We start from the raw sequence: 143,874 nt of genomic DNA, 5'->3' as shown, positions 1-143,874 counted from the left end.
TGTAGAAGAGTTGTATAGATTTAATACAGGGAGAAGCAAGCCTATAATAATACCTGTTATCTGTTAATAATGAAAAATTTGAGCAGGTTACAGGAGTGTCTTTTTCTGTATCTTGTATTGTTAAAGTGGTACAACAATTAGCTGGTGGCTTTCTCTCTTGTTTATCCCTTTCCTGAGTGCTCAAAAAGTTGGTCTTGATTGACCACTCATGTCATTTGAATCTTAAATAGAAGATTGTTGGCTACAAATATAATCTGCTGGATAGTGAAAGTTTCAACTACATCTTCATGTTGCTTAGTACTAAGATATCTAGTGTTCAATTTGTCCAAGTATTTTAATTTTCCAAATGGTTCCTAAAGAAAAACCTGGCATCTCATTATAAAACCTTGCAAAATTATTATTGCATACAGAACTGTGCATAGTTCTCTCCTAGACCATTATGCAATTTTTAAAAATGCCACAAAATTGATGAATATGAGGTTTTGAAGGTGAAGTAAGAAATAAACCCCAAACCCTACAGTATTGTAGTCTTCCTCAGTTACTGTCTTCTCTGCCAGAGTTCTGAATTAAGACTATTGTGTCATTGAAGACAGGGTCATTTGATTTATTATCTTTTTACTCTCAGGGGTCATAAAAGTCTCATCAAACTAGTAAGAAATTAGAAATCTCTGAGCTTGATGTGCAGTGTGTGCTCAGGGAATGTAAATACCGAGAGACAATGATAATGCAGTGATTGTGTTTTGTACTTAATACCATCTGAGAATATAAATTCTCAGATTAATGCAGTTCCCATGTGCATGGAACTCTCTATTTAGAAAGTATGCATAGTATTGCTAATCAAGAAAATATTTTTTTTTCAAGTTTCACCAAAATTCTTCTCTCTAATTGGATTCAGACCTGTCACTCATTTAATCTTATTAAGTGTGTAATTAAATCTAGTTCCTATTGTTTTGTCCTTGTATGAAACCTCTATGTTTTGCAACTCAGACTTTTGTAGTAGAATTTATGTTAAAGATGCTAAACAGAACTAGAGCAAGTGATCGTAAGAAATGTGAACATACACTGTTTTCTTAAGGCTGTGGTTTGATGTGATATTAGGGCAGAAAGCTTCAAGAGCTTTCTAGATAACATGAGGCAGTGATATACAACACTGCAGCTTTAATTTAAAAAGATCTGTATTGTTTCAGATTGTGTTAACATGTTCAGTGGTTTGGGAACAATGAAACAGTCCATCTTTGCAGAAGGCCTGAAACAAAAGAGCAAGAGGTGAACTTCTTAACATTTTGAATGGATGTCAACTTGGATGCCATCAGATACTCGATGTTCTGATTATTATGAGTTGCTGTAGTTAGTGTGGGGAAGAACCAGAATGAGAACTGAGCTGAAGGTTTATTAAAAACAGAATTAAAACAAGTACAGATGGACATCAACTAGCAACTAGTTATGCAGTGAAGATAGTTTCATTTCCTTTAAGGTGTCTCAGCTTCTGGAAGTAAATGCTGACATACAGTAAAACAAATTCTGATTCAGTTTCTGAAACTCTTGCAGTCTGTTGCCTTCTGAAAGTGCTTAAACTGGAAAGGAAGGAAAAGACAAAAGTCCCTGACTGTAAATTAGAGTAAATGACACTTTAAAAGTTCCACCTGTTATATAAAATTAGTTGTTTTTCCAATTTGCAGAAACTGTTGTTATCCCTTCCTTCTTATGTTAGATCTCAGACAAATATTAAACATATGGATTTTCAGCATAAGCCAAGTGTTTGAGTCATTATGAAACCTACTATTTTAAAACACTAGAAAAGCTGAGTAGTATTAAGATTAAAATAAATTTATAAGGTTTTAATTTTCAAATGGGAGAGAAGGGACCAAAATAAAACCATCAAATCAATCTCAGGATTCAGTGTGTTTCTTAAGTGAGATTGAAGAGCTTGGAGCTGCACTTGCTGACTGGCTTGGCATCTTTGACAAGAACAAATAACCTCACCATCAGCAGTGGGGACTCTTGGATCTGTTTGGTTTGTTTTCATAGTGCAGTTATTAGTTCAGTTGTCATCATCTCATCTGGCAGAGGAAACTCAAGGAGATTCAAGATAACCTGAAAATTTGATTCTTGTTGGGTTAATTTTTGTCTTTAAGTTTTTGGTGCCCTATATATATATTTTACTGTAGTAATTATTTCTAAAATATATTGCAGTTATGTAAATTTAAATTTACATACTAAATGCAGTTTGTGCATTTGTACATATTTAAAGTCTTAAAGATGTTTATTCATGATCTGTTTTTAAAACACGTATTTAAAATTGCTCTGATAAAAAGAAATATTTGATCTGAGTATTTGTCTGGTGACCCTTTCTATCTTGGCTGATCACTTTAAGTGATTGTTTATGTAAACCAATTTTATCCCAAGCTTGGAAATGGAAGACAAGTTCCTTCCTTCAGATTCTTGATTTAAATTGAGCTTAGTTGTTACTGAGCTGAAAGAAATACTCAGGTGGCATATATAGATGCTATACTTGTCAAAATCTGATTTAACACAGCGTGAATTTAGAGCCTCAGTATGTATCTAGTGACTCTGATTGGTCTTGGTTATTTGACTTAAAGATTTTGGCAGTGCAATGGTAATGTCAAGACTCCTAAAAATTAATGTATCTGTAGAATATTAGGTTTTGGGTAGGTTTGTTCTAGAAAAGCTCTTTTCTCCCCCCTCAAATTATAATTTAGGTTTAAACAAATGTATTTATTTTGTGCTGCTATGTCAGAATGCAAACTGGAGTACTTTATGTGCGCGTGTTGGTGATGGGAAGGAAAGGAAGTATAAAAGCTCATCAAGTTTTGTGGCAATATAAGCATTGGGTACAACAGACAGAGTTAAAAAAATGGCACAGCAGAGTTTTCACTAAAACACTAAGTCCAACTGCCTCAAATAATGATGATAATACCATTTTCCTTTGATTGGGTTGGTAGGAAGGAAATGTAGGTAGGAATGTTTGGGTGTGCCTAACCATCTTGGGGGAGAAGGGCAGTGGTCCAGAGGGAAGTGTTGCAGTACTTTATAGGATGTTAACTGTCCCTTTTAAATCTTAGTGACTGACACTTGAAGGACAAGAAACTTCTCCATTGTGATTGCTCTTTCTAGCAGTTTGAATAGAAGGCATCTAAATAAAAAAAGCAATCTGAAGTATGGATAATGAGGTGGCCAGAAAGTAAAACCAATGTTTTGGGCACTACAAACACAATCCTAATTTCTTAAGATACACAACAGAAAAGGGGAAACTCCTCTGTTGTCCTAAAAGCAGCCTAAAAGAGGGAGTTGGATATTTTTGTCTTTGTACAGCAGGATAAAAATGTAATACAAGTCCAAAGTAAAAATGCTGTTAATGAGTGTGTGATGGTGTCCGTGCTGTGTTGCTGTTAGGCTTTAGGAAAAAGAAGCTAATTGGGAAAGTCAGGTAGCTGGAGACAGGAAGTCATAGAAGCTTCCCCCCCCCCCACTCTTACAGTTCATTACAAATGCAAATAGATGAGTATCAAAAGCCAAACATGCACTTTGAAAACGGATTAAATGAGGAAAATGGACTTTTCCTAATGGTGTTGCTTCAGAGGTTTGAGCAATTTTCTCAGTCTATACAGAAGCCTTGCAGCCCTGAATTGTAGACTTTCATAGTAACTTTTGGCAAGATGGCAGCTGAGAGGTTAACATCTTAAGCAAATAGTTAAATTGCTTGAGAGTTTACTTGGTATGGCTAATGTTTGCCTTTTTGTTGAGTCAGATATCATTTTGCTTTACACTTGGCTTAGTAATCTTTCAGACAATTGATGAGAAAAATGCTAAACTAGTAGTATGCATATGTCACAGATTAAAAGCCTTACAAGAACAGTGTCAGCTCTTTGGTGAACGGTAGAAGCAGAGATTATGTACTTGGCTAGGCTGCTTTTGACCCAGCTCACTTTGACCGAGATATGTAGAAAATATTTACAAGAACAGAAGTTTCAGTGGGTTGGAAATATAACCTTCAGCAAAGCAGGCTGTGGAGCTGCAGGCTCTCTTGTGGCCACAGTGCCTGGCAGATACATTCCTGTCTATAACCTGAGGCTTTGTCTCCACAGGAGAATTTTGCTATTTATAACCGAGCGAGTGTCACATTTTCATAGAAAAGTTACTGTATTTAAAAAAAAAAAAATCCCAAAGTGACACATTAGGGAAGAGTGCTTCTAGTGGGAATATTGTAATTATTTCATTCAACATGTTCTTTTCCATCCTTTTATGTTGGAAACTTCATCTAGGGTAATTTTCTTTCCAATAGCCAGGTAGGTAATTTCTGACTTCTGGGCACTTCCAGTCTGTATACAGTTCATGTGACCTGAATGTTTTTATTCTTTTTGGACTGTGAACTCTACAGATATATTTGGGTTTTAATGCATTGCAAAGGTGTGAAAAAATAATGAATCACAAGTTTAATTTACAGCTTCCTTTTAAATAATGTCAACTTTATCTAGATAGGTTTTTTTTATGAGAGGTTTTTATCTTGCCTAAGTTTTTGTGTACATTTTTTGCTAGATATAATCAGTATGCTTTAAATATTCCTACTGTAAAGACAGCCTTGATTTTGAGAACCCTGCAAGTATGAACATGGAAACACAGTGGTACATCCTGCTTCAATATAACATCTTCCTTAAATACTTCTTAAATACTTTATTTCTTACTAAGTGTCCATTTGAAAACTGGCAATACTGCATGAGAAACATCAAAAGCAATGAAAAAGAGTATAGACCAGATACATCAGTCTCATCAGAAGTGATACCTGAGGTAGTTACACAGCCTGTGTACTCTTAATTCTGTACTTGGTTTAGTAGGAGTGAAAAACAGTACTTGGGGTTCTCACTTTCTACTCTTGAGATTTCTAATCCAGTGTCCCTCTGTAAAGTGAGGTTGCTGATAGATTTTTGTTTTTTTTACAGGCCTATGATAGTATGCCTCTCAAAGAAAAAGAGAAGAGAGAAAAAGCTACTAAAGCAGACTGAACTCCAGTCTGGAAGAGGACTTAATATTTGTGGCTTAGAATCACAAATAATTGACCAGAAATGCGTTGTGAATCAAAAGCAAAATTAAAATTAGACCTGAGGGTTATAGTTTTATCTGATCTTTGGATAATTAGTATAAAAAAGCAAATGCTTTTATTTCCTTGTTTTCTTATGAAAGAGTACAGCTGTATGCTAAATGTTACAGCTGCATGATTATGTGAACTGCATAATGCCCTGCTGTAACTTTGGTACCAAGGGAGTGTGTGTGTGGTGCTGAATGGTGAGGAGGAGGGAAGGGTGCTGAAGACTATGTATACATCAAATGCATTTTTTTTTCCCCCTGGCGATACATTAGAAAGGGTGCAATGTGTATATAACTGGTACTGCTGGGCTCTCTTCTCCTGAAGCGTGTAAGAATGCTCCACTTCGAAAAACTGTCAGTCAGGAATTATTTTAGTCAAGCGAATTGTCATCTCAGTTGAATTGAGGCACTTGTCCTGTAGAAAGTATTAATGTTTCTTAATGTGTATCTTCACTGACTTTAAACTTGCTTTTTTTCTGTGTACTTTGTGCCTTTTATGCATACCATTCAGTCTGCATGCTGTCAGAAAACAGGAGGCTGCTTAAGCAGTCTTTTATGCATGTAGGTGCCAGACCAGATTTTGTATGCATGACACTGCTTGGCCCTACAAGATGTGAGGGTACTCTGCCATGCAGAAAATATCAGTGTGTTTAGACCCTTAGGAAATTCCAAAATCAAACTTGTTTAGGGATGGATTTAAATATAAGTGGTCTTTCGAAATTACTTTGAATTGTCCCTCTATGCTTTTCATAGGAAAACTTCTTAGAATAGCTTCTGGGTATAGCTGGGTATGTGAAGAGAAAAATAACAGTATGTTAGCTCACTCTGTGTGTCCACCTGTATGTCCCCAAGGAAAAAAATTGAACTGAAACCATCTCTGTCTTGTTACTTACGGTTGTATCTTTTTTGCTCAATTAAGCTTTCTTGTCACTTTTTACATGTTTTGAATTGTAAAGCCAGTAATAATTTATTCCTTGATGGACTGTCTTGTGGTCAGTGACCCAAATTTTTACTGAAGAATTATCATTACAGTCACTAAAGACAACACAATTTGAATTTCACATGAAGTTCTGTTTGCAGGGAGTGTGATAAAAATAAACCTGTGCTTGCGTACCAAAATATTTTTACCTGGAAATGAACATAATGAATATAAGAAGTGAGAATATTACTTTTGGACTGTGAAATATTCATGACTTTTAAAATTCCTTGCTTCCTGTGTTTTTTTCAGTCTTGTGCTTGACACTGAATTTCTTGTGTTTTTCTTAGAATCTGGTGTGTGGGCAAAGAAGAGTAGGGGCTTTCTGTGCATGTTTCATGAATGTACTTGTCTGTGCTTTAGAAATAAACTCAGATATCTCGAAGCATCAAACACCCGTCTAGTGAGCTGTCAACTTACTGTATAAAAAAGAGTAAAAGTCTAAAGTCACTGATCATTTTTCTTAGTAAACTTAATAGAATTATTTCGCTCTTAATTTCAAAGCAGTGATTTTGTCTGTTTTGTAACTGCTGTTAACCAGGTTGATATTTATTGGTCTGTTTTGTCTTCCATGGAAACCGTAATCAAACCAGTCATCAGACACAGAGACATTGTGATCAGTTAAGACTGGTCGTGGTAAGGGTTTGCTCTCTGTTTGGCAAGCTGTGTGTGCGTAGTGGCAGCAGCACTGATAAAGTGGCATTGGCTTCTAAACCCAGTAGCACTCCTGCAAGATGCCTCTGCTTTCCTCTGTTAGTGAAAACACTAAAGGTTGTTACTTACCATACTGAAGTCTGAAGGTGAACACAGATATTTACATTCATCTGACTGAAATTACTTCTCTTAATAACTCCAAATAGTTATTGCAGGAAATACAAACATTTTTGTGTGGCAGGCTTTATTTCAAAGTTGTATTAAAATCACAAGCTAAGTAGCTATGAGTGTATAAATGGCACATACTACTTTATGATGTGTAGAGGGGTATGAGATGTTTTGCAGAGGAAGGGAGGAGCAATATGTTGGCTTGAAACTACTTCTGCCACACAGTTTGTGGGTGGTGTTGTATTTGTGATGTAACTGTATCGGGCATATTGGCACACGAAGGAAAACTCTCTTCACATCCCACTTATCTCTTGTTTGCGTGTGGATCTCTTCTGCGACCTCTTCTTTCTAGCTGTACATGCAATTTAGGCACATACATTCATCAGTTCCGTAAAATTGGGGATGGTATCTGTTAGAGAAATGGGTGTTTGAGTAAGTTCTGTTAATATCCTTCCTCTCGAGAGGCGTTGGTTGATTATTTCCTGTTTTTGTACCAAAGCTATAATGGAGACGTATCATTTTAAAACACTTCCAAAATGTGCAGAAGTGCAACAATAGCGCTGACCTAAGTGAGTGAGGTCACACCCAGGCTGCTTCCTGTTTTCTTCTTGGGGAGGCTAGAGGCCCTGAATACAGGAGAGCCCTTCTGTATATGTGCCCTGGGGGCTCAGAAATCGGAGTGACAATTAATTCCCTCTTACAAAATTAAAATTTAAAAATCTTAAGAAAAGGATTTAGTTAGGATTTCTGATCTAATTTTTTAAATTATAACAATTTTCTTAAAGATTCACCATTACTCTCTTTACTGGAATGTCTATGTTCTGCAACATAAATACACTCCTCAAAAGTATACGTAAAAGATACAGGAGGGAAAGAGATGCACTTTCAAGGTCTGAGAGGAGAGAAAGAAAGAGCAGGATACACAATTGCACAATTAGAACCCTTATACGCTGTTATTCCAACTTATGCCTCTCTGTTCAGATTTAAGTATTAGTCGACCAGTATAAAAGCTCCTTGCTTTGTTGTCTTTGTTTATTGATGCAGTACAGCTACAAATCAGAACAAAGAATTCTTGAGAAAATAAATAGCTTGTAAGGTCTGTGAGAAAGGGAGGAGAGACAACTTAGGGCCAAGGTACAGAGGGGGAAAAAGGCATTATGTTTAATTTTCTTGTGTGGAGAGCTGAGTATGTGCGGTATTCAAGCAGCTCTGCTATAGTAAATATATTACGTAAAATTCCAACTGAGATACTGTTTATATATGAAGGTATGTAACTCCAGCATAGCATTAATGCATTTATTTCAAGTGTCTGTTGTGCAGGCAGCAATTACACTTTATGCAAGGTTTTGTCCACTTGTCAGAGTTCGTAGATTTTGAACTGTTCTTGAATATTGCAAATCCGTTTCCTTCAGGCTGTGAGATACAAAACCTCTTTCATGTTTTTCTTATCTAGTCATGATTTTTGAGAAGACATAAACGAGTGAGAAAACTTGTTGAAGTCTTGGTTAATGTCACTAAATAAGAAAAAAATGTTTTATTGAAATTTTCTTTGGCACATCCTGAACATAAAAAGTATTTGGTTTGTGTATGCTGCTGGAGGTCAGCTTCAGAGCCTGAATCCCATTGTACACCACTGTTGAGACAGCAAAGCCTATGTATACTGTCAGCAGTTACTTAAGACAAGCAGGTAACTTTACACAGGTGACTCCAGCATATAAAGGTTTTGTGGACTGAAGCCTGAATTTGAGTTACAATATAGCCCACTTCAGAGGTATCTGGAGTATGTCTTGGTGTTATCTTCCTGTAATTAGTAAAGCCTTATAGTTCCTTATGTTTACTCACCTGTGTGATGACTAGTAGGAGTAAAACCACTACTTACTTTCTGCTGCTGTGTGTTGATCACTTGGGAGATGTTACTACTTATATGAGTCAAAAAGCTGAGGTTGATATGTATAGGTAAGCACTTAGTTCTAAAGGACTGATTTTTTTTTTTTGATACAAAATGAAATTCTTGACTAAATAATTCTTAGTCTGTAGCTCTGAAGAATCCAGACAGGCAGACTATTCTTTCTGCAGTTCCTTTAATCTCTATATATTTGACACAAAACCAGCAATGCTTTGTTGTGGGGAGGGTGTATTGACACTTATCTAGTCATTGGTTTTGGTTTTTTTCTCTTGTCTGTATGGTAATTTTTAAATGGGAATAAGCTGGGCTTGCTGAGGCAAGTGCAAATGTCGCCCCCCCTCCCCTTTTTTATTTTTTTTTTTGTAAAGAAACCAGATTTATTAGCATCTTCGTTTCTAAACTGTAATCTTCTCTGAGACAGAAATAGCTCTGCTTTGCAAAACTAAAGGTTCCCATCACTACAAGCCTGACTATTCTGCTTTGAGTAACCTGCAAATATCAGACTATTTCCTGGCTTTCCAAAGCTGTGTTGACTCTTGGTCCCTGCACCAGCCTTCTGCTCAGTGCTGTGGGGTCAGCAGGTCCCTGCCTGATGAACTCCTGCATCCCAGCTTGTGTAGGCACTGTGTCCTGCTCTGCTGCCAGCCAGGGTGTCACAGAGGTCCTGGGCTTGGTGAATCTTCTTACAGTGTCCTCAAGTGCATTTGGAATGATTTTTTTTTTCTTTTTTTCTAGAGGAAAGAGATTTGCTCCAACATTTGCAGCCACAGGGCTGGAGTCCACAGGTTGTAGCAAAAGTACTTTGGAGACAAGAACTTGTGGTCATTTGTCACTGCCTGCCTGTTTAATGAAGAATTAAACTCTTAGAAAATTATGCTGCTACTGAATCAGGCATAGTGTAAGGGGTAATTTATATGTGGAGCACTCAAGCCTGCCAGTGGCTTTCTTGACACTAGATAGCTGTGGAATCTGACTTAGTTAATTATTTTGCCTTGGGAGGCACTTTATTTTGGTATCAGTAAATTCACTTGTAGAAGTCCACTGAGGAAAAATTGCACTGAGGTACAGTTCAGCCTACAAATTATATTACTTTTATGAAGGCAAAGATGTGCTGCCTTGGTTACAGAATAGTTATTCCTCGCAATGAGCTCCCATATTGTTGCTTCTGATGGGAAGCATCTTGTGTCCTTGAACCCATTTCCTAGTCATTTGGGTGTCCTGCAGTGGTACACCCTCTGGCTACCAGTGGTATTAAAAAGTTCTTCCTCTCTTGTTGCTCATCCCCTCGAGGCCTTTTTGCCATAGCAGATTCTATTATTTATAGTACATCTTCCACATCATCAATTGCTTTTGGAGAGAAGCATCTGGTGGCTTCATCAGGGCTTCTACCTGTGAATGCTGAAAAGCAGATGCCACTAGTATTCCACTTCTAAGGTAACTCTAGTATTTTTCCTCTGACTAAATGTTTATTAAAAATATTAGTAAGTCAGAGAGATAGACATTACATTAACCCCAGTCTCCTCAGGTGGTAGGAGGAATCCTGACTGCCCATAGAAATGCAAGAGGTGGTAGCCTTGCTGTGGTCACAGCTGAGTATGATACAATTGGGCTCCTGCGGAAGTTCATGTTCAGAATAAAGAATTTTCCAGGCTGTGGAGCAGTGCTCCTTCCTGGCTATAGTATTTAGTCTTTCTGGAGGGGAGAATAGACAGGTTAAGTGGCCTTTGTAATGTAGTACAGGTTGGAGGTGAATCCATTGAATTTTTCTGTAATTTGTTGTATGAGGAAATATTTGCAATAAAAAGATTACATCTGTTCTTCGCAATCCCTGTAAGCCCTGCAAAAGCAGTCCCAGCACTTAATCAGGTAAGAAACAAGAGGGTTTTTTATCTGATGACTGGTAGCTTTGGGAAATAGCGCACTTCAAGGTTGTGGTGATGATCTGCTTCCCTGCACTGAGAACATGTTTATAGGATGCAGCCTCTCTCTTCACCATTGCTGCCAGCTGCCTCAGTTCTGTGTTCTTGCTCTGCTCCACTCGTCACTTCACTGATACACTCAACTAGAAACAGTATTTCAGCAAGTGTCTACCTCACTGATACATTTAACTAGAAACAGTATTACAGCTAGTGTCTCCATCTTGACTGTGGCTTCCTCTCTTTAACTGTATCACTGTAGCATTAGAAACACTAAAACAGACACGGATGCATCTGTGTACACAAGTTCCAAGAAAGTGCTTATCTTCTTGGGTTGCTGTCATATGGCATCAGCAAGGTAGTCTGACATGAAGAGTTCAGAGATGCTGCTTGCAGAGTTACTGTGAATCAGGAAAGGCATCTATTAGAGTTTCCTCCCTACTTACTCCTTTTCTGTGATTTTCTTTGGGTACCTCAAAATAGTGATTAAAAAAATATAAAATCCCAAGTGGAAGCAGTTTGCTCATGGTTCTGCTAAATACATAATGGTGGATGATCATCTGAACACAAGCAGTTGCACTGGGAGCTGCAGACAGCCAGTATAACAGAGCCTTGGATAGACTTCAGTTTACTAGTTAAACTGTGCACTAGGTTTGTTTACTGTGGTTGCTTACACTATCCCAGTGTTTATATATAGCTTAATAATATCTGAGAGTTTGCTGTTCAGCTGCTGTGTACTGGAAAGGGACTTTAATACTTTAAAGCTAAAATAATCTTGTTCTAAAGTGAATCTAGATCTTGTAAAAATATGTACTGGCTTGGAGGCCATTATGTTCATTGTGGTATAGCTTGTCCTTGAACCACTGATAATGTTTCTGCGAAGCAGTAATGCCAATGACCTTGCAAATTTAGAACATACTGATGCTGCTAGGACTTTTCAACTACAAAAATGATTTTTTTTCAAAAAAAGTGTGCAAGATCATTGTCCTTTAATTTGCTTTTAAAATTTGCTTAGGAGTTGATTTTTAAGCTAAAGGTGGGTGGATGGGAAGGGCTTCTGGAGCTGGGTTTTGTCCATGCAGGAACTTGTACAAATATAAAACAATTTAAAGGTGTTAAGCTTTACAGTTGTTTAGCTGCTGGTGCTTCTTGATACAGAAATGGCATCAATGATGAACAGTACTGCCATGAATGACAAGGTCAGTAAGACTGACCTTGTATAAAACTGAAATGTAGTATGGTCATTGATGGTCTTTGAATGCCAGTGCAGTGTTACAGCTAATTTTCTAATATGCTTGTATTTTTACTTAGCAATAAGAAAACGCCCTGACTTCAGCTACTTGTGAAGAGCCATGTGTGCTTCCAGTTGAATAGTAATGGCACTTTCTTTATGGTCAGTTCCTCTCTGTGTTGATGTTACTGTTTACAGAGCACTGAAGTGTGTGGCACATCACAGGGCAGAAGCTGACTTCCCTTCTCAGAAAATCAAATACATCAACTTCTGTGTTAGGAATCTTTATCTTATGTTAAAAATAGCAGGCAAGACTACTGAAATGTTGGCAGGCATCATGGCTGGCTTGCTTTAGACCTTTGAATCCATTATTTTGTCTGTGTTAACCTTTGTGTAGGTTCTAGAACAAGAAAGGGAAAACAAGCTGAAAAGCCTAATTTGACACTCTTGAAGCTGAAAATGGGGCTATATTTCATAGAGGTGTATAGTATTCCAGTCAAATGTATTAAGATTGTAATTAAGGTTGATAGATTATAGAGGTATGTGATTAGCATGCATGCTGATATTTTTAATGCTTGATTTTTTTTTTTTTTTATATCGGACATTAGTGTTGATGACTTCTGTTTTGTGCCTGATGTGCATTAGGCAGTATTAAATAATCTGGGCTTCTGAAATAGGAAGATGGTAGTAAATAAAGTAGTCTCCTAGAGTATTTGTGTACAAACTATAATATTGTTGTAGTTGAGCATAGGTTTGAGGAAGAGAAAGGTGTGAACTTAATTTGCTTATGTGTAACTGAAAATACAAGTTAGACCTTCTAAGTCACCACTGGTTAGGATGTATTTTGATTTGGAGATGATCCAGTTAGTGTATGCGAGTTGATTCTGAAATGGACTTTGCAGTGATATCTGTAAAGCGTGGAGTTTCAGACTGAAAAAAAGAGTATGTGGATAATTAATGAAGATGGACTTTTCTTGAATGAGATGTTTCTTAGCTCTCAAACACTTGCTTAAGCTGTTTAGTCCAAGGTTATTCATCTTGTTAGTAAGTTACTTTGAAACAAAACTTTTGACTGTTTACATCTATGGGGTGTTGTGTTTTATAGGTGGAAAAAACCTTTCCAGAGTCTGTCTTTTAGAGTAAGTCACTACTGAACTACAGAGAATCAGGAGCCAGAGCAAACAAGTGGTTTTGGTAGAGGTGTACAACTTGCCAGACACTGTGACCTTTCTTCCCCTGTTTTTTGTGCATTTTTCAGTGGACTAAATTGGAGGGACACTACTGTATTGTGTCTCATGCTTCAGTAAAAGGCTAATAATAATGTTTTAAATTGGTTCTTCTCCCTGCCTCTTTTCCTTTCTCAATTTTAATTTTGTAAGCAGTTTGACTTTTGTCTTTCTATGAGCTGGAAGTGTTTTGGGCTTTTTAGATAATGTCATGGGACCACCACTGCCACCTTTCTGTTGCAGTTTTTCTATAATGAAAAACATACAGACAGGTGTCTAGTGTGTTTGTGAGCCACCCTACTAGCTTATTTTCATTGCAAGGGTATTGAAGTCTGCATGTATGTGAACTTAAAAGGTTTCTGTAGTGGTGTTGGCTGTACTTGGGAATACCCAAGTAGAACGCTGCTGTTTCAGCCATAGTCCAGGGTTCAACATTTGCATCTTCAATTAAAAAAAACAGCTTGGATGTCATGTGCAAAGGTGTTTGTATTGTAGCACTGTTGATCTCAAAGGTTAAGAAAGGTTTAAGGCGACCACTACAGTCTTTGCTCTCTGTTGCCATCTTGGGGCGAAGACTTACAGGGGTTTCTGGGAGAGGGAGTGAGGAGAGTGGTGATACAAATGCATTCAGTAAGCTTTTTGGAGTACAGTGGATGTTTCTGTTGACAGTTGCTTCTGTATTCGAACTGGACTTAATTTAATTCTGCTTTTCATACTAATTCAGGAATTAAAATAACTTATGTATTGCCAAATTAGGCAGTTCACTAAAGGGAAGCCTTTCTAAAGGCAGAGCAAGTATAAGTTCATGGTGACTTTGGGTTTAGCTTTTTTTTGAAGAGGAAAAAGTGATACTGAAACTTACTTTTTCTCCCCCTGGCAGGTTTTTTCACCAGTGGAGTGTGAGAAATAGAGGCTGAAGATGAGTGAGCTGGAACAGTTACGGCAGGAGGCAGAACAGCTGCGAAATCAAATCAGAGTAAGAATTGCTAATTGCTTATTTTTCATGATAAAATTCCCCCTTTAAAGGAATAAAATGTGAAGATCGCATCTATTACTTGTTTTTGTTAAAGTTGTACAGAGCTTGAAATATTTTGGGAATATTTGTTTAAAAATCGGAAAAGTAAGCCATCGGTCTGATGAAATGCATTTGTGATGTGTCTTGAATTAAGTGCTTTATTTGCTAAGAAGTTTGCTGGGTTCTGGTACTAGGGATGTTTGTGTCTCTGCAAATTTTTTATTTTGTATTTAAAAAAACAAAAACAACCCCAAAATGGAGCGGCAAACTGCCAGAACCCAGGCATGACAAGTAGGGGCTAAGGGTAGTAGAAAAGCTCATTCTGGCTAAAAGTGACTACTGTGCTGTCATGCTTGGTAAACATTCAGGTCAAAGCATAGGGAGTGTGAGAGAAAACCTTCAAGAGGTGGATGTAATTTCTACAAGCCTTATTTCTTTGCTTCCTGTTGAATTTTATTTTTTTTTTAAATGTAGATTCCCCCCATATACGCTCTTTTTTTGTTGAAATTACTCATTGAAGATAAACCAAGTATGAGCTCTCAGTTTACCAGAAATCTGTTGCAGCACGCCTGTGTATTTCTGTGATGCAGTTTTCTGTAGGGAGAAAAGTACAGAGTATAATAAGGATCTTCAAGGCCTGTCTAGGCTTCAGCAAGATTTCCTTTTCCTAAACATGAAGCGTTCATAAATCTGGTTTATATGGGAATGCCATATTTGCGAACATTTCTATGGGCTGAGGCTACAGGTTTCCTAGAATATGTTGCATGCATGCTGACTTTTTCAGCATGGCATCTGCTGGCAGCGGTTGTTTTTGTGGTGGTTTGCTGCTTAGTGCAGTGGATGTCAAGCTGCTTGTTAGCATCAGCCACATGGTAAACAACACTTTGTGTGGTGGTAGCTGTACTGCTGGCGACAAATGTTTTCCTGTGTGCTCACAGTATCATCCAAGGAGTGCTCTGTGTCCTGTTTTCACTTAATACACTGATGAAAGATAAGCAGCAATCGGTTAGTGTTGTGGCACTGGGTATCCCTTTTAGCAGCTCTGTAGAGGAATGCAAATAAATTTTAGTTTAAAATACTTTTTCTTAAATTTAGGCTTTATTATGTCATTGCACAAATGAAAGATATATGTAACTTTTCAATTACTCCTCTGCCTGAAATGTAAAGACTTTCTCATTATACTATGTTGGGGTGAGCCAGTTAGCCTTAATTCAGTCTTAGTAATCAATCAGTCTGATTCTATGCAAAATTATGTTGTGTGAAGAAAGAGTTACCAGGCAACTAAGGGAGCTAGACTGTGTTGCAGGAATGTTTGGGTTTAAGTTTTAGGTAATAAAAATCTGATTGTCTCTTTGTATAAGTATTTAGTTTTGTGGCTTTGGGTTGATTGAACATCTCCCTTGTAACTCTGTCACTGAAAGTTGTAACTGGATCTAGACAGATGTAGCTGACTAATCGTGGTTATTGCTATTGGAGTCGTTTGGCTCAGCACTGGTAATCAACATTTGCCTCTTTGGATCTGAGTGCAGGCTCCCAATACTTAATATTCAAGAAACTTTCTGATCAGATAATTCAGTTTCATATTTGTATAGTTGATTATTTATGTTGCTTATTGTGCTTATTTTCACACAGTTTTCTTTATAAATTGGTGTGTTGTGTGGTATGGGTACCAGGATAGATACAGGATCTTAAAAATAATAAAATTGCAATTGTCTAGAATAGCAAGTGGGCTGGGAATTTTCAGAAATTATTGTTATGCACTCCTAAAGAGATGAGGTCAGCAGCAGCACTTGGTGTTTTACAGATAGTAGTTTGCTGTTGTAGCTGTTCACAACTCTTGGGTTTTGCCTGGTATTTTCCCTAACAATATAGTCACAAAAAATCAGCTTTGTGATTAAGACTGAGGTCCAGATAAGATTATACCTGCAGCTTCCTGAAGCAGAATAAACTCTGATGCACAGCTTTCAGTTTCCCATTAGTCTGCTATATTTTAGGTATGTTTAATGATTATTTTTCTTCTTTACAATACCTAGGTGATGCAGTACCTTTGCCTCCCCATGCCATTATTACAGGTCTGGTTCTGTACACAGATACACTATGCTGGAGGGATAAAGTAAGGCTGCATGAAGTTTTAGTGCAGGAAGTTTGAAATGTCAGTGAATAATGAACCATTAGATAGTAGATGGCTTTATGATCCCCAGTTCTGTCTGTAATAAAAAGAAAAATATAAAGCATAATAAAATTCTCATGTGGTGCACTTTCAGAATTGAAATTCAGGTTATGATGTCTGGAGGTGTTGTATACTTGGTACAGTGTTGTTTGAAATTGAATGACATTTTGAACAAATAAAGACATTATTTAGAAAAGCACATATAGTTTTTTTTTTTTTTTTGGAAAAAGTGAAATCCTAAGTGTGTGTGCTGGGAAGTTGTGGGAGCTGCACAATCCGCATGGAGCGCATAGATTTTTCTCACAAATTCTGCATTGTCTACTGTATGAACTGAGAAGAAGTTACAACCAGATAGAGGAAGATGTTTATGTTACGACACTAATGTGTCCCTGCCCCTGGCAGGAGGTTGGAACTAGACTATTTTTAAGGTCCCTTCCAACCCAAACTGTTCTGGGATATTAATGGTTCTGTTATGATGATTCATATGTAGAAATGACAAGTAAAATGGGAGAATTAAAATAGCCTGCTGAAACTTGGCTTTCCCTCCAGCTTTGCCAATCGCATGGCAAGTAATTAGACAGCCCCAAGTATAGGTGTTGCTAATAGCCCTTTCTTTAGAAAAATTGCTTTGTTTTGTTTGGTCTGCATTCAGAATTCATTTGCTCTTGAACGTGTTCAAGTATTTCAGCTAAACTAAACAAAGTTGTTTAAAACGTAGCGCGTTTCTTCCTGTGGATGAAATAAGTCCTGAGCGCAAGGGGATTTGCTGCTTTGGTATTTTAAACCCCTCCTAATTCCAGACATCAACATTTTATAAATATTTTTGCAGTTCAGACATTTTAAAAAGAAGTTGAGATGGTTTAATCTGCTCTAGGGCTTGTGCTCTGGGATGAAAGCTATAAAGGGTGATCAAAAAACATGCATTAAAAATTGTTAAAGTTGAAGTGTCAAGTAACTCTCAAGCAGGAGCCTGAAAAACTTTAAGATCCCAGTTAGAAAGTGTTGGTGCAGTTCCAAAATGTGTTGAGTAAATGTTTCCGTTCTTCCTCTCAAAGAGGGCATTGCCATCAGTGCACAGATTGAATGCTTTCCTGGGATGGGGGAGGACACACAGGTCAGTGGTGAAGGTGGCCGTTTGTCTGCCATTTGTGAGGGGCCTGCTTCACTGCTTACAGCAGTTGGAAGGTATCTGGGGAAATTACAGGGAGTTAGAGAGGATCTTGTTAGAGAGGGCTAATCCTTCAATACTGCTGTTGATAGTTTTGTCTTTACCTTGTGCTATAAAGTTCCTGTCTTTAATATTGAGTCAGTTATTTTAAACCATGTTTCTCAGAAGTGGTTGCTGACTGTGTGCCTATTTATTTGTTTTTCTGGAGCCTGAGTTGCCAGGGTGTGCTGTAGTCACAATTGCAACTGAAACCAGGCTTTGCAAAATCGGGGTGTTGCTTTTGTCAGGTGTCTAATCTGTTACTCTGATTATACAAACAAAAGTGAAGTCTGTTTTCTGGGTAAGATTGAATAATGTGCAGAAGTATGTCGTATACCCACAGAGTCTGAAATAATGAAAGAAAGACAGGAGGATCTGCATGGAGACGTGAGCACGAATGAGGGTGTTAGTTGACTGGTTTTATCTTGGTTTTGTGTGAAGTGCATCAGCAGCTTAAGCTTCTGTTGTGGTTTAAACCCAGCCACACAGCTCGTTCATTCACTCCCCCCCTTCCTCCCCCACTCCCAGAGGGATGGGGAGGAGAATCAAAAGAATGTAACTCCCACAGGTTGAGAAAAGAATAGTCCAGTAACTAAGGTATAACACAAACCACTACTGCTACCACCAATGATAACAACGATAAGGGAAATAACAAGGGAGGAGAATACAATACCTCACCACCTGCTGACTGATACCTTGCCCCCACCCAGCAGTGATCTAGCCCTTCTGGGTAACTTTCAGTTACATCCTGGGCATGACGTGCTGTAGTATGGAATACCTCTTTGGCTAGTTTGCGTCAGGTGTCCTGTCTGTGCTTCCTTCTGGCTTCCCCTCCTCCCTGGCAGAGCATGAGGCTCAGAAAATCCTTGCTCAGACTAAACATCGGTGTTATCACCACTGTTCCCAGGCTGAAAGCCAAAAACACAGCACTGTACCAGCTACTAAGGAGAAAAAATGACTGCTACTGCTGAACCCAGGATGGCTTCAGTTAAAGCCTGCTGTCTGTCCTGCTCTCCAGGTCCTGCCTCTCATAACTAGCATCATCACAGCTGTGCTCATAAGGGGGTTACTGCAAGAGTCTCCTGTAGCACAAAGCTTGCTAATTATGTATAATACATAGCTGCTTTTTCAGGTGGATTGGTTTTCCCTTGGTGCTCAGCACACCCTGAGCAAGCACATCCACAGGAGGGAAGGAATACAGGGAAGAGGATAGGCTATGGGATTTCAGGCTGGGTCCAGATACCTTTGAATCACGTATTCTGTAAAAAGGGACTCCAAAGAAGGACATGGCCTTCCTTAAGTCCCTTTTCCTCTGCTACCACCAGCTTAGATTCCTTGGACAATAAAACATCAGGGTGACAGAAGGCATATTGGCACATGCCAAGTTGTTGTTGGCTTGAGGCATTTTGAGTCTATTAAAGTCTAGCTTAAGAGTTATTTTTCCTTTAGACGCTTTCAGTTGTTCAGTGTTGCCTTTTAGATTGAAATTGCCCCTTTATTTTGTTTCAGGATGCAAGAAAAGCATGTAGCGACACAACTCTTGCTCAGGTATGTTATGTTCTTGATTCTGTGCATAGGCTGTATACATAGATGTATAAGTAAAAATCCATACAGTTTATGTCTGTAACATGCTTCTGCTTAGTAACTGACGGAATAAGGTGAAACAAGCCTTTGGAGATGTCCTGTGTATTTTTACAGTTACTTAAAACCAATACAAAACAACCTCACCAAAAAAACCCAAAACCAAGTAAAACAGCAAAAAGCCCCAACTGGTCAAAAACTACCACCATCATGATGAGTCCTGCTTCCAGTTTACAAATAGAGTATGTTTATTTGAGTTTAGTATATTTAGAAAGACTTAAATAAATGTCTTCTAGCTCTGTTTCAGAAACAGAAGTATTTTGCAATTAATGTTCTGCCATGCTTTGGAAAGTAGCAATGCGGCAAATACTGGAGTATTTTCTTCCATTGATTTTAACTGAAAACTTTGAGATTCAATAACATGAAATAGCTTCAGTATTACAGGGCAGTATATTTTGAAAGCCTTCTGAAGTTTTAGGTATACCCATAGCGAAGTTGTTAGTCTGTATTCTATAAAGTTTTTTCTCAGCATTACATTTCCCTAACTAATGTTAGGCTGTACACTAGTGTCCGTTAAGTTTAGTTTTATGTTGCATGCCAAGATAGATTATTTTCTATCAGACTTCAAATGTATTTTGTTATCTTGTGTATTAAAAATAGTTCTAAGTATCTCAAGGGTTTGTTTTATTTATTTTTAGATCACAACAAGTCTGGACTCAGTGGGTCGAATTCAAATGCGAACAAGGCGTACGCTTAGAGGTCACTTAGCCAAAATCTATGCTATGCACTGGGGATCGGACTCAAGGTTTGTACAAGTGACCCTTAAACCTGCAGTTTAAGGGCTAGAAATCAGAATGCTGAATTTAGAGTTAATACCAGGTTTTGGGAGCCATGTGCTATGGTGTTGGTGCCTGTGCAGGGGGGTCACAGACCACAGCTGTAGTGATTTTTTTTGTCTTTAGTTATAGTTCACCTTTTTATAGCCAGTGAGGATTGCGTAGTGGTAACAGAGGAGCCTTGATTGAAAAGGAGAGGTACTTTGTGTGTTCTTACCACAGACATTTTGCCCTTTTCTTCTTTTAGTGTTAACTATGTTGAGCCTTAAGCAGAGGAGGGTATGTGGTGGGGCATGTTTTGAGAATGATGGGTATTGCATTTTCCGTGATGTTGACTAATCCTGTAATTTCTGTGATAACGGAGATTTAAAAACTTTCCAAATTTTATTTCATTGAAAAAAGGATCCTTTTGTACACAGTGGGAAAAGTTACTTAGCTTCTAGGAAGGAATTTTATTGTGCTGCCTTTAGAGCAGCTGATGGCCAGTTGTTAACAGTGCCTCATGGTTGATACTCTGTTTTGTAGTTCAGAAAGAAATACATCCAGAAGGAAATATATCTAAGAGGTGCTCTCAAAACAATATTTATTTCCCCTTGAATTTCTTGTTCATTTTTGTGTAGCTGTGTAGATAAAATAGTATCTGAAAAATAAAAGCAGTGGAGAGAGTTCATAAAATGCGTTTTCAATATGTTTGGTTTTGTCCATTGTTAATCAGAGTCCCTGTGGACATGTGATTCTTTGGTCAGGTAATGTGTAGACCTTTGCACATTTTTTTTTCCAACACCATCTCCCCACTCTCTGACCCCCAAAGAAGAGGGTAATAAAGAAATTATGACATTTCTGAATCACTTGGTTATCGTGCATGATGCATGTCTGGTTTGAGCCTTTTGGGGAGTTTGTTTTATATTAACATAATTTATCTAATTTTATTTTTAGGCTACTAGTCAGTGCTTCTCAAGATGGAAAATTAATTATTTGGGATAGTTATACAACAAATAAGGTATTTATCATTTATATCAATTCATGGACACTGTGTGTGATTGAGGGGGCTTGTGTCTTATTTTCTGCTACGGTTGCAAGGCGAAAATGAAAAGAGGCAGTCTTTTTCTAATTCAGCCATAACCTTTTTCCTTTCACGAATAGCTGGTTACTAGTGATATGTTGTAGGTTATGTTTCGGAAGCAGTAGTTGCAGGTAACACATCACGTTTTCTTTCTTACTTGCTAGTGTGGTAGCTTGTAGCTGTTGCTCTCTGCCTATGTGGTGTTGCTTCTGAAAGTCATTTGGTTTTAAATTGTAAAAATACACAACCTCAGAATTTACAAGAGAGCTTTGGAGGGCAGAGAAAGTAGGGGGGAAAGACAAAAGAAAAACCTTTTAAATGAGAGAAACTTAGGTGGAGTGGTGACCTGTTTTTGTAAACTGTCTGCTCTCCGTGGGTACAACCATCCCATTTTATAACCTATAGTTCTGTAGAAGAATTGGACAAAGGAATTTAAGCAGAATAAACAAATGTTGAAAATAGTTATTATAGCTTTGCTATTAAATAATGTTTTACTGAAGTTCTGTACATGTACTTCGGAGCCTACTGGCACTTTTCATCTTAGTGTGTAAGTTTGTTTAAATATGAAATGAGTTGTAATATGTTGTAAAATCAAAATACTGAAACTTATGATACACACTTTGTCTAATCTGCTCTAATTCACGAACTGATATGAATGACCTCAGTGAAAAATAAGAGCTGACATGTAATGTGACATTCATGAGCTCCGTCTTTCTGCAGATGCACGCCATTCCTTTGAGATCCTCCTGGGTGATGACTTGCGCGTACGCACCGTCTGGAAACTACGTTGCTTGTGGTGGATTGGACAACATCTGTTCCATATACAACTTAAAAACCAGAGAGGGCAATGTGAGAGTGAGCCGAGAGCTGCCAGGGCATACAGGTCAGCCGTATTCTTGCTTCAGCTTTGGTTTTTTTTATTGTCCTGAATGAATCCATCTCACTTTGAAGTGCATTATGAACTGTGAATTAGTTTTGTTGGTTAAAGACTAGCTGTGGGAGAACTTTATAATCACTGCTCTTGGATTTTAAACTTCACTTATTACTCCTGCCTCTGAAACTAACATAAAGGTTTTGTTTTCAGGTTACTTGTCCTGTTGTCGCTTTCTGGATGACAACCAAATTGTCACTAGCTCAGGAGACACCACTTGGTGAGTTTTTGAGCTGTTGCTTCCTTTCCCCTCTATTTCCCCCGCTTGTTTATTTTCTTCACCCCCTCACCCATCCACTCCAATGCCTTAGTTTGTATTTGAAACTTAAAACTCTCAGATAAACCACATACATTGTATTAATGTTGTCACTTTACCTGCAGCGCTTTGTGGGATATTGAAACCGGTCAACAGACCACCACATTCACTGGGCATACTGGCGATGTGATGAGTCTCTCTCTAAGTCCAGATATGAGGACTTTTGTTTCGGGTGCCTGTGATGCCTCCTCAAAGCTTTGGGATATTCGAGATGGAATGTGCAGGCAGTCATTCACAGGGCATGTGTCAGATATTAATGCAGTTTGTGTAAGTGATTGTTTATATTTCCACATGGGAAGAAAGGGGGAGGATAAAAGCTGTAGTTGCATGAATTCAGCTGTTTTCCTTCTGGGTTACCTTGATTTCAAATAAAGTACTTTGTTAGGGTGGTGACTAAAATTGTATGTAATCAAGAAGGTTGTCTGATAACTTACAATCTAGTTTATAAATGAATTATTATCACTGTTGTTTGTGATGCGTTGAAGTGTTCTTGGAATAGTTTTGGCTGTGTTTTTGTACAGTAACTGAGAACTTTTATTAGGAAGCAAAGAATGGAGGAATGAAACTTTTTTTCAGTGTGATGATGTGTTAAAAACTGAAAATTGTAGATAAATGCAATACACTGATAGGGAGCAAAATAGCCAGGCATCTTCATCTTAAAGTTCTGTGTTGAACAAAAGTACTTATGTATTTTGTTGAAAAAAGCTTTTGGCAAAATACTCTGGGAGGCAAAGTTTGAATCAGTACATATGTTAAATATTCATCCCTGGAATAATTTTGTAATATTTATAAACTGGATTATATTTCCTCTCTGTCATAGTAACACTATGTTCTGATCTGCAAGATACACACTCAGATAAATAGGGAATGAAATCTAAGGCTAAGCTGCATCTGGTTTTGATAAACATGAGACATCATAAAGGCTGAGAAAATACCAAAAGCATGACCAGTAGAAAAATGCAGTTCCTATACTTAGACCTGAATCCTGAGCTCTGCTGAGCTCTCTTAATTCCCCTTTCAGTCAATATGGCTGTTGTAAGAATAACTCTGATCTGGAGTAGGTTTTTTGGAAATTGAATTGCTTGCAATCCAGTCTCCTGGCTGAGTGAATCAGGATGACCAGCTCGAGGTGGAACATTGTGCTCGTTTCACCCAAGTCTTCCTGGCCCACAGCCAGGATCCACATAGCTGCCTTTTGCTTTGTTTTGTAGGAGTTAGTTGCATCTCCTTTGATTCCCATTAATACCACTTGCAGGAACTGTTTGGGTAAAATTTTGGTCATTCAGGTGTCCCCAATACTATTCTAGGAGTGTTCCGTTGTGTAGTTTGGTATATGCATTTTTTTAACATGCAGACTGGTTTTGGGTTTGTGTTTTAAATAAATGATTGTGCCTTTACCTTGTCACCCTAGCAAAATAATCCTGTGATGTTATTGAAATAATGCATGGGCAATGTATATTTCCGGTGTCAAACTCGTGTCTCTTAATTAAAACTTCCAGTTTTTCCCTAATGGACACGCATTTGCCACTGGATCTGATGATGCCACTTGCCGACTCTTTGACCTCCGTGCCGATCAGGAATTAATGCTGTACTCTCACGACAACATCATTTGCGGGATCACTTCTGTAGCCTTCTCGAAAAGTGGCCGCCTCTTGCTAGCAGGTTATGATGACTTCAACTGCAACGTGTGGGATACTCTGAAAGGGGAGAGAGCAGGTGAGGACACGTAACTGCAATGAGCTGAACTTTCCCATTTCCTTAGCAGAAAATGGATATTCAGAATCTGTGCAAAACACTGAACCAGCTCCTTGCCAGTGCTATTGCTGATGATATGGAACCTGCTTGCTGTGTTTAAACGCTACCTTCTTTTTGAATGGCATCCTTTTATTTTTATGCATTTGGTTATATCTTTCAGTTGTTACACTGCATTATAGTTTCATCTGTATGATGTGTGAAGTAAGTGCTTCAGTTAGTGAAATAGCCAGGCTGTTATATATCTGTGCTGGAAGATACCAGCTCTTGAGGCTAAAGAACAGCCTCCAAAATTATGTCTACAGGAAATTTATTTGACTCAAGTGTGTGAAATTAAGTAATACAAAATTACACATTTGCAGGACATAACCTGGATTACAGTAAATTACACTGGTCCTTTTGCTCTGGGGACCATAATTTCCTGCTGTTGGGAGAAGAGGGGAAGTGGACATTTTTAGTCTTGGAGTTAGTCACTTCTGTCAGGATAGGCAGCATAGCTGCATCATTCTCACTTCGTACAGTAAATCAAATGGTGGGGCCTGGTTCGGCTCTAAACCTTGATTTTGCTACTCAAACTGAAAATGTCCTTTTCCTCAAGGGACATGGACAGGCTGAATTTTAATAGACCTGGATGCGGTACCTCAGGAGAGTAGACAAGTGCAAATATAAGGAAACCAAAAAGAAAGCAGGAGGAGGCAGGGTACAGTGCTGACTTTCCTATAGTCTCACACAAATATGTTGTGGATTTTTGATCCTTAAGGTTTTTCAAACATGAGAATCTCAAGGTAGCTCCTGTATCCAGGGCACTGTCAGGAGATAATCACATCTGTTTTCAGAGCACTTGATGGCCGAAATTGTGGACAGTGCTGTTGAAAGCAAGGGAAAAACAGTAGAGAGATTGAATAGGGATGAGGAGGTCTTTGGGGGGGGAAGAAAGGAGAAATGAGGGCAAGAAAAATGGAGGGAATATTGTGCTTACATGTTTGTTAAAAACCTTGTTGGGTTTCTTTATGGCTGCTGTGATGTACAGAGTTCTTCAGGGGAAAGAGAAAAAGGATGATTAGAACTTGCAGTACATTGTTTTTACCAAATCTGAAGACTTCTCTGGGTGAGCAGAGGAACAGCTGAAGTCCTTGGCATTCTGTGGATGCTAACTTCTGTTGCTTCTTCTTTTGCAGGTGTCCTTGCTGGCCATGACAACCGTGTGAGCTGTTTAGGTGTTACTGATGACGGCATGGCTGTAGCTACAGGGTCTTGGGACAGTTTTCTCAGAATCTGGAATTAACTGGGAGCCAAACATGTACATTCTCCATTTGAGATCTGGAGAGATCAATGCTGCAGCCTATAGCTGTGAAATAACATTTCTACCTTGTATTTGCAGGTGAAGTTTTTTCTATTCACTGATTATTACACAAAAAGGCTTTCTGTAAACTAGAAAAAAAAATCAAGTGAAGAAATAGGGAGGGGGGAAGAAATCACTGACTTTTTAAAAGGGGCCAGCACACATAATCATGGTGACCGACAAACTAAGAGCCAGTCTTTTCGTTTTTGGTGGTTTGGTTAGATTGTCCTTGAAGGGTTTTTGCTTGTGCTCAGTCTGCTACTCCTGTACTTTTTTTTTTCTGTACATAACAGAATATACACGTTATAGCGGCCAATCATGTAACATGTGTCTGTATGTAAAGAAATATGTTTGCATTTTTTTAAGGAACTACATTTATAGCTTTGCTTTTAACCCAAGATGTCACTTCGAGTTTTGTAGTGGATGAACTAGATTGCTGTTTTAAATGTTTTTGTGAATTTACTGTAGATAAAGTGAAGCCAATGGTATGTATGTGTTTTTATAATGGAAGGCATTTGAACTCTTGTTTTTTTTAAAGGCCCTGGAGACTCCCAGTTAATACCTACCGCCTTACACACTCACTTCTTGATCTGCTTGCATATTTTTAATCCTGGGGGTTCCTCCTTCAACCTAGTGGTTCCTGGTTCATCCATTTGCATTCATGGCCTCCAAACACCAAGGAGTTAACACCAGGCAGACCTGCAACAACAGCAAAAATAATTATGAAATAATAACATTTTATAAATCAGAAGTATTAGAGCTTCCTTACTGCAGCTTTTCATGTCAGTTACTCCATGCAGTCCTCGGGTATGGAAGCCCAGTGCCCTCCATTGCTGTCATTAAGTGGCCAAGTGCTTTTCCTTCCAACAGTTCAACTCTAACTAAACGAGGTTGCTTCAACCCATCCCAGACTCTGGCTGACCTGCACTCCCAGACTCACTGGGCATGCTGCTCAGTGCAGGGAGCTGTGTATTTGCAAAGTGTGCTCAATTACCACAATCAGCTGAGAAATTCAGGAGGACGTTGCTTAAATTCTTAGCATAGATTTAAATGTGCAGTTAATCGCCTGTAATTCCCCTCAAAGTTAGGGGCTTGCCAAAGCATACCACAACCAAAAGCACTTGTCAGTTATGTGCAGTGTGAAGTCTAAAAGGAACTGTGTAACTTGCAACAAACCAAATAACATTACTTACCTGTGTGACCCTTTAAAACTTCACCCTGTCAACTTTGTGACTTGCTTCTTCTCCTGTGGTCACAGAGCTCTGTGCCGTGGGGGCTTATTAGATGCTAATTGTTCTGCAGCTCTGACACTGTAAATAGCCATTTCCTCTCCCCTTCCTGATTTTATTCTGATTTTAATGTCAGCTGCTTATAATGATAGGTTCTGATCAAGTACAGGTGAGTGTAGGTGTAAGAAAATCAAGGGACCTATGCCTGTTTGAAGTGACCCGAGATCAGTTAACTTCTTGGTGTCTGGCAGCACTCCTGCACTTGCAGTAGATGTTGTCTTGGAACCTGGATGTCTGTGGCATTTTTGGAAAAGGGAATTAAGTCCTGTTGGCTTCTCGTAAGTGGCTTTTTTAAGATAAAGCAAATTTCATATCATCAGGTTGGAAGGTAATGTTGATCTGCCCTCATCTGAAGCTACGGGGAGCCTGGGTATCTTGGGGCCAGGTAGGAAATAAAAGGGCCTGGTATCTTGTAATACACCACAGCAGATTTGTGGCTGAGATGACTCCTTGTCAAGTTTCTGCCATTTTAAAATCTTAAATTCTGGTACTTCCAGACTGTGCCTGTAAACCTGCCATGTCTGTAATGGTGAAGGTGCCAAGAAATGTACCAGTCAATCACAGTAAATTCACCTTTAGAAAAAGGTGCGCCTTGTGCTGGAGAAGTAAACATTTCCTGACAGCAGACTGCGGTGTAGGACCAAAATCACACTGTATTGTATGTCACAGGGATGCCTCAGCATTTTGCTTTATGATGTCTGCATTAACAGAACTATTACAGAATTCCTGTTACTCTCTCAAGCGAGCAGCTCTTTGGGATCTTGCAGACATGCTTTATTTTTTCAGTGGTGCGCTTGTTTTTAACTCACAGCTGCCTTGAGCGAATCATTCTGGAAATTTGTTACTAAGGCATTTTAAGAAAATCTTCTTTTTCTAAAAAGTGTTTTTCCATAGAAGTGTTTTGAACCAATTTCCTAATGAACGCCTTGAAGAAGACAGGTGCCGTTTTTACATTATTCTGGTATTAAGAACTAGTTTCTACTTGCAAAACTCCAATAAATTTTACAGATGTATATAATTTTTCTCAGCAGTTCAGGTAGACTGTAATGTGGTCATGGTTCTTGAGCAGGGATTGCCACAAATAATTTCGTTGTCATTGTTTGATGGGCAACTGTCTGTTGGATTCAGCTGCTTTTAAAATAAGAAATGCCAACTACATGCTAATGAGGTTTCCAAAAGCATCATGCAGGTATCTGCTGGCTTCTGCCATCCACTTAACCAGTGTCTGTAGTATCACAGGTCCCAAGGTGGCTCCTTCTGTGCTGGTGAACAAGGACACCTGGAAGGAGCCCATGCACAACGGGGGAAAAAAGGTATTGATGCTTCTGGGGAGCTTGTAGGAATCTGGTGGTAGATCCCACCAAAGTGATGTGTGCTGTTGAGTTACTGTCCTGGATAGAGCTTAGATTTTGGTTGTTTTTTGTTTAAAGCCTACAGATTCAGTGTAAGGCATTGCTGTTATATGAGGCCAAATAACAAACTTGCATAGGCTGGGTTATTTCCTTCTTTCTGCAGTGATCAGTGGCCTTTCAAGATTGATGCCTTTACTAAAATGGATGGGGTTTTTATGGTAGAAGCTCAAACTCCTCCTAACATGAGGAAGGTAATGAAATGACCCTTCTTCAGATTTACTTCAAAGGTTTTACTCCCAGTTTTGAATCTCAAACAAAAGGGAGTGTGCCTATAGTTTAAAGTAGGTTCAGGTATGTGTCTTGTGTGATTTCTGCCTGTGCACCACAACCTTCTTACACTGGAGGTTTTGCAGCACTAGTGGGTCCATTGGAACCCATCTGTAATGGTTTGTTGCCAAACCACATCATTACCTGAATGTCACACAACTTCTGTAATTACAGGAATGGAGGAACTAAGACCACTGTGCCAAAACGGTGGCAACGTAACTCTTAACCCAGCCTCCCAGGCTTGGAAAGTGGAGCTATGTGCTTTGGGTAACAAGGTATCTTTTATTCAGGTACAGTATTTTTGTCAGCATTTTCTAGTGTCGATGTATCTTTGCAATAGCAAATACTCATCAGGCAAGCGCCCAACCCAGGCTTGTTCCTGTGTAGACTCAGACATGGGTTCGTTGGTAGAGATACTGGTTCAGATTCTGGAAACCACAAGAAGCTTCTCTGTGGCATTATGCTGATGTGTACTCGCTTCTTCCAATACCGTGGGCCTATTTCCATCTGTCTCCAGACCTTTATTCTTCCAAACATTGCTATCCTCTGCCTTGCTAAATTGCAGGTACGGCGCAGTATCTGGCAGAACTGATAGTTCAATGTATTGACAACAGTACAATCCATTTCAAATGGAACTCAGATTAAATGGGCTTTTCCCCCTGCCACAGGAGAGGGCCTGACCTTGACTTGGCAAAGCTGAACTGCTATAACAGCTGGTCCTAGTGTGCTTACTGTAATGCATGGGTTGGAACTAGTTACTCTTTAATTCAGTTTGTGTAACCGCTTGTCCCACAATGAAGTTCACATTACTTTAAGGTGGAATGAAACCATTGTGAAAACATTCCAAGAGTGCTTAGTCTTTCCTCTTTGAGGACACTGTCACCTCCACTAGGTTTAGTGCTGTGCTTTAAGATGTTGGTGAGAGTATTGGCTAATTAAACTAGTTGGTATAAATGGTCGTGTAGCAGAATGACTGATTTTTGAGATAGCATTTCCTGTACAAGTACTTAAGCATGGGTTGATGGTGCACTTTGTATACCGTAATCTGGCATGCATGCTGGTAAAACTACTTCCTACACTTCGGAGGCACCACAAGCCTTTTTATCCAATTGCTGGTTATGTAAAATACATGCAGAATGTTAATGCAGTGTTGTTATGGTAAATGTGTGAACAGTGTTACTAATTGATATAATAACTGATAACAGATTACATGTGCCTGACATTCTTATACCACACAGTATGTTTAGGTTTTAACTAATATGGACTTCAGTGGAATAGTCTTAGGTATTTCAAGCCTTTGTTTTACTTACACAATGGTGCTCTCTTTGTGTTTTTTCTCCTTTTTTATTTTGAAAAACAAAAAGCATCTGAACCCTTGTAGTACATATTACGTCCAAAGGAGTCCAAAAAAAGTGCTTCTGAACATGCTTGGTTTTAATTTGCCTTTAGTTTCCAGCAGTTCTCATCAGCTTCATTTCTGGTTTGTTTTGTTTCATTTTTTAACTTGTTGCTGACTACTTTGGAAAACTTCAGTAATGTTACCAATTATGAAGTGATTCTGCACTGCCTTTGGATTGTGTATGTATTCAGAAACAGTCTTAAAGCTTTTATTTAAGCTATTAAAAAAACCAGGGACTTGTGCCATTTGGTCTTTAACAGTGCTGTTGTAAAAAGACTTCCCTGTGAAAAAAAAATCACTTGCTATGAACTCTGTTTATAGCTTCTTTTTTTTCCACGATGGATCTTTTTCTTTGTATTTGTACAGTGGCTCAGTGAAAGATGTTGCCATGAGTTGATATTGTAACCAATAAACAAGTGCTTTTAACCAGACTGGGGCACCTGTGACTCTTTTATTACAGCATCCACATTGTTCCTGTTGCCACTGCCCATGGACAGAGCCACACGTAACTCTTGCATCCAGTTACCTGGGCACAGTGAGCCAAGCTGATGCTTGTGCATCCACAATGGCAACAGCAACATGCTGTGCAAGTAAATGCCCTCAGGACAGATGATAACTGAGATGGTTTTTTTCTTCCCCAGAGCAGAAGGTCCTTGTGTGTGTTCTGCCTGAGGAAGGGGGGAGGCATGTTTATGCTCCAGTGAGGTGAGCTGGAAGTTACCCACCAATCCCAGACTGGAAATAAACCCAGGGTTTATAACACTCATTCATCCTTGGTGTTAGAATCCCTGCTAACTACACCACACTCCCATCAGGGGCAGGCACTGTCACAGCCCTCCTCCGTATCAGTACTGCTTTCCTCCATAACACTGAAGTGGGCAGTAAGCTGTGTGGAATGCCCAGCTGGCTGCAGGAAACAGCTTTTTTAGCTCAGCCTCAGCAGTATGGTTATGGGTATGTACAGTGTGGGTTTTCACCTTGGATACAGCTGCCAAATAACTGACTACAGCAAAGGGGTAGTACTGTTTTTAATAAATAACTCTACAGAACACATGCATGTCAAGTTTTATCTTCATACAACATTCATCAAAAGCTCCAGGAAAAGAGCGTTAACACACTGTAACCTTACACACAACAAGGCTGAGCTGTCATTCAGTGCTGTAGTTCAGTTTCTGTTGAAAGCCTGGAGGCTCCTCACCCTTGCTGCTACTGACAGTTCCAGGAGAGCCACGCTTGTGCTAGCACAGTCAGACACAAACAGCAAGATAGAGCGTGGTGAAAGGGGTGTGCTTTGCCTGCCAACAACAACCTGTCCCTAGCATTAAATTTTAAATCTGTTTCCTTAAGATAGCCCTTATTTACTGGAAAACAGCAAATCCCTACATTTTGAGTTTAAAGTTAAATTTCATTTAGTCACATTAACAGTTGCATAAAAATATATAAATATTCTGAAAAGGCTTTCTCTCTTAAAATAAGTTATTTTAAAAAGTCTAGTTAGAAAATATTGAGTGCAGATGCAACAGCAAAAATGTGCTTTTTTGTTTTAAAGAGGCTTTGTATTGCTGGGCATGAGCAAAGGTGGACACTGCAGCCCGCCTGCCTTGTGTCTCACCCAGGAGAGAGCTGGGCTACAGCACAACCAAGGAACTGTGCAGGATGGTGCATAAGTACAAACTCTCCAACCCCGCCACTTCCTGCACCGTTAATCCAGCAGCAGGAACTCAAGGTCAAGGCCCACACCCCCAGCTTCCTCCCCCAACATAAAACACCTGCTCAACAAGTTCTCTTTGCCTGGGCACAAGTTGGGTGGCATCAACAGGTACCTGCAGCTCCCCCCAAGCTACGCTCTCATGTGCAAATGACCATTTCACTGCTTCACCAGCTGCAAGACAGACTTGTTGAAATAGGTTTATTTTTACTTAAGCAATGCCATCTTGTCTAAATGTGTTATCCAGAAGGGAAACTAGAGCCTACTGCATTTCATTAGTGAAGGCTCTGTGCTTTACTATCAGTTTTCACTTGCATTTGCAGGAGAGAACTGCTGCCCAACACAATTTCACTTCCTTTCAAAACATGCTCCATGCTAGAGTTTGTATATTGCATCCTTAAACACACTCATGAAAAAGCAGCATACTTTATCCCCAGGTAATTCCTAAACAACCCAAACTAGGAGACAGTGGTAACCGTGATAAGCTCTCTCTCCCTGCATAAACTCCTGGATGCCAGGAAGCGAGACTTGCCACTGCTAAGTACTAATGGAAACCAGTAAGGATTTGTGTTTTTATTGTCAAGTGCCCCAAGAAATTTAGTGTTTAAGATACTTTTTAACCCCATATCTGCAAAACATGACACTCGAGAACCACTGCTCTTCAGTCTGATTTACCATCAACCTTTTAGAATAATTAACAAATGTAATGAAAGGAACATTAAAATAGAAATCATTTCATGTGACTCCATGGAGGAGAAGCGTCATTTGTAAAAATTCTACCTTGTCCTAAAAAAGGATCACTGGGAAAGTTGGCAACAATGTTTTATTTGCTCTTTTGAAGAAAGTGTTTGGTGAAGCCATCTAGTTCATTCTCAAGGTGAATGGCTTTATTCCTGCAAAACAAACAAAAGCAGTGGCTTTACTTCAATGCAGTAACCAGCATCAGTGCTTAATTTCTGCTCCTCTATTCCTGAAACCCACAGAAAACCTAAATGTGCTGCCTGGTCAGAGCCTGGGACCTCATGAGCATGGGGCCTGGCCTGGCAGCAGAGGGCTGCCAGCAGCCTGCTCCACATGTCCTCCTCCCCAAAGGCTGGGCCAGGCCCACGTGGGACTTCCCCAGTTCTGGCCTTTCTTTTCCACCTTCACCTTTGGAGAGGTTTGCAATCGGAAAGAGGCAGAGGGTCCCTCACGCAGGCCATGTCACAGGGGTGCACCATAGGGCTGGGCTTCATCCGATGGTGGTCTGGAATGACTGAGGCCAAGAGACAGCCCCTGGCCAGGGCAGGCTTACAGCAGGAAGAAAAGAACATGAGACCTAGGGCTGAAGCTGACTCTTAAGAACCTAAACTACCAATTGCTGGAAGTTTTTCTTCTGTCTAAATACCTACTACTGGTACTGGAAAACAGTATTGTACTGAATGGGGTACAATGCAGCTCTCTTGTGTTCTATGGAGAAGGTTCTTTGGGCAGAATTAACTTACCTACAGAACCATAGAATGGTCTAGGTTAGAAGAGACCTTAAAGATCATTGAGTTCCAACCCTCTGCAAGGGGCAGGGGCAGCGCCCACTAGACCAGGTTGCTCAAGAAGGTTAATATGAGAAACTCATCTCTCCCATACAATACAGACAAAAACAAGCTACAGAAGAACAGTCTGGGAGCTTTGCTCATTCACCTAGGTAGAAGCCTACATTGATTTAATCTAACCAGAGCTGTTCAGTTATAACTAAAGGAAACAGGCATCACTGTGGACCCTGCTGCACCTGCACCTACCTCATTTCAACCTGAACTAACAGCAAGCACTAATTCTACTTACATCGGCAGGGCTGGGAATCTGCTCATGGCCAGTCACGACCAGACTTACCTCAGCTGCTTGGAGCTGCTCTGTATGCTCTCCAGCTGATCTATTTCTTTGGAAAGCCTAGCAATTTCTTCTTCCAGGTTTTTCTGCGTAATATCCACCTGCTGACAGAGCCGAGCAAAGGTAGTGGCCATTTCCCTAAAGGGAAAGCAAGGTTGTAACCATGATTTACAGAAGTCTGTGGTACGAAATAAAAATCTTAAGAAATTAAATGAAGCTTTTTAAATCTGATGGCATTGCAGTGTGCAGTAGGACACAACAATCTTAAGACTCCTGCTGTTAAAGGGACTACAGAATAGCAGAAAGCAGGAAAATTGTGTATTTTTTTAAATTCAAAAAGAAACCTTAAACATGCAAAACGCCTATGCCCACATCGTATCTGGCCACTTTCCACTGATCATTAACAGGTACAAGCCCAAGATGGGGACTTTGGCAGCTGCACATGCTGGAGCAGCTGAGTGCCCCTTCAAGAGCACTGTGCCACACCAAGTGCCCTGAACACTGGGAATATGGGCACTTTGCAGGGTGAGGTCCTAGCTGCCTCCTCAGCCGTGTGGTCCCAACCTGAGTCCCAAGACTCCTCCTTACACAAAGGGAAAACAACCAGTTATCACACTGAGCCAGCAAGCAGGCTCTCGCACAGAAGAGGAGACATGTCCTCTCCTTTCTACTTCACCTCACTGGAGCACTGGTTTGAGTCCAGCTCTTCCATGTCCTCACAGAGACACACGGCTGCTGGACACGGGGATGATTCTCCTTCCTCTGCAGAAGCTGAACTCTGTATTAGTAAAGTATTCCCTGGGCTACACAGGAGAGGTGTTCTGCACCCTGGGGGTTAGAGGTCTCATTTAGCAGGCCTAATTTTCTGAAATAAGAATTTAATCAAAACAAGCAGTTTCAGCAGGAGAGGCTGAGGACACAGTCACCCAGATGTTACTTTGCAGAGACAGGTGAAAAACTATTTGGGAAAGATAGACACAAAAAAAATGGAACTGTTCAGAAAGGCTGTTGAGTTTCTCTTCCACAGTGCTGAATGGCCAGGACTGGCTATGTAGATCTCACCCTATCAATTCCTGAGGCAGAACAAATGCTTACCACTGAAGTGACTCAATGCTCATCTATAAGCATCTATAAGCAGAGGCAGTTCAGCCTCCCCCCTAGATCTGAGCCAACTCACATGTTCACAGTAAGGTGCTGCACAGAGAGTCTGCAACTTAAGACCAACTCTCACACTGCATGTACACACACACAAAGACTATTGACCTTTCCAGGTGGTAATTTCAAACTCTTAAAAATCCCTTACGATAAATGCCAAGGGACACTAAAGCTGCCTTCCCACATCACATACAGCCAGTTTCTACTCCAGGACAGTACAGCATTGACAGGGATGAAACACCAGCATGGTACTTACTGTTGCACCTGATGGCTGCAATTAGCACTTGTGAGACTGACGATCATCTGCAGCTTTTCAGTAGCATAGTTTACAAACTGCTGTTTAAAGGCTCTCTCTTTTGCTTTAGTGGTCCAAGTGAGTCTCTCATAAAGATATAACAACCCATACATACTTAGGGAAAGAGAGATGAATTTCCAGCCTACTGTTCTCCAAATCTGAAAGAGAGGAATCTTCATTAGCTTAAGTAAATTGCCATGCAGAATAAAATCTAATTCCCACTATTTTAAAAATCCTCTTCACAGCCATTTCACCACATTAGTTTAAAAAAAAAGTATTATTTCCGTATTATTATTGCAGCTGTATTCAGAAGAGCTGGTACCCCAGTGGCATGGAGAACATTCAGGTTACAGAAGCCTTGCTGCTTTTCCATGAAGGAGAAAGCAAAGCTTCCCCTAAATCCAAACTGAATTAGGTACCACCAAATCATCCTTCAATTCAGAAGCTGAGCCCAGACATATGGCATAGAGAATATGTCCAACTATCTTCAGAATAATAAGACCAATTTTCTCACTACAACCTCATTGCAGGTAACAGCATATTACAAGCACTCATCCAGCCCATTGTTATTAAATCCATTACATGTTTTATGTTGCACCCAAAACAGGAAAGATCAGCTTAATCGTTGCCATCACTTCTAGTACAGTGAATGTTGCTAATACTACTTGCCACTCCGCCAACAACGATGATGCTCATAGAGGTCCGTGATGTCAGTGAAGCTAAACTCATTACCAAAGGAACCATAAAATCATCCTGTGATACATTCTCTGGAGTCATGGCAGGAAGGCTGGCAGTAGACGGGGTGGTAGCTAAAGGACGAGGGATCTAGAAGAGTGGAATATGGCAGCCTGAGTAAAAAGCATTAAGGAACTACAGAGCAGATTGGTTTTATTTTCATATATTCAGGGATTGATTTACTGAAAGGAAACTTCAGCACAGAAACATGAACAACGCTCGTGAGAAGCAGTGGAGGTTTTGACAGTTCCTTGTCCAGTGGGGACTGGGACAGAATAAGGGTTCTGCACAGGACTGTCCCTGCCATAAGGATCCAGAAGTTACAAATAAAAAGGTTACCCAAAAGGGTTCAATCCAAAGAAAAAGAAAACTCAGGTAACAGCTGCAGAAAGTTTAGGAAAGTTTTTTTTTTTCCCATTCTAACCCTGAATATAATCCAATAAAAATAATCCTCACCAAAAATGTTTCACACAAAGGGACTAGTGGAAAGTAGCAGAGAGCACGTAATGTAAATAATATAGGCAAATAGAGCAAAACCCAATATATTCTCATCAAGGTACAATAAAGCACTTAATGACAGCCTAACCTCTGAAGCACTCACTTGTAAGTTTGGATCTGCTAGTCCCAACAGTACTTTCTGAGCTTGTTTAGCACCCACAAAACGGTTTACAAGTGAAGTCCATCCCAAGGAAAAGTGGAACATGATATCCTCTTGAAAATCTGCACACAGACTATGGCAGTTTAGATCATAGCTAAGGTCAAACTTCCTGCAAGGAACTAACAAGTGGAGCTGATTCTGAGCACCAGAAGGCAACAACGGTTTCAGATTTTCTAGAAATAAAACCAAACAGTAAAGGTGAGTTAGTATGGAAAGCTTCACAGCGTATTCACAAGTAACATCCTTGCACTGCAGACCGGTTTTGTCAACTACCAGAACGTGAACTGATTGGGCATTTTAGCAGTACTGATCCTAACAGAATAGGCAATTCATTACCCTGATAAAATAAAACAGTCACACAAAATCAACTCAGAGGAAGCACCTCTGGAAAAAATGGTCAAAGTAACTGAAAGTCAAAGACAAGGATGGACTAAGAAAAAGTTGGTTTATCCAGCAGTGCCACACAGAAAAGGCTACATTATTGTGTAAGAATCTTGCTCAAGCTTTTATTACCAGCAACAGACCACAACAGATGGATATGCAAGAAAATTACTGCCTATTTAAAAAATAATAATAACAAAAGGGAGTGTTACAAATACTTTATGAAACTATCCTGTTTTGCACTCAGAATCTGGAGAGACCCAGGGAGAGGATTATATACTGCAGAAACATTATCTAACTAGTGTATTTCATGTATCTGTTGTGGAAGCCAAAGTTTAAATGGGTTTATAAAAGGATTAGACAAGTTGCAAGAGGAAAGGTCCATTACTACTCCCTTAAGCCATTAATCCAGATGCAGAATCTTGGCTCAGAGCTCCCTGAATTGAGGATGGATTGCTGTATTTACCCTGGTTCATCTCCCCAGGCATCTGCTACTGGTTCACTGCAGAGACAGGATACTAAGCTGGACAGACACCAGTCTTGGTCTAGGATGGTTTTCCCTTTATCATTTTATAATGGCAAACCACTACCAGAAAGAAAAATATTTTAAAAGCAAGTTTCCTTAAATTGTCTTACTCTAAACAATGAAAACAATTTTTTTCTTCTCCTCAGCCCAGAGAAGAAAAGACTCTAGAGAGACCTTATTGTGGCCTTTCAGTTCTTAAAAGGGCAAACGATGGAGAGAGACTTTTAATCAGGGCTTATTGCAACAGGATGAGGGATGATGGTTTTAAACTAAAAGAGGGGAGATTCAGGCTGGATGCAAGAAGAAATTTTTTACAGTGAGGGTGGTAAAATACTGGCACAGGTTGCCCATAGAGGTGGTGGATGCCTGGAGACAATCAAGGTCAGGCTGGATGGGGTTCTGGGCAATCTGATCTAGTTGAAGATGTACCTGTTCACTGCAGGGCAGCATGGACTAGATGACCTTTAAAGGTCCCTTCCAGCCCAAACTAATCTATGATTCTATAAACAAAAAGTCTTAACATTCTTCCTCCCTCATCTTACCAATCATCTCCTGCTGTGACTGATGCATTGACTCATTGACTTCATTGGAGCAACGATCAGCCAGGTTCCTTCCCAAACCATCTTCTATATGTTTGTTCAGTTCCTGAAGTTTTATAAAGAATATATGCTCATCAATTTATATTTAACTCATCAATTATATTATACAGAGCAGAGATATGTTAAACACTAGGTGTTGTTATTTACAGTGGGAAGAACAGCATGTTACCATGGAAATACCATGCTCTTAAACCACACACTATGAATGAAAACTTAAGTGACACAGGAAAGATTTCTCTAGGACTGTAATTATTAAAGGCATATGGAAAAGGCTGTATTTTGAGTAAACCATGACACTAAAAAGTGTACCATTGCTATACTGCCCTGCAAAGCCTCTACTGTCACTGTTTGATGAGAGCCAATTTCATTGCTCTGCACAAAGACAAATGGATCCCTTCAATTCCCATGGGCGTCTTCTCTGGGCATTTTGCAGAGAACACACCACAGAGGACACCACAGACTGGCCTGAAAACACAGCAGTATAGAGCTGATCAACAAGGCTGAAGCAGGTGTAAGTTATAGCAGTCATTCATTAGCAGCAAAGGTGCATGTATGCTCCTTTAAAACACTGAGGTTGAGGAATCTACAAAGGTTTAATTTTTATTTTTTTTCCTTAAAAATTACCCCCCCCCAAAAAAAAAGTGTTGGGTATTTGCAAGCTCGTTTCATTTTTACATCAGTGAAAATTGTTTATGTAAGGTCTTTATTTACTAGAAGTGAAGACTATGGATCAGGGTGTCAGTTTCAGTAACCACTCTGGTAAAAATGGTGGTTGAAACAAAACCTGATTTCTGTCATAAAACAAAGCAGAAAATACTTTCAACCTTTTCTAGTTTTAGGTAAAGATATGCATATGTCAGAAAGTAAAAAAACTGCTATGCTTAAAGTGTCACATAAAATGCTATGCAAATTGTAAAAACACAGCAGTAGAAATTCAAGGAAAGAGAAGGAGCCTGGCTTGAAACATGGAAGAAAACTTACTGTCTTATACAGCTTCAGTACTTGAGGAGAAGGGTGAAAATCTGAATAAAATTCATCAACTAAAACTGAAAGTCTGCAAATCTCATCAGTCATGGCAGAAGAGACCTGGAAGAATGCAGTAAACACATGAAATATTTCTCCTACATTTTCCAGACAGAGTGAAATCAAACAACTGCATTAACTGTTACAAGGAATGATACCATTACCTGACAGTCAAGAAGGATTGTCATTTTAAGGTAGTTTTATTCTTTTTTTCTTAATATTGGCAAAGTAACATATCAGACGTTTCAAAAACGTTACTTCATGAGATGGATGTGCACCTACAGAAGCTGCCTTCCAGAAGGGACAACGCTTGAATCTAAAGAGATTGCTTGCACTGTTGTTACTTACTTTATTTTCTACTTCCGCAGTAACACGTTTGATTTTTTCCTTAGTATCTTCTGTCAAAATGTTCAGCTGGTTTCGAACAAAGTCCAGTCTATCCTTCTGATCTTCTCGCTCTTCCATTGACTGGACTCTAACATAGCAAAAAGGAAATCACCATTACCAGCCGCTGCTCTCCCAGCAATGAAACAAGCCCCATCATCAGCCATGGACCACATAGCCAATGGTTTTACTGAGTTTACTGAGCAGCCAAAAAGAATTGAAGGTGACACAGGCTGAACAAAGCAGAGGCACTACTTTAGAATGACTGCAATACAGGTATTAAATGTACAGGTGCAGTTAAAGGCTGCACTGATTGTACATAAGCCAAATTACTGTTTTTTGATGTATTTACAAAAACCAGCATTTGCATTTGGGATTGTTACCACTGTACATAGTTACAACTCAAAAAGCTGTGAGGAATCAGAAGCCTTTCGTACGTCACCTATCCTGATTTAAAAATAAAAGGATAAATCTAATCAAACTATCCTACTGCTGCTCACCAGCACCACTCAGCTATTCTCTAATAGTGACATGGGTCTGATGACCCTGCCAAGCAAAGGGGAGGTGGTAGAAACCAACCTTGTCACAAACAGCTCTCTTCAGAAGTCCTTGACCTACCATTTATGTAAAAATTGCTTACAGTCTAAAACAGTTATGTCTTGAAGGGCCAGCAGAAACATCAAACAGTGATTCAGATTAAGAAGGGTCACTACACAGGTTTTAGCAGGTCAACTGGCAGAAAAAAGTAGAGTAATATTTTCAGTCATTGCACAGTATGTTTTCATAGGATCTGACAATGTGAGACAAGTCAGTATGTAAACACCATTTGCAAAAGCTGACATTCAGGAAGATGAGTGTGTTTGACAGGCACAGTGGAGTCTGCTGAAACATAAAGACACACTAGTTTTAACAGACATAGAAAGGAGACGGAGAAGATTAAACATGACAGCAAGTTCACTGTATACAACAGAGACAAGAGGCAGCCACAAAAGTGAGGAAAAAAACCCCATACATATGCAAGCCTCAAAGAACAGAATAGATGAGCTGCTATCATTAGCACTAAAAGGATTACATGAGCAAAGAGAGAATAGAGATATTTAACGATACAACCTGGAAAGGGCCAGAGGCCAAGCCTATGTTAGCCTGGGCCCTTCTCAGCAGTTAGCAGTACTCTAAACACTTGCAAATTAAGTGTCTACATCCTCCCATTTATTTTCTCAGTGTTACTGTTAACAAATACCTTCATTAAAGCAGACACAAGCATCACTTCTGAAATGCCAGACACAGCTAAAAAACCCTTAATATTTTAAATATTTTTTAAAAGTGTCTGAAAAACCTACAGACTGCCTCTGTAAGTCAGTAATGAAGAGTAACAAAGTATACCAAAATCCCTACCACAAGCATCATAGACCAAGCACAAGACTGTGTGGTGCAAGTGAACAGCAGTAAGACTGACACACCAGAGAAATTCTCTGTTTCTTACCAAGTGAGGAAAGTGAGTTTTAAAGTCCATAATAGCCCAAGAAAATCACCAGCACAGAAAAGGTTCCTCAGAGGATCTGGATAAACCAAAGCCAAGCAGCCCTCCATCCAACCTACCTTTTCTCTGCTGCTGCTACGTTTATGGCGTCCATAATGTTTTTCACAGTATCTATTATCTGTTTAGCTCTGATAGTGTGCTGTTCAAACTTGGTTTTCACGGCTGACTGCGAGATACACTCCTGCGAGGGGCCCAAGCCACAACACATTACTGCAATTCCATGTCAACATGTTCAGGAATTTCACTGTCAGAAAGCGCACACTGCTAATTTTACTATGAACTTAAACCAATGGGAAATAAAAGGGAAAAAGTTTACAGAAATTAAATGACAACAGAACTGAAATCTCAAATGAGTCTATAGCAGCAAATTTGTACCTTTGTGTTCATTCACAGTAATGTGCATAGGTTTTTAGTCTTTCAAAATAAATTAATAACGTAAAGAAAAAAGAAAACTCAGATGAACAAGCAAGATAAATCTAGCTCTTCAGAGAATTTTCCAAACTAACTCTTGGGAACTATAAACATCTAATATGAATGTGGGTAAGATTGCCTGCCTTGAGTTTTCTTCGTTGCAATACACGCTCTTAGTTTCAAGAAGCAGTTGTGTTGACAAAATTTGACATGCTCATGTCAACACTGATCATCTAGGAACATACAATTAGCAATAAGAAGGATTAAAATCAGTTGACAATGCTCTAAAGATACAATTTCTAATCAATTTTCCATCTTGAATATTATTCACCAATTTACCTACAGGACACTAACTGAAAAGACATAAAACTGATCAATTTGGACAAAAGCAAATCAGTTGTAGTAAGCCATAAATTAAGGCCTGCACTAGGTCACCAAAAAGTAGCCTTGTCTTCTGTGGTTGAGGAGAAGAAAGCAAGCAGTTAAGTTTTCTTATACCAGATCTTTTGCAGTTTTTAAATTGTTCTCAGTCTATGGATGAATCTTTCCTAGCCCAAATAGGTTTAGGTTGCTTTTAAAAGACTTGCCTATGACCTTATCATTCTCTGTAATAACAAATTTCAGCTATCTAAAAATAATAGATCAAAACAAAATCATCATAATAAAAAAGTATAAATTACAAAAATCATAATAATAAAAAAGTATAAATTATAATCTCTGTTCCTCGATGAAGCAGATCTAGAAATCAGCAATGAAAGGCCAGAGTTTCATAAATATCAGCACATTGTAAGAGCTAGACTATGTGTCATGGAGGAAAGAGTCTTCCCAACATTAGTATGCGGTAGATAAAAGGATGACAGTCACTCACAACACAATCAGAAAATCCAAGTTAGAGCACTAGGAAAAACACAAAGGTTAGTTAAATGACTGGGAAAGATAAGAATGGGACAGCAGCAATTTTGCTGTCAAGTAAGTATTTACCAAAACAAAGAGAAAAGGTATGTTTTAGCAGCATAACCAAAACCAGGTGCCTTCCAACCCACTTCCGGTATATCAAGACAGTCTTTAAACACACTGCTTATTTACATTCCTGTGCAGTGTTAGGGAAGGACTCTGCAGTAGCGTACTAATTCACTCCATTCTTCACTCTATTTTACAGCCAGAATTATTATTCTACCCTGCCTTCCTCCTCCACTCCTCCCCACACCATTTCTGTTACTAGCTTTTTGAACAAGCTTGGGAAACACTACAACCTGTGACATAGTGAAGTTTGGTTTTACATAGAATAACCACTAAGGATTACTGCACACAGTACACTGAGCAGGCAGTGTACTTTGCTGTTTTGATATTTCTTTGTATCTCACTGTAAAATTTCAGAAGAAAGATACACAGATTACTGTTATTCCACAATATAAAAATTCAGACTTGAATTCAACCCTTTGCTTTAAGACTGTCTTTCTTCCTTTAACACAGCTGACAGACACAGTAACATTGCTTTTAAAGGCTACTACATTTATTTCCAAAATCATAATTTTACCACGGCTTGCATTTCTAGTAATGCCTGGGCCAGTTTTTCTTTTCATAACTTTAACCACCCTGTGCTTTGCAAAAAAACATGCTTATATCTCTCACAGAAAAGTCTACATAACTGTAGTTACAAACCTTTCAGAATGGTCCAAATTTTTCAGAACTAACACTGATGAGTTGTTTCTAGACTTTTAAGATTCTAGCTACATGAGCTCCTGTCAATCCTGAATGAACAAGCTTTCCCATCAGGGAACTAAAATCAGTAATGTGGAAGTATTGGAGAAGTAACAGTTCCTCTTCTCAGTCCATGTGGAAAAGAGGAAGAAGCTATCCAATTTTAATGAAGATACATGCAGGGTGAAAATCTAGGAGGAGCAAAACCAGCAGATATAGCCAGTGGGAACATGGAACATGTGGATGCAAAAAGGGCGCAGGAGATGTTTGGAAGGTCAGAACCTGAACAGAGACTAGAAGCTAAAGGCAAGACACAGACTGCGGCTGGGAAGTGTTTGATGAAGACAGATAAGCATCTGTGCTCTCATCCCTTCCTTTTCACAGACTGGAGTGTAATGCAAGGGTTGTGGGACCTGCAGCTCCTCTGTCAGGAAACAGAGCAAATGCAAAGTCCTTGAGTCAGAAGTTCTTAGGCTGTACTCATGTCAATACAGCATCTGAATTTAGGCAGCAGTGCATAAAGCACAGTATCAAGCAGAATTTTGTTCCCAGAATGAATACAGAAAATTCTACCTGATGTATGATATTCTTCATTAGTAAATGAGGTGGCATAGCCTAGTGCTGCTAAACACAACTAATGACAACAGTATGTTGATGATAGCTGCTTTATCAGCTCAAATGACAGTACTCTGACTATTAGATCTGAAGATGTCAGACCTGATGAGCGACTTAAGTATCAGCCTCTCTTTAAAAGCAAATAAAATGTCATTATAACTTTGTAAATTGCCCACAAAACATGAAACTGAAAGAGGTTGTGACACCAGACACTCAATGTTTAAGTTGGTTTGGCAATCTTAATTTAGCACACTGTTATTCTCTTTAAGTGATGTGATCACACTTGTATTCAAAACCCTTCATTGTGATTTCAGGATGAAACATGGCTGAGCAGGGAAAAGCATTACAGAACCAGCTCTTACTGTCAGAAGGTGTGCAGCAAATGAAACACGTAATGTGAAAGAAGAAAAAAGTTGTTTTAAGGCCTTACCATGCTATCACAGAATGGTTTTTTATCCCAGACTCAGCCAAATAAACTTGTCATGAGGTTGTGATCTCATGGAGGATGTTTCTCAACTTAAGACTGTGACATCTGATTTACACACGTGCTGAGCACTCACAGCATCACATCATTTATTAATTCATACATCCATCTTAATCGTAAAATGTCCTAACTGTTGAGTGCTCAACTGTAATTATAAAAGATTTTGTCAAAAAAGCTTTGGGTACGGCACATGGCAAAATGTTAACAGTAACTGATTTGGTAGTTGAATTTCCACTTCCTTCCTAGTGGTTGAAAATTTCTCACTGTAATTCAAGGACAGAAGTTACAAGCAACAATGCATGTTTGGCTACAACTTGTGGCACAAGCAACAGATTTCATGCCTCATGAGCTCAGGCCCTGTCAGTATTATGAACCAATCATTTCAACAATTCAGTCACCTATCTTAAGAGTGTGGATAAGAAATAAATTAAAACTTCAGGTTGACATTTTCTTGCTTATGCAGGACTGAATAACGCTATCATTTTAACACCTTTTTGATCTACACACATTGTAGATAACTTGGTTTTGCTAAAATCAAATGGGTTTATTGTGATGTGAGAAGAAATACTTTTCAAAGGCACTTTAATTTTTCAAAATAAACAAAAGAAGGAGTTACCAGTTCTGGCATGCAAGAGCCATCCAGAGCATCTACTGTATGCAAACTACAGTCACTGCATTCAGGTTCATGGTGCCATGAGATATGCTGATCCATACCACACAAAACCATGAAGGCATACCCAAGATGCCTCCTTAAGATATGCAAGAACAGCTTTAGAGTTATGAATTCAGCAAGGCAAATGGATTCTGTCACAAAGAAATCACTCACTGTCTAGCCAGTCCTACTTCTGAAGAAACTCTACACTCCATCTATGGATACAGCTAAACTGAGGCTGAAGGATGGAATACTTACAAGAAGGATGCAAAACCAGTATTAATGTTCAGAGCATCAGAACTAAGCAGTAGATAATGGTGATAATTTCAGAACTCTGGCTTTTAAAATGCAAGTAAGTATTTGGATTTACATTGGTGAAAGAGAATTTCTTACTAGTGGTGTCCTGAATTACAGTGATTGATTGCAAGGCTACAACTTCAGAACAAAACAAGGCTTATTGTAGAGAAAACATCTCACCAGCTCATGGTTATAAGCGATACACACCTTTCTAAGAGCATCAGCTCTTTTTATATAGACTATACTACTACAGAGATCTCAAAACAAGAGATAAGAGTTTTGGTCCCTTTCCTCACAGAGCAATACTTCTTTCCAACAACTACTCGCTACTCAAGGTGAGGAGATGTACAGAACCTACAGATAAGGCAAAGCTGTCAGATGGTTTGAATACCTTATGCTTCTCCACTTGCTAACATGGGTAATGTTCAGTAAAATGAAGCGAAGCAGAAGATACCTTTGCATTAAAAAACAGGCAGTCTGAAAAGCCCATCATAAATACCTCAAATATCTGCTCAAAATGTTGAAATTCCTGGAATCTTGTTTGAAATCCTTCGGCAAGTGCTGCACCTGTAAAATATAACAGACCATAACGGAAAGAGCAATAGTCACAGCAGTGACTGTACCTTAAATATTTTTGTTTATCAGGTTTTATGATATTTTTCTGTATTTGAGGAAAACAAGAGTTCCCACACACCACCCTCTGGCATTCCTTGGGCCTTCTGTCTCCTGGCACTCAGAACTTCTTTTGCAGAAACAAAAAAGATGCGATTCCTTGCTTCTACAGGATCAATAACTTTGAGCTCATCAACTAGGAAAGTCAGACAGCGCTCCATGTGCTGCCTGCGCACCTATGGAAAAGGTAAAAAGCTAGTGAGAACAAGGCAAAAACTGAGTCATCATCAAATCAGAACATCAGAGTCAGAAACAGATACTGAACAACCCCTTAGATAGCAGATGCCTTCTAATCTTACTGATGCAGCTTTTAACCATTTAAACAGAGCTGGAAGCAACAATATGTTTCTGACAGTGGTAGAAGAAAGGAAGTCAGAAATGTCAGTAAGTCACTGGGGTAACCAGTCATTCCCCATGTACAGAGAAATAACCACCTCTGCAAGCCAGCTGCTGCTGGAAAGATCTGAAGAGCACACCAAACTGTTACCATCTAACACTGTACTTTGCCAGCTACTCTCTGCAATGTATACATGCATAATCTGAACCCTCAGGCTGCATTACCATTACAGAAATTAATAATTCAAAGAAAACTTAAAACAAGCTTAACTATGGAGGAAAAAGTTTCTAAACAAGCTTCCACTGTATTACCTGCCTGCATATATTGGAGTTTGAATGTTTGAATTGCAGGTTGCATTTTGCTCTGAACAAGGACTAAATGATTTCCATTTTCTGACCAAATAACTTATCCTTTTATTAATAAAACAAAGCTGGTGTTTTCATATTAGTAACTGTATTATGTAGGCAATTTAGCATGTCTTTATGCATGTGGGAACCTTTTCTTTATATATACATATATATATATATATATATATATATATATATCTATGTTGGATTTTTTTAAATCAACCCAAACAAGAGCCATCAAATCACTCACATCTTCCATGTATTCTGGTTCTGATGCAGAGGCATCCCATCTGTTATTCAAGATGAAGATGTTTGGCTTGGAAAGTCGTTCATTCACTTTATGGAAAAAATGCTTTTCCTAAGAATTAAAGCACAAACAGAAAACTCCCCAGACATCCAAACAAGAGTCACGTAATCTTTTGTAAGGGATTCTGAACTTATTGCAGTTTTTTAAAAGGTTAATAATTAATTAGTATTAAACTCCACATACATCTAACACAAAAAAAAGGGCTCATGATAACCATTAAATGTCTTAAGACTGACACCAGTGCTAAAGTCAAAGAAACTTCTCTAAAAGTAGCTACAAATACAAGTTAAGAAAACAGTTTAGAAAACACTGGAAAATAAAGTCTTCTTTTCTATAAATCTATCATGTTATTCACTGTTTTGCCTTTTTTTTTCCCCTCACAGAACTTCATCTCCTTTGATACTTCTAGTCCTGTAGGAAAGTTGTTGCAATTCTGTGACACTCAAAATATTATTGGGGAAGAGAGAAACGGGAAACGAACACACAAGATGAGATTCATTTCCTTTTAAAAATAAGATGCCTGGCTAAAACTGTGAAGTCTTCCCTATCTCAAAAGTACAAAAGTACTCCTGGTCACTCTGTTAAACCTGGATTCTATATCCTGAAAAACACCCTCTAATTGTATCCTTCAACTAGGTGATGACAGCTTGAGCTACAGACAAGTTACATTGCCTATACACAAACGTATGGCTTAAGCCACAGAAAGAAAAGTCACTGCTGAATGTTTTCATTTTAAAAATAAGAAGGCATGGGCCTGAAAAATGTACTTAGGTCCTTTGCCAGTACCTAACACCCATCGTTGCTGTTTTCATAGTCATAGTGGGTAAGTCATGATGGAGTGAATCTCTGCTCAGCAAAGCTGAAACAGAAGAGATCCCTGGGCTGCCATAAGGTGTTTGAAATCTGCACCAGGACACCACCACATATTGTGGGCACATTCCTGGAGATACATGGTTTCCATCATCCAGGGAGTAAGCATGTGTAAACAAGATGACTGCTGCAGAAATAAGAACTTTGAAGAGAATTTATGCGGGAATATTACAAAAATCGTGTTTCTGCAAAAAAACTGTGCTTGTGTAGCAGCTGCCATGAAGAAGCTGCCAAGTATTCTCAGACCTGTTATGGTAAGAGGTAAAAATAATGCCTAAGGAGGATGAGAACATAGTTACCATATGCTTTACCTGAAGGACAAGCTTGTGTAGATGAAGAAAGAAATTACCATTTGCCACAATGGAAAGCAAAACAGAAATGCTTTAAAGCAGTTACATAATTGTTAAAGGCAATTTCATGTGTATCTACCAGACTGAAAAATTAAATAAAAGAAAAAGTAAGAGAGCCGTTTACTTAGCCAAAGCCTCAATCACAACTAAGATGCACCTCCTTTCCCTCTAATATGCACCCTGGACACTGGTGTTTCCAGATATTACAAGGTGCTCAGTATTAACTGAGAATTTATAAGCACAGCAACCAAAAATCCTCAGCAAGACTTTAATGCTTGAAACAAATTGCAAGACTAACCTTTTTCTATTTAGCAGCTTCCAGCCATGCCTGACAAGGAATAAAGGCTAGCCAAAAACCTCATTAAAAAGCAGAGGAGGACGTCTGTGACTGGGTGTTTAGGATCAGACAAATACAAAATCAACAGAATCTTCCAGCAGATATGTTGGAAAGACAAATAGGCTATACATTTATTATCTTGGTCAGATTGGTTTTAATGGTTATTTTTCCTCAGCAAATGAGAAGCCCAAATAAAATTTGGCCTTTTTGCCAATTCATTAAACCAAATTAAACCAAATTTAATTTCTTCACTTCATTAAACCAAACTGAAATCTGGCACAGAAGTCTCTGTTGTTTCTGTGTTTATATAGTAATGAGATGTTCACTGAAACCCAATCTTTTTTTCTTCTTCCCTTTTTTGATTGAAAAACCCCAAGCCAACTATGGTACACACACAGTACAAGCAACCTCTATACTCTTACTAAAAATCTCAAAGTGTGCCTCATGTGACATAATGGAGAAGATAAAGAAAGAGCTGTGCCAAATCCTCTCTCTTTACCTTGGATGTTGTCCGAATTTCCCCCCCCCCCTTCTAAATTACATCTATTTTGTATCATAATCTTTGATGATTAGGCTCAGAAGATGGAACGTAATGTTTTTAAATTCATTCTTCTCATATCTACCAAACTATTGTCATTTGCTAGAACGCAAGGAAATACTGTCTTTGTACATTCAGTTCTCTATTGTATTAAAAATTACCTCAATAATTAGAAAGTTCAGACTATGTCAGAACTATGCTCCGAACAATCAGAGAATTTTGTCTACAGTAGGCTCAAAAAAAGTCTTCAAGATATTTCTCAGTAGCATTATACTACATTTTGGCAGTCACAGTACCAATAATTTGGAAACCTGATATTGACATTGTCTGCATTCGCAATACTTAGTTTACTGAAAACTGAAGATCACTACAAAATTAAACCAAATCTCTGGCTTTGTATTTTGAGTATCATAACAGCTCCTTTGGTCACCCCTTTGGTCACCTTGCAATCTCTCCTTCTACAAGTTATACAATATCTAGGCTGCAAGGTATACAAGAGTCTTAGAATAAAGGTGTTAACATGTCTTCAGCTCTCCAAGTTGCACAGAACCATGCAACATGAATGCTTATTGCTAGCATTTTCTTTAGAAATACCATCCAATGAGGGGAACGAGTAACACTTGTCCTCAGCAGAAGGTGCATTAAGGGAATTCGCTCTCTTCTGAGACAAGAACATATGAGGAACAAGACACAAATTCTAACTTCCTTCACGTACGTTGTGTATTTTCCTGAACTTCTGGACACGAAACACTTTGTAATTTATTTCTTTGATAATACAAGTGCCTTGAGCTGACAAGAATCAAACTGTAAGGCAAGACAAGCACTGCATCAACCATTTATCAAAAAAGAAACTGAGATAGGAAGGACAAATACGATGCTTAAGTCAGAATAAGCAAAACTGGTAAGAAACTTGGTTCTCCTTTCCCTTGTGAGAGATATACATCATTTCTTGCTTCCCACCCTCGAGAGCTATTCACAACATTTCAGTGCAAAATTCACAAGAGTTTCAGTAAAGGCCTGAGAGAAATCATTTCAGCTGTGAAACTGCTGAATACTTAAATGAAGAGCTAACATGAAATCATTCCATAACATACCGTGTTCATGAGAGTTGATTCAGAATTGGCAACCAAGACAAACACATCAGCATCTAAGCAGAACTTGTCAATCCAGCTGTCCAGTTCTGTAGTGACATCTGTGCCAGGGCTGTTGAGAATAAAAAGCCACAAACTCATATTTACACAGAAAAGGAGTATTTGATTTTTAACTGAAAAAAAAAAAAATAGAGTGGGATTGCCTCAGGGCCTTGTAAGAACATACACAGCTTTTACCTTTAGGGTGATGCCTACACCTCAAGCTTAAGGCAAACACAGCAAAAGCCAATTACCATTTTTAACAGTTATCAGTCACTTGCTCACTGGACCATCTACTTATTCAAAAATGCAGTTTCTATTGAATAAGTAGGCAGACCACAACTGCCAAGAAAAGTGACAGGCAGTCCATCAGAAATCCAAGCAGTCTCACAGAACAGTGCCCCATATCCCATTTTAGATTTCAATCAAAAATGACAGCTGTTCATATGAAGTTTTTTTCCATTAATAAAGGCCTACTTTAAAGTGAAATGCTACAAAGCTGTGTACAGATTTCATAAGAAACTAAAATGAACTTAAAACCACAGTGCTGTCAGGTTTTTTAAAATGTAAGTGGAATATGAGATTAAGTAATGTTTGCAACTCTGCAAGTATTGCTGGTTCAAATTTTCTTTATTTAACAGTAAAAAGATGACGCTACCCTTCCAAGTACCTGTTCTCAGAATCCAGACTGTTTTCCCTTCCTTTCACATTTCACCTTTAGCATCTGAGACTTTGCAGATCAAATCATGCCTTGCATCATATCTATGCAAGGATCCCTTCTGGGTTTCCAGCATACTTGTCCTACACACATGTCCCCAAGGAGAAAGCACATGTGCATAACCTTAGAAGTCCAGTAGTGCCTCAAACCAACCAGCTCAGACTGGCTTTCTCTATGACTAACACAGGACCTGAGTTTGCACCCAAGAAAACAACAACAAACTCCTGGTGATTTCAAAGGTGCAAGACCAGAGATGCAACAAAAAACTCACTACAATTTATCACAATACACGCTGGGTACTGTTATGCTGAATATGAGAATAATCATACTTATAAATTCACTCATACTCAAGTGAATTACTCCCAGATTCAATCTATATTGATTGACAAATCATGTCATACCTCAGTGGCCAGGAATATAGGCATTTGACATAGACAAAGCAACAGCTTTCAGAATTCTTCAAGTACACAAACTCTGAGAAATGGTAGCCCAACACAGAGGCACTCACAGCCCATGTAGTCACAATTACATTTTAAGGTCACCGATTAGTTTGGTATGTAGGTAATGCAAGTCTTATCAGAAGCTCTTAAAAATGAAGCCCAGATTGCCTACACATCACATGATCAGTGTGAAGTGTTCAAAGACAGCAGATGGACAAGAGGTTACTGTTGCATCAACCCTACTCACACTCCCATACTGTTTGTTTCAAAGGTAGAAGTATCATTAGACAAAAGGTAGTCCCTTATTAAACTAAATCATAAGATACTTGTCTGTTCCAACTGTTACAAGGCCAAAATCAGCAGGTAATCACAGGCAGCAGTATAAACAAAAGAACAAACTCCGTAATCTCTCCCTCTCTAATAAAGCCTGCCTTTCAATAACTTTGCAACCTACAACCTGCAAAACACAGTAAATCAATCTCTCTTCTAAATAATATAATAACTAATTTAAGAAAACATTTACTAAAACAGAAAAAATACCTGTCCACTAAAACCAAATCATCTCTCAGCAGAGCACACTTTGACTTGGGCCAGAAGACATGGACAAGACAGCCAGCTTTCAAATCTTTATCCATATGAAGGGCATGAGCAAGCTGATTGACTGTCTATAAAGAACAAAAAGAGAAGACAAACATAAACACAAACAATTCTGTAAAGTAGTCTAATTTAGTTCTCAAGCAAACCTGGTCAGGATCTTTCTTGAACAGAATAAGAGAATTCATATATCCTTATGGTGAATATGCGTGATGTTACTTTTTTAGAAGCTCTTAGACTCACCAGCATCTAAAGAACAAGTTGTGCCTTGAAATTCATAAGTTTCCTTGAAGCAAGTGGTATTCCCTACTGGGCTAGAGTGTGTGATACTGAGCACCATCATGAGTTTCTCTTAGAGGTTTAACACATCAATGTGAACAGTTGAATCAGCTAAGCACCATGAGGCCAAATGAGAAGCACATTCCAAATCCTTAACAAGTAAAAGAACTTACTTTCAGTTCTATAAAAATAAATCACTCGACATAAGCTGTGCTACAATGAGACATGCATTAGTTTTTTCTCTGAAATATCCAGGATAAATTGCAAAGTAGACCACTGTAGTTTATTAGACCTGAAATTGCTAATGACTGCGAAAAAATTATTGTGAAAATCAGCATTAATCATTAAAAAAAAATGTACCTTGACACTCTTCTTTTCATCTGATCCTTCTGTCATAAGATAAGCCTTATCTCCATCTGTCCCTTCCACACTGAGGAAGCAGTTAGTTGTATGGCCAATCCCACTAGGAAGTACCTTATCCCACAGCATTGCATTAATAACCGAACTTTTCCCACTGCTCGTTCTAGAGGGATAAAAAAATCAAAGCACTTTGAGCACAGTACAGTAGCATTAAACATACCTTTGTCCTGAACAGAATACACCCCATTAATTACATCAGACCCACATACTGCAAGCCGTTTTGGGTGACAGAGCTTCAAGTTAGTACAGCACAGCTTGTCAGAAAACAATAGGGAGTGAATGAAAAGTTTATCTGTCAACATTGCCTACCCAACCAAGAAAACCAATATTCATTTGCATTAACACACACTAGCTTAACTAGCCCAACCTGGACTGGCAAACATGCTTTATCTGGTAAACATCAACCTGCGTAAGGAATCTGAAAAAGATCCTGGCTCAAATCTGCTACACCAGAAAAAGCATCTAGCATAAAAAAATACCTCACATCAATTTAAAACAATTACTAAATCACACAGGGGCAGTCCCCCTCTTCTCTTTGCCAGCCTGAGCATTCATGAGAAAAGGACCAATCAAAAATATATGTAACATTTTGGGCAGAATTATGTTCTGACCAGACAATTCCACACTCTTGCTCACAGCAAAGCCAATGGAATTCCAGGGATGCTGGAGGGAGAAGGCCAGGAGAACTCTGCATGACAAAGGACTACCCTCTATGGTGGCAATCAACAGCAACTCCTTAAAATGTTCATGAAATTACCACCTCAGCAACTTAAGGTGCCTTTGGAGAAACACCTCATCTTTACCAGTCAGAAAGGAACTGCTGCTTCTGACGGAGTCTTCTAGGCATGAGATGAGGTACGAAAGGAGTGTCAGTGTACTACTGCTTTCAGGTAAGTTTCAAAGCACTGCTGTCTGTAAATTCTCACCACAGCCAGCAATGACAATTCAGAACAATTTAATGCATATTAATCTGAACTGAACGAAGATTTCTAGAGCAAGACATGGAACAATGTGCAAAAAATCCTCTATTTTTTTTTCTTGTGCATAATCCTTTTAATGCACGTGCTGTTTAATTACAGAACTTAGTCTTGCCCTTCTTTTAGAAGGCTGAGGTAGCTAAGTTAACCAAAACTCTGTTGATTAAAATTAACTGGTCAGCAACTCAAGATTCTGCAAGACCTTGGGAAATCTCAGCAACGTCCTATCTCACAGTAACCCTCACCCCTCACCCATAAATATCTAAAGTTTAACTATTACATAATAGTATGAAGTTACAGAGACTTTTGAGCTATTTTTGAGCTATTTCTAGAAAAAGTTCAGTGCTCACTGTACAACAGTTTACAAATTTATTGAAATGTCAGAGGAAGAGTGGAATTTGTTTTTCCTTGCTCTGAACCTTTGCCCTTAGAAAAACTAACTTATCACACATCACAGCTTGCAAATGTATTCTACTTTCAACTTTGGGAAATATCAAAGCTAAGATATAACTGATTTCCTTATCTTCGATCCTTTTATTGGTTTTCTTTAAATAGCTGAACTATTTTTAGCAAAATGAAGCTAAGACCACTGTTCCATGCATTTTTTCCAACACTCTTAGAGAATTTTTACAACTAAAACTTGAAGATTTACACTCCTGGAAAAAAAAATGCAAACACATGCTTAAATTTAAGCACAGAAAAATCAGTCTTCTTGAAGCAAAGTGGACTAACAGACCCCAGACTAACCAGGCACATAAAAGCATTTGAAAGCACTAGTCTTTTACAAGGACTTCTCTATTTTGTATCTGACTTTACATTTGGGAAGGCAGATTTTCATAATCTTCCAACACCTTCCAAATTATATAGGAACAGAATGGCACAGTGTTTGGAATGCAGAAATTTATTGGAAACGTTTGGGCCCTACCACAATTTCTTACTGAAAATTTACAACTTTTCCACTAAAATGAGACTCAAATGCAAAACAAAGTACAGGCAAGCAGAGACACATCAAACCTAAGTGCTCTGGGTTTATACACCTGACAGCATCTCTTCAGAATGCTTCTTACATAGTAATACATTTCAAGTACAACAAATACCTTTCTTTTTAACTCCCTTTCTTCCTGCTGCAAATTAAAAAAAAATAGCTGAGATGATCTCAAGCTGACCAAAATGAAAAGTTTTTTAATACTGAAAATAATTTAGATAGGTACATGTATTTTATATATATATATATATATATATATATACCTAAAACAAAAGTGAAATTAATTCACTCATAACTAAATATGCTACCTAAAGGTTTGACAATTGGTTTGTGGTAATACCACCAAGAACTGCGAACTAGAACTTTTCCTAATTACTGATTCAGGAAAGCAGAACCAATGAGGCAATCATCTTTAACTCTCCATTTTTCTTCAGCTGCTTATATACAGACACATAAGGAAGCTGAAGTTTAGGTTTTCAGTACTTGTGATCAAACACAACCACGACAGTTGGTACACAACAGTAACAGTTCAGTAAAACAAAGATATGAAACAAAACCACTGCATTAAAAAAAAAAGCCATTCTGGAGAAGATGGTGACAAACTCAGACATTCCCAAGCCAAACAACTGATCTATACAGGATGATTATTTTATAAAGTTTATCAAGGGAACGCATGTAATGATAAATAATTAATCTACAGTCACAAAGCAAGATGGCATCAAAGAAATGTTCAGTATCAATTAGATAAGAGTGAACTTGGTTTTATGTATTACATTTCAAGCACCAATAATGATGAAAACGAAGAAGCACTGACTCCACTGCATTTAAGTTATAAAGATTGACATTAGGCACTACAAGAAAGAAAAAAAACAACAACTAAAACAATGAAAGTTCTGGTAATTCCATTCATTACCTGCCAAAAAAAGCCACTTTCATGTGTCTCCGTGAAAGCACCTCACCAATGACTGCTAACTTGTTTTTATACGCCTGTATTTTTGCTAGTTCGTCTTCTGTTGCTACATGCTCAAGCTCTGGGTTCCTGTATGTGGCTACACATAGAAAAAGAATAACATAAAAGTAATCACATACCGACACAGATTATCACCACTTCACATGCCAATAAGGATCTATGCAAATTCTAATAATGCAATCATAAGAAAACAAGACAAAACCCCACTATGGACACTGATATTAGTCTTTGTCATCTGACATCTCCACCAAAAGCACTCATGCCATCATTCCAGATTAATCACCAATCTAATTGCTGGATTCGATAACCCTGTGAACACAGCCTGCTGTGCTCCACTCGCTGCAACACCTGCTTCCTTCAGAAAGGAAAACCAGGACCTCTCAAGGACAGAGCAGCTAGGCTGGACCATCTTCTCCCTGTAGAGATCACTGAGGGGATGAACCAACTCCATGTGATGACACACATGCCTACATGTTGGTAAAACATCAACCAGTGGTTCTCTGCATTACATCATGTTGATCTACTTTCCAGCTGAATAATGGGAGAACCTGTTTGTCCTTTCTTGTACTAAAGATAAAACACAACAGGACTAAAAACCCTGAAGTTGTTAAGCTTTCCTCATGGAAAGAAGACTGGCTACCAGGCCAAGCAATGCAGTCAGCTTCTCATATACGTAACAACCCTAGGCATTCCTGCGGGCCTGAACTGGAAAAAAACCCCAAACCATCAATGTTAAATGAAAAATGTGACTGCTTCTGAAGGTGTACGTTTACACAAACAGCCTATATCATGATGTACACTGTTCTACTGTAAAATACATTCAAAGCACCAGAGAAGACATTTGTGATTAAGACGAAAGCTAACCTTCTACAAAAGTTGCTCCCTCGGTGACATAGTCCAGCAGCTGGTCGAAAATGGTAGTGATAGTTTTTTTAGCAAGCACAAAGTGCTTCAGGGGGGAGACGGTAGCTTCTGCCATCGTGCAACTGCAAGGAAAGTTACATGAAAGTGACCAAAATGCTCAGTACACCCATCTACGTGAGAAGTCACAGCTTCTTACCCAGTCATTCAAAAAACAAAACCCAAACAAAAAACACCAACAAACAAAAAATCAACAACAAAAAGAACCCCACAAAACAAGAAACCCAAACCCCTAAACCACAACGAATGCCACTAAATTTAGATCACGTTGGTTTCATTACCCTAACAAACTCTATCTCTTTCTCACTACAAGCGCCGACAGCGGCTCACGAAGCTCACCGATTTGGTGAGGCCTGTCCAAGAAATACGAGGTTTTCGTCTCCTAAAACGCGACTCACGCATTCCACACCGCTCGGAGGCCAGCGCTGTCCTGTAAGCCCCGCGAGGCCAGGCCCGCGGAGCCCCGCGGCCCCCAGGCAGACCTTGTCCCCGCACGGCGAGGGGTGACAGCCGCCGCTGAGGCCAGCTCGGGTCACAGGGGCAGCGGGCGGCTCGCGGTCACTTACAGAGCTCCAGACAATTTCCACCGTTACTCGGCAACCGCCCCGCCACTCGCGGGGCCCTCCCCACCGCCTCCACCTCCTAATGCTGGCCCGCCGCCGCCGGGACGGGGGCGCACGTTACTTCCGCTTCCGCCTCAACCTGCTCCCAGATCCGCCTGGCAGGGGAGGGGAGCCGCCATTTTTACTGACGGCTGAGGAGGGCGTTGGCCGCCATCTTCAGCGAGAGCAGCGAAGGAGCAGGGACAGGCGAAATGGAGGACCGGGAGCTCGCCGCTGCTCCTCGGGGAGCAGCTGGCCAAGCCACCCGCGGGGGGCTCGCAACAGCTCCGCGCACGGCTGTCTGGCTGCCCGCCCGGAAGCGCAGGAAGGTGTCACCAGTGGCGGCCCCGCCTCACCGGGCATGGTGCACGCGGGCAGCCGGCCCCTCAGGGTTTGCACGGGAGCCTAACACACAGACACGAAGCATAATTTCGGACTCCTGTGGACTGTCAGCACCATGGTTTAATCAGAGTCGGCTAAAATTACTAAGTACTTTCAAGAGTTAAAAAGCACCAATAATTTATACATGCGATACACAGAGCATAAGAATGAGAACAACCACAACGACAATCACCAACACAATAAGCATTATAAAGAACACATTATTTGAGAATTACTAGCTTGCTGTATTACAAGTATTTACAATAACTGGTGAGATTTAAATTGTGTTTGAAAGCCAACAGAATGTTTCATATAAAAAAAGTTCTTTTGTTCATAAACACAGTCTGGGAAGCTGAAATACACAACACACATAAAACCTAAGGCTCCAAAGTGAAAAAACAAACAAACAAACAAAACGACTCAAATACAAATTACTTGCAGATACAACATGCTTTCAAACCCACTCTTGTAATTTTGCATAGCTACTAGTTAGAATGCTGTTCTTGGAGTAGATTAACTTTGTGGGCATCCATGTAACAAACAACTGGATTTGATATACTGAGTGTCCCAGAGAAAAAAATACAATACTGGCATACTTTACTAATTAGTACAGCTAATTTCTCTCATCCAAGACTATGATGAATTGCTGGAGCTACAGGGTTAAAACCAACAAGTCTCCAGCAGTGTCAGCCCAGCTGCTTTCACGTGCTCTCAGTTCACCTCTGTGCAGCAATATCAGAGCACTGACCTTCCACTGATGTGCATCACGTAAATAAGCCGAACTCCTGTCTTCCCTTCAATGGCAACAACATACTGCTTCTGGCATGTACAGTCATTCTTTTTGGCCTTCCAGCTTCTAGACAGACTCCACTCATTACCTATTTTTTGTATTACTTAATATCTTTCTTGTTTTAGCATGCTGATCACGTGGAAGCAGATACCCTACTTGTGTTCCTACTGAGGTAAAATGAGTCAAGCTACTCTCGTACATTTCCATTTACTTTCTGGTAGGTATTAAAAAGAAAATATTAACATTAGTCCCTTATTTATAAAATCCAACCTAAGACAAACTTGAATGTATTTCCTAATTTGACACAGTGAGGTGCATTTTAATTAGGAATGATTTGGCTTTGTAACATTCCTACATGAAGTTCTATCATTCCCAGTTTAGAGATTAGCAGTAACACAACTCAAAGATAGACATGACATAGTTATTGAGGAGTCTGCAACAACTTTTCTCTATCATGGGGCACTCTGCTTTTATTAGAGGCCACCTTTATGGACAGGACACAATGCTGGTCTATACAAACACATGTGCTCACTGACCTTTTTTTTATTTAAATGCCCTTCCCTCCACCGCCCCCCCCTCCCCCCCCCCTTGTTATTACCATCCCCTGGAGCAGCTTTCTCTCCAGAACTCAACTGTGCCACTGGGGGTTGGAATGAGATGATCTTAAGGTCCTTTCCAACCCAAGCCATTCTATGATTCTATGATTCCACTTACTTGTCACCAGTAAGGGCAGGGTTTTACAAGAACCTCCCCCAGTTATATGAACAAAATTAACTTTCCATATAAAAAAAATAATTAGTGCTTTGTTAGCTATGTTACTGCTACCATTTTAAGCCAGCCATGATGTGTTCAAAATAGGAAATTAACGATTCTACCACAGACACTGTCATTCTCTGTACAATGGACTAATATAATACAGTCAGGACACCATCAGGTTGCCCTTTGCAACAACTACACAGAAGATTTAGTAGTAAATCAGCATTTCAAAGTGATGAAAATGGTCTTGCCTCCTGCAAAGAAATACATGCTAACTAGTTCATTGTAGGCTTTCCAGATATACTTCCTCTAGAAATTAGAACTTTCATAAAGTGACTAGATTCAGCCAGTTTTTATCCTTAGCTTTAAAATTCAAACACAACCTTGCATGCCTTGAAGCTGGCAACACCAAATCTTACTGAACAAGAAATGTTTTATACATTCATTAAATCTATACAAAACTTGCATTAGACAATCTTACATTACAAATTTGCAATCAGTGCAGGAAGAAATGTAAGCTCCACCACTAACTTCTGAGTAATTTCACCCTGGTAACTAGCACAATCAAATGACCTCACCCTTGATTTTACCTGTCCAAGCATCCGCTCAGAAATACAGCTACAGAATGATTTGTAAAGATTTGCTTCTAATGATTATAATGGTGGGACAGCACTACCTAATCTGAACAAATGTGTGAAAGCATTTGAAAGTGATTAAACCTAGTAAGTACTGCACCAGTGTTTTAAGCCAGTATACAGACATTTAAAACCTACAGAATTAAAATAACGGTCCTCAAATTACTAGCAGTGGCAAGCTAATTATACAGAATTATAATACAGACTAAAAAAATCTTGCTCTAAATGAGGTTGGTGACATACATCATTTCACTGTAGGCGCTAATTTAGTATTTTAGATAAGAAAATCATACTTTGTACATACTCAGCTGGATAACTTTGCAGTTACTTCTTAAAACATGACCCAATCTACACAAAAGCAATGTGTGCCTCCTTAGTGCATTAAAAGATAGGAACTGAAGATAAATAAAGGAGATAAAAATCATGCAGTTAGGAGGTCTGTAGCAAATGTGTCAAAGAAAAGGTTGTTGAATAGTTCCAATGACAGTAGTTGAAATTAAACACTGAACAAAGTGAATGATGGTATTGGATAGGTACCACAGGAGAAAAACAGGGCAATTTTCAAAGCTTAACAAGAGTACATGGTGGGAAATGCAGGCTTGCATGTGAACTTCAAGATGTCCATGCCTAGCAATTTTTAGAACACCCTTACCTTCGGCATGCTGGTGCAATTTGCTGAATGTCAGCACACTGACCTGCTGCTGCAGAGGGTAACATGAGCTGGACATGCAGTTGAGATCAGTATGGTGTTACTTAAGCATGGAAATGGATGTTGCCTTTCTCTTTGTGTCATTTTAAACTTGGGAGAGCTGATTTTCTAAATTACATGCAAAAGCATGGGATGACCATCAGAACTGCTATCACAACATGCAACTACTTCCACTGTCCCTCCCCCCAGAGTCTGATCCATCACACTGTGTGATTAATCCTACTGAAACCCCTACATAGAGAAATCCACAACACCAAGCTGTTCTGCATGCTTTGCTGATATAAAGATGAAAATTTTAGAACTGCTGTTAAAATTGTATTTAATGTAACATTTCAGTGACTGGAAATTAATCTCAATTCTAAAAAGCTGATCACAGGGAAAGAAGGCAATCATACTGTCTCATGTATCTGAAGATGACTTAAGAGATCTTTTTCATTTCCAAACCTCATTAAACAATCAGTACATTTATGGGGCAAATCTGCTGAATGCCTGAAATCCAAATGCGTTTTGAGGTCTTCAATCTGTCCTGTTGAATATTCACAGTATTGACACAAATAAATCCCTTCAGATAAATGAGTGCTTAAATGCTTGCAATATTCCAACATACCTGAAAAGCCCTTCCCACAGTCATCACAAACATGAGGGAATATTTTGGTGTGCTCAATAGCTACATGTCTATTGACATTGGTATGCAGCCTGCTCCTAAAGCCACACACTTGGCATACAAAGAAGTTCTTGCATTTGTCAAAACTGATTTTGTTTATGAGGCTGTACTGCCCACGCTCCTTGTTATTATAGCTGTCGCTTAACTCTATCAGTCGACACGCATGTTCATTCACCACATGGCTATGTAGATCTTCTGGGTCATTTGTTTCATGCTCACAGAACTGACACAAATACTGCTCGTCACAGCTGTGCTCCTGGAAGTGCAGGTACAACTCACTGCTCGAGGAGAACTGCATGTCACACTGCTCACACCAATAAAGGTGATCACTGAAGTGAGTGTCTGCGATGTGCTGACTCAGATTCTCAAATATCACTGTTTTGTAATCACAGTATTTACAGATGTATGGATCCTCCTCATGGAGTTTTACATGTTCAATGAGCTGCACTTTGCTGGAGAAGCTTTCTTTACAAACTTTACAGACATGAGTGTCTGTACATGTCTTATGCTTTAGGATCATGTGCTGCTTTAAATCAGAGAAATACTTGCTATTAAACTCACAGAGCTCACATTTATATAAGCCACTGCTGTTGGCTCTCAGCAAAGGCCATTTCTGTTGAGCTGTGATATTCAAAGCCTGGTTCTTCTCAAATATTTTACAGGTTTCCAAAGGAATCTCCTCTAGGTCTTCAGCTTCTAGTTTTTCAGGTGACACAGTTTGTGTTTCTATATCATGAACTTCTACAGCATTCACTTCTGTTGTAGAAATTTCTACAGTTTGAATATCTAGAGGTTTCTCTTCATCTGTAGGGCTGTCACTGAATATAGGTGAATCACATAAGTCTCTGCACATTCCATTATTAGTACCTTTATCTGCAGGATGAAACAGATAATAAAAGCAAAAGGTTAAAAAAACCCTGCAAAACACCCAAGTCATATTTAACTTTTCAGTTAGTTGTAGCAGCTTACAAATGCAAGCAGTTACTTTTCCCCAGCCCCCACAATGTTTTATGTTTAACAAGTAAATAATGGAAACTACAAATCCTTCACCTCTTCTGTCAAAGCAAAAACATCACGGTAAAAGCCAGCAGATGTGCCCTCCGGATTCCCAGCATCCAAGCTGCAAATACACATCAACCTTTACCTTTATCCTTCTTTTTAGGGTCTGTATAGTGGAACCCCGCATTTGGATGTGACCCACTCCATTGAGAAGTCCCAGCATGCACTGGACTCCCATCATCATCTGTGTCTACACTCTGTGCTGGACTGTGGAATCTACCTGCAAACATAAAAGAAGGGGCTTCTTGACATCATTTGCCCATATGAGCATCATCATGATTCTCTGATTTAACCACAGATCTCATTTGCTATTTATGCATTTTAGCTGCATAAGTTTGTATACAGATCACATCATAACCTATATTAAAGAAAGTAACAATAAAAACCTTAGAAATTATTTCCATATGTACACAGGGCAGCAAAAAAATTCTAAAGGTGGCAACTCTGTCTTTAACATTTCAGCAAAAAAACAGTCAGTTGATTATACTGGAAAAAAATGAAAATCCTTAATGAAACTTTACATTTGAGACACAATTTAAAAAGCATATTCTTAAATATTTCTGGACATTTTAAAATATAATACTTTAACACCTCTGGAGACTTGCTCACTAAATGATGGGACTAAAAATAAATATAATAAAAATCCATCCCCATTTGCTGTGCTAAACTTTACATCCACCAGTGGACATCTTATAAAGAGGTATTTGGTTTTCTGTAAGTACAAGTACAGTTCAATGCAATGGGTGGTAAATTCCACCTGGACTCTCAAGATTATTTTCATCAGCTTTACATTACCTAGCTAGTGGACATTTAGACAAAGTAGTCTAATCATCATTACAGATGTAACACTGAAGAATCTTTTTTGTCATCAGAGATTCAACTTTGAAAATTTTATTTCTATTAGAATGATTAAAAGGACTTCCCCTAGTCTGAGGCATATCTCATCACAATGATGCTCAGAAGTCACCCACTATGTATTCTGTATTCTGCGAACTTCTAAAGAATAGGAGTGCGACTCACTTCGTAAAGAACTATATAATAAAACCCCAAAACATAGTCTTACCTCTGTTTTCAGAAAACTTTATATCTGGCTGTTTTATAGAACAGACACTATAGCAGTGGTCAGAAAAAATGCCACTGTTGTCTATGTATTTGGTTGCACCGGAAGAATCTAAAACACACAGAAAAAGGTTTTAATGCTAATGCATTGATGTAGCTACATATGTATTGAACATTCAGCAAAATTCTCTTAATCAGCCACACATCTTCTACCAAGTTGGGTAGAAGTCAATATATTTGGACCACAACTTCTTGTCCCACCCTTTATGTTACTGATTCTCCATGGATTAGCACATGTGGTCCGTTCTCATTAAATAAGTAGTCTGAGAAAATCATATATAACTCAAGCTCTAGACTGACCTGAATATCGAGAAGGATGTAAAGTCTTCCTTTTCCTCTTTTTAGGATGTTCATTCATTTTGAATGGTCTAAATGGACTGTAAAGTAAAGATACTCAAGAGTTAGACTTGTTTGTATTATCCTTCATGATTTCATTAAACAATACTTTTGAAAACCTGCATATTAAATACAAGAACTTTGTTCCTACTCCCCCACCCATCTTTTTAAAGTTAAGAGTGCAACTACTTAAGTCTAATTTCATATTTCTACCCTGAAACAAAGGAAGGTTCACCATAAAGCCAGACTGGTCAGGACTCTGGGCATTCAAGAACTCAGTATAACTTATGAGGCAGTTCTCCAACACCGTATTGCTTTTTGTCAGAGAGCAGCTTATTCTGAGGCAGAGTCCTTCAGATACAACTTTATTGCTGAAAACATCCAAGAAGTCATGCTCTCTTACCAAAATATCCTAGACTCTTCAGTAGCAGCATGCAGAACAGCTAAGTAGCTGATGGCTGTACAGCTTCCAAATGTAGCAAATAGATCAGCTTGCAAAGATATTCATCTATGAAGTGACAACATTTTAAAACACATTAAAACTTCAGCACAATAAAAAACCACAATCAGACGCACAAGCATTATAAAGAATGAAGCTATGGAAATTGAAGCTAGAAAACAACATAAAAAGTTAGTATTAACTTTAGAGTATCAAAATAAGAAAGGTAAAGGCACTATTTACTTTGGTCCCAGCTCAGTCTGTTTTCACTGCACTTGGCAGCTCCTGACAATAGAAAATAGAATCATAGAATAGTTAGGGTTGGAAAGGACCTTAAAATCATCTATTTGGAGACAACACCAAATATACTTGAGCTATGTAGTTTTGTATTTGCACCTATGACACTTAGGTCTAAACAATTTTGATGAAGAAAGGGCTGCAAACATGGAACCTGATGTGCTTTGTACTAAAGCACTCAAGAGGCCTAGATCTTCTGAAGCCAATGCCATCCATCCGGGGATGAAAGCAAGGAGAAACAGCCCCTCATCAAGAAATTGCAATTCTCATGAGATACGGTAATTTGTCTGAATTAAAATTTTATTTTAGAGAGATAATTACATGGGAAGAAGTTTGGGCTTTTTTTATGTTTTATTGTTGTCTGGAAGCATCGAGTACCCTCAACACTTCTGACTGCGAGGGAAGAACCTACAGCATACTGAGGCAGCATGTTCTATCCCCAATTACCGTGGCTGGTCTTCATCCCTGTTAACCTTTCACCCACGGATCGGGTAGAGGGACAGTAGCGCCTGTTGTTCTTCTCCAGCGGTTTTTCCCGGTAAACCTTCCCGGCGGTTTGGCGCGGCTATGGGAAAGGCTCAACAAGGCCCTAACTACAGAGATCCCCGCAGCCCTCGCCGCGGCCTGCGCGGAGCCCGGAGCCGGAGGCCGCAGCGGAGAACCCCGGGCAGGAGCGTGGCATCACACCGCCCCGCCGGCAGTGGCAGGGAAGCCGCAGGCGGGGGCGAGCCCTCGGGGAGAGAGAGGGCCCGGACCGGAGCCGCCACCGTGGGGCGCCGGGTGCGGACTCACACTTCAAATGGCGCCGGGGCGAGAGGTAAGATGGGGGCGGACGCGAAGCGGTGGTCAGCGGCACGCAGGCCGCACCCGGCGCACTAAAACGCCGGAGGGAGGCGGGCACCGGCTTAGCCGCGGGGCGCCCCGGAGCCGCGGGCGCCGCTGGTGTCCGCTCCCCTCTGGTCTCGCCGCCGGGACTCACCTTCCGCTCCGCACCCAGCCACTGGGCCGCGGTCGCCTCCCGTGCGCCGCGGGGGAACGGGCGGGGCGCTGCAAGGGCGCGGAGGGAGGGCGCCGCCTGGCGGCTGCGCGGGCGCCTCCTGACCCTCGCCAGTCCCCATCGCAGCCAGGGCGGTGGGGGCCTGAAACTGTGTCGTTTGGTTGCCCACGGTCGTGGTTTTTGTATCGTTGCGGAAACAGACCCTTAAAGCTTAAAATCAAGATGAAATAAGGTTTGGAGAACTGAAACAATCAATTTCCCTCATCTCAACGTTTTCCAAAGTTATAATCACAAAACCAAAAACAAAACGAAAAGTATTCCTCCTTTTTGCTCACTCTACCTTCACTTTTTTAGTGCCATGGGAAAGCACAGTAACTTATACTTCTCCAATAAACAGAACATTTCAAACAGCTTCTTATTATTTTGAAAAATAAGAAGTTTCTGTTTTGAAGAGTGTAGGGAGACCAATACAGTCACTTAATTTGAGGACTCAAAATAGATGATGGAATTTCACCAAGCATTTCATTCACGGAGCTATTCTGCTCTGGCTTAGCCTGAAATTGCCTAATTTTAAGGTAAAGCTTTCAATTAGCAGAAAATCCACAAAATGCCTAATGTTCTTGCTCCGCTGATCAGTAAAAGTAAAAATTACACCCTGCTTCTGGCCTCAGTTTTATTCACCAGTAGGAGGGTGAGATGAGACTTACGCTGTTTATAAAATCCTACTTCTAGCCTTTGTTCTGCACATTGGAAACATCTCTCTAGGGAGATGTGAAAGAAGTTCATCCTGTGGCTATACGTAAGTTTTGATGGCAAACAGCACGAATATAAGATGTCCTTTAGAAGGCACTTGATTTTTGAAGGCTCAAGCAGTGTGAGTGTGGTGTATCCCATATCCCCTGAGCTGAATTACCAAACAAGATCCCGGCATCCTAGTTAATTTTGTTCTCTGTTGTTTATTCCAGTCATAGAAGCTGAGGTTTTTCCAGGACACCTTGTGCTAAAGTTGTCATAAATTGGCTATAGCCACCCCAATGGGTGGATGCCCACATATTTCTCCCTCTACTCACCAAAATGTTTTCCGTGTAAACATTCAGAAAAACCCCACTTTCCCCAGTTCCCAGCGGATGGGAGTAATGAGAATTTAAAATCTGCAATTTGCCAAGGGAAAGGGGAAAAAACCCCAAAACCCCCACAAAACCAAAACACTAAAACCCCAGCTTTTCTTTGAATTCAGTCCTGCTGAGACAGACTTTGGCTAAGCATAGCTGAATACATCATCTGTACCTTTTGATTGATTTCTTCTCCACACAAAGCAGCACAGCCCAACACCACCTATGTCCCAATAAACAGCTAAGATGGTGAAAGGAGAACATTGAGGAGGATCCCCTTTGAAGCCACTGAACCAGTTCAAAGTCACAGGCATCAAACACTGATATCAATGTTTCAGGAAGTCTCATGAGTCTCATTTTCTAAACCACCATGTGCTTGGGGTGTTCAGGCAACTCTGGATTAGGTTTTCATCACTCAGAACCTATTCCAGCTGGAAATGTAGAAAAGCCCATGTCATATTCACCTTATTTTTTAAATGAGTACCACAAATGATGCTCATTTCAATTAGCAGGGATTCATCCTTTCTGAAATAAGGATGGAGTTAAGTCCTTTCTTCAATGAAAGTAGTAAGCTCAGCTGACAATAATAATCCTTGCTGAAGAATATTAGTGTTTAAAAGGACATATGGAGGGGTTATCTGAGCTATCTTGTCTAGCATCAGTTTTCTTGCTCTTTTGCTACATAGATCCAGATTTTGATTCAAGTTTATCCAGTGCAGGTTGGAAACCATATTGAATACTGCCCAGGGAGGTTGTGAATGCTCCATCCCTGGCAGTGTTCAAGGCCAGGCTGGATGAAGCCTTGGGTGATATGGTTTAGTGTGAGGTGTCCCTGCCCATGGCAGGGGGGTTGGAACTGGATGATCTTAAGGTCCTTTCCAACCCTAAATATTTTATGATTCTATGATTTCTGAGCATAAAGTCAAGAGGGCTCATTGATATTCCCATGCTAAAGCAAACTGCCCATATTGCAAGTCTTTGATGTTTCACTGCATAATTTTGCAAGTTTTCCACAATCTTTTTATGCTTTAGGGTCAAGACTCAGAACTACCCCAAATGGTAATGGCAACAAAGTCTAAAATTTGCATCTGAACAAATCCCCTTCCCCTGAGCCATCCCATGCATTTAAAACAAGGTACTAACCACTCATAACCATTTCATAGTTACTAGGAAATTTAAAACTCACCTTTTGCTGTAATAAAAGTTTGATCTGACAGTTCAGGTTACTGAACTAGCTACTTCAAAAATCACCAGTCATTCTTTGATATGCTCTCTCCAGTCCAGAGCTCAGCTTGAGCTTCAAAACAAATGTAAGGATAATGATATCCACCTTTTATTATGGAGTTTGGTCCAGTGCAGACAGAGAACCTACTAGAACATAGTTGTTTTCAAAGCTAGGCATCGGTGATTGGAAAGAGCTGACCAGCATACAAAGGTCAAAGGTTACTGGGGACAAAGATGTGTAGAAGTGACCTGATTAAAAGCACTAACACTTCCTTTGTCCCTCCAAAAAAGTGGAATTCTCAGCAAGATTGCTCAAATCCCTCCCATGGTAACAGTTTGTTAGCAACTGAAGTCCATAGCAGACCATCATGTCCACAGAGGCAATTCCACTGCAACCCCATGCTCTTACATGCACCAGTGAGTAATTTCCCAAACATGTTTTTTACTCTTTCAAAATTAGCACTGGATCCAAAAATACAGCCTAGTTGTTGGTTTTGGTTTTGTTGTTTTTTTTTTTTTTTAATATAGTTTCATTAATGAAAGCATGAAGAATGTTTTTCAAAACCAGACTTAAGTAGCAGGGACTTCCTTCCAGCTGGAACACTTCAATAACATCTGCTCTCTTATCATAACTTTGACAACCCACATCTAAGTTACTCATTTTGAAGATCAACAAGTACAAAAACCAAATGCCACATATATTTAGGACAGCCCATCTGTAAGTAACACAAATTCCATGTTACTCCCCAGATTAACTGATGTACAGAATTTCTATGTCCTTTCTTCTAGCCTTTTTTGAAAGCAGAGCTGCAACACCAAATCACACCTCTAAGACTTGAGATTCCCTAAATTCTCACTTCAGAATTCACAAGTGTATCAACCATATTATTTTAATTTAGTTAGTGTATATACATTAACACTCAAAAGTGTGATAAAAAACAAAGTAGTTTTTTTAATAAACAGCATGTGATACAGACCGAGAAGATAAATAAAAAGCAGACTTTTTACAGTTTCCCATGAACATGAACTACAGTAATTATCATAGGCCAAACTTTTGTTATTTGAGTAGCACAGCAGAAGGGGGAAAAAAGGATTGTGGGTTTTTGTTTTTCATAAGTACTGCAAGACTATTCTCAGTATGACAGCACATGCATCTTGCTGCATCTTAAATACTGTTTTGGCCCACTAAAAATGTCTTGCTTTCTAACTACTTTACCACAGGACCTTTATCACAGAATGACAAAAACATGGCAACACACACCCCCCCTCCCCACCCCCCCAGTAGTGGTTATTTCAAAGACTGTTGTCTCATTTTAAAGGATATTTAAAGCACTAGTGGGTGTTTGTACCCTGCTTTTGATGCAGACATGTAACTGCTACCAGCTTCCACAAAGTTACATATAAGCATTAAGAGATTACACCCTCCTGGGCTCTATTCATTGAAAATGCCAACAGGATCCTGGACTGCCTCAGGAAGAGCATTGCCAGGCAGGTAGGGTAGCCTTCATCCTGCCCCTCTGATAAGTGCTGGTGCGGCCACACCTGGGTTGCTGGGTCCAGTGCTGGGCCCTCCAGAATGAGCTAGACATGGATGTAAAGGAACAGCAAAAGGCTGTGAAGACAGAGGTGAGGCTGACAGAGCTGGGATTGTTTAGCCTGAGCTTAGGGAAAGCTCAAAGGGCACCTTGTCAATATATATAAATACTTGATGGAAAGCAGCGAAAAGATAGGCAGGACTTTTTTTCAGTGCTGTCCATTGAAAGAACATCGGGCAATGAAATAGAAGTAATGTTATATAAACATTAAGGAAAAGCTTTTATTGTAAACTCTTTCTTGGATAGACTCTAAACCCAACTGGACAATGTCCTGGGCAACCTGCTCTTGATGACCTTGTTCCAAACTGGGTGGCCAGACTAAACAATCTCCAAAAGTCTCTGCCAGCCTCAACAATTCTGTGTGATTCTAGAAATCCTTGCAGTTGTGGTGCCAGTTACAGTAACTGTACTTTAAAATGTTCAAGCCTGAGAACCCAGCCCTCAGCCTGCAGCCGTATACATTTTAAATCCTTGTCAAAATCCACTTTTCTGTTGGAGAAAGTATGTGAATATTCAGTTACAACTTGCAGAGGTCCAAGGGGGCAACGGGAAGGGATGATACTCCCAAATCATGAGTTACAGATTTATCTTTACAAGAGAAGATGAGGAATTTGGACCACAGTGCCTGCAAGATAAGAGAAGGATTCATCTCCATCTTTTCCTTTTCTTTCTCCTGCCCTAAATGAAACCTTAAGACAACTTCAGACAGCCTAGGACCGTTGATAATTCAGAGTACAGAACACTATTACTAAAGCCTGGAAATAGTTTAAAAGTAGTTAAACCAAAGAAACAAAGCCAAATGAGATTGCAGCCATGAATATCCTTGTTTTGGCTCTCAAGGGTTAAACTACAATAGACAAGATTCTTAGGAGAAACAGCTTCTGCCCAAATTAGGCTTTCTATAACTTTAGCAATACAATTAAATCAGGTTTAACTGTGATTAATTTTATTACTAGAACAGGTTCCTAACAAAATTTATGCAGTTATACTCAACTAAATGGTTCCTAAATCAGTTTAATGGCTACTGGGGTTCTGGCACCAGAATTTCAGAAAGAATCAAGATAGAATAGCATATTTTTGGCCTTCCTTATGCCAAAGGAATATGGCATCACATACAGAAGTGACTGTAAGGACACTTAAACTTATGACACATTTATAAAAACAACTGTGGACCAGCTTCAAAGTACAGGCAGACCATTGCTTTAGTTGATCTTATCTTACAAATATTTTATGTTGTTCTTACAGGGATATGCTATGGGCATATCCCTTTTTATGGGAGAGGGGTGTTGGAGAGGGAAGAGACAGGGATGGAGAGATCCACCTCTGGTTTCGAGTCAGGAGTGCTAATACAGCAAGACCTCATCCTTTCAAGAGTCTATCCCATAAAGTTCAGAAGTCAAGAATACTGTACTGCCAATTAATTAAGAACAACTATTTTTCCTGAGTGTGGGTTCTACAAGTCTTTATACTATGAAAGAGCAGGAAGAGGAAACATTTAAGCTAGCAAACAATAAAAATCCTGAAAGTCTCAGGAACAAAGTAACTATAGACATCACAGTCTAGACATAACAGTAGTTATGAATTGGAGAGCTGAAAAGGCTAGTTAATAAAGACTACTTCAAAATGAAATTGTCAGATGTTTAACTGGGCTGCTAGCAAACATTCCTCTCATTACAAGAACACTTCACACTACATCATATGAAAAAACTATCTGGTACTTTAATATACATATAGTCTAATTCTGATTTCATATGCTACTGTGAATCCAGAGTGATTCTGATGAAATCAGTGTTATATGAGCATAAAGTGAAATCAGAATTTCCTCAAAGACCAGAGCACCTACAGATTTGGCTAGTGTATACAGATAGAGAACTTTCAGTTTCCAGTTGGCTTCCCTTCATTAACACAGATGTAAAAAACCAAGACAAAACAAAAAACCAACCCAAAACACCCACAAGCAACAGCAGGGATGGTGAGCTGCACATCATTTTGGACAGACAGAGCCCTACTGAAACTGAGACAACTTTCAGCATGAAAAAAAGATACAAATTTGTTATATGTATGAAATATGTAATGCAAATTTAAATCGGGCTTCATCAATTCACAACATCCACAGTGTGTAGTATTTAAAAACAAAAAGCAAACAACAAAAACAAAACCAAACAAAAAACCCCAAACAACCCCCGACCAAAACCAAGTCTGGTTCTTCTTCCATTCAAGTAAAACTAAAATGAGAAAAAAAAAATTAAAAAAAAATCTTAGAAGCAGCAAGTTACAATTCTTTCTGTAATACCACACCATTGTCACTAACTTGAAGCATTTTCAAGATGTCAAAGACATCAACAAAACAGTAATTTCAAGTGGCTTTTCTGATACTTGGTTTTTGAATGGGCCCAGCCCAGGTCTGCAACCTGTACAGACATGCAGAAAAGGAGGAATTCACAATTATTCTGAAGTACAGATGTTAGAACATGCCAGTTATAAAAATGACAAAGCAAAGAAAATACCTTCAAACTGTCAACAACCATGGGCTACTGACCACCTGAAGAGCATAGTATTTTACATAAAAAAGAAAGATGGAAAAAACCAAAACCATCCTTCCAAACCCACTAACAGCAGGGTCATTACATAAAAAGTTCTCTACAAGCTTGGTAATCTTTATGTTACCCTTAATACGCAGGCTTGTATCTTCTCCACAAGATGCCAAACCACTAACAATTTTGGTTTTATTTAAATGCTTTTAATTAAAAAAAACCAACAACCTGCAAATCCATTTTGCTTATTAAAAAACTACTAATGCACCCTTTTGGAATGGAAAAGTGTGCATGTGTATATCAGTACAGGTGCTTCTTCTGCTACTTTTAGGAAAGTAAAGAATGCATTTTTAAGAAAAACAATTATCAGCAGCCTGTTCTGTCATTAAATCAAACGTAGTTTCACAGTTGAAAAAGTTGCTATTTTTAAATTTTTATTTCCCTAAATCACCATTTTCTAATGCTTTGTAATAAAACACATGCCCAAGGCTCCTTGCTGTTGTAGTCCTACTACAAAGTTCTGCAGAAGTAAGGTGTTCAGATTCAATTCAAGCTCAAAATAAGCTACTTAGTGTTTTGTGCATCTGATTCCCAGAACAAAGGGAACATTTCTGAATCTCCATGAAGTGCAAATAGTTAAAAAATAAAATCAAAATTCCAAGCCATCTCTGTAAAAATTTAAGCTCAGTCAAAGGTGTTTTTACAGTCTATAAGCAGATCTTGTTTCTGATACTGAGAAAAGATGCCATCCTCTTACTTACATCAATGTAAGTTAACAGTACCTCCACTAACTTCAGTTAAGTTACATCAGCACAAGACTGGCACAACAGGATAAGGTAATTAGGTTTAAACACTTTGAAGCTAAAAGGATTTATTAATTTGTTTTGAAACATTGGCAGAACACTTCTCAAAGGCCCTTCCTCATTATGGTAAGAACTGCTTAAAGCCCATGAGCTTCTACTTTTTCTTTCCTTTAAATTTAAAGTCTATATAATGATGGTATGATTTGGAATAATTAAAATCTTTCTTTTACTGCTCGATGTTCAAAACTTATACAGCGTGTGCATGGCATTTAGTTGCAGTACATTTTGGAAATAGAGCCTAATTCCTCATACTTTTCTGTTTGTGCAAAAAGGGTGCAGAACACTGCTTGAACTGAAAGATATCTATACTTATATTTACAGAAATAAATGGCTAGGAAGGAACAAAGTACAAAAGAAGTTGGGCTCATAACATCCAATAAATTTGAATTGATATTTTCATTCAGGCTGGAAAAGGCTGACCATCTCTTAGATAAATGAGGTAAAGCATTGTTTCAATACCAGATAAATAAGGATAATATAGCACCTAATGTGGCATTTGTGCAACAGTTTCACTCAGTTAAATTAAGAGTTATAGCTAACAGGGTTTCAGATTGTGAGCTAAATTTAAACTGAATCCAAGCCATATTTTAAGACAGCTGAACCTTCAGAGTGTGTTGACTGCTAAGTAATACATACAAAGGCAATTTTGCTCTAGAAAGCAAGACCAAGGTTAGCAGGCATTAAAATATTCACATGAACAAAAAGGATGATGTAACAGTCAATAAAAAGAGTACTGGAATTCTCCAAAATATTCAGCAGAACTAAGGAAATACAATTTCACATTCCCCATACTATTCTTGGGACTTCTGTAGTTTTCACAAAAACAGGTTTCCCCCCACAGCATCAAGCATCTGTGTGTGCAGTAACTGACTGCAGGATCTTGACTATGAAAGTGTCTTGAAAGACCAAAGTCTTGGCTTTACAATCCCCGAAGCCTTTCATAATGTAATTGATTGCACATTTTTAATATATTACAATTTTCTAAATCAAGCCAACCACTCATTACCTCATCAGTACAGCCTGCACAGTTTATTTATATACTTATATTCTAACCTAATACCAACTGTCAGCATATTTTATATCACATGGGGTATTGCACTTTCTGAGTGGTGCCCTGGTGCACGTTTGCCAGTGAAGTAGCTGAACCCCCGAAAACCCCAGACCTTTGCAATTCACTCCAAGTGCTGCAAATCTAGCAAGTTAAAATACTAGGGTGAACATCACCCTCAGAATTGTGGGCATTGCTAATTAAAAAACCTGTTTAATAAATAGAAAAACACTCCTACCTAAAGCTGTGCATAAGGGCAATCTGAAATCCTCAGTACTTCTGAACGGTTTCAAAAAGTGATGCCAAATTAACTGATTGCACACATTGTATTGTGTTAGAGGACAACAACTACATTTACAAATATATATTACACACACACAAAACAGACAAAGCTATAAAATGTTTGGTAACTCCACATGCTTTGAGCTAGCCAATGCATCTGCTGTATGCTGAACTGCTTATTACTGATCATATTGAAAAACCTAAATTTCTCTTTCTGATGTATCTGTTACTGATGTTATCTGGATTAAACAACCACTTCCAAAGGAAGAAGAAAGAGGAGAAATGGTGGACCCAAAGGCTGAGGGCTTAAATGTACATTCCTTGAATAGCCAGCATATCACTTCAGTAATGTGAAGAGTGATGCCCAAAAATTTTTGAAGAGACTTAGGCCAAGTTCACCTCTGGCATTAGTGGGTGTATGTCCCACTACTTTAACGGTACTTGTGTCCTCTTTCACCAGGGTTGAATTTGGTCCTAGGAGTATATCTGGTCACCTTCAGTGACGTTAATGGAAACGGGAGCCTTGGACAGATAGAACTGGGCTGCAAAATTAAAAGAGTGAATATTGGACAAATCATGTAAATAAAGAATATATATTAATAATAGTTCCTGTTATATAAATAGCCTTTATAAAAAAATAATCTTTCAATAATTTTAATAACTCACCTTTCTTTAGGTTCTGGAAAACATGTATGAAAAAAATCTATTCAGTTCAAGTTAGATTAAACCAAACCTAAGATGAACAATACAACTCTCTGTTGCACTAAACCCAATTTGACCATTCAATTTCCAGGTTAGTCAGTTTTGGGGGATGACAGGGAGTTTCTTTGTGAAGGTATGAATTGCACCTTTAGAAATACTGAGCAGAAGAAACACCATACCAAGTGGGCCTATTTCCTACTGCTTTCAGAAACTGTGCATATGACAGACCCAGAAATCAAAGGGTCATCAAAACCCCATAACTGTTAATGCCTCTGAGCACATTTAAAAGGCACTGTCCTCTCACTATTGTTTTTAGATCTTTGAGTTTAAGACTCCTTTCCTTCAACCTATGCTGATTTTAAATATTTGCTACCACTTGAATTCTCTTTCCACTCTTGTCAATCCAGCATAGGCTCTACCTGTTGTACCAGATCTAAGGTAATATGTGATGGACTCTTTGTTCATGTTAGCACTATTTTGTTTCTCCTTCTAATTTATCCTATCAAATGGAAAAAAGAAACGTTCTTCCAAGTCTACCTTTTTGGGCTTAAGGCATAACATGAAGTCACACATCATACTAAAGCTTAATTTTTGAAGTGTACAATTTTAGTGCTATCTGAAACCCTGTTTTACATTATTTTTCAACAGTTGTCTGAGCAGTTCATCTCTTTTCTTGCCATAAATTCAGATGTTCTTCATGGTTTGTGCAATTCCTATGCAACCAGTCTTTGCTGCTAATGGGTATTAACAGTGCAGTACCCACAAAGTGGGCTATCAGTTCTTGTTTTCTTTGCTTTCATTTCAGTTCAAAGCATGTTGTTTTATTGTGTGAAAGATCCAGTCCATTTTTGTTGTCCAGCCACCATGGTGAGCATCATTCATTTGTTTCATGAAGTACTCCAGAGCTTCCTGCTCGGTTTTGTCCAATGCAAGGGTCTTTCGAATGTATGCAATATCGTCAAAGGACTGCAGTTCTGGCATTCCTGAGCCAAGCATCATGGAGAAAAGATTTATGAAGAGATTGGCATGCTGCCGAATTGCTAGATAAGCCTTATAACACATCTCCTGGAACCTGGAAGAGATAGGGGAAAAAAAGTCAGTGTATTTCCCTGTTAGATGCGTATTACTTTTTTACTTCCAAAACAGTTTTCCGGTAACTGGACACTAAAGAAGTAGACAGTCCAATAAGAACACCATAATGTTGCTGAGAAAATATACTCATCTTCCTACTTAGGTTTATCTTAATTTCAGTAAGAATTAGTAGTGGTCAGACTAACACAATATACAGGATTAGAACATTCCTGCTGCAAGCCAATTAAAATACTACTTTTTAGTTAAAATGTGTACATTTTAGGTACAAGATACTCTGGAAGTTAAATGCTGCAAAGGCTCACCTTTCAAACTCCCTTGTTTTAGTGCATTCTTGGGCTCCTTTGCTAATCACTATTAAGAAGTCCTGTGTTAAGACAAATGGCACACGCTCCCTTTTATAACCAAATTTTTTCTTCTTGTGATCCAGGAAGTGCCCAAAGTCAATGTGAAACAGCTTGGAAAAACAGAAAGGTATTTTAAGATTAGTAATTCTTTATATAAAGTATGTCATAGTAAAATTGATCATTTACTTATAGTTCAGATGGGTATTTTTTTTAAACCAACTCATATCAAGGTGACATATGACATTATGCTATGTTTTTAGAAAAATGTGTCTTACTTGTCCATCATCTTTCACCATGATGTTACTATTGTGGCGATCACCAATGCCCAGTATAAAGGTCGCAACACAGTAGCCAGCACAAGAACGTGTAAACAAGTCAATAGCTGCATCATACCTATTGAAAATAGGAGACACTTTCATACAGGTGTTCTAAAGACACAAAAGTGTGGATTTCCCCCCTCCCCTCCCTCCACTGAGGAGGAGCCAACTTCTACTATCCTCTACCAATGAAGCAGAGCTTCTAGACCTTATCAATCACAGTAAGGCAGAAATTCAGCGTACTCTGAGAACAGTAGTACTTTGTTAGATCTCAGACAGTATATTAGCTATTAAATTGACTCTTTTGAAGTCCAGCAGTTTTCATTTTGATGAGCTAGTTAAAATAGAGACTTAAGCCATATCTTCATAGCTCTCCTTCCAACTTAAGCTTTATCGTTGAGAGAAGTCACACAACTGAGCCAATTAAAATAGCTACAACCAGGAAACCTAGGCAAACAAGGCAAGGGGAAGAAAATAAACCAACTAAAACCAGATTGACATAATTCCACACTTGATCAGCTTTAGTTCTCTTGAAGTTTCCATCAAAAAGAGCATATGAACAAGAAAAACAAGCAACAGGAAATCTCACATTTCTCCTTTGTTCTTGTCCTTGAGCCACTGATGCAATGTATGGCTGTTGAACTGCAATGCTCCTTTCAAGCCTCCTTTACACTGAATCTGCATGATGGTATGAGAACTCCTGACTACCTCGATGAGTCCCACACAGTCACCAATAGACAGACAACCATAAGGCAACATCCTGAAAGAAGAAGATTTTTTTTGAAAGTTAAATTTTAAGACAGAAAGCAACAGGTATGTTTCATAACCCTTATCAAGTGTCACCTGTCACTTACTTTAGGATATGAAAACCTGTTTTAATGTTTTATAGCTGTATTAACACTAGTCTTGTAGAAAAAATGTACCATATATTAGTACAGTAACATGCCAGCCACTATGTCCGCCAATGTCATTCTTCAGTTTTATATCAGGACAAAAGGTTGAGGCACAAGTCTAGTAACGTGTTCCTGGAGGCCTCAAGGAATACACTGGAAAAACCCTTTAAAAGGCATTCAGCATAATTTAATAATATCTATTAAATGATATTCAAAGGGAATTATTAGAGACAGAGTCTATGCATTCAGAAAATATTTGCTAAGATTCCATGGGTTACTGTAAGCAAGTAGCAGGTAATACTTTGTATGTAAAACCAGCACAGGACCTTCAAAATGAGTTTCTTAATAGTATCTGACCATATTACAAATTCTAAACTGGACTCTACAGTCAACAAGACTGACGTTACCCAGATGTTAGTGAACTGCAGATGGATATTTATTAATGGACTCTTCAAAGAAAATCATAAAATCATCTTTTTGTAATCCACAGGACTACAAAGTGAAACTCGAAGAATGATATTAATTCAAACACTACTGAACATGAGGAGAGATGAAGGGTGGCTATAAGGGGTGAAGGGCAGTCATGAGGGGAGATCATGAAGGGAGAGGAAGGGCAGCCATCAGGGAAGATTGTGCAGAGAGAGGAGCAGCAGCCATGAGGGGAGATCATGAGGGGAGAAGAGAGGAGGGATGGCTATGAATGGAGATCATGAAGGGAGAGCAAGGGCAGCTGTGGGAAGTGAGGGGTGGCTATGAGGGGTAAGGGGCAGTCATGAGGAAAGATCATGAGGGGAGAAGCAGGGGCAGCCATGGGGTGTGAGGGGTGGCCATGGCGGGTGAGGGCAGCAGCTAAACATTGTGGGCCACTAAGGGGGCTAGATGAGAGATGTCTGTGAGTGGATAACAGGAAGGGCAGCCATAATGGGAGATCTTTGGGAGAGGTAAGTTTGCCCTTAGTGACATAGTTTAGTGGTAAGTTTGGCAGTCCTGGGGTAACAGTTGGACTTAGTGATTTTAAAGGTCTTTTTCAACCTAGTTGATTCTATGATCTGAGTAGCCCATTTTTCTCTTTACAAGTAAAAGAAATTAATTCCATTGCCTTCCCTTTCTTTCACAGGTCTCTTTCCTCACCCTTCCTTTAAAATCTGTATTTCTTCTGTTATGCTCAAAACACTTTATCAGCAAAAAATAAGTCAAAACTAGTCTTTGTTCAAAGACTGAAGGAAACACGACCATTACCATGTTTAACATCCTCTATTAAAATATTTGGGAGTAACGGTCATGTACCTAAAAGCAGCCTTTTTCTCTCATGAAGTTTCCTTTCTGGAGTAAAAGTGTCACACCTACAGAGTAAACCAACCTTTTAGGAACACTGGGGTATCACAAGTTGTTAGTGATACCATGGTGGAAAAAAACCCCCAAACTATCATGGCTTTGTATTAGAGCGACAAATCCAAGTGGCACCACTGCAATGCACAGCCAGTGGCAGAGCTGGTTGCTGGTGTTCCTGTGGAAGTGGGCTTCTCCTTTATGGATTATCAGCACTTTACTTGCAGTTACTAAAAAAAGTATTATACCTAATTACACTTGCTTTTTTAGATAATCTGATTTGAAGGTCAAAGGAAAACAGTGCAACCCATATATTTTCTTAAAGACTGTTAGACTTTCTGTACCACAGAGAGATACAGCTTAGCGGCCTTAATGGGATGAGCTGCAATTTCTAGATCCTCAAAAGGTTTTATTTTTGTCCATTAGTGTAATCTGCAGCTTATTCAAGATTCAGGGCCCATCAGCTGCCTCATCCTGCACGCTCATTTCAGTCTTTCAGTACAACAGATGGACAGCTGCAATTTTTGTTTTTGTTTTGTTTTTTTTTTTTTTTAATCAGCTTGTCACATCACACTTATTCCACTTCTCTTCTAAAGCTTCATGCCACCTGTTTAAAGAATAATGGTGGCAAGAGGTGTGAGAGATGTATTTATGCAGGTTTCCATAACTGGCACTCTTCAAGATGTGGGGACTGTGAACTGTAACTCTGCAAACCATTCTTAGACAAAGCCATAATTCTGTTCCTCATTGCAGTACTAGAGCACAATAGTTTCCCAGATACATTAGAAATGATGTAGACCAGCAGGTTCTTTTATCTAGATAATGAGAAAATGAGAACTGGGGGTGCAAAGAACATCGCTTGACAGCGCAGAGGCAGCTCTATTATGCCACCACCTAAAAAAAAAAATAAAAATCTACCAAACAGCAAATGTGAAATTGGAAGCATAACCTGTCTAGTATTAGTTTTCTAGAAGTAGAATAATTTATACTGAATGGCATTCTGCAGAAGTTACTCTACTCACAGACTAAAGGAGAAGCTGCACATGTATCAAACCTGGGCAATACCTACTTTGTGTACTGAAATGAAGATACCCACTACAAAGAGTCATCACTCAACTGGGCTGCAAGTTTGGCAACTTGTTCAAAGCAAATCCTACGGATACAAATTAGCACACCATAGCCTGGCTACTGTGTGTGTTAGCTCTTGTATCTATTCCTGTAAGTCTATCCCTCACACCCACATGAATGAGACTTTTTCAAATACAATCTTATCTCTACAGAATTCAGTAGTTTAGTTAACTGAAGGTCATTAAAAAAATTGAAAATTGCTCTTACATGTACAGACATACCTATTTATAGCATTTATTACCCTTGGGAAAACAGAAGCAATCTCTGGTAACAAACTAATGCAAAAACCATTAAGAACAGTATTGCTTGAGAATGACCTCTGACGCTTACCGAAGATCCAGACCCTGATTTTGCCAGATGTTTTCCATAATTCTAATTATCTGAAGTGTCAGCATGTCCTGACGCAAGTCTGGAATAGTCAAATACATAAAGATTTGCAAATACATGGAGTCTTCAAATTTTGTAGCACCAGAACACTTCGTTACATCTTACTTTTCCCCCCAAAAGTATGCCTAAAGGAAATGAGGCTTGCAGAGCTCAGTGTAAGTTTTGTTCTCTCAATAGAGAGAAACATGTGTTAAGTAGCTAAGAGTGAATATAAATTTATGGTGGCGATTTCAAAGCTGTTTAAAAAATATACACTAAAATCATGACAATGGAACTACAGATTACATTTCTAGAGTATCTTGGAAGACATTTTTGAGTAAAAAGAACAGAGTATTGAAATAGAACCACGTTCCACCTCAACAGACTGAACAGCTTGGAACCTACAAAATTTGCACAACTCTTACTTGTACAGATTAATTTTTCTGGAAAACTGCTTTCCTCCCCCTCCTCCTCCTCCCATGTATTCTTTATACTTAGACAAAAATACTGAACAGTAGGTTAGGAAAATAAACAGATATGTAGCTTTTGGATTACACTTGCTTTTCCTTACCGTCTCCATTTTTAAAGATTATTTCATTGTTCTGAAATAACAATTCAGACATAATATCTGGGTTTTCCCAGTTCAACCACAGTGGCCTTTTTGCAGATGACATTATCCTGCACTCCTCAAGCCTAAAAGAAGAGGTAAGACTTCTGTGAAACAGGAACATACAGATTTTCATTTAATATTTCCATAACATTAAGTTCTCCCTGTTTTCATCAAACTCTTTGAAATAGTATCAAATTAAAGATGCATGGGTAACTGACAATCAACCACTTTTACTTTCAGCTTCAAATTTAAATTAGTAAGTGCAATGTTACCCATTTGCTAAGCCCAACAAAGAGCCGGCTATATTGTAATTTCCCTTTGGCAGTGTGTGTTCCTTACAGATGGAAAAAGGTCTGCGCTTCCTGTCACCTTAAAGGAACAGCTGTCATGTCGTTCCGTAAATTGTTAAACCATTAGACTGAAACTACTTCACTTTTCATCAGTTATTCTGCTACAAATTTTTTTCAGGTAACTTTGACGATACTAACATTTTTCAGTATGTTAACATTTAATGTTAACATTGTTAACATTAAATGCTAATAACATTAAACATTGTTAACATTAAAGCTAATAACATTGTTAATGTTAACATTACTAAGCATTTACTTAAATATCTAGATAAATTAAAAAAATGAATACAATACCGAAGATTTCCCAGTTGATGCGCAGGATTAAGAGGAGAGATAAAACCCTGTAAAGCATCCATAAAATCTGGCCGCCTCATTTGTTCAACAAGAAACTTCATCTGTACCTGATAAATAACCACATTCAGGTTTTGATAACACTAACTTTATGTAAGTGAAAGTAAGTTTCAGATTTTAGCTTTGTTTTTAAAGCACAGTTTTGCACAGTTCCAGTGTAAGCAACTCTGCTTAGCCACATACTATACAAATTGAAACCCTTAAATCTAGTGCCTTGAGAGGTAGACAATGGCAATGCACATAGAAAATATAGCAGCTTCTAGAATAACCTACTATATACTCAAGTTATCTTTAATACTTTTCTAGTTAATCAATTAATACACAGTTCAGAGTAATTCCTGTGACTCAACAGCAATAGTCTGGGGATGCAGACATCTTATAATACCTTCTGTGTTTCATCTTTTTTTTCCTGCTTGAGAATATCAGTGAGGTTAATCAATTTCTCCATAGCCTCCACCTGCCTGCTCAGATGTTTTAGGTACATTCCACACGCCCGACAATAGGACTCCAGAAGTAAACCAAACCTCTGGCTTACAGTTTTATTGTGCATTTCAGACCTACACAGAGAGGAAGAACAGTTGTAGCTTAAAGACAAGACCACTTACAGGTGCCAAAAATGAAACTATAGCTGTAACATCATCCCAATGACACATCTTTCTGAGAGCTGCTTATAGATCCATCCTTTTCAGGTAAGTAACTTCTATTAATCTCCCACAGCTCATATCATTTTGACTAGACTGATCCAACTTCAGTACCTTTTACAACTAATTTGGCACAGAGTTCATCGGCTTTTCCCCCAATTCCTTCTTGATTTTTCTGTCCTCTCTACCACTATTCCTTCCCTTTATTCAAAACCCATGCTTCCCAGAAACTCAAGCTTTCAATTCATGTTCCAGTTTTTTTTTGCCAAGAGCAAAGCTAATCTGGCTAAATAAGACAAGGAGAAAATGAAACAATCACAGGCTGTGGCCCCTCAAGTTTCCTTGTTCGTACCTCCTCTCACTCTTTGCAGCTCTTAAATACATCCCTCAAACAAGTTAATCCGTTAATCTTTGATGATTACTAAGGGAAATAGAAAACAAAGCACAACAAAGATTCATTGCTTCTTCTATTTCTGTGTCCTACCACACTGTCTTAGAACAGCATTTTTAGGTGAGACCTAGCTACAATCCATTATACTGTAGGCTGATCTATGCTCAGACTTCTCAACACCCAGAATTACAAAAGCCCTTGTTGCACTTAGTAAGGAAGAACATAGATATTTAAGCTATCAAGCTGTATAAAGTCTTCAATAAGCATGTACAAAGAGTTATTTTTTCAAAGCCTTATCTGGTCAGATGGAGTGTCTCTCTTTAGACTTCAACTATTTGTAAAATTTTCTGGAAGACTGATAAGTGATAAAAAAAATAAAGTTCAAACAGCAGTAATCTGTCAAAGTTGCAAATAGTTGACAGGATAGGAGGCCTCCAGCAATCGGACTATCCTGCTTTCAGCGTAATTATCATTATGTAAAAAGAAGTAGAAGACTAAGTATCTATTATTAACTAGCTTTTGAAACTGCAAAGGATGACTTCTATTACCAAACTCTACACTCAAACTTTTAACCAATGTGAAACAAACTAAGTGGTAATACTTTCCTAAAAAAACAAACAAACAAACAAACAAAAATTTATTATGCCAAGCCTTTAGAACAATAAATTGTTTACAGCTAACAGAAATCCCACTACCCATTAACATATTAAGCTTACTTTAAATGCCAGAAGAAGAAGTGTCCTATCCTTTGATTGGTCAGTGCCTTCTTGAGTAAAAATCTCACAAGCTGATTATCCAAGTACTGTTCATATTTTAGAACCTAGTTAAGGATAAAGAGAATAAAAATAATCTGCTGTGGTTACTTCTATGAATAAAATACAGATTAAAGGAAGTTAAATAAAAGAAATTCATGTTTTACATCAATTTATGTAGAATAACTGATCTGGTATTAATACTTGCATGTGTTTGAATTTGAACAGTATCTACTAACAGTGCAGTGGCTGCCTGTTTCAGGAACCTACCATCTGATGCTCCCTTCACTATTACAAAATATTTTGGCCTCAACTAGCTTGAAATTTTGAGAAGATGCTTCTGTTCATACTTTCCCATATGTTAGAACATCTGAAAGCGCTGCCTGTTCCAGTTGGTAGAACAGTTCTGCATCTCTGTAAAATCCTGGCATTTAGTACCAACATGCAAAACCCCAGCACTACAGAAAATTAACTACATTTAATCTCCTCCTCCTAAATAATCCACAATAGAAACATATTGTTGATGACCTGTTTTTCACACCACCTTAACTTTTGTTGTATTTTAAGCCTCTGTGATTATTGGATATACACAAGACATCAAGTATACCAAAATATGTTATATACCTGTACTAGCTGGATTAAGTACTGAGACAGTTTGTCATCTGTCAAGTACTTCTCTAGACACCGAACTGCAAAAGCTCGCACCATTGGATCTGGATAATTACAGTCCAAAAGCTCCATTGCTTGCTCTGGCTTGATTGGAGGCCAATCTTTTACCAAACAGTACATCTGTGGACAAGAAGTCCAAGCACGTTACACATTTGCATTGATTACAAAGGAGCTGTAATACACAGCTATTAGAAGGTATTGTCAGACATGAACTGCATTTGAGTAGAAGCTATTTACTTGCCAGCCCTCTCTCAATAAAAAATTTGGTATTAGTTGCCAGCTGACATTTTATCCACTATAAACACAATGAAAACAAAACCTCACATATAACTAATTGACAAATCAGCGACATAACAGGGATTCAAGTAATGCCACAGAGGAAATTTTAAGACTTAGACTGAGCTAAAGAATAAAAACTACAGACCAGACTGATCCATCAATTATAGTGGCAACTTGGACAGGTTTTCATTCAATGTATCATGCACATGTAACATGTTTTAAACTTCCAGAAGTTTCCTTAAATACTGTATTTTAAAGCTTCTTAGGACTTAAAATTTCATCAGTGCTATATGTTACCTGAGCCACTTCATCTCTAGAATTCCATTTAACAGACAGAAGTAATTTGGGCAGAATTTCTGGAGTATTCACGCAATAGTGTCTGCGAAAGAAAAAAAAGGTGTATGTACAAATTGCCCTTTTTGCTTTGATAACCATCTACTATGTTCCCCTCAGTCTTGCACATTTTTCTTCCCTTGTCAGAAGAAAACAATCAATACCATATGGTGGTGTTAGGATCCATGCATGAAAGTAAGACTACAGTAATGGGGAAAATGTAAACTAGTTCAATAACTTATTTTTCCCCATGGGCTTATGAATTAAGATATATGATTCAGAATGCTTTAAAAGTTTTTTTCTAAAACACTAACCCAAGCAATACAGAGCATAGAAAAGGGCGCAAAATCCAAGACAGTCATTACAAATTTGGAGTGAATGGGGTAAAGTTTATTGTGCCAACAAGGGCTTTTCTTTAGTTTAGTTTTTGGTTTTAAATACCTGTGGCTCCAGAGGAAGTCCTTCTCTTGCTCAGTGATTTCAGACAAAGGGTCTCGTGTACATATAGCTCGAAGTTGCTCCTTGTCACTTTCTCTTAATTCATTATCTCTAGCTATTCTGTTACTCTGCAGAGAGAAAGCAGTCCATTAACCCTCCACAAATTTCCTTTTGTTGTCTTACAACATACATGAAGTACTTTAAGAGCACTTAACACAACACTTACAGCCTATGTCATGCGATACTATCTTGTTTTGTTTTGTTGCAACTGAGGGCTTAAAATTTAAAAACAGAGAGATAAAAGACTAGGCCTTTGATTTATACAACCACTTCTAGCCACTATTGGGACAAGAAGAGTGACATTTCGACTACATCAGCTGTGTGGAGAAATAGCAGCAGTTGCATCTAATGAACAACATAATGCAGCATGAAATGAAACTGGTTATTTCTAGCTCCAGTTTTGAGACTAGCTAGAAGCTGCTGAAAGGAGTGAAAAAGAAATAGAACTGGAAAAACAGAATATGGGGTGTGAAGCTAGGTAAACAAAAGTCAGAATGCTGTAGGAAAGCCAGAGTAACAGGAGGACTGGAAAACATTAACCAGAATTAGCATAATATAACTCCCAAAGAGTACAGAAAACAGAGCTGGTATATGTTGAAATTAATTTTATGTAAGATTCATTCATTAGAACCAGCTTACACCAATGGCAGAGGTATTTGAAACTGTTACTACAACATATTTCACACCTCATATGGGAAGTTCAATTTTTTTCTCCTATACTTTCCATTTCTCAGTTCATTTAATGTGGTTTTTTTTTTTGTTTTTTACAAGGCAACATATGAAGTGATGCAGTTTGAGGTTTCAGCTACACAATCAATTGCACTGCAAAAAAACAAAAAATCTGAAGCTGATATTACTGTGTTCAGTATAAAATACAAGTGTAATGAACAAGATTGACACTTATGATGAAGTTATCCCAACAATTCCACAAGAATTTAAGTTTTTCATAGTGAACTCATGTTTCCACATCTGCATGATACCTACCACTACAAACGAATAAGATTAGCACTCTTCCAAATTCAAAATGTTTAAACTGTAGAACCACAGTATTTGGCTTCTTATTCTGCTTTTTCCCTACACAATTTCTACTCAGCACATTAAACAAGCTAATAAACAAGAATTAAGTGAGCTTTGTCTGCCGGTTGTGATAACGGAAGTTGTCAACTGGCTGAACTAGTACTTTGAAACACAAATACCCACATGGCTTTTACAGAAGGTCTTTGCAATGCATCTAGCTTTAAAAAAGATGAAGAGCAATTTGAAATTTCCAGGTAGGAGATCAAGGCACCCTTTAAAAGGTGAAGTGGTGTTTTCTAAGAACATGCACAAATATGGACACAGTTGTCACGTTATACCACATGATATAATACCTATTTCAGACTGAAAGTTCTTTATTTTACATTTATCTTTAATTACATATAGTATGTGTTCTCATGATGGGTTCACTACTACTATGTGAGAATATCCTGCCCTTCAATCTTACATCCACCAATATTAAGGTCTCACAGGATTTTTAGCCTCTTGCTCTGTTAGTAGTATAATAGTGCAAGATCTTGCACTAGTAGTGTCATCTAGTGCAAGGACATACACCAACACAGGTTTTTTTATTATTCTGAAGCACATAGATTGGACTTAAAGTGGGGAGAAATTATTCAGGACTACACTCAATGTGGTATGGGAAATGTTTTAGAACACATTTTTAAATATTATGGTATTTAATACAGTAAAAGTAGTTAAGAGAGTCATTCTGCAAGAAGTTATTGGGTGACTTAATCACCCTATTCCTGACATAAGATCAAATAGTTCATATTGTTCAACAGAACAAGTAATTGCACATATTCATCTTTGTTCTGAAAGAATCATCCTAAATATTAAGTGAAAGTCAAAAAAGTATAAAATGTACCTGCATAATGGGTCAGAAAGATCATAGTTTAGGTCAAGCCCAGAAGGAAAATGCATTTATCCTGTTGCGGTCAACACCAAAAACTTGAAATTCTATGAATTGTGGGACAGTAAATTAGATTTCGTATTTGAAAATTCTTTCATATTTGAGATATTAATGGGCCTATAAATGATCTCTTATCAATATGTATTAATTGATTGTAAACGCAGTGTAATGCATTTCAAGCTTACATAAGAGTTATACTCTTTGTATCATAATAAAAACATTTAGCTAGAAATCATACCTCAGTGACTGCTTTGCTGATTTTGACCATTTCAGACAAGCATTTTTTACTTTCTTTAGTTATGGACAATGCTACACAGTAATCAAGCATCCAATTTTCACATGAGTAACAACATGCTGCATTTTAAATCCCCAAATATTGTTAATATTACAAACAGCTAGAAATATGCACAGTACATAGGAGAATTTTGGCAGGCCACAAGAAGAGCTGAAAGAAAAGCAGTGTGAATGAGAAAGTGAGACCAAAGCAGTGATTGTATCCCTGTCAACTTAGTCACCGATGTAAATAGGCTTTCTCCATATTTAACCACTGTGACCACCTTCTACAATATTGTAAGGATTATCACAAAAAATACAATAATCTGAGACTTTATTTGACCTTGTATTTTAAGATGATCATTACTTCATTACCTTGTCACTGAAGTGAGAGCTTATTCTCCTCACCATTTTCTGTTTTTGCATACAGATCATATTGTCATAGAAAACAGTGAGTTGCGCATATATAAGGGCAGGTAATAGGCTGTGCTATAGCTAAGGAATGTTATTTATGAAGGAGCTAGCTGTTCTTAAACATTTATTAAGAGCCCCTCAGCACTGCTCAGTTACAGTGTATACCATAAGCAGATATACCACTCTATGATGGACTTCCTGTGGTGTCTCAAGAGAAATAAATTCCTACAACTCCTTTTTCAAGATATACTGAGACTGTTATAAATATATCACCAGAATTCCCAAACTGGAAGCTTACACCTACGCACTTTTTTGGCACAGCAAAACTTTCCACCCTGAGACTCTTCTTCACTCAGACCACAAAGCTTTCTTGGGGAAACTCTCAAGTCTTTGAACCAGCCTCCAAAATAAAATGTAAAACATACCAAGTAATTTCACAGCCTTGTCTTTGAATACATAGTATTTTTAGCTTTACTGACTCTTTTTTCTCCTTCTAATCATCCAACAAGTGCTCCTAAGAAAGTGCCAAACCTCACCAAAAAGCCAACTATTATCAATGTGCAGGTTCTCTTCATGGAAGACGGGAGATTAAGGGCTACACTCATGTATGCCAGTCAATTCCCTCAAAATTCCCTGTACTTCTGGTCATAACTAACCCATCAAGCAGTCAGTAAAGAGTTATAACCACCTTTGGGATACACAAGAATGTCTACCTATATGTAGAACTGCAACAAATTAAAACAGCATCATTGGAGGATAACTGCAACTTTTGAAAAGTTCAGGTAGTTTAGACATCTGCATGGGCAATATAAAAATGTCAAAAATGCCTTAACAGTCTGCATGGTAAAATAGTTACTCTTTTCAAGTGTTTTGGTTGGTCAATGAAGTATTAGGTCAGTTTAAAGGTGAATGTATTACTCACTTTGCTAAACAAAACAAAAAAATCATTTCTTGATTTTACAGTAAGGATATATAAAAAAAGACCTCTTTACTACATAAACAAAGTAGTAAATACTACTTTCATATTTTAGTAGTTAATCTCAGAAGGGGAGTTTGCCTTACCAGCCCCGCATAGCTGTAGTTAAACCCCAGTTCACGTGATATAGTCCAATTGGCATGCTCTTCAATCACTGTCATATCTGGAAACTTCACAGGATTGCTAAACCAATCAAATTCCAGCTCTAGACATGGAGTTTCCTACGTAAAGGGAACTGAAATTACTTTTTCTGTTGAATGATGCTAATTATCATATGACATATTTTGAACTACTAAGGAGGAAGCTGGCATGTAATTATTTACCTTATTTGGATTTGATCCAGTAACACCAATAGGATTTAACAAATCTTCCAGGCCATGAGGTACTGCCCAAAGATTCAAAGCCATTTTCCCGGATACAAGAGTGTCTGTGTAATCAAACATGTTTATATTTCCCCAAGCCAATGGACAGTGCTCCTTAAAGAGATTAAAAGATTTTTTTTAGTGTCATCTATTAATTACTGTAGAGTGAGTTGGGAGAAATACCATTTCCACCCCAAAGCAAGTTGCTGCACTCCCAGATTAGCAGAAAAGCACGTTGTGGAAGCTGTACCATACTTTTCTATGAATGATGTCATGGCAGTCATTTTGCAAAATGATATCATAACACTTTCAAACACACGTTAACTAACATCTTCCCACATCAAAAGTAACTCAAGATGATGCAAAGTTTTTTTGACAAAGAGGGAATTTTTACCAAGGTCTGTAGTAATGTAATAAGGAGCAACAGTTTTAAACTCTCATACAATAGGTTTAGATTGGACAAGGTTTTTTTTTTTATGATATGGGTGGTCATAAAAAGTGGGAACAGGTTTCCCAGAGAAGCTGGGGATTCCCCATCATTGGGAACACTGAAGCTCAGGATGGGTGAAGGTTTTCAGCAACCTGGTCTAGTGAAAGATATCCCTACCATGCGCAGAGATCTTCCAACCCAAACATCCTACAATTCTGTAAGATTTGTAAACCTGATTGTAGACAAAAATAACTGTATAGTATCTGTGACAGTCAAATGCAGAATGTAATGATGCTGTTGCTAGATCAGATGCCATACGCAGATTCTTAAAAGTGATTATTTGAGATCTTGCATCAAATGCTAAAGCAATACAAGTTTTCTTTAAAGATCAACTCTAAATACAAGTATAAATATCACCATTTTTAGTTAACAGGCAAGTAACATATGGGTTTAGAAACTTGAGTTTAAAGGCACTCACATCTCAAAACACTTTGAGCCTGGCAATACAGTATAGATGCTATTTACACTGCTGAACAGGTAAGCTTTTTTCCATGTTAACTTCTGACCACAAAATCAGTGGTAGTCTGAGTAAGGTACAAGAAAAAAAAAATCCCTTTTTAAAAATCAGATTAAAATCAAATTTGTACTAATACTCATTGCCAGTACAGCATTTATGAAGTATCTTCCCAAACTTGACTTCGATTGCTTTCATTCATTATTGTATTAAAGACATGAAGTATTTTACCTCTTTCGCACCCTTCCGGCCTTTAACAGAACAGATAGAAAGGCACAGACGAGCAGCACGTGGAAGATCAAGAATGTACATGTCATACAACAGCCATTCATTCCACCTATAAGATTTAAAAAGCAAAATACAACCAGGTTAAAGGACAGCATGGAGACAACTGTATTCAGTCAAAGTTATACTAAAAAGGTATTTGTTACATTCCTACATAAACTATATACATGTACAAAAAGTACACTTTCGCACTCGAAAAGGGTACTCCTACATGCATTTGCCCACATTCCTTTTGGGAATGGAAACTTCCCCAGATAGCCTCCTAGCACCAATACTGTTTACAAAGTCATGGTAAGTTCAATTTCTGCAAACTTAGTAATAGGTTAATTCGTTTTCACACTTGCAAACCTATCGACTGCAACTTTCAGCGTAGGCATAACCTGAAGTAATGGATTTACATATGTGCCACACTAATAAAGGTTTTAGTTGCAAAATATTTTTCACTTCATGAAAAAAGCAAGTGGGAAAAAATGTGGCACAGCTTTCAGAATGCAACTGAATTTGAACTACTGGAAAATACAATGATAACTGCAAGATGGGAATATAACAGAAATACAACACAAATCCAAACCAGTATTTCTAATACAAATATTATTCTATTTATCAGAGTAATAAGAGCACAGATTGGTTCTATAGGAATATGTATTTTGCTTTTGTTAACTTCTCTAAGTAGACTTCTCAGTTGGTGGAACTGCGCTTTTGAAGAGGAACTTCTGGATACTTTCTTTTTCTAAATTAATTTCCATGGTGAATTTTCTCAGTTGGAAAAGGCTGCAGATTCCAAGAACAGCATTAATTTTTCAATGTGTCTGCAGCTACTGAAAGCAGAGTTTTATAAAGAAACAACTGTCCAAACCCTGCTCTAAGAATTTAGAAATTAGCAGATAAATTTTAATTCACTTTTCTTATGTGTTCATTTCATAACACAGATTTGTGGGATTAAACCCATGTTTTCAAGCCATACCCATCATCGCCTTTCCAAGAAGATTTTGTGTGTAAACCAGTCAAAATATCAGTTCAAGTATAGCTATGTTTGAGGCAACCCAGAAGGAGAGCTATTTTTTAACAACTATACATATTAGGAAGCCCTCTATACAGCCTAATCATATTAATAGAAAACAGACAAAAATAAGACTTTCAAAAGGTATTCATAAAGACATGAAGTCAGAAAGAAAATGCAAATCAATAATTACTTCTGAACACATACTTAGCATCTAATCCTAGCAGATGCTGAAATTTCACACCTCCTCAGTCAAAATTACAGGAACATCTTTTAGATACTTGTTCTGAATATATTCTAAAAGTGCATATAAACTTCTTTAGTTCACATGCACTTTTAAGTTCATGTATGTTATTTTTCCAGATAATATTGATGGTAGGTCAAATATCTTGAAAATAGTCAGCCCAGATCTGGAAGTCACTTCCATGGTAACAAATGGTACCCACCTCTCCACACTCAGTGGTTCTGCTTTAGAACACACCATGCAACCTCACTGAAACAGATTTGTAGGTTACATGACATCATATTGACTCGTGCTCAAAGTAAAATCTGAACCTGCAACTGGAACACCTGCTGTTGATCCACAGTGAAAAACAGAGCTCAGTTGTCCAGAGCTATGCTGATTTCACAGTGTTAAGAAGTAATTATATTGGAGTTTTGGTGGCAACTGTAAATGTACATGTAAAACAGATAGTATGGTTTCTTTGCTGAACAGATGTGAGACAAAATACTTGTGTTTTAATTAAATTACATCTATTTATAAATATAGGGATATGCAAAAATATTTTTATAAAGCTTAAGGTAAGGAATTCCCAGAAAGGAGCACTACTTAAATAATGGCTAAGGCAAGCCTTTACTTCTTCAGTTATGATGCCCTGGAAGTCAGGTTTTCAGCAGTCACTCCATTATTTAGCTTACCTGGGATTAGAACAAGGTACCCTTTGTGTATTCACATTGTCACACAGAGGTTCCCCTCCATGGTAGATACCTGTTCTCACATAGATCTGAAAAACAAATGTTGATATTAGTACTGCCTTTGAAATTTTACTGTAATTTTTTTTTAATCCTATCAACATAACTACAAATATAACATATTGTCCTTTCATTTTCATCACTTAAAAAGAAACAAAAAACGAAATCTGAGAACCTAACAGCTCCATCACTCCCCAACCCCAATTCTTTCATACTCTGTAAGGTTGGAAGCACAGTATATAAACATACCCTTCTAGAAAAAAATGTGTTGGTCTTTTCCCTTTTCAATTGCAAAACTAGCTCTTTAAAAATGCAGTAATAACCTTGAAATGAACACTAAAAAACCTCCTTGAAATAATCCTCAATTCTTCCTGTGTCAAGATATAAAGACTGAACAAACTATGAGAGAGCATGCCAGGCTTGTAGTTCAATAGGACTGAACCCTACCTGCCTTGTCTTCTTGATCTCTCCACACCTCCCTTTTCAAAAACAAAGATGGCAGCACACTATCCAGCATCTTCTCATCAAAAGTATTGTTAATTACCATAATACATTCTGAAGCATAATATAATTATTATTTAGACTAGAGATAACATAGGTTTTGTTTTTCTATTACATACGTAGCTGAAGTGAACTATGCAAACTAACTCCTGCTCCTATCAGGCAGGGTATTTATCTAAGTACTACAACTCACTTCTGAAGCAGTATACAAAAGGTGTCAGATGCTAAAATATGGCTGTATTTTTTTTAATGGAGCTGAGTACTTATATAACAGAGTGGTCTAATTTTCTAACATGTTAAAAAACACTACTTTTCCAATGTAAACAGAGAATAAAAAACTCAGAAAAGAAACTGCGAGTTGCCGAAAAACCTGCACAGCATTTGCCTTACCTTGTCTATGTCTCTAATGTTCACATTTACATAGGTTGCACAGAGGATTTTTATTCTGAGAGCACTGTTTATAGTCCAGAGGGATTTGGCTGTAGCTTCTCCATTCATGTAGGGTGTAGCTGTAGAGATACGCCTGGAATAAGATGGCATTGTAAATGTGTCCAGTGGCAGCTGGGTATATAGGCTTTCCTTAGCCATCAGCATCAGATTGGGCATGCGACCAAGCATTATACAGCTTCTTATATACTGCAAGAAAACCAAACCAAAATTCATTATGTTTTCAAAGTTCACACTCTTGATCATCTATACCTAAAAATATTCAGGAAAATATAAAAGTAAAAGCATATTTAAAGAGCTTATCATTGTCCCTGTATGTACAACCTTTACTGTGTTTACAGTTGGAACATCCAACAGCTTAAATACATTGGGTAGGATTGCACAGCAGCACTTCGTACAGATTTTGAGATATGAATAGCATCTACACAGTGGAAGGTTGAATTGGAAGAGCTAGAGAACAGAGCTGACAGCATGATGAGAGGTTTCTTGTAGAGCTCCTTAGCTCTGGCACAGTGTAGCACAAATCAGACTGCTTCCAGATTAGGAGCTTGAGCTGTTTTTCATTACCAAGGTGTTGTACTAACCTGGTGTGCAAAGCTAGTCAAAGGCAGAAAGCACAAGGCAAATGGCAGACAGTCATTTTTGGTTCAGTTGTGCTTATTACCTTATGCTCAGCACTGATGCTGACAGACTCCAGCTGTAAGGCTGTATGGTGTCCATTCAGGATTGAGTGCTGAGAACATTTAGTCTAGCAACAGTACCATAAAATACAACGTGTTTGGACAGGCCCTGCCCTGGAGCATAATTAGCAAGCTCTTTTGCAGCACTGTAAAGACATACCAGATATATCTGAAGAAACCATACTAGATCAAATAGGTCTGGTGTTTGATCTTTAGATGACTGTGCAATATTCTTCATGTATGCTTGCACTTGTTCCCCAGCTCCCATAGAACAGAGCTGCTTTTCTCATTAATCAGGATTCCCTATTCCCCTTCTCTCCTTCATTGCTTTTGAAAGCAGACTGTCAACCATTTTACATGAAGGAATGGAAGTTGTTTATTACAACAATACATTCCTGAAAGAGGAAGCAGCAGCAGTCTGTCAGGAAATCTACGGGGTAACATTGTTGTCTGCTCCAGAGAGGGGGCTGCTCAGATGCTCTTCTGTCAGCAGTTCTGCCTCACACTCACAGCACTAACAAAACCCAGAAAATGAAGAACAGCCAACCACAAGGAAGACTTAAGAATAGTTTGCACAGTGCTGGAAGTGTATCATGCCTTTAATAAGATCTAAGAAAAAAGAAAAAAAAAACCTACAAGTAGCAGGCAAACAACTAGTTTAGATTTTTTCCACCCCTAAAGGGGGAAGAAGATTCATAGTAGCAATGGTTGTCTCAGTGTAACACCTGACTGAATTTCCTTTTGTATTATATCAGCCCATCCAAGCATAAGTCATCCCTTACCACCAGAAACCTAGGATATTTCTGAGAGTACCTACCACTGGTTTGTTATTAATGTTAGCAGTAAACTACTTCATGCAAGGACAAAACACTAGTGATAAAAATTCTAGCTTAAATTACCTTTCTCCCCCTCTCTCTTTTGAAGCACATACAGCAACAACTATGCACACTACTCACATGCATTAGCCAGTTACAGGAACATACACTTACACTTACTATGTTTTGTATTAATTTAATCAAAGCCAGTCATAAAACTGATCACTTTTCTCCATCACAAATTTGGATTATGTTAGCATAGTTCAAAATAAATCCATCATGTTACTCACCTTATACTGGCTCAGTGGATATTTTTCTAGCAAGTATTCATCACAGCCACACACCTTTAGAATGTATTTGCCTTGGTATTCCAAGACGCAAAGTTTCAGTTGTTCTGATGACAGCAACATACTTCGTGTTTTCTTCCTAATTGCTTCAGCAATAACTTGCTCAGGCACACAGTCATGATTGATTTTTAAGGTGTATTTCTGCTTATCGTTGTTTGGTGAGACTATTACCCATATCACCACTATAATTTGCCCTAGGATAAATGTAAAATAATGTTAGGCCTATAATTTTAAGTGTAGTTTCAAACAAAGCAAAACAAAAAACCAACCCAAACCCCACAAAATAATCTTAAAAAAACCCAAACTAAACAATCTCTCACCCCTTCCCAACACAGAGAATTGCTTGCAGTATGAAAGATGTAGACAAGATTCATAGCTCAAACTGACAAGAGGATTTCTAATATGCAAAGAACTACACTCAGTTTATTTTTTACTCTACCATAAATTCAAACTTTTACTTCTTGAGGTTAAGTATACCTTAATTAACCAAATACACTTGACTATTTAATCTTCAAGAAAACAGCAGTAACCTTCATATTTGAGGACCGCAAGATAGCTTAGTGATTTAGCATCATTTAATTCCACATTTCTGAATGTCATGGAAAAAAAAACCAAACAAACAAAGCCAACAAGCTCTTTCTGTCCATTAAAAAGAAAAAATCACCTCTATTTACCCATGGCATGTGGGCTGGAACTAACTGATCTTTAAGGTCCCTTTCAAATCAAACTATTCTATGATTCTATAAAGATTTCGTTATCATAATAGCAAAAATGTAATTTTAAATGTTGTCTTCCTTTTGAAACTACATTCTATCAAGAAAGTTACTCTGAATAACTTGAGGTGTAAGATTGCTGAAGTCTACATAAAAGTGATTTACTGAAGTTACCCAGGTAACCGGCTGTACTCTTACTTCAGCCACTGAAAATAACCATTATGTTTCAACTGTAAATATTTATCTTACCTTTATCTAGTTTATTGTATATATGTTTGGGTAGTTCAGATGAAGACTCTACATTTGGAGGACAGACATATAATGCTCTACTATGTGGTGCATTGGCATCTCGAAGATCCACTGCTTCTTTACAAACATTAAGAATATTTCTTCTGAAGTCTTGTACTTCTGGATCCTTAACCATGTCAAATTCACAGACAGGCATTCCAATAGCAAAACCTACAGCATTGAAGCAGCATGAGGAAATAATTGTAACTGATAATTAAAGCCAAAGATTCTTTCCAACAGTGACACAAAAAGCATGCTTCAAGCAAAACATAACCTAAAATTATTTGTGTTAACTACTGGCTTCTACTTTTATACATAATTGTTTTCTGTCACTAAATGGAAAAAAAAAGGTTCTAAAGTTAGTGCACTTAGCAGTCACAAAGGGTTAAAAAACAGGTGTACATTCACTGAAGGAAGATGCTTAAATCAGCACTCTCACAGCTAACACTCCTCCTGGAGGAAAAGGATCACTAATAAATTTCCTCTGAAGTCAGCACGAAATTTCTTAAGTGGACAAGAGAGGTCCGGTTTTAATTCCTAAAATCCTATCAGGATTACTGGTAGCTATTAGGACCATAATCAACTTTGCTTACAAATGAATGACAGCTATTCCATTTATTTTAATGAGCTCCACTGTTTTAAAAAATGTAACAAGCACTCCAAGAGATACCGAACTCAAACTCTTTGGCACAGATTCATGCAGTAGGAGCACATTTCTCTCAGGTCCTCAGTCTCAGATGTAATTCCATTTGCTTTAATAAGATTACTTACATAAATAATTATTTATGCATGAATGTTCAAATGGAAACTTTCAACTGTCCTGTTGCATGGTTAGCTAACCAGTGTTCTCCTTAAGTCCTGAACAGGTTAAGCTTTACAAAACAGAAGTAGTTTACTTACAATGAATACAAAGAATTAAATAATTTAACAATTGGAAGCACCCCAGCACAAGTATTTCCAGTTGACAAGTCTCTACCATTGCCATATACATCTGTTAGCAACTAGATGTGTGTGGGTATGTTTGTCCTGCCCGACTTTAGATACTTAACCTAGCTCAAACACATGCTAGCCTCCCTCTGCTTTCTCAATGGATATGGAAAATCATGATGACCCAAAGTATTAAAATTTTCCTCCGCTGTGCCCCTCAAACTTCAGGTGTTTATCTCCCCTCCCCATGTTACAAGGCAGGAGGGAGAAACACCTCATTTCTGAAACTTTACCTCCTAAGCAAGATAGAACAGTATTAAGCATGTGCTACTGCAAATCCAGTTTTATATTTGTAGTTAAACCAAAATTTACAACTCTGTAAACTTCAAAACAAATTGAAGATGGACTTCCCAAATGACAAAACAAGCTTTCCTCTGCAATAATACAAACCCCTGCTAATAAGAGACAAGCAAGAAATGTCCCCCAACCCAGATACAATTACAAATACATACAAAGCAATGACATTACATGTGAATTAAACAGAACAGTAAAAATAAGTTTAATTCACAGTTTATGAATGTCAGCTTTACTGTGATCAGCATCCTTGGAAATCTGATGCAACAACTGATAGCTACAAAATGCAAATTGACAGATACAAGTGACAAACACAGCTCATTTCAATTCCTCATTTCGTATGTTGAAGAGGAAAAGCCAGTTAAACAGATTAGCTATGTTTAAAGATAGTCTCACCTATTTCTCTATTGAGAATCTTTTCTTCTCTGTTACCTACTGGTTCAATAACTTTTAGAAAAGGCTGAAACAGTCGCAGGTCACAAAGTCTCCGTGTTTCATCAAAAAATTCTTCTCTTTCTGCTTCTTGTGTAACACTTACAAAAATATAAGATGATTCATCTTGAAGGAGCTGATAGAGAGGGTATTTTCTTGCTTCCTTAAAGAGTTCATGTTTAATAGTTAATAAGGTGGCCTCACGGAGGCATTCTAGAGTCACTATCATTCCATTTGGGAGAAGACACTCCACAAGGATCCTCGGTGGCATCAAGTGGATGCCCCATAGTTCACCGGATGATGGCCGTGGAGGCATTTTTAAGTCTTTAGATAACTTCGTACGGGAAGTTTTTCAAGCAGTGATTCATAGGCATAAACCTAAGTAAAAATAATATTTAAAATATTAAAATTTCAAATATTAACATCACAAGGCATTCCAGATAAAATTATTCAAACACCACTTATAATTGTAGATGAATATTCATAGCTATATTTTACACTCATAAGGAAGAGTACTTGATAAAACTGATTTTTAAGGAACGTGTATTTGATGTAAATATCCACTCAAATAAAAGACTTAATAGCAGGATCATATTACCTTGTAAAAAAAAAAAAGGCCAATATTCATATGGTCTCAAAAAAAGATTATTTTTATAATTTATGAACACTTACATAGCATGGAGAATGAAAATGTCAAATATTCACATTATTATTACAGCAAATTTTAAGCAGAACTCAAACCAAATTCTTCACATTTTTATTTTGGAATGATCACTATAAACTACTTACACTAGCAAAAAACCCATTTTTCCATGAATGAGACAGACGAACGGAGCTCCATTAACACTTTTTGGTTGAACTTGTTTTATTTAGGATCAATTCCCTGTTCTAGTTCCCTTTGGCAGCCACATGAAAGTCTTTATGAAGCCAAAGGAAATGAGTGGAACACGTGTCTGACCTTCTAGCAGTGCTGCCTTATGCCAGCCTAGAGCAGGCACAAGAAAATTGTATGTGGACAGAGCAGAGAGGTCTTACAGACCAGCAGCCAAGAGCAGATGCCAAACGAAGAGCAGAAGACTTAGGTAGGAATGCAGAGATACTTCATCACTAAACTCTCATAATCACTACCTATTCTTCATAGAGACAATATGTATGTATTTGTGAAAGAAATCCATCAGGAATTACTGAGTTTGATCAGGAAGTTTTCACACACAAACTGTTGGCATCCTGTGACAAAAGTGACTAACATTCCATGTTACAATGTATTTGCTTTTCACTGTTCTGAAGCCTGTTACTTTCACCTGATATCCCAGATATCTTGTAAAGAAACCAAGTTCCTTATCTTTGCATCCATTGCTCTTCATCTTATTGCAATCTGTGAAGTCTTCCCCACTACCTCTTTTCCATAGTAAGTCCCAGATTATTTAGCCCTCCTCTGCCCAAAAGTCATTAGATATTTTTGTTAATCTTTGCTACCTTCTTTGTACCTCTTCCGTATTTATCATGCCCTTTTCTGCAATGCAGATGGGGAACATATTGGCACGCCACATTCAAGGTACAAACTAAGCACAAATTTACACAGTGACATATTTTCTGTCACTTTCCAAATAAGTAGCTGCTGCTCAGTGACAGTCAGAAAAACAGGACATTTCTGCTGAACCACATACCATATATTTAAGCTCCCATTGCAGAATACGTTACCACAAAGTTACCATTATACATTAAGCAAATCTCAAACAGTGCATTACTTACACTTAGACCATAATTTCATTAACTTCATCATGTACATTATGAGAGGATAATATCAACAGACCCATAGAGAACAGTCCATTATCCATTATGCCTTCTCCATTAAGCGAGTGTCCTGGAAACACAGGGCTATACCAGACTGTTATATTAAAACCATCCTTAGTCACCTTTTCAGTCAAGAACCCTCTTAGGACTTCTGGTTTGCATTAGTTTCTTTTTGTAGTAACAGAAAGGAGGAAAAAAATCCAAATCAAAAGCTTCACATTTCTTCTGTTTCCTCAACTTTCTGTAAGCTTTCACTGTGGAAAGACAATGCTGTTGGACCTTTGCTGAACAATTTTTAAAAATATATAATGTATATGTAAATGAAATTATAAACATCTAAACATTGTCTATATGTAAAAAAAAATTATCCCCATTTCTACACTTCTATCTCTTTGTGCTTATTTTCTGATTTTTTTTCCAAGTACATCCAGTACATGATTTTTCCCCATTTTGGTTCTTAAAAACCCCCAAACATTAGGATGGAAGTGTTGACTGCTTCTTAAGCAACTCTGAGTAGCAATAGGTTTGTCTTTATAAATCCCTCCTTTATAGTTGGATTTTGGGCTTTTAAAAACATCAACAAGAGTACTGAAGTGCCACTGCAAGTTTAGAAAAGTGCTGTTCCCTCAACACTTCATGCATATTTACAAGGTCTTTGCAACTGACTTTTTTAACAAGAGACTAAAGAAGTTGTTTAATTTTCCTCATTATTATAATAGTTCTAGTGAGCAGAAATTGAAAGCTCCAAGCTGAAACTAAAAGTTCCAAGCACACTCATGGTGCATGTAAAGAGAAAAACTGAAAAAGCTTATAAATTACAAAACACTTCAAATGAACCCAAATAACATCATTTAGAGTAACTTGGGAGAATTCTGAATTACCCATAACTATCCCCAGTTTACAGATAGAAAGAAATACACAGAGGCAAAGCATGAACACAACTCCCTCTTAATTCTGCTGAATCGCATGCTTATTTATATTTCTTAATTACAAGCACTGGCAGAAACACATATGTTAAGACATATACCAGCATAAAAAACTACAAAACAAGAACATGCAGTCGTAAGAACTTTTCTGTCCAGACATATAAACAATGATAATACAGATGGGCCACAATCAAATTAAATATTCACAACACAGACTAGTTTATACCAGCAGTCTTTTAAGTTCAATTCTACAATCCTGTTGAGGCTCCTCTGAACTGACTGTTTTAAGAACCCATCTTCTCCCTGCCCAAGGCATGTGTTCTCATTCTTCATCATGCTGGCATTGGAGCCAGCTCGTACAGAGCCCAATGGATTGAAGTGGCAGAAAACTACTCATTTCTGACTAGCTTCTGCTGTTTTAGTTGCCTTATGGAGATCATCATGGAGTCAGATGAATGGCAAGGTCTGCACAGGAGAGTGAGCATGACTGTAGTAGTCCTGAGCTAGTTCAGGTTTAGGAATGGTAGTTTGAGCCACTGCAAGTTTTTCCTCCATCCCCACCAATAATTGCAAACAAAAATAAAACAGAGGCAGGACTAGGTGACACATGCATATATCAAAACTTTTTAGGCAACTATCTTTTCAAAATAAATGTCAACCTTGGCTTTTTAGGTATTTCAAACATGAAATGACAACTCAATACCATTCACTTAAAGACTTGTAAACGGTCCAAAACCTACACTCTTCTTAGAGCAAGTGCAACAAAACAGCAGCTCTTGTTTAGAACTGGGGTACAGACATGTCGGAATGATGCATACAGTCATTCTGTGTGCACATTAATTTTACTTGCACATGTAAGCACACCTCCAGGGTTTGGATTTGGAAAGCAAAAATGTAAACAGAAACTGTTCTGAGGTATAGTTGGCAGCTTGTGTTTCTGTGTACACTTTCAAACCTGGAAGGCTGCCTGGAATAAATAGAATCAATTATGTTCTTCGACAGTAAAAGGACTGTAAGAGAATTCAAGAGAAATGTTATTTAAATCCAACTAAGAGTACACGAAAACACTTCAAATGAATACTACACCACACCGACAATCCATGACCTTCCAAAACCACCTTAAACTATTTTCCCCTGCGAAAAACTTTGGGATACATGGATTTGTACAAAGCATTTGACACTGTCCCATGTAACATCCAGGTTTCTAAATTGGTGAGACATGGTTGCCACTCAAAGAGCTGCAATCAATGGCTTGATGTCCAGGTGGAGATCAGTGATAACTGCCATGCCTCAGGAGTTGGTACTGGGACCAGCACTGTTTAACATCTTTGTCAGCAATGCAGAGAGTGGGATTGAGTGCACCTTCACAGGTCTGCCAATGACACCAAGCTATGTGGTTACTTGGGGGTGCTGGTTAACAAGAAGCTCAACATGACCTGGCAATGTGCACTTGCAGCCCAGAAACCCAACCATATGCTGGGCTCCATCAAAAGGAGCATAGCCAGCAGATCAAAGGAGAGGATTCTCTTCCTATACTCCACTCATGAGACCCCAACTGCATCCAGCTCTGAAGCCCCCAACACATGAGGGACATGGACCTGCTTAAGCGAGTACAGAGGCCACAAAGACGATCAGAGGGCTGGAGCACCTCTCCTAAAGAGACAGGCTGAGCAAGTTGGGCTTATTCAGCCTGCAGAAGAGAAGGCTCCAGGGAGACCTTAGAGCAGCCTTCCAGTACCTAAAGGGGGCCAACAAGAAAGCTGGAGAGAGACCTTTTACAAGGGCATGTAGGGACAGAACAAGGGGGAATCAATTTAAACTAAAAGAGGGAAAATCTATATTAGGTATTAGGCAGAAAGTCTTTCCTGGGAGTGGAGAGCTCTGGCACAGGTTGCCCAGAGAAGCTGTGGCTACCCCAACTTTGGCAGTGTTCAAGGCCAGGCTGGATGGGGCTTTGAACAACCTGGTCTAGCGGAAAGTGTATCTGGCCACAGAACAGGGGGTTGGAACTAGGTGATCTTTGGGTTCCAACCCAAAACATACTATGATTCTGTGACACCACAAGATGATCAGAAAGGCCAAACTCAAAAAACACTCACTGATTAAATCCACATTCTTTTCAGCCTTCCCAATCCATTCAGCACATTCTCCATCACTAACATGTATTATATATTAAAAGCATAGTTAACTGATAAGTCTTTTTACCCGGATTTGTCAATTACTTCTGAGCATGTTTGCCAAAGAGAGGAACTCCATCTAGCATTATAAAGCTTATAAAGCAGGTGAAGACCCATAGTGAAAGTCTGTGGGCCAGTCGAGGGGGGAAAATTTTTATTCACTCTACGAGAAATTGTTAATGTTGTTTAATCATCAGCACAAGCACCTATAGTTACTGGTCAGGTTCTGCAAAAAGCAAACTCTTCCATCTATACTGTGCCAACTACCAAGAAATATAGCAAGCATAGAAAGAAGCAATAAGCAGAAATGTACTGTGCTGTAATGCTGTGTTACATGTATAAAGTGTGGCACTGCTTATGTAAAGAGGTAAGCATTCCAGTGACTGAGAGCTGAATAATTCTGCATTGCTATAAACATCAGCTAGTGTTTCAGAACCAATTTAAAATGATAGACTAAACACTCAGTTTTATCAGTCCATATCTGAAACTGAATTTGTCACTCAGTAAACTATAACAGTTTAACTGAAATCTATTACTTTCTCCAGTCACAGCACAAATACCATTACATTGCTTTTATAGGCAGGATGTAGCAATGTTTTCTAATTTGCTGTATCTTTGGTACCAAAGAGCTGCTCATGAGGATTTGTGTCTAGATTTGATTTCTTTTCCATGTAGAAGTTTATTCTAGACTCTTAGCATTACCTTAAGAAAAAGCCTTCTACTCAATAAACAATCCAGCTCTGTTTATAGATTTTGATTTACTGAGCACTCGTGTAGGTTATATAGTTTTCTTAATGCTCTATCAAACCAATAGTATCAGGCACAGGTATATCCCCAAATAAGCTTTTTTTAAACTTCCGTGTAATTACTGAAACAAAAGGGAGAGGGAGGAGATAAAAAGATTCTTGGGACAAGAGTAACACTTTTCAGAGTGAAAGACACACTGAAACTTTCTAAAAAGCAAAATGTTTTATTCTCATCTTCAGATATACCATGCACTCCAAAATTCACCATAAAGAAAACTGGGCAGAATTGCCCCTCTAATTTTGCTGCTGTCCAAACCTGCTGTGTGGTGACAGTAAAAATGCCTCAGACTAGATATTTTCAGTACTGTCCTTTTGTTCTTCCCGATTGCCAAGCTGTCATTTTGCCAAAATCCAGGAAATGGATACAAAAAGGTCTGAAATTATCTTCTATGAAAACATTACTACACACAGATTTAAAAAGCAGAAATACTGCTTTGTTTAGAACAGAAACAGGAGACTTTTATTGCAGTTTTGTCATCTTATTTCTTATGTGTTACTGTCATTTCACAGAAAAGGCTGATACATGGAATTGCTTATCTGACCACAAACAGCAGTTCAACGGAAACAAACAGAAGGACTTAACTCTGTCAAAACCACATCTTAATAGCATTTAGCTTCCTTCTGAAACAGGCAAGTATTCCAAACAATCTATTTTATTTGTAGTTACCCACTTCTTCCCCCCTTCAAAACAGTGATGACTAGCTTTGTCTTCTTCTACACAGAGCGAAAAACCAACATTACTGGTAGCATCCATAGAACTATAGTACAGCAAAAATACAAAATTATTCTTCCCTATGAATATGAAATCTCAGTGGAAATTAGTGAAATGAAATTTCAGTTGTAATAGACATGGGAACATTGGTTGGCTATGTTTCAACACTGTTCTCTTTGAAGTTATCTTACAAGCAGACTTTTTTGTTTGTTTCAAAATATAATATTCTTGGATTCAGGTTGTAGTGACTTTCAGACAACCATGAATAACATTAATGGGGTGGTCATCCTGAAAAGAAAAAAAGAACACGCTATATATATATATATATATATATATATATACACACATATAAAACCTCTTGGGCAATTCTATGTTATCTATTGCTGAAAAGAATCCAGAATCAAACAGCTAAAACAAAACCAAGTTGAACAATCTAAAAAGATTTACTACTGCTGTATTTTTTTTATTCATTTACTTTTTTTTTTTTATCCAAGAAAACCAAAAGACCTTTGTAAATTCCTATTTTCAAATCCCCTTGCTTGCCCTCCCCCATCCATGCAGGCATAATGTTTATAGCTTCACTCACTATCTGGGAACCATGAAAACAGGATCACAAGAAAGAAACATTTGCAAGTTTCTGGTGACCTCTACAATTCCCATTAGGATGGTGCTTTTTCCCCAGGGATCTCATGACATATAAAGAGCAGAATGCCTGTCCTAGAACATTTTCTTCCACTTAAAAGTGGATTTTTTTCCCCTCTTTGTTAAGAAAGGAAACCCTGGAATTAAATCTTCCTTTTAGTTCTAAAACATTCCATAATTCTATTTCTAGCTTCATCTTAAATGATTTTGTTATTTCTAGAAGACTAGTAGTCATGAAGTACAACAAAATTACAAAACCAACACATTTTCTCTTTACACTTCACATATCTGCTTACTCTTTATTTCAGCAATTAGCTTGGCTTGCTCTGTAGCAGGATAAGAATTATTCTCCTGCCTGGCTCTGGCTGGAGCTGTTCCTCCACAGCTAGTTAAGTGTGCACTCTGAAACATACTGTGTAGCACTCAAAATTTTTTCAAGTTCTTCAAAAGCTTTAAAGTTTAGCAAAATTCAGAACAATATTTCATACCAACAGAAGCAAGGTTTTCCTCTGATTACATACTCTATTTTATATGGATGACAAACATTTTTTATGTGAACAACAGAAAGAATGTGAAGTAAAAAACACATCGCAAACCATATTTGCTCCTTGCTACAAATACTAAGAGCTTCAGTGTCAATTTTCACATGCAGAAATAGTCTGCTTTTGGAAATTAGTGTATTTAAAAAAAAAAAATTACCCTAGAATGTCATTCATGAAATTAGGTTAGATAGGTAACAAACGCTGACTATATATACATAAATAAATTTCCACCTTAAATAATGTTGTTTTCTTCCCTTGTTTCTTCCCATCCTCCCACCTTCCTGGGATATTTGGAACACAGAGAGTAAACAGGATCTTTAAAAACAGGAAGTGCTGGCACACAGACAAGGAGCCTGAGCAGAGTGAATCCAGGTGTTCCACACTCTGGTCTAGTCTGAATCTTCATCTAACATGGGCAGCTGTGTAGCAGATCTGTAATTCAGATAGATACTGGACCTTTCCTGGTGCTGATCTCCCTCAGGCATGTCACCTTGGCTTTCAGAAGTAACTCTCTGCTGCAGCCAGATCAATCTTCAGTTCTACTGAAAAAGAGAAGAGATTTCCTCTCATACTGTCCATACCTAGAAGGGCAGGGAAAGAACTGCAATGAAACACAGGAGGCACTGCAGTCCTTACACTTCTATCCTTGCCTCTCTACCACAGCCAACAGTATCAAGAGGGTTCAATCTACAACATAAACTTGACCAGCTCCTCTGGAGAAGGCACAGAAAGAAATAGGTTCATTAAGAAAATATGACTGAGATTAGGCCCACATCTGTTTATTAATTTACATCCATCTTTACTTAAAAGACCCACTCCTGCGAGCCCTTCCCATTTTTCTAAGCAGGTAAGACATCAAACTCTGACTTACAGCATACTGTGTACTTCCCACAGAATATTTCTTAAGATGGAGTCTGACAGCAACTTTAAATTGCAACAAAAGTTTCTTCAGTACCAAATTACTCCAGATCCTGAAAGCAGTTAATGTGTGTAAAAATAAAAGAAGCTTTGAGTGGCAGTGGATAGCAGTATTTTTACAGTTTTGCAGATTTTTAAGTATAAGACAGTGAACTGAAAGGCAGAAGTTCTTATTCCATAATCTCAATATGAGTTAGCTTTCCATTTATTCTACCTTAACTGACTTCTGCAGCCAAAAAGAACAGATGTATGGGTTTAGTCTGTATAGACTTACTGAATTCCATTAGCAAAAATGGAATTTTAGTGGTAAACAGAGGATGGGATGCAACTTCACTTTTGATAGAGCTTTTGTAAGGAACCACATCCCTCAGCAAAAGTCATGGAAGCAGTGTGGAAGCAATTCTGGTTTTGTTTTTTTGTTTGTTTTTTTTTCAACTCCCTTTTAAAACCATTTGTTAAGAGAAAGAAGTTTGTGGCGGAATTAAGACAAAGGCATAGCCACCATAATGAAAAATTTCAATCTGGCAGCTAAATACTCTTGCCCTATAAAGAGGTGAGGTTAATGTTCTTAGCAAGTTTTCCTATGCAAAGACACATGGACTAAGATAGCAGGCAAACAAGTCCTGCTTCTACATGAGCTGTAACTGCAACAAGAAAATACCATGGCTTTTCAAGAGTCAGTCAGAAATAATGAAGTACCACTTCCTAGCAGACTTGTTTGTGATACAGTCAATAGTGATTAACTAAATATTCATTTAGCAGATGATAACCTGCTGAAAGTTAAGCATCAACAGTTTTCCATAAAATATCAAGACCTTTATCTTCCCCCATCCTGCCTACCCTGCACATCAAGTTAACAGAGCAGCACAGTGGGATACTACTCACCTGCAAAACATTTAACACCACTACATGCTCCCATCAGGCTTCATCACCCCGAAGGTCACATTTACTCAGCTGTACTGCTCCCAAGCTATCAGAAACCCAGCCTCCTATGTGAAACAGTAGTGTTGACCGAGTTACTGATTTTGTAAGCATACCTAACTGTTACAGAAGCAAGCATAAATGTTACAAAACCCACAAAGTTCCTCTGAAACCTTAAGGTATGTAGGTTTATTCTTGTTCTAGCTATTGACTCTGCTTGAGTAGGACTTTTCTCTGCATTTACAGCTGAATGCCAAAGCAATAATCATGACTTGAGACACTAACATATTTGCATTTGTGTTCAAGAAGTGCAAACAAACATGATTCACTGTGACTATGTATGTCATTAGGTACTGCATGCTTGAGCCTGAAGTATAAAAACAGCTATGGTAAACTGTGACAAATGATTCTTCAGCATGTTTAAGGAAATGTTTATCATTTTAGTACATATCTGTTAGAAGCATCTGCTTTGCAAACCTTATGTTGTGCAAACACAAAAGCACCATTTCAAGTGTGGGGCTACCTAGATATTAAGTTTGTTGTTAGTGCATCTCTTTTTCCTGTACTTCAAGCTGTTACCCAAATTGTTTCTCTAACGAGGTCAGAGCACCAGCAATTGTGTTGACTACAGCTGAAAGAAATGGCAAATATTTGCCTAAACGAATAATGTTTGTAATTAACATGAACTTTCCAAAGAATAAAGTGACATAAGCTCATAAGTATTTAAACAGCAACATCTCCACAATAGTTTCCCAGGTTGGAAAGTCACTTTCATATCCAGATTAAACACTGAGACTAGAGACGCATGCTGCCTACTACTACAATCAGAGCTCTGTAAAAGGCATATGTTAAGACAACCTTTATTTAAAAAAAAAAAAAGGGTCAGAAAGATAATAGAAGTACTGACTACTGCTGGTAGAACTTTATACATCTGCACAAACAAGGAAGTATTTTTAATACATTTCTATTTTAATAGTCCTCTGGAAACATTTTGTTCATGTTCTTTACATATGTATGTTCCAAAAGACTGAAATCACTTTTAAGTCTGTTCTGGGACAGAAGAGAAGACCACAAAAGCTTAAGTGTTTTGGATTTAATTTCAACCCATAAAACCCACCAGCTAGGGCAGAGTGACTATACTGCAAATCACCTTTTTGTTGTTAAATAACCTGCCCATATACAAGGACAGAAAGATGAGAAACTACAATAATGGTTACTTCTCGTATTGCTTTGAAGTTACTTGTGGTGCTATCCTATCTGCTGATGTACAATGAAAGGCTTGGAAACAGGTGATTAAAGAGGAGTTGAAGAGCTGAATTGCAAAGTAATTTGACAACACATTTACAAAGAGTTTCCACAGGCAGGAATAGGTTTTGCTACCCTTTTCTTTATGCATCATCTCTGCTGTTTGTTGTTCATTGGCTTCCGCTTTCATCCTTTATCTCTTGGCAGTAGTTATGCCATCTTTACCCACCGTCAAACCATTCCAAGTCGGAGGTATCTAAGATCAAGGGAGTGCTGCTAAGTAGTGATAACGACATCAGGGCTCTATCCTCCATTTCAGAGAAAGTTGAAGGCAAGTTACTAGAATTTTACTAATCACAACTTTGGTAAACATGAGAAAACCAGTTAAACTTTAACATTTTAATTGAGAGGGTAAACCTTAAGTGCTTTCTTTTATAGCTAGCTACCACTTATAAAAATTCACATAACTGATTATGTTTATCATCTACAATGACACCATTTCTATTTCACTTATTACTATTTTACACCAAAACACAAACATAATTAATTGCAAATAATTTTTTGTAACAAACTTTCTAGACTTAAAGTGGCACTCACAGGCACCCTATTTGGACACATCCTCAATTATATACCACAAGACTATTCAAGATGTCTGGATGATCTTTAAACATTAGCTCTTTTTTTTGGGACAAGTGCTCTTCTACAGCACTTAATGTCAGAACTGAAGGAGATTTCAGGGGCAACAGCATGAAACTGCAAGATGATAAAATAACTATATTAATTGCTTTCCTCCCACCAGTGGAGACTACCTTGATAAACTTGTAAGCGGAACTCATTGTTCAATATCCATATAAACTTTTCAGAAGGCAGAAAAACAATTTGATATTATCACTTTCAAAATCCAGCTACAACATTTGCTGATTATTCTGCTAACAGCTGGGAACATTAAGAAAACAATGAAGAAAAAGCGGTATGCTTTAAAATATGAGCAGCTTAATGACCACAACAAGCATATTTTACAGTATTTGGAATGGAAGTTTTTACTTCCCTTTTCCCAAAGGGAGCTAGCTTTATTTAGAAACTTCTCCTTATGTTAGCACTATTAATTTTAGTCTTTTAAACTATGCCTGTAGTCTAGTCATATTAGTGTTTTCCAGCCTTAATGAAAAATAACAGCACAAGCACCTAAGCTGGATCCTAACATATCTCATCACACAACATATTTGTTGAGTCTGATAACAAAATCTCCACTCTACTTGCTTGGTAAGCCAATCTTTATTCTGATCATTCTTACCGTCTTTGTGGTTGCATTTTCAAGTGTTCAATGTTTAGTTTGCCTACTGATCTTTGCAGAGATCAGTCTCATCACTTTTCTAGCAAGTCAGATGTCAAAGTCCCAAGGTACAGAAAATTTTGTTCTAGTTGACTGATATTGCAGAACAGCCAAGTATTTCTTATTGTTGATAAGTCTCAAATGAAATGCTGAATCCCGAGTATTTTTTTTTTCGGTAACGTGCAAGGCTTCTTGCATTTTGAAGATGTGCAAGAACTTATTTCTTTGGTGACTACTAATAGCTAAAAGAAGGAATATGGTTGCGACAAGGGGTAATTTTCTGCTGAATAGATTTAGTGTCCTCTGCAAGGATCCACAGCTAATGAGGAGCTGACAGTTTAAGATAAAATCAATCTCAGCAGAAAAATCCATGCTTCTGGAAAAACCATAACCCAAGTTAACAGCAAGAGTTAAAAGTCAGGAACAGTCTTGGAACACACTGGGCAAGAGTCATTCATCACCATTAACTGCCACATTAAGGATTGGCAAAAGACTAATTAGAATGGAAATAACAAAAACAGTTAAGTCTCAATGACAGATAAGTTTGACATGTACAACCTTGGAGACAACCTTTCAGTTTTGCTTCTTCTTTATGTTCCTTTGCCAAAGAGGGTCAATGTACAGCCAATGATGTGACTCAGCTGCCTCAAAATTCCAGGGAACTTTACAGTAAGTCTTAGTCAATTCAGTAAGTCTCCTCTATTCAGCAAATATGCTTTGTAGTTCACAATCCCCAAAAGCTACATTTACAAGCATTTCTACAATCAGAAGCTGTAAGCAAAACTACCAAAATTTCCCTACATAAGCTAGTTTAAGGAAGTGTGTTAATGGGTAGACAAAAACCTCAAACAACAGAACACAATCATCAAGGTACATCTAATCTTCTACTGGTAAAAAGCAATGGCACATGAAACAAGAGACCAATGAACCTTATGTTCTATATTTGACCCAAATGTTCTTAAATTAGACTGAAGTAGTCATTTACTTCTATTGCTGCAAGTTAGCAACATGCCAGGGACATGAAAGGTTCACCAGTACTCCATCATTCTCTCCCCTTCAATTTCACAACAGTAAGGTGGTTTCTTTGAATTTTGTTTTTACATTTCTGGAGGTATCTGAGCAGAGGTTTGTTTTCTTTTAGTTTTTTTCTGTTTGTTTTTGTTTGGTTGTTTTTTTTTTTAAAGGGACTATAAACATCTCCCTCAAGTGTACTTCACAGGCATAACTGACTAAGTGCTTTTATTCTATTTCATAGGCCTTAAGAAAAGGGAACTCTTAAGGGAACTCTCAAACAAGTGACCATGTCCACTGTCCCTCACATTTCTTATTTGAAATACACAAGCTTTTTAAATTGCCTTTTGAAAAACCTGCATCTACAATTAACTAAAACCCCACATTTTTCTAGACCTGAAGTGTAAAAGCATGCTATATAAAATAAAACACAATGGCTGCAAAGACATTAACTACTGCTTAGACTGTGAAGACAGATCCAGAATTACAAAATCTGTACTCAGTCTGCTGCATTTCCATTTGCCCACAAGTTATATTACAGGATTTATAAAAAGGGTTATTTCCCACCCCCCTCCCCACTCTTTTTTTCTTATCCTTTTTCAAATAGTTTAATCCCCTCTATCCCTCAACTGGGTGTGGTTTTGTGCTCAATTTTTTTGTTTATTTGTTTGTTGGGGGGGGCACTTTGGGTTTGGGTTTTTTTGTTGGTTTGCCATTTTGGTGTGTGGGGGATTTTATGTTTTGTTTGTTTCATGGCTTGGGTCTTTTTTTTTGGTTTTTTTTTTGGTGTGTTTTTTTCCTGAAGTTAATACTACAGCTGTGCTGCAGGGAAAAACAAGTTAATACTTCAGAGTATTATTTTTCTTTCATTTAACATATTCAACTTAAACAGCAAATGAAATTTTCCATCCAGTTTAGCATAAATATATTTTTGGCCTTTTTTAGCCATAGCTACAATTTCAGAGAGACATCATCACTTGGAGCAGCTGATGTCTGGCTGTGTAAAAGGATGAGACAAAGCTCCCACAAGCAAGGGATGCAATGCAACGCATAAAAAGCTGCAAAAAACCCAAACAAAACAAACCAACAACAAATTCTACCTTAGCTTACACTCCAACCCACAAGTCCATTTTTTCAGATAGCCAAAGTACAAACTCTTCTTTCTCTAATGCTGCCCCTTCAACTCAATCACTCACACAAGAAAATGCACACATGGCCAATTTTTCTTCAACTGGGAGATTTATCAAATCCCACACAATTTTCAGTAATCACAAAACAGCAATAAGACAAAACTTTATAATGGTATTCCATAACTGAACTGGAAAACCTAGCTTTGCAGTATTATTCCCACTCCAATTATAAATCATAAGAATCAGTTTCCTCATTAGTATCAATGTTAAAAATCCCCTTAGCCTCCCCTAGCCCAAATAAAACTTCTTAAGTTTCCTATTAACTACAACCTTTGTCCTCATTAACGTACTCAATAAGGCAAAGCAAACCCACGTATGTTAACCATATACAAGATCTAGTATTTCTTGCATGATGTGGAATTAATGTATCATCCCCCAGATTTCCTTTCCTGCAAAACAGGCAAGAAAAAAACCCCATAGCAACCATTTTTTTATTTGGAAGTGACTGATACCTGCAAGGTGTTCAGATACCTGTTTTCCTGCTTCCCAGAGAATCTGAATCAGAAGCCCTGGAGACTACATAATTGATTGACCTGCTATGTACAAATTTTTTAAGAAAATATTGTTCTGCAGACCAAATATCAGCTTTAGGCTTCTTGTCCATCCATTCATAGGTAACTTGAATTTCCTGCATAGTTAAAATTATGATGATAATCAAGCCTTCTCAAAGCTGTATTACATATGACCAAGCCATTAAAAACCACAATTTACATTTGAATCTGAGGAGCTACTGTGAGCACAAAGTCATTCTTTATGCATTAACATCTTTTAAGGGTGTGATTTTTTCTTCCAGTAACTGGAAACCTCTTATTATATACTTGGTCTTGTGAGACAGCATGATGATAAAGTATGAACCCTCTGCTTGTTGTTGGCATTCCTATTCTGAAGCAACTTTTAAAAAGTGACTTAGCCAATAAAAAGTATCCTTCATTTGCTTCCAGAAAGCAGGAATGAACTGATGGTCAGAGAAACAGTTAACTAAGTATTGAACTACTTTATGACTTTCAGTAAAGCACAATTGCTTTGTAAACATCCCAGCTACACCACCTTTACCAAAGAATAGTCCAGAAAAAAAAAAAACAACAAAACAACACACAACAGTGTCATTATTCAGGCAAGTAAGTTGCAACAAGCAGCAAGACAAATTTGGCCTAACACAATAAAAATCTGAAGCAGCTGAACAACTGAAGGTATAGATTTGTACATTAGGCTTAGCATGCTTTGGAAAACAATACAAAACCGTCTCCAGATTGCTAAGAAGCACATCAAGTTAACATCCATTAAATGCAGGGTATCTGCTCCAATCCAATTTTGACTGCAGCTCTGAAATAGCTGTATTTATTGTCTTAACGAAAAAGCAGAATATTTCATTGATCGCATAAGGAATTGTGTGGTTTCATAAATTCCTCTGTAAGCACTACAAGCTTGGCTAATGTCTTGTTTGCCTACATGATGACACTGGCCAAAATATGCTACCAAATAACTAACCACTATGGAAAAGTTTGCCAATGTTATTTTTTGAGAATAAAGTTACTTACTGTGAAACTTTAGCTTCACATGGAGATTTATTTCAGGACGGCTTATCTAGTTCCCCACAGCAGACAAATGATTAAAGTCCATCATCCCAAGTACTGAAATATTACGAGGAACTAACAATACTTACATACAACAAAAGCTAGACTTTGATTATTACACTGCATTATAGAATTGCAGCATGGAAGCAACAAGTACGAGAACAGCTCTATAAACTAATTGCTATGTGGAATAAATCAAGGAATGATTCAAATTATGATGGGAAAGTTCTAATTTTATGCAATGTGAGGAATTTTGAAGCCTGTTATAGCTCAAAGAAGGGATGTAAGGGTACAGGTAACTGACAGAACAGAGTCCAAATTTCCTCTATTAAGTACTACAAAATCCAGATTCAGACTCCAGTTTTCCACTCCTTTATAAGTTTGCTGCAGAATGCTCATGACTGCAGAATTAACTCAAGCAAAGATTTATAGTCCATACTGCCCACTTTTAAACATATACTTTCTTTGTGCTTGCTCTGAACAAACACTGCTTATAAGTAACTTCTGTTCGATCATGTTCTTAAAGTCAGTAAAAATTCGAAAGAAAAAAAACATACAGAAACATGTAAGTAACAACAGCAGAAGCAACAGGTCTAATATCTTAACCTCGGGAATACCAAAACCAACAACAAAACCCCTAAAGAAAAACAAGCATGCAATTCGTATTAGCTTGGTCTAAGTTTTGTAAGCATTCAGCCTACTAGAAAATACTTAAGGACTGGTAAGAAAATACTTAAGGACTGGTAAGAAACAGCAGTTTCATATTTAATTTCAATAAAGACAGATCTCTGCATACTATTAAATAAGACGCTTTTACAGATAGCAGAGATGGGACACTACTACAGTCAGTCGGCTGCAGCTCGAAACACACAGAGTGGAGCGAGCCTCTCCTCCCAGTGCCACTAACTAGCCGAACAGTGACCCCAAATGCACTCCATCACAAGGTCTATTGAAACATATTTACAGAAAATAGCTACATTTCAGGAGTGAAGGGAGCCGCACTGGAGAGCGACAAGCCACTATTTTTTTTCCTCTTCCAAGTTATGACTCTAAGAGAGGAGACCCATAAACCGTGATGTCGCAGAGGAGTGCCAGCCGAGGAAAGCCCCACCGCCTGCCCCAGCCACCCGAGGGCCGCACTTGCCTCTCCATCTACCGAAGACGAGCGGGACTCCCCACAGTCAATGAAAAACTGCTCTCTCCTCCGCCGCCACCCAGCCAGGTTGCTGGGCAGCCCCTCCCGCGGCCCGGGACGCCTCAGAGAGCACTGCCGTGCTGCGGAAGAGCCAGGCGGCCCCGACCCTCGCCTCACTCACCTCACAGGCACGGCTTCTCCGCCTCCGAGCCGGCCCGCAGCCACCGCCCCACTGGGCAGGGCTGGGCCGGGCACCACTCCGCAGCACTCGCAACACCTAAGCCACACTGTAGCCACCACTGCACCCCCTAAACTTGGCGACCGTGCCCCCGAGCGCAAACGGAAACAGCACGAACAGCCACCACCCCAATCCCAAAGAACCGCCTCCCGCACGGGCAATAACAGGAAGGGAGCGGGGCCCCGACCCCGGATGGGGATGGTGCCTCCCGCCGGAAGTGCAACCTCAGAGCGTAGGGGGAAAGTGGAAGCAACGCGCTTGCGCGGCTGAGGAGGGGTAGGGGTTAGGGTCGCGCCTTGAGCTCCGGAGGGGGGAGGGGGGGGGCGGGGTGATGTCACGACACCGCGCGGTGAGGCGGGGCCCCGCCCCCAGCTCCGGGGCACCGCCCGGTTTCCCGGGGGCGCATGCGCAGAGCTGCAGACGCGGTGTCCTCCTGCGCCACCTAGCGGGGCGGCGAGGCCTGCGCAGGCACAGGCAGCAGCTGCCTGTGCAAACGGTTACGGCACCGGGGCCCCGGAGGTGGCTTGGCTGGAAGCCAGCGTTCAGAGCAGCGGGTTTGTCCTACCCCGAACTGGCGCCTGGCCTACTTACTGCCGCAAGCTTATTTAAAGCGCCTCATGGCGGTTACGCTGCACTACAGGGAAGGATTAAGGACGGGTTTGTCCAAGTCCGATGCACCCGGTCCCTGTTGCCAGGCGATCGCCAGCAACGCCCACTTTTCCTTAAAACCTGAGCAGCTACCGGGATGCAGTGACTGTAAGGGGTTCCGGCATCCCGTTAATGGAGAGTGGCCGCCAAGCGAGTACTCTCACCCGTGCGAAAGCAGAGTGAGGCGGCGTTTAAAGCGTTGGCCCGTGCTGACTGGGTGTTCGGGGTGCGGAGACGGCTGGGCTCGGGGAAGCCAACATTAGGCGCAACAAGTGGGGCTGGCGTTGAGGTAGTGGCGGGGGTGGCCAGAGGGGTTGACGAGTGAGACATCTCGGCCAGTCTCTCTGTTTTCCAAAGGGTATTTATCACTGCAGCACAATTTTCTTTCTTGAAGCGTTGCCCGGAGCCAGCACAGACTCGACTCGCTGCTGTGACCAGTCTGAGCAGCTGCAGATGACTGATGATGGAGCACCAGCCTCTCCGGTGACAGCAAAGCACACCCCAGTGAGCGTGCAGCAGCGGTGTCACCCGTTAACACACCTGCTGTGAAACGCTCGTTTGCTGCTCTTGCTGGAAGCTGCCGCGGTTTGTGATTCCCACCTGTAGTGATGTATCCGAGAAATGGGATTTTTTCTAAGATCTCACAAAAATTAGTGCGTGTGGCTAACTAATGGGTTCCGGGTGGTTTGGCTTATTGCTACCGGGAAGTCTTGGTGATGGTTTCAGCTTGCAGAGACTTCTTGGTGCTTTCCTGTTCCAATGCAATGGGGGGGAAATCAGCAGATGCTGTTGTGCTTTGAGGCAGGGCCGCCCAGCTGCGAGGGCGAGGCCAACGCTGCCGCCCTCGGTGGCTGAGGGGAAGTTAACCCAACCCTGGCTATGACTAGCGGAAGCTGAAGGTGTTTATATATGCAAATACAAGTTAATTGCAATTTCTGCTGTCATAAACAAAAGGTGCTAGGAAAAAAAACAACAAAAAACCAGACCACTAAATGACCTTATACAGAACCTCAGCTCAGGATTTGTTTTGTTCAGCCTGTAGAAGGCTCTAAGGAGAGCTTACAGCAGCCTTCTAATGCCTAAAGGGGCCTACAAAAAGGCTAGAGAGGAGCTTTTCACAAGCGCATGTAGGAATAGGACAAGGGGAAATGGCTTTAAACTGAAGAGGGAAGATTTAGATTAGACATTAGAAAGAAGCTCTTTACTTTGAGGATGGTGAAACATGGGGACAGGCTGCCTAAGAAACGGTGGCTGCTCCATCTCTGGCAGTGTTCAACGCCAGGCTGGACAGGGCTTTGAACAACAATCTGATCTAGTGTAAAGTGTCCCTGCCCATGGCAAGGTGGTTGGAACTAAAAGAGCTTAAGATCCTTTCCAACCCGAACCGTTCTATGATTCTGTGATCTGACCGAACAGTTCAGTATTTGGAGCAACTTTTATACTACGCTATAGCCTGTAATGCCAAACACCGTGTTTCAACGACAGTGCGGCTCTGTGAGCTCACTTCACAAGAAGTCAGACGGGAAGTACCAGCAGCTGCCTAGGACAGGAGGAGAAAACAGGGGCCACAGCACGACAGGGTCACACGCCACCTAAAGTCCCCGGTCCAAAGGCTGCCAGACCCACTTTCCGCAACACTGCCGACCCACGGCGGAACAAACCCTCTTCGCAGCGCCGGTGGGTGGGCGCGACGTTCCGCGCCTGCCTCAGGACCCTCCCAGCCGCGCTGCCGTCACTTCCTGCAGCTGGTCCCGGCTGCGGTGCCGGCCCCTGCTCCTACTGAGGCCTCGAGCGCTGTGTGCAGCCGTGCGGGGCTGCGGTGCCGCTGGGGGCTGGGGCAGTCGCCCTTAGCCCCCGCCCGGTGGTAGGTGCGGCAGGGATCGCGAGGGACCGGGGTGTGCTGGGCGGGCACAGGATGTCCTCGGTGCGGGGCTGGGGTCGGCTTTGCGGGTCTGTACGGCATTGCGGGGGCTCGCAGTGTTCTGCCGTGCTCGGGAGTGCTTACGCCGCTTCGGTGATGCGGGTTTCTGCATTTGCTTCTTCTCTGCGCTGGTTTCATTTCTACATTTCCGAAATCGTGTGTTGGCAGGATGAATAGTTGCTTAAGTTGCGGTTTTACAAGGTAATACGTATCCGGGCTTGCTTTCTTCCTTAGACCGCGTCGCCCTTAAAGGCGTGCAGCTTTACAAAAATAAGGTATCTAGGGAGACCTTCGAGCACCCTTCTCGTGCCTAAAGGGGCTACAAGAAAGCTGGAGAGGGACTTCTTACAAGGGCATGTAGGAATAGGACAAGGGGGAATGGCTTTAAACTGACAGACAGAAGGTTTAGATTGGACATTAGGAAGAAGCTGTTTACTCTGAAGGTGGTGAGGCACTGGCACAGGTTGCCCAGAGAAGCTGTGGCTGCCCCATCCCTGGCAGTGTTCAAGGCCAGGTTGGATGGGGCTTTGAGCAACTTGGTCTCCTGGAAAGTGTCCCTGCCCATGGCAAGGTAGTTTGAATTAGATGATCTTTAAGGTCTCTTTCAATCTTAACTATTCTCTGACTCTATGAAATGTCTGCCCAGGATGTCAAGATTTATACACTGTGGTTTCTGATGCTGATGCAACAGCTGCTAAATGCCCTCTTGTTTCTGGGTTACTAAACGTGTATCCTCATCAGCAGAGGGTTAGTGAGCTTATACCTTGGTGCAGAATTGTGTATGATGTGTATTTGTTTTGTGTGCTATTTTCCATCCCTACAGCATTATAAAATGACCTTGCCCTTCATGGTGAAGTTCTGTAGGTCTAGTCTATGGCCAAAGGGAAACTTTCTAACAAAGTTAGGTTAAGTGATGTCAATATTCTGAGGTAAAAGGGGACTTGAGAAGTTTCTGGTCTTGAAAAAAAACCCACCACAAAACCTATTGAAAAAAAACCCACCACAAAACCTACAACTTGTTCATTGCTTGTATAGATCTCTGTCACTGTTATTAGTTGCCTTAACTGCATTTAAAAATTAATTTTGATGGGAACATATGGCATATAGATGTCTCACTGTGATTTACACTTATAGCCAAGGATGGTCATGTTGTATATATGTGCCTTCCCCATCAAATGGTGATTTGAGGCTATTCCAGTTCCTTTTCCAGAAATGTGCTGTTGTTAGCTGGTGAGGTTGTTTCCTGTTGTCTGTGCCACCAGCAGTTCCTGGCTACTACCAGGCTGTGGTACTTGGGCATGGAGACTGGGTCTTCTCCTTCAGTGCTGCCGTGGGGATGCCCCAACCTGAATGTAGCGTGGAGGGCTTGTGCTCCTGTTTCCCTTGTATCCACCTGAGGACAACTGACACAGAGTGGAAGTGTATTCTCACCTGTACAGCTTGTAGGAGAAGGCATGCTGAGATCTGAGAGACGCTGTCCTGAGCAGAAGGTCTCCTCAGCTCACCCTGGAGAGCTGCAGGTCCTTACCCTGCCTCAGGATGTACAGTTATGAGTCCTATGTGGCAGAGATTCTCTTGCTGTTTTGCAGTGTAAAGATTTTGCAGCTTCTCACATAAAAGGAAAAGAGGAGTCAAAAATGTCCTGTTACCTTCTCCTGGACAGGGTATCTGTGACAACCAGCAGCAGAGGGTTGAAAGGGCATGGATTTTTATTTTTTTCCCCTGTTAAATAATATCTGTAAGAAAGAAATCAACATAATTTGGACAATTTCAGTGGTGAAAGATCACTGTTAAAAGTCAAGAAGTTCTAATTTTAAAATTGCCCATATAGCATTTATTTTACCTTCAGATTACTGCTTACCCTAAGAATCAGTAAATGACTTTACAGTTAAAGATTTTCTAACAATATTACATTATACCTTTTCCCCTGTGTGTGCAGATCCTCTAAGTACTGTATTCTCTCTTGTATATGGAAGATCCCATCAGTGACAGTTGCATATGGAAGGCTTAAGTGCAACAAACACTCATGCAAAATTAAGCAGATGGATCCCAACTGCCATTTACTGCAGATCTCTCTATATTGCTCTGTGAAGTATTTAGCTATAATTTACTCCCATTTTAAGGTAGGAGGCCCAATATGCTGGTGTAATAAAAATGTGAAATTGGATGGCATGCTTACCTGCATGCATAGTTCATCTAAACTACCACAATAGGCCTGCATTATGATAGATTTAACTGTCATGAGCATGAAATATTCCATCTGTAGCCCCACTGAAATGAATTAGACTATCTACAGAGTACTACTTGAGGAAACTAAAGGCAGCAAAATCTTCCATAGTTCTGTTTAAACAGGAACACATATGCTGCAAGTTGGAGAGAAGTTAGGTCACACTACAGAATTTAGAGTGCTGATGGATGGTTGGCACTACTCCATTCCTGTGTGTCCTCTTCCTCCTTTGTGATGGGTTCCATATTATCTTGTTTCAGTTAGTTTTCATGGTAGAGGTTTTGATTTTGTCTTTATGGTGACACCACATTAGGCATAGTTCTCCTGGAATTTCACACTGCTTTGGTAGTGACAGGCTGTTCAAAACCATAAAAACTTCTGGTGGTTCTGCTGCTGTCTTAAAAGTCTGTCCCCAGGGCAATGCATGATGGCTTATTTTTTTGTTGGTTTCTTTTTTCCTTTTATTTTTTTTTTGAAAGTCCATTTTTAGAGGTGAACATTTCAGAAATGCTTTTGTCACTTGAGCACTTTGGTCCCACTGATTTTATTTATATTATTATTATTATTATTATTTATTTTTGCTAATACAAAAGATTCTGTCCAGATTTTCAAAGGTAATAGAGTACCTAAAAATACAGGCATCAGCTAGGATTTTCCATAGCTGGAATATAGTAAGGTATTTATCTCCTGCTAATTTTAGTACATTGAAAACTCCAGAAGTTATCCCAGATAAATGCTGTCCTCTTCTCTTGGTTCCTAAATGTGTTTGAAGTTGAACTCTATTTTCAAAAGTGACTTAGGAAAAGAGTTCCTAGGTGATGATTTATTTACCTTCCCCTAATTTTCCAGAAGCGTTATTTTAAAATGTAGATGTGACTCACTGTTTTCTTAAAAAAATGAACAAAGCCCATAGCATAAACATAGTTGCTACCAATGCAGCCCTAGCTGGAAGTAATCTGCAAAGGCCAAGATAATGCTTCTCTTGATCCCAGTGTGGCAGTGAATAGGATTTGTTATGATAAGAAGCTAATAAGATATTAACAAAAGTAGCTGTGCCTTGATTCATAATATCACTACTCTGCCTTATTCTAGGAATGTTCATCGGGGCTTTAAATGTGATTTATAGACTTTTAATTAAATAAGTCTCTCAGAACTCCTTATTGGAAGTGCAGTTTTTGTTCTAAGAACTTGCATTAACTGAGAAGTAATTGAATAAAGGTTAACATGGGATAAGCTGTCCATTTTGCAGATGTGGTTCTAAGTGTTACATTGGTTATAGTTAGCAAAGGAAACATGAGAAATAGCTCAAGGTCATTCAACAAGACCATGTCAGAGGGGCCTTGGGTCTTGACTGTGAACAGAAAGGTATGCTCAAGTTGATTCCCACTTGTCCACTTTTGTTGACTTACTTGAGAAAAGTTAACTGTAGAATATCTTTCCTCAGGAAGAAGTAATTGAGGGATGATGTATATGTGGGTATGCATTTTATATATACCTATATATAATAAATCTGTTTTGAAATATTTGGGTTTGTTTTCATTTTAAGTCATTGTTGGCTTATACATGTAAATCTTTGTACATCAGTACATCATTGGCAAGTTCTTGTGATATTTGTTTAAGTTTTGGAGTCTGAGCTTGACCTTGGGCTGCCAAAAGAGGAGTGGCTAACAGCTGTATGCCTCTAATTCCCATTAACACAGCTTTATGTGCTGTGCATGTTCTATGTTACATCTTATGGTCATGGAGCAGTGAGATGTGTGTGCTGTTGGCTGAGTACTGTGGGTGGTTAGTACCCCAGGAGGGTGCCATAGGGTACTAACAACTACAGTTTGGATTCAGTACACTTACACATGTATCTTTTAATCTGTTCTTGCTTGCCTGGGATGCTGCTGTTCCTGTGGGATAAAGTGTTATAAACTGATTTCATCCTGTTTGGCATTGTGAAAAGTCATAAGATAGAGGCAGTGATGTTTCAGAATTTGTCCCCGGGATGGTCAATCTTCCTGTTAGCACTGCTGATTTCAGCGTTTGTGTGTTTCTGGTCTAGATCTGAAGACGACTCCTCATCCTTCAGAAGTTGCATGCCCACAGTCTTCGTGGCCAATGATTCTTCTACAGCAAGCAGGACTTCTTCCCCATTCTGAGAAGCCTTCATCTCTTCCTATGTCAGTGGCTACAAGGCCAAAAGCCACCTCACCATTGTCCCCACCAAAATCTCTTGGACTGGGGCCTTCCTTTCATCACACGCAAGAAGAAGAGCTTGCAAAGGTGGTGGAGCAGGACCCTATACTGGAGGAACTATGTAAGCCTCTGTGCTGTAAGCTTTGCAATGTCACTCTGAATTCAGCACAACAAGCCCAGGCTCATTACCAGGTAAGGAGAGTAGCAGAAGGCACAACTTTCAGGACTTCTGCATCTGCAGGTTGTGTAGACATACCTGTGCCACCATGTTCATTGCCAGTAGCATTGCTGTGGTAGCACAGAGCTAAGCATGGGCTAATGCACAAGGATGAACTCCCCTCAAAGGGGTTTTGAGTGTAAGGTGACTGCACACCAGCAGCAGCATTTGAATTGGCTCACCTGAAACTACCTCTGCACCATTTAATGGACTAAGGCTGCTCTGTAGACATGTCTTCCCCCTATTTGAATTTGCTGTTCATCCAGATGTGCTGCAGTGATTTTATTTAAGGTGTCATCACTGGAGCATTTTGCAAAAACTTTGTCCAAAGAGACAGAGAAGTAGTACCAAGATGGCATGGGTGAAGAAGCAGACATTGATGTTTCTTTTGTTTTATGCAACTCATTTTTCACCTCTTCCAATAAACTTGAACTTCTCATTCCACAGACATGATTTTGCAGGGCCTGAACAGATGTTTCCTGATGGATTCAGCTGTTCACTAGGAAGGGGAGCTGCTGCCAGGTGTTTATTACCGTCTCCTTGCTGAGATTATGCACACCACTGATGTGGTGGGGCCATTTAGGCAAACACTCTTGTCAGCTGGGTCAGCTCAGGTCAAATAAATTTTGTTCAAGCTGATCTGGTTGATTTGTCTGAAATAGGCTGGGGACTATTTGCCTATACTTCTTTGCTGAGAGACTGAATATGTCGCTGTCTTACATTACCCCTTTTTACTAGTACCCTCTCTGCCCAGTGCTGTATTTGTGTGGGATATGGTGACCTTCTCTACCAGTTAATCTGAAAGAGTGGTTGTCCATATCCTTAGGGCACCAGATTTGGTTGCTGTTGGCCCTGAAAAAGTGGTATCCTGCTACTGAAGGGGTAGGATGAGTTAGTGTTACACTGATTTCTGGAGTATGTCTGCCATGAGGGAGGACAGAAGTGCATTAATCCTACATAACTTACATTTATGCATATGCCTTACTATATATCCACAATGCATATACATAGTCTCATGGAGCTCTGTCAGGACACCAAAAAGAACTATAGTGTATATTTTCCAAGGAACAGCAAAAAAAAAAGAAATAGGGTTTTTTTGCATTCAGTCTCATGATTTAACTCATACTTGAGTATGAGTTTATTTAACTCATACTTGTCATGAAGAATTGTATGTGTTCAGGCTAAAACTATGCAAAGCAATGTTTCATGTTTAAAATGTGAAATACTGGGTTTATGTGAAATGGAAACAGATTATGAACTAATTGTAACCTTATTGATTTGGGAAAATTAGTTGAAAATGAGGCCAAATCATTGCTGGTTAATTAGCATTTAGGAGAAAGGGGGGGATTCCAGCATCTCTCAAGTTCAGAGTTATTTTCTGAGTGATAGCTCCTTTATTGGAGTTGCAATTTTCATGGCCATTTTCTTATTTTGGTCTTTGGATCCTTTTTCTTTCAATGTAAGATGCTACTGTTAGAACAGTGATTAATCTGGGTTCTCGTTTCAGGGTAAAAACCACAGTAAGAAACTCCGAAATTACTATGCTGCCAATAGCTGTCCAGCATCTGCCAGAATGAGTAATTTGGTTGAGCCTGCCCCACCCCAGATTGTCTCCCTTCCAACTCAGGTAAGGCATGGGAGGGTGATTGAGATTGTGCTGCTTACTTGTCACCTAACCCCCAGTAAGGATAACTAGATCTCATGTTCTGAGGATTACCACAGGAGCTGGGAATGTGTTGATGGCACAGGAGGATGGTAACATCTTGTTGTGAGCTGTTTGCTTTCCTTTGAAGATGCAGGTATTGATCTGCTGTCGCAGCAGAATATTGGACTTGAAATATTCTGTTTTTACATGGCAAATACATTGATTCCTAGCTAAGTCTGATGTGCTGCCGAGTATGGTTAAGGGCAGGTATAAAACAGCATTGTTGGAGCTGGGTTTGGACAGGAGAGTGTGGCATCTGCTCTGCACAATCATCCCTCCATTGCATGAGGGAAGCCTGCATGGAAAAAGTGCTTAGGTGCTCCTACACCCATTGCCCAGGGCTGTTGGCTAATTCCTCTTATGTTGTTCCTTTTGAGGTGATCATTCCTGCGTGTAGGATAAACAGATTGTTCTCTCAGTGATTCAGATTAATTCTGTCTTGGGCACATTAGAGGCAAAAGAAGTGATTTTTGCTTTCTTCTTCTAGAAGCTTGGCTGCAGAGATCAAAGCTGCGCCTGTTGTTTTCCAAAGCATAAGCCATTTTTGTCTGTAGAAAAGCAAAGACCATTTGCTGTAAGTGGCAGATAAACATGTTGTTGGAGCTGCCAGAGGAAGAATTGGTTCCATGTAAATGGACATGGTCTAGTGTGAGGTGCCCTTACCCATGCCAGGGGGGTTGGAACTAGATGATCCTAAGGTTCTTTCTAACCCTAACCACTCAGAACTCACAGAACTTAATTGGAATGACATGAGGTCCAGTCCTAGATAGTGGGATGTGGGTTCTGTACCTGCCAGGGTATCTGATGTGGGTTTTGGTGGAGGAAATGGTCCATGGCAATAAAAGGACTGTTCTGGGACTACATGAGCATTCATATAACATGGAAGTCAGAATTGTGTGTTTGTATCTATAAGCTTGAACAGTATCAAAGGAGATGTGAAAGAAACTCGACTTGGCAAATGCTGCAGTAACATAGCTGTATGAATCACTGCTGCTGCACTGTTCACAAAGCACTTTTTTTCCGGATGATGCACATTGAGGAGACATGGTTGCTGCCCAAATCAGTGTGTGGTCTGACTAGATACGCAAGGTATCCTTCATATGGCAGGAGCTATCTGTGTGAGGCTGGGTTCTTCCTCTGAAGTCTTGATCCAGGTGCCCTGCTACCTGAAGGGTGAGGATCAGAGATTTGGCATGTCTGCTATTGTTTTGTTCGGGTTTTTTATCTCTTCATGTGGTCAGGGAGCTGTGTATGGACAGAATACTGCACAGAGATTAAGTACACTATAAATAGGAGAGAGGAGCACCTTTACATTTTGGTGGGTCTTCCTTAGTGTGCATGTTACTGTTCATTAGTTCTCAGCGATCAGGAGTAGAGGAAATATATCATTGCTGTGGAGTAAACAAGCCTCTGTAGCTATGGCAAAGGTACAGGGTGTTTGTTCAGAGTGCTTTCCTCTCCATATGAGGCTAGGGACTTGTCTAGATCTCGATTTTGCAGATTTTCCTGGAGGCTGAGGCAGAGAAAATAAAGTTTGTGTAAGAACATTTTGGGGAGTTACTTGAGAGTGTTCTAATCCATATGCTCTAATTCCAGCTCTCTTGCTGCCTGATGGTGATACTGATCTCAGTCCCTGTGATTCAGATATTTCAACAATTTAACCTTCTTGCATTTCATATACTCTCTTTCCCTTTGCTGCTAGATGGGATCCAGTAAACCAGGTGGCCGAGTGATCTTGGCCACGGAGAATGATTACTGCAAGCTTTGTGATGCCTCGTTTAGTTCTCCAGCTGTGGCACAGGCTCACTACCAAGGGAAAAATCATGCCAAGCGGTTGCGTCTTGCAGAAGCACAGAATAACTCATTCTCGTAGGTATTGTTCAACTTCACGCTCAGGCTGGGAAAGCATGTGGCAGTGTCGCTGGCTATTTTTTTTCCTCAGAAAACTGAATTGCAGCTGTTCATATGTTTAATCTTCAGGGATGCATCAGAACTAAGCAAACGAAGGGCAAGGAAAGAAGGGAATGAATATAAAATGATGCAGAACAGAAGAAATATGTATACGGTTCAAAACAGCACAGGTAACTGAATCGCATCTGTTCTATAGTTGGAATAATAATGAATAATAAGCAGACTTGTTTTTCTTCTTTGCTGAGGTCTGTTTTAGCAAAGACAGGTTGTGAAAGGAGCTCATCCTAGCTCCGCTTATCCTTCATGTCTGCATGTGTTTTCCCAGCTGCTGGAATTGCTTTGTTTTGTTAGCCTGCTTGTTGGCTCATTTTCTTAGTCTGTATGTAATTTACCATCTGCCTACCTCTAAGGCCGCTCTCGGTGGTAACAACTTTCCTGCTTTATTTTCTTGGCAAGTGGCCAGGTGCTTTAGCTCCTGCTGTAGCACATCAACCTGTACTTGCACTCCCATGACCAGAATGAGAAAGCATGTTAGCCTCCCTCCAGGACCATCTGTTCCTAGAGTGGTGTCCTTCTTCAGGTATTAGAGACTAACTTTGCCTGTTTACTATGATTTAATGAGTGTTTTGTAGTGTCCAGCCCAGCATCTTTTTTATTCTGTGTTATGAGCACATATTAGTTGAAATCCCGATTCCTTATGAAGCCTGGTTTAATTGTGTCATTCTAATCACCGTCATGTGGAAAAGATGAATCTTCTAAAGTTCTGTTAAATTTGTGATAATTGTAAACTGAGGCAATTTAATCAAACGATTGTTCTAATTCTGGAATGGGAAGGTTAAGAAATAAAGAACTGATTCGTCATTTAAATTATTTCTAATTTTCAAATTCATACTGATTCTTAATAAGACTGGGGCACTAAGTCAACTCTAATGCTTTAGATAATACCAGCAAGTACTGCTCCCTGGTGTCCTACATCCCTGTAAATCTGGATCGCGGTGGAAAAGTCATAGGAAAATCAAGTTCAGGCTCAGCTGAGGAAGCTAATCTTTGACTGCTTTTTAACAGTTTGTTGGGTTTAGAAGTTGTCATGAGCTGCCTCAAGCTTTTCTTTCTTATAGATAAAACAGACTTTTCTGTTGAATCCTTAGGTCCCTACTTCAATCCGCGGTCACGCCAGAGGATTCCTCGGGATCTGGCCATGTGTGTCACCCCCAGTGGCCAGTTCTACTGCTCCATGTGCAACGCCGGAGCCAGCGAGGAGATGGAGTTCAGACAGCACTTAGAAAGCAAACAGCATAAAAGCAAGGTGTCCGAACAGCGGTATAGGAATGAGATGGAGAACCTAGGCTATGTACAATGATGCACCACCCTTGGTAGTAATTTGCAAATAGAGCAGCTTGTCTCTTGCCTGCTGTTTGCCACATGCCCTGCTTTGTGCTCCCTTTGATAGGAGTGTGCTCTCGAGCTGTACATGTAACACCTGCAAACTTAATGGTATGGTTAGATTTTTTTTCTATCGTAGTTGGCAGGATGACGCTGTGCAGGACATGAGTGTTTTTGATGTTTGTTTGCTAATTATCTAAGGCTCTTTGTTGTATTGAGTGGTGGGGAGGACTTTGTCTGCTCCCCAGCCTTCTGCATGAATATGCAAAGCCCAGAAGTGCTGGGAACTTCTGTGGTTCTACCACACAGGTGGACCATGTGCAAAACCTGCTCCCCTGTTTGCATACCAGAGAGCAGCGCTCCAGAATGCCTCCCAAAAACGGACCGAATCTCTGGGCAGCTTGTAAAAGAGAGGCAGGAATGGGGCCTGTGAATGAATGAATTAAGTGGTGTACTTGCCCACAAATTGCTGCTTGTGGCTCCCATTAGCAGCCCAGAGTAGATTCTTTCCACATCATTGTAGAAAAGCTGTGTAAGACATTGGAGTCTTGCCTCTTACCGCTTCCTCTGTGATGCCGATTTCATTCTGAACATCTGACATTGGATATCAGCTGATTAGCCCAATTCAGAAATACTCTGTTCTACCAGTTAACAGTGAAAAGGATTCTCAGTGTTGTTGACTGGTCACCTTAATACACCATGGCTGTAGCTCATCTCCCTGAAGAGAGTATGTGGGGATCTCAGTGGCTCACTGAAGTGAATTGGAAAGCAAACCTGCTCAGGTGATACGTGCTCTGCTCTGATTCTGCTTTAGACTGAGTAGGGTTGAGAATCTGTTGAAAGGAGCTGTCAGCTGTAAATTTTTTTGCAAGTGTTGGTCTCTGGCCCACAGCTCTATTGCTCTGGGGAGCAGGGCTGCATGGACCCTGGAGAGCAGATACTGGTGTGTCTCACTTTCATGTAATTCCCTGGGCAAAGCCCAATAGGTGTTATAGAGGAGAGCTGAAATACTCCTTTGCACTAGAGCTACCAATATTGGATGATTTTTTTTCCCCTCTGTCTTTTCCCACCTCAGGATGGGTTTTTATTCCATTCCTTGATGTAAACTTCACTGGTTTAGGGGCCATCAAAAATCCAAAGTTAGGTAGAATGTAAATTTCAGGGGTGATGATTGTTTGAGTAACAGCTTTTTGGCCATACAGAAGTATTCATGAAATTTGTCAAGCAACTTTTTTAAGGATAGACAAGCCCAAAGGTGTGTCTGCTTTGATTTTCCTTAGTGAAAGTAGAAAGGGGATAAGGAACAGAAGTAGGGCTGACATTTATTTTTCTGCTTATTTGGGTAGATGTGAGGAGCTGTGGTTGGAATCCAGTTCACAATGTTTCTAAAACGCTGGATTCGGTGGCAAGTGCAGAACGTAGGTAACCCCTGTTGGACCTGATTCACCACTGTGCTGCTATAGCTGTACACTGGTAAAGCTTCATTGACTTCAGTGGCAGGTGCACAGCAGGGGTAAAGAAGCATCATGGCTTGTCTCTCATTCCTCTTTAGGCATTACATTGAATTAAATGCAGCTCCATTGGTTTCAGTAGTATTTTACCAGGGGTAAATTCCACCTACTTTGTAATGGTGAAGGTAGCTCCCCACCACCACCTTTTTTTTCCTTTTTGCCATTCTGATCCTGCTTCTTGCATTGCAGGAGGACTTTCTGCTTGCCTTAAAAAAATGAAAAATTAATAAACTAACCAAAAATCCAGATAGTTTTTATTAATCTTCCTAGTTCACCTCAGAAAGGTTTGTTGCACTTGGCTGCTCCTCAGAGATTGAGTATTGTTATCTTTAGCTACCTGAGAGCATCAGGTACAACTTTAATGCAGTCTTCCTAAATCCAGTCAAAGTGAGCTCTTGCGTAGTGGACAAAAGCAACCCCCTGTATGATACCATGGTGATCGTTGCTGTGCACATACAGGCATAGCAATGGGCATCTTCTTGACTGGGATTCTCTCCCCTCCTTTGTGCAGAGTCCAAGGGTTTGTGCACTGGAACACATTAGAAGATACGAGGACACATGTCCAAGTTGTAAAGCACTAATTGAGCAGTTTTGACAGCCTGTAAGTCTGTTTCTTTTGTGCTTTTCTGCTCCTGGCTCATCCTCTGTGCAGCCTTGAAGAACATTCCCATTGCAAAAATCTCTCATCAGCTTTTCCCCCTCATCTTTTGCAGTCAAACAAGGGCTCTGGTTTTCTGTTTGTGTTCTGCCTTTTATTTTCCCAGTCTGACACCACTGTACAGGGACAGAGGGAACTGGATGAGCCTTATCACACTGTGCTTCACCAGAGTGATTCCTGCATTATACTTGAACATTCCCCTTGCTGCAAATTACAGTGTGGCATTTCCCGCAGGCTGCAATTAGTAGTAGAACAACAACACTGTGAAATATGAGCTGGAGGAGCTGTAGGTACTAATGTTGTCAAGCTTGTTGCTAGGGCCAGGAAGGCATTTTTGCTTGCTTTCATGTGTCCCAAAAATCAACTGTTCACCACTGTGCTTTGGTTGCTGCCCCTGCTCCCAGCCCAGTGATCTGCTCCTCATTTGGCATTTCCAGTGACTGACAGAGGTGTCAAAACTCCGAGTGCTCTGCATGCTGTTACCTCCTAGTAACAGCTGGTGCAAACCTGCCACAACATGCCAATCTTAGTGCATTTGGGATGGTGTGTGAATGAGGTGTGAAGCCCTGCAGGCTTCTCTCTGCATGGGACCACATCTGGTTTTGAGGAATGGCTTGAGTCTATCCTGAACAGAGAGGTCTGTATCTGCTTTTGTTCAAGGGAGTGCAACAAGTGAATGTCATCATCCTGAGAATTTCAAAGTGGTGGGTTGCATAACAGGCATAAAGCAGATAGTGTGACTCAAGTGACAAGTGTAGGACAGGTTTCCTACATGGGAGGAAAGATATTTCTTGCTGGGAGAAGCAGCTGAGACTCGCTTTGCCCCAGAACTCTGTTGCGGCCTTTCCCTACAAGTGACCAAAGCTTTCCTTTCCCTCTTCAGCTTAACAGTTTATGATCTTCCTACTCTCCCTCTAGCACAGAAAATTGTTGACTGCAAAGAGAAAACATCCAACTTCACTAATATCTTTAGGGTTCAGGACAATCCAGACTCCTACTGTCAGATGGAGAAACTGGGGGGGATCCTGACTTCTTCGTTTTTTGTAGTTTTTTTTTTTTTTTTTGTGAAATGCAAAGCTGTTCTATAAATCAGTGCTCAAAACACATATTGAAAACATGTCCTGACCAAACCCTATTTGACATAGATGGGCTGGGGACAATACCGTACAGCTGTAGTACCATTTTCCCCGATTAATCTTTTTTCATGTTAAACATAAGTACCAAACCCAAGAAACAGGACTTTTGTGAAGCTGTCACATTGGCCAGTAGGTTAATGACCGTTGCTGCTAGAAACAAAATACAAATCATTGTGTTCATATTTATTTAGCTGTGCTGACCACTAACAGATTTGTTAATATTTAAGGCATTATCCTGTAGGTTGTATCCTGTTTTGTTTAAATGGAAAACTCAATATCGCACTTTGCTTTTGGATCAGAACTGGTATTTATTATATTTGTGAAAATGTTCTCCCTCCCACATATGTATTGGTTTCTTTCCCTTAATGCAAAAAAATCTGCAAACAACAAAACCCACCCCAAAACAAATGAATTAAAAACCCAAGTCCAATCAGTGGGTCTTCTTTGTTTCTTTTCATACCAAACAAACTGGGAATTTCCTTGCAACTCTCTCTTAAATGTCCATTTGTTTTAAATTTTTTTCCCTTCCCATTCCTTTGTTACGAGATGACATTTTTAGACACATGAAATTCATACTACATTTAAGCATTTGTTTTAAGGCAAGGAAGTAAACTATGTGGAATCCATGTATTTGTGAGGATTTTGAAAGTGATACTACTTTGTATTAAGCATTAGCTGTTATTTTGCATTCTGCACTAATAGTAAATGTGCTATAATCTTGCCCAGCACTGGTCAATTTTTGACTTTCTGCTTTCTTCATGTACATCAGAATGAACCCTGAAAACTTCTGTGGAGTTGCTTAGGATGGTCATCAGTGTAACTAAGTGCAGATTTTTTTCTGTAAAGTTTCTTGTCTTTTCCTTTTCTAGATGCTCATTATAGGGCATTAGAAGGGAAAGCTGTTGCTGTAAGCACGGGTTCATATTTTAGCTTACTAATGCATGATGTCCTTTAGCTACGTTATTTAAGTAATATGCACTGTAACCAGTGGGAATCTTGCCCAGGTCAGGAGTAAATGAAATGCTGTAGGTAAATATATTATGTTGGCTAGTGCCAGGCAAGGTACATGGCTAAAATTTGTCTTTTACTTCTATGTTTGGGTTATAACACTCTTAAGGTTTTGCTTTTTGAGGAATGTGTATTTGGTTAGGTAAGGATTTGGTCTTGTTCCATCTGAAATAATTTAAAGTGCATTGACTTCAGTTGAGTAGGAGCAAGCCTTGAAACCCTTCAGGAATTTCATACTGATGTTGTTTTCTCATATATGTGTTTTTTTGGTTTGTGGCATGTTTTTTAAATTTTACAACCATATGTACAAGGTTGCTCTGGATGAGATGGCTTAGCTCCTGTTGTTTTGAGCTGATCTGGCTTCTTTGCCTCATGCATAAAGCTGAAAGTGAAAATAAAATCCACTTTGAAATAAATGTGGTCAAACAGTAGTTCTGGGAATCTGTCCTTTAAAAAAACGTATCACAACTAAAATTGTGTGTTTTATGTAAAGTATCTGCAGGTAAAGGCAGGACTGTGGATTTTAAGAAACAAAATCAGTTTTTCAGTTTGTGTTTTGCAGGGGAAAAATTACTTGATTTAATTTCCTTCTGCATCTGTCCAGTGACATTTGCAAGTGCTTTGAACATGTTTCATCTAGAGCCTTCTTGTCAGGTTGGTTTTGTACCTTTGTCCTTATTTTCTTTATATTGTATTGATCCCTGTGAGGGAGATTGCTTTTTACTTTTTTCTTCTTCAGTATATAATAAATCATCTTGCTGTTATCATTGTACAGCCTTAGTGTTTGGTATTGATACTGCTTTTGGTATGGCTGGATTAGGCATGACTGAACTTATTTTATCCTAGCATTGAGTGTGGTTACATGAATAATATGTTTTAATACACTGATAAAGGAGTGTTGTCCAGTGTAGAATTTGTTACTCTGGAGGGGGGTCAGTGTATTTCAGCTATTATTGAAAGACAGATGAGTTCTCCTTCTGAGCTGTCTTGGCTTCAGGAGGAGTTGGGACTGCTTGGCATCTGATGGGATGGGAACCAAAAGGTACAAGAAGGGCTCTGTTTCTGCCCCTCTTTCCTCTTGAGTAGAGATCACAAGCTCTGTGACAGCCCCAGGCTGAACCACAGACTGACTTTCAACTCTAGCTGTAAAAAGGTGGTGACAAGCTGAGCCTGATACTTGTATTTATACATTTTTTGCCACTGTGCTTTTCCCCTCTTTCATTACTTGAGGGCACCAGAGGAGTGTGTGCTTATGCAACATAAATGACTTTCCAAACAGAAAGGACATTCTGAACTGGACCCTTAAAACAGCAAAATCTGGGGTATGCTGTGTTCAACTCAGGCAAGAGAAAAATGCTTTTCCTTGGTGCTGCAGCCATGCTGTTAGTGCAGTGAGCTGCTGACCTCAAGGGCAGTATCCTGGTGGCACAGGTAAGATGTTCAGGGTGTGCTGTTGAGGCACAGCTTTGAATGTATAAGCAACTGTGAACAGGGATTTGTCCCTGTGCTCGCCTGTCCTCTGTTATTCACTGCATCAGCCCATTACAGAGAATAATGACACTGTGATGGAGTTATCCTGATTTACCTTTCTGATGAGCCAAGAGCTGCCTTAGTGCTGCTTCTGTGCTATCAATAAAATGCAGGAGGCTTTATGTGTTCTCACGTATAGTAGAGTTGTCAAAGCCTGTAAGTGCAGCCGTTTGTTGTCTTATGCCCATACAGATAGTTACTTTCAGTCATCCTAGGAACCAGAGAGGAGCAAACCTATACAGAGCACTGTGTCCCTGTTACTGGATGTTAAAACCCCTCCTTTTTTAATATTTACATGTGGTAATTGTATTCTATGTCAATTCTATATCAGTTTGGTACAGCCAAACCATAGTGTCATGCAGAGACACCTGGGCAACCTAATCCAGAGTCACAGGCATTTATTAAATTAGGCAGCAAATAAAATTGTATAAAAAATAGATTAAAATCTAAGACTAATTGTGTTATTTGAAAGCATGGATAGTCCTCCTGCTTCTTCTCTTACACCAATGTCTAAGGATCTAACTTAATTTTTGTTCAACATTTTACAACTGAGGAAGTAAAGTTTGGGGAGAAAGTATGCAATTTGCCTAGAAAGTCTATGGCTCAAAAGGAAGATTGAGCCCAAGGCCTCTCAATACCAGGCTGCTGACCCTGCCATATCTCCATTTATCCTCCCTGTTTACAGACTGATGAAAATGGCTGGATTTTATAAACCATTTGATTAATAATTGTTGGATTTTCATTGTTTATATGATGACTTTACAATGCATTAGGAAATGGACTTTAGCGCATGATTTAAAAGGAGTGAAATTTGGCAGAGATCTCAGTATTGCTTCTGCCATTAAACCTTAGTGGAGAGGTGGAAAAAACAACAGCTTTTAGAAGAATTGTAGTGGGTGCATGTTTGTGAACTGCAGGTTCCAGAGGCTCTTCTGTATCCGTTTATGACCACTTCACATAAATTCTCTTTATACCTCTTCCAGTTCTCCTAAAGCATTTGAATGCTGCTTGTCTGTTTTGGAATAGTAATGAGCTGCTGTAACAAATAATACCTGGAATTCATTGGCCTAATCCTTCAATGAATGACATTTCCAATTGACTTTTTTTCCACCGCAGTTGCTTCACTTCTCTACCTGCAGATCTATTTAAAGTCAGTGGAATTATACACGTGTAAAGAGAGATAGGAAGATTAAAGTGTATTACGTGGGACTAGAGAGTGTCTTTGGCAGGTGTTTGCTGTACATACAAAGCTGTTAAAAAAAGTATTAAGCTATGCCTTGTTTCTTCATCCCAAGTTACAAAGAGAAAGAACAATGAAAGAGCAAGGTATAAAGTTCTAAGAAATGAGCGTAGTTGAATAACATGCTGTGTTTGTTGCATCTCTGGAATTTTTTGTAGTAGTGCAGTGTTTACCTGAAAAAGGCAGACTACATGCTTAACTAAATGCAATGAGACCAACAGTCTGAAAAACACTGTGAGTCTGAGTATTAGCCTGGGTTTTAAAAGATGATTTGTAGTTAAAAAAAAATATGCGAAAAGTCAAATGGCAAAATCATTGTCCACCAGAAGAGATGAAGACATATGGGTTAACACCTGATATTTTGAGGAGTCTGTAAAGAACAATTCACACTTAAGGGACTTGATAAACAACAGCATGGTGGCAAAAGTCTTTGGTTGTGGTGTCTAGAGAGTTCATTAGCTGAGATGTCATTTATTAGGATGGCTTGGTTTTGCTATGTGTGACCTTGTGTAGGTGGGGAGTGTATAAGGAAAGAGTGGAAGCTCCTGCTTGAGGCAGGGCTGGCTGTTGTCTCAGTAGCCGTGAGGGGTTCATCCTTCTCCGCTCTGACCTACCACACTTGTGTGTGCATGTATGTGAAGCAGTCCCTTAAAGGACTCTTCCTCCTTGGTATTACCCACTATTTATAGGAGATTCCTTTCCAGTAGCTCCTTAGTGCAGCTATCTCTAATACTTTTGCAGTATCTCGGCAGAATCGTGTTTGGTTTAATTAGGAAATGGCCAACTACTGAATTCTTTGGGAGCCTTAGGCAAGTAGCTTCTGTTCGTAAAAGCTGGTGAGCACCTGCTACTTGTGTAACACTGATACTGTGAGGATGTTTGGATTAGCAGTTCCAAATTCAGACAGAGGAACAATGCAATTCATCTCCAGGATATCACATTGATTTATGTCAGGTGGGATTATGGGCTGTTCGTTGTACATTCTGCTGGTCTGTCTGGTAGCTAGTGCCAAAGTACCCAGACATTAGAGCTGGATGTTTCTCATGCTTCCTCTTATGACTGGTCTCAGTGACTATGTCTTCAAGGTTCTGTTTTTCACTGCTCTATTTTTGATTTACCTTGTCACAGTCACAGAAGTGTAATTAATAGGACAGCTTTTAATAAAGGTTTGTTTACTTGTGTGAAGCACAGATTTTTCTTGCACAAAGTCCAAGTAATTTTTAATTAATATTATTGAAAAATATGAAGAAAAGTGCTAACAGAAGAATATAAATAAAAATAAGGCAGATGTTTCAAGGTTGTGGTGACCTCAGGCACACAAAACTGAGGAGTTAAAAATGGGAGACAGCAGTGGGTAGTGTCAGTCTGCTTTTTGCCTATCCCACGGTACCAAGATACATGCAGGATGTTCAGCTGCTGTATTTGCAATTATACCCTTGAAATAATGTCTGATCAATCTGAGTTGTAATGCTGACTGTTTGTATTAGCCTTCCTTGATCTACTGCAGTCCCGCTCCACAGGCAGGATGCAGAAAGCTCAGGGATCATTACATGTGGCTGAGCATCCTGAGCCTCCCCTGCGCTCTCTTCCCACAAAGGGAAAATGCAGCAGAGCTGGGTTAAGCCGTTGTCCTTAGGGTGGGTTGTGTGTTAGCCTGATACCAGCACAGAAGACATGACAATTGTTAAAACATAAGCTGTACACACATACCTGAAGCTTTGAAGGAAGCATTGAAGGTTGAGGGTGAAGAGAGTATGAAGAGAAGCTCTAGAAGTTCAGGGTGGATGTGGATGCATGGGGCAGTATCTCTCTTAAAAGGTTTCTCCGTAGAGGGACATTCACATCAGCCTGGAGTCCTTTCATGCATTGCCTACTGTCTAATATGCAGAACAGATTTCTGAAGACACATTGTTTATCTAGTTTAGCATTGATCTTCATGCAGCTTCTCACTACTGCTGAGAAATGCAAGTGTGGGTCAGAACACAGCTATATGTATATACGTGCTGGGTATATATTAGGACATAATAAGCTTCCAAGGGAGTTCTTAATTTGGGTACAGACTGTATATGCTAATTATATGATAACAGTCTTGATGATTATTATGCATACTTTTAAGTTGCATTTTTGACTGCAGTAACAAAGCCAGTGTTGCCTTCTCTCACTAACTTCAAAGGTATTGTCTTGATTTAAGAAACGGTGTCCTAAAGCTGTTTCGAAAAAGCGGAGCTGTGTTACTGTGAGTGTCAGGCTGCCTGCTTAACAGACTGCATGGTAAATGGATGAGCAGCCAAGCTCTGTGAAATGGTTCATGAGAGATTTGAAGTTACAAAAATGCCAGCGAGCATTTATTGTCATTGGCGTACAACTTCATACTCCCATAGCGAATACAGTCCAGGTGTTCCAAATCAGAGCATGCTTCCCTAAAATATCAGAACCCAAAGATACATGGTCCAGATTACAGGCTGTAATACCTAAAAAGAATATTATGTACGTGTCCCAGAGGGAAAAGTAATAATCAGTGGAAGAAATGAGAATAGGTAGAGAAAATTTGAGGTTCCCTTGGGTGATTCTGCCAAACCTTGGACACGGGTCTGACATAGGTCATGGGTTACATTTAAAAACATTTAACACCTTTATCTGCTATCTGCTTGGGTGTTTTCATAAATCCCAGCAGACATTTTAAATCTCTGGGGCATTTTTGTAAATCTGATTGCAAGTTGTCTTTGAAAACAAGGCTTAAACCCCCCAGTAAATTAGTCTTTTACAAACTTTAACCCTACAAGGAGAGTCATTAGCATGTGGTTGTGCAAATGCAGTGGGCACAGCTTTAAGCCTAGCTAGAGCTGTACAAGACAACCCCCTGCACACAGCTAGGGTTGCCTAAACTGCCTATATCAAAACTAAAGATTACAGACCCTCTGCTAGGTTGCACTACTGGTTTCCAGTGTCAAACTACGTTCTATAGAGAAACCCATCATCTCAATGCTGCAGTGCCACAGTCAAATTATAAATATTTGAATGTCTTCCTGGAGGCTGGTTGAGGTCACCCTGTGCTCAGCAGGTGCTGCTGAAGATGATCTAGGTTTCCTCCAAAAGGAAATGAAGCTGTTTCACATCATACAGGAACATCACTTATGCTTGGCATTTGGGATAAAACTTAATGTTCTACAATTATAGTGTCTGATAGCTGGCAGCAGTTTTGCCAGACAAATACCACGTGTCTTTCCCAGAAGGATTCAATCTTTAATATTGTCTTCATGCTGGAGGCTTTTCCAATTTCTGTGTATTAGAAATTACTTACCTATGTTGGAAGTGCTGTGTTTAACCCAATACTGCTAGTGCCATCTACAGCACTGTGGAACAATCATGGCTGCAGCATTTTGCTTCCATGGAGTTGCTGTTTGATCAAAGAAAACTGTCAGATTTTGCTGCAGATTTCTGCAAAATTGCAAAAATTCAGCCTTTGAAGGGCTAAATGTGTGTTAGCTCTTCATTCACTTGATGTGCTTTGAGGCTGTTTCCAGATAGTTTCCCTTCTACACCTTTAAGCATGAAAATCTATTGCTGAGATTACAGGAAATGGTGAAAGTCAAGTGGTGCACATGGAAAGTCTGTGGAAGAAAAAGCAAAATGGAAGATGTGAGATGCTAGGGTTGTGCTGGTCCAGAGCCAAGCTGAGGATGGGTACATCCACTTTGCTTTACTCATCTTTTTAAGTACCTTTATGTTACTACCTTTTTTAAACTCAAATCACCACCTGCAGTAGAGGTTCTTGTTATGAAGTTAAACTGGTAATAAAATATAGTATTTATTGTGCTGTTCATTTGCAGCACGTGTACAAAGACAGGTACCCTGAGTCTGGTCAGATTTCCACACAGACAGTAAGAGGCCATTTTTAATCAGCGTCGACATGCCCAGACTTCCTTCAGCACAGAGACTGGGGAGCAGCTTTTGCTCCATCTTCACCTATTTGAGCCACTCTTCTTTCTTTAATGGAACCTTGGTGAAGCTGTGACATTTCTGTGTCACAGGGGAATCTTGCCTGTGCCTCTGGGCAAAGAGCAAGTGGGGGTGACTGGATTCATTGGTATTTCATAAGGATATAAATAACATACAAGGTATAATATATGAGTGGCAAATCTGACTGTGCCAAATGTTCATATAAATGCAGTGATGCACTTGATCTATCTTCTAAGGACTTTTACTGTGCAGTTCAGGCATTTTTCTGATTAATTTTATGGGGAAGAGGAAACAAGTGAGCAATCATGTTGTGAGATCACAAGTCTCCCTCCTGAAACAGTCTAGCAACAATCTTTATTCCTTGGAGGAATGGCTTTACTAACTGAAAAATCAAGAACAGTAGAGGACTGAGAGCACTCAGTTTTGGAGAAAATGTGTCACAGTAATTCATAATTCCAAAATAACTCGTATTAGTTAGTATCCACCTCCCTGGGCTCCGTTTCTTGCCACTTAACTTCTGGTTTAGCAGCTTTGATACTGGCTGTGATATGCTGCTTGGTAAATGCCAACCAACCTCATGCCTGTTGCAGATTCAGTCCATGATTTCCACATGGGCTACTGTGTGGCTACCACAAAATCAAGAGTGAAATTTTCAAAAGCCTTTAGAAGCTACATGTTTTCATGTGATTGAGCCTTCTGGATGCAGAAATGCCATCAGTCTTCAGCTGGATAGAGGCTCTGAAGTCCTGGCTGCAGCCAGAGTGGTGGTTGCAGAGGTGGCTGATACCTTACAGTGGCTCTTATGGGTGCCTGGAGCTATCAAGATGCAGTTGTACCTTGAAACGTGTGTGGGATGCCTGTCCCCACATCCATACACCAGCATCAGTCTGTCCTGACAGCTGTACTGCCTAACCAAACCGGCTCGGCTGCAGCTCAGGCAAGCTTTCTTATGCTGTGCTCACACCTCCTGATGGCACTGCAGACATACTTTTAGGAATCCCAAACAATTCCCTTCTTAGACCCATAATTCAAGCTCTTATTTAATATTGCGCCATTGTCAGAGGATTTAAGAAAGGTAACAGTGCTTTATTGGTATTGGTTTGTTGTTCTGAGGCAGGCGAAGTGATGGTGTTTTATTTTGATTTCAACAGCACACCCATTAGGATCTGAGAGGTGGCAATATCCCCTGAAAACAGAAGAGGGCAGCTCTTTTTTGACAAATGGAGAGTGCATTGACTGTTTTTGAGAATGAAAGAGCAGTTGCTCACATCCAGACAAAAAGCCTGTTGTTTTTTTTCATGAATGAATAAAAATAGCACAGTATTCCAGGGCCTGTGCTAGTGTAATTAGTGTATAAAATAGCTGGACCTCCATCACCTTCCACAGAGTCCCTGGGTTTTGACTGGTATAATTAGATTCCTTGCAATTTTATTGCAGTGTAATTAAAAAGTAACCAAAGGAATACAAAATTCAGTCTTCAGAGATGCTCATCATCAGACAGGATAAAAAGCATTCGGCAGCTCACTGGATTAATAACCAGTTTCTTTGTTTACTGCCTAAACAGGAAAAGATAATTGCTGTGAATTGTCACTCTGTGTGTGTGGAAAAACGTGGAAAAATCAGATTTAGTAAAACGTCATTGAATCCTCTGAATGTATATTTTTTTAACTGAAAGATGTTTTTCAATTTGTATTTAACAACAAATGCATAAATTCCAAACCAAAACATTCTTCTGGAGTGAAATCTTCCTTTGTAATCCAAAATAAGGCATTTGTGATTTCTTAATTTTTCAAGCTTCAGTTTCCAATGAAAACAACTACACAAGTTCTACAGGAGTTTACCACGAGGTTAAGTCCATCTGAATTCTTATTTCCTGGCAAATATTCATCTGAAAACCTTGCTCTTGTGAGCATCCCTGAGCCTGATTTTTGCATAGAGCAGCTGTACTCAGGCACCAGCACCAGCCTGCATCCTTATTTTTTGATGTGTGCATACCTCACGTAGGCAGTGTAGCCTTGTAGCACAAGAGAGCCAGGTTTTGTGTAAGAAACTTCACACATCTGGTTTGCCATATGTCTCTCCCCTGCCCACAACCACCAATTCCCCCTCCCCAGCTCCCCGTGGCTGGGGCTGTGCTGGGGCATAGCTAGATCCAGAGTCAGTAACCTGGGTATGTTTTTAAAGTCAAAATAATCATACTGGTTCCCATGGAAACATGTCCTTGTGTGTGCTTCTTACTGAGCGGGACAGTTAATCCCCACCATCCATAGGACTAAACCACACCTGGAGGGAGGGTGGAAGTGGGGTGCCTGGGTGGTGCTACCTCTGCTAGCAAAGCAACAAACAAGGGATGGTGCAGTTAGCTGCTGAGGTTGAGGAAGGCTAAATATCCACGTGGAACTTACACCTCCCAGAACCTTTGTTGCTCCAGTCAGTAGATGATTTGGAAAACTCAACAGTGACTCCTTCCAGCACCTCCCCAGTGTCACTGTGGCTTTCAGGCTCCTCTGGAAACAACTTTTTGTTTTTGGCATTTGGCTTCAGTAAGGAGTGTTTGAAAAGCAGATTGTCTTTTTTTTTTTTTAAATAGCTCAGAGGCAGAAACAATTAGAGACTCTTTAATGAAACCGTACTGACTGAATGGGTAACCCAAGATGACTACTCTTTTGATGCTGAAAATAATGAGGGCTGCCCTAAGCTTTTAATCAGGAGCTCAACTTTTATTTGCAGATCCTGACAAGGATAGCATCCTTTAGTAATGCTTCTGACAGTTCCAAACTCCTGAAATTAATATGAGAGCAACGAGAATTTAATGGAAGCACTAATTACAGATGCTGGAATTATTCTGCAGCAATTCAAAACCTCTGATGTGGAGAAACTCTTAGCATGGATGGGCTGTCATCTAATTTCTATGAAGTTTTGCTGTGAAAGGTGACCCTGGCTTTACGCACCTTCATTCTGCAAGACATGGGCATTCTTCCCTCACATTGACTTCCACACCTTGCAAAGAATTAGGATGCAAGCAATTAATTCCTCTTGCTCTGGAGACTGTACTACTTATACCCCTCATGTGCTGTTCCCCTTTCAGGATTAGTCATAATGTCCTGGACTAGCAGGCTTGCATCCAGGCCTTTTCCAAAAACACTGACTGATTATGCAGGTGGATCAAACCCAGATGGCTATAGCAGTTTGTACCTGGGTTGCCACCTCTGCACCAGAAATAGCTGAAGTGCACATAAAATAGCTCCTGCTTCACTGTGCCTAATAGTCTGATTTACTGGGACAAACTGGTAGCAACAATTTGGTGCTGCTTCATATGGTTGGTTATTCAGGTGTTGGTGGTGCAAGGGGTGGGGGAAGAAGAGGCCAGAGAGCCTCTAGAAGGTGAGAGAATGATTCATGGGGAAGAGACACCTCAGTCTTTAATCCATCCATACTCCTGAGTGAGCATCCCCAAAACCACAGATCTTTGGAAAAGTGGTTTGACACTACCAGCAGACCTACTCATGACTTGCTGCAGAGCCACCTTTCACCCTGGGTTTCCTCCAAAGCTCACAGAGGTCCACAGAGACCCTGCCAAGCCCCTGGGTTCCAGTAGGCTGTGGAAGGTGGGCCCTGCACTGCAGGCTAGCTCCCTGTACACCCTGCCCTGGTAGGCTGCACTCCTGGCATGTGATCCGGCTCTTTGTAGCTTTCATAGTGATGACAAGATTGTTGCCAGCAAAGTGAGATGCTCCAGATACTCAGAAGAACCCTATCATCATGCTTCCAAAGGTTTTACTGGGTTTTTGCAGCCTGGCTACATGGCAACAAGCCCACACTACCCTCCTTGCATATCCTGAAAATGCTCTCTTTGGCTGTTTAGAGCTCAGGAGAGCAAGAATCAAGTTTTAAGGCTTTAAAGGGGGAGCTTTGATTTTGGACTAGTAGTTAGAGATTGGAGTAAGTCACAGATGGGGGGACTGGATGTGAATCTCTCTAAAATGTGAACAACTTTCTGATGTGACTTTTTCCTGTCTATCTTACAGACAGCTATGAAACCTGAACCTTGATATTAGTTCCAAATTTTGAATGGCATTAGATGATTCATCTCTTGTATTAATACAGAAAGTAATACTGTTTTCTGCTTAGCACATAATGCCTTTTGAGAAATAGATGAAGACACAAGGGACATAAAAGAATTATTTAATCTAAGCTTTTTTCTTCAGTCCCACATTTTGTTGCTTTATGGAATGATTACAGTCTGGTTCCTGCCCTTCCCCAGTTACTCTGGAGATGTTGCAAGAAGACAGGAGTCACCTCGTTCTGCTTCAGTGCCAGTCTCGAAAGGGAGGGGTGTGCATTTTTGTCAAAAATTAATAAATGTCCCTTGGTATAACTGAGCAAAGAAAAGGAGGGGAAAAACAACAAGCTGGTTCCACTGTGCTCTGTTAATAAGCCAAAGCCACTATCATAAAAATGCCAGCTCAAGCACTGAAAATCGAAGCATAGTCTCAATGATTAAACTGAAAAATCTAATTCAGTCACGGAGGTGGCTTGGAGATTTTCCACCCTATCTGGTCAATGTTCACAGTCATGTGCATAAATACAAATGTTCCCAGGAAACACTGCAATGAATCAATATGCTCTGTGGCAATAAAGATGGAGAAGTTTTTATTGCTATGGTAATACTTGGCATGTAATGTGAAATTTGCAGCCAAAAGCCGATGGCCAATTTTGTGAATTTTTGTGTTCTTGTTACTTTGTGAGGACCTTGGTAGAGTGGCATTTGAACACCTCTTTCCTCCTCCCCTTCCCTTCTGCTAGTAAGAAAGGGAGCAATAGGTCAAAAATGAGTTAATAGAAGTAAAAATGAGAGTCAAGACTTCCTACAGCATTAAATTCTGTGTAAGGGTTTTGTAAACCCAATATTTAGTTCCAAATACCACCGTAAAATACCATTCTCTCTACACTTCCCTTAAGTCATGTGCCACACACTGACTCTGAGTGCTCTCAACCATATTTGAAGAGAACAAAATTCCTATGCTGTCAAATACGAGTGCTGCAGACCCCTGGGCTGAACTTAGCTTGGACAGTGATGCTGCTTCCAGGACCAGCAAGCTGCTCTGCAAGTTACATCCTCCTCAACATGCTGGCTGCCTCCAAACCCAAATTACAAAACTAGTTTCCTTGCTCCTCTCATCAAGGGAGAAGCTCTGCCAAGCCAGTGGGGTTGGCTGATGCTTGGGTTGAACTTTCCCAGGATCATGTCTCTATGTATGGGGGCTCTGTGAATAAATACATATTCATACAGCTTTGTCTTGGTTTGCTCCCCTATTTCTTTGGGGGTTTTGGCTACATTTGAAAATGGTTTCATGTCCTAGGTTGAGTCCAGTTTCACTGGGCTTCTTTTATACTTGCACCTACCGTGGTGGTCACCATCCCCACTAGAAATGGGAGGAAAAGGGGACTTCATGGAAGCTCAGCCTTTTCCTTTTCATTTTCCTGCTTGTTGAAGTATTAGGGAATTCTATTAGAGGAAGGCTGACCCCATCCCACACTAAAGCTACTAGAATTTTTTTTTCTAAAAATAAAGAATTTTGGGTGTTGGAAGTGGGGGAGAATGACATTTTCTATAAGCATCTTAAATGTGCCAGTGGTATGTGGCCTCCAAACAAATCCATAGTTATTGTTTACTGGAAGTTTTAAGTGCTATTATAACAATGATAAATTGTACAGAAAGAAATGAGTTGACTTCCCGGGGCTGTGAACAGAAAGTCCCTTTTTCTTTAGAGCAATTCTTGCTGCTGTTAAAGATTTACTAAAAGGAGTCTGCATTTTTCTCAGCAGGTTATTGTGATTATTTCCCCAGCACCCACAACACCCTTAGTACTTTGTCATTATTTAGTGGATGTGAAATATCTGTTTCCCATTAGAGTCAATAACTATCTTCCTCAATTAGCATTCGAATTACCATCAGTCTCTTAACATCACTATCAACTAGGTGACCACATTCTGTTGTTTGTTTGAATTGTTTGAGGTGAGCCAGATCTGCAGAGGCCAGGCAGGAACCTGAGCAGGAGCCAGACCCCATGGACTTGGGCTGCATCCACTGATGATCACAGGCTCTCTGAAATGCTACTGCAGGAGAAGGATGCTCTCTTGAAACAATGGACTCAGCACAGATGGTTTCATTGCCCCATTCCAGTCAAATTAATAACTTGCAAGTATCAGGCGTTTAATTGTATCTGGTAAATACAATAGAAAAGGGAGTCTTTCCTTCTTTTTCCTCTGTGCTGGATCACTAAAGGCTGTAGTGACCTTGGCATGCAGTGAACTTTCACCAAGAGC

The 143,874-nt window shown here is 39.3% G+C and overlaps 5 protein-coding genes across 11 annotated transcripts in view; 2 read left to right on the top strand and 3 right to left on the bottom strand.

Annotated features, from left to right (window-relative positions):
* The window catches only part of GNB4 (G protein subunit beta 4), a 33,251-nt gene extending 3,060 nt beyond the window's left edge, over positions 1–30,191 (top strand). For both annotated transcript variants that reach the window (XM_034063669.1, XM_005146917.4), the window contains exons 2-10: positions 14,061–14,156; positions 19,082–19,120; positions 19,852–19,958; positions 20,926–20,989; positions 21,773–21,935; positions 22,137–22,203; positions 22,365–22,566; positions 23,799–24,015; positions 25,230–30,191. In XM_034063669.1, coding sequence (XP_033919560.1) covers positions 14,100–14,156; positions 19,082–19,120; positions 19,852–19,958; positions 20,926–20,989; positions 21,773–21,935; positions 22,137–22,203; positions 22,365–22,566; positions 23,799–24,015; positions 25,230–25,336 — 1,023 coding nt within the window. In that variant the 5' untranslated portion in view covers positions 14,061–14,099 and the 3' untranslated portion in view covers positions 25,337–30,191. The remainder of the gene's footprint in view (positions 1–14,060; positions 14,157–19,081; positions 19,121–19,851; positions 19,959–20,925; positions 20,990–21,772; positions 21,936–22,136; positions 22,204–22,364; positions 22,567–23,798; positions 24,016–25,229) is intronic.
* A 580-nt stretch (positions 30,192–30,771) lies between these two features.
* Positions 30,772–56,868, bottom strand: MFN1 (mitofusin 1). 3 transcript variants are annotated; one of them, XM_031047082.2, is made up of 18 exons: positions 56,546–56,868; positions 55,923–56,044; positions 55,002–55,137; positions 52,067–52,229; positions 51,374–51,498; positions 49,640–49,748; positions 46,394–46,501; positions 45,482–45,635; positions 45,287–45,354; positions 40,687–40,808; positions 39,052–39,178; positions 38,662–38,766; positions 37,624–37,726; positions 36,118–36,347; positions 35,451–35,606; positions 34,743–34,939; positions 33,335–33,469; positions 30,772–32,361 (listed from the first exon to the last, which is right to left on the bottom strand). In XM_031047082.2, the coding sequence occupies exons 2-18, from the start codon at positions 56,035–56,037 to the stop codon at positions 32,292–32,294; spliced, it is 2,223 nt and encodes a 740-aa protein (XP_030902942.1). In that variant the 5' UTR covers positions 56,038–56,044; positions 56,546–56,868; the 3' UTR covers positions 30,772–32,291. The 3 variants fall into 3 exon arrangements, with proteins under 3 accessions (XP_030902942.1, XP_030902941.1, XP_030902943.1); XM_031047081.1 differs by lacking the exon at positions 56,546–56,868 and adding an exon at positions 56,319–56,533; XM_031047083.1 differs by lacking the exon at positions 56,546–56,868 and adding an exon at positions 56,378–56,532.
* Positions 56,869–60,154: 3,286 nt separating this feature from the next.
* On the bottom strand, positions 60,155–64,803 carry ZNF639 (zinc finger protein 639). Of its 2 annotated transcripts, none has more exons than XM_031047125.1 (6): positions 64,746–64,803; positions 63,434–63,538; positions 62,995–63,071; positions 62,639–62,746; positions 61,661–61,795; positions 60,155–61,389 (listed from the first exon to the last, which is right to left on the bottom strand). In XM_031047125.1, exons 3-6 carry the CDS (start codon positions 63,050–63,052, stop codon positions 60,242–60,244), a joined length of 1,449 nt encoding a protein of 482 aa, XP_030902985.1. In that variant the 5' UTR covers positions 63,053–63,071; positions 63,434–63,538; positions 64,746–64,803; the 3' UTR covers positions 60,155–60,241. The 2 variants fall into 2 exon arrangements, with proteins under 2 accessions (XP_030902985.1, XP_005146972.1); XM_005146915.2 differs by lacking the exon at positions 64,746–64,803 and adding an exon at positions 64,214–64,732.
* A 3,174-nt stretch (positions 64,804–67,977) lies between these two features.
* Positions 67,978–114,580, bottom strand: PIK3CA (phosphatidylinositol-4,5-bisphosphate 3-kinase catalytic subunit alpha). The gene is made up of 21 exons (XM_005146914.3): positions 114,252–114,580; positions 97,109–97,522; positions 95,393–95,602; positions 94,374–94,624; positions 92,532–92,777; positions 91,587–91,672; positions 89,615–89,720; positions 88,401–88,553; positions 88,164–88,298; positions 84,410–84,534; positions 83,933–84,014; positions 83,312–83,476; positions 82,652–82,755; positions 81,289–81,460; positions 80,847–80,953; positions 80,164–80,285; positions 79,557–79,635; positions 76,466–76,636; positions 75,835–75,952; positions 75,518–75,669; positions 67,978–75,195 (listed from the first exon to the last, which is right to left on the bottom strand). Exons 2-21 carry the CDS (start codon positions 97,458–97,460, stop codon positions 74,925–74,927), a joined length of 3,207 nt encoding a protein of 1,068 aa, XP_005146971.1. The 5' UTR covers positions 97,461–97,522; positions 114,252–114,580; the 3' UTR covers positions 67,978–74,924.
* A 2,121-nt stretch (positions 114,581–116,701) lies between these two features.
* ZMAT3 (zinc finger matrin-type 3) lies at positions 116,702–139,148 on the top strand. 3 transcript variants are annotated; one of them, XM_005146913.4, is made up of 7 exons: positions 116,702–116,820; positions 121,152–121,477; positions 123,010–123,129; positions 124,910–125,076; positions 125,188–125,288; positions 126,267–126,424; positions 138,696–139,148. In XM_005146913.4, exons 2-7 carry the CDS (start codon positions 121,208–121,210, stop codon positions 138,705–138,707), a joined length of 828 nt encoding a protein of 275 aa, XP_005146970.2. In that variant the 5' UTR covers positions 116,702–116,820; positions 121,152–121,207; the 3' UTR covers positions 138,708–139,148. The 3 variants fall into 3 exon arrangements, with proteins under 3 accessions (XP_005146970.2, XP_030902965.1, XP_030902966.1); XM_031047105.2 differs by lacking the exon at positions 138,696–139,148 and having other exon boundaries at positions 126,267–131,586; XM_031047106.2 differs by lacking the exon at positions 138,696–139,148 and having other exon boundaries at positions 116,711–116,824; positions 126,267–131,586.
* The last annotated feature ends 4,726 nt before the right edge of the window (positions 139,149–143,874 follow it).

Source organism: Melopsittacus undulatus, chromosome 6 (genome assembly GCF_012275295.1).
Source record: "Melopsittacus undulatus isolate bMelUnd1 chromosome 6, bMelUnd1.mat.Z, whole genome shotgun sequence".
NCBI classification, from domain to species: domain Eukaryota; kingdom Metazoa; phylum Chordata; class Aves; order Psittaciformes; family Psittaculidae; genus Melopsittacus; species Melopsittacus undulatus.
This window is presented reverse-complemented; position numbering and strand designations above follow the sequence as displayed.

Excerpts from the sequence above, each read along its gene's own strand:
- MFN1 (XM_031047082.2), bottom strand. The coding sequence starts at position 56,037 with ATGGCAGAAGCTACCGTCTCCCCCCTGAAGCACTTTGTGCTTGCTAAA. Across the intron at positions 52,230-55,001 it reads AAAGTGGCTTTTTTTGGCAG|AACGAGCAGTGGGAAAAGTT; the intron begins GTAATGAATGGA and ends TTATCCCTCTAG. Across the intron at positions 33,470-34,742 it reads TGCAGCCATCAGGTGCAACA|GGAAATGGCCACTACCTTTG; the intron begins GTAAGTACCATG and ends CTTTCCCTTTAG.
- ZNF639 (XM_031047125.1), bottom strand. The coding sequence starts at position 63,052 with ATGAATGAACATCCTAAAAAGAGGAAAAGGAAGACTTTACATCCTTCT. Across the intron at positions 62,747-62,994 it reads ACATCCTTCTCGATATTCAG|ATTCTTCCGGTGCAACCAAA; the intron begins GTCAGTCTAGAG and ends TGTGTGTTTTAG. Across the intron at positions 61,390-61,660 it reads CCCTAAAAAGAAGGATAAAG|ATAAAGGTACTAATAATGGA; the intron begins GTAAAGGTTGAT and ends TTCATCCTGCAG.
- PIK3CA (XM_005146914.3), bottom strand. The coding sequence starts at position 97,460 with ATGCCTCCACGGCCATCATCCGGTGAACTATGGGGCATCCACTTGATG. Across the intron at positions 92,778-94,373 it reads ATCCACTGAGCCAGTATAAG|TATATAAGAAGCTGTATAAT; the intron begins GTGAGTAACATG and ends GTTTTCTTGCAG. Across the intron at positions 80,954-81,288 it reads AAAAAGATGAAACACAGAAG|GTACAGATGAAGTTTCTTGT; the intron begins GTATTATAAGAT and ends GTTATTTATCAG.
- ZMAT3 (XM_031047105.2), top strand. The coding sequence starts at position 121,208 with ATGATTCTTCTACAGCAAGCAGGACTTCTTCCCCATTCTGAGAAGCCT. Across the intron at positions 123,130-124,909 it reads TTGTCTCCCTTCCAACTCAG|ATGGGATCCAGTAAACCAGG; the intron begins GTAAGGCATGGG and ends CTTTGCTGCTAG. Across the intron at positions 125,077-125,187 it reads GCACAGAATAACTCATTCTC|GGATGCATCAGAACTAAGCA; the intron begins GTAGGTATTGTT and ends TTTAATCTTCAG.